This window comes from Lepeophtheirus salmonis, chromosome 8 (genome assembly GCF_016086655.4).
Source record: "Lepeophtheirus salmonis chromosome 8, UVic_Lsal_1.4, whole genome shotgun sequence".
NCBI classification, from domain to species: domain Eukaryota; kingdom Metazoa; phylum Arthropoda; class Copepoda; order Siphonostomatoida; family Caligidae; genus Lepeophtheirus; species Lepeophtheirus salmonis.
The window spans coordinates 35504704-35610896 of NC_052138.2; the positions used below are offsets into that span (position 1 = coordinate 35504704).

At 30.9% G+C, this 106193-nt stretch overlaps 2 protein-coding genes and 2 long non-coding RNA genes across 12 annotated transcripts; 2 read left to right on the plus strand and 2 right to left on the minus strand.

Annotated features, from left to right (window-relative positions):
• The first annotated feature begins 18629 nt into the window (after positions 1-18629).
• On the plus strand, positions 18630-26524 carry LOC121122338 (uncharacterized). Of its 8 annotated transcripts, none has more exons than XR_011781460.1 (7): positions 18715-19058; positions 19212-19620; positions 19699-20552; positions 20623-20761; positions 20874-21014; positions 21087-21882; positions 25692-26524. XR_011781460.1 is itself a non-coding variant. In XM_040717296.2 (6 exons), exons 2-6 carry the CDS (start codon positions 19312-19314, stop codon positions 21732-21734), a joined length of 2091 nt encoding a protein of 696 aa, XP_040573230.1. In that variant the 5' UTR covers positions 18679-19058; positions 19212-19311; the 3' UTR covers positions 21735-23289. The 8 variants fall into 8 exon arrangements, 3 of the variants coding, with proteins under 3 accessions (XP_040573229.1, XP_040573230.1, XP_040573231.1); XR_011781458.1 differs by lacking the exon at positions 25692-26524 and adding an exon at positions 22966-23289; XR_011781459.1 differs by lacking the exon at positions 25692-26524 and adding an exon at positions 22966-23289 and having other exon boundaries at positions 18716-19158.
• LOC121122339 (uncharacterized) lies at positions 22156-24636 on the minus strand. Its single transcript, XR_005865785.2, has 2 exons — positions 24225-24636; positions 22156-24018 (listed from the first exon to the last, which is right to left on the minus strand). It is a non-coding gene; the product is annotated as an uncharacterized lncRNA (long non-coding RNA).
• Positions 26525-28327: 1803 nt separating the features above from the next.
• Positions 28328-86465, minus strand: Aplip1 (JNK-interacting protein Aplip1). Of its 2 annotated transcripts, none has more exons than XM_071890494.1 (9): positions 85974-86465; positions 59564-59935; positions 58316-58462; positions 58145-58258; positions 50887-51000; positions 33452-33502; positions 30776-31032; positions 30496-30677; positions 28328-29017 (listed from the first exon to the last, which is right to left on the minus strand). In XM_071890494.1, exons 2-9 carry the CDS (start codon positions 59736-59738, stop codon positions 28945-28947), a joined length of 1113 nt encoding a protein of 370 aa, XP_071746595.1. In that variant the 5' UTR covers positions 59739-59935; positions 85974-86465; the 3' UTR covers positions 28328-28944. The 2 variants fall into 2 exon arrangements, with proteins under 2 accessions (XP_071746595.1, XP_071746594.1); XM_071890493.1 differs by having other exon boundaries at positions 30755-31032.
• On the plus strand, positions 30593-31451 carry LOC139906140 (uncharacterized). The gene is made up of 3 exons (XR_011781461.1): positions 30593-30732; positions 30796-31062; positions 31115-31451. It is a non-coding gene; the product is annotated as an uncharacterized lncRNA (long non-coding RNA).
• Positions 86466-106193: the final 19728 nt, after the last annotated feature.

Consider the following 106193-nt stretch of genomic DNA (forward strand, 5'->3'; position numbering starts at 1 on the left):
TATGGTTAGGGTTGAATAATTTGTAAAGAAAAAAAAAGACACCCTAATAAAAATTAGAAAAGGAAAAAGAGTTGTTGCATGTGGTATTTCTTCTTTTTTGTTCATAATTTAATAGGTAGACGTGGTGTTAATATATCCTCTGAAGTAAGCATTCTCACCTCTTGGTGGGTTAAATTGTTTTAAAATGTATAATAAAATATATGTATGAATTTAAATATAATCATAACATTTTCCGTGAATTAATACTCTTTTGTATATGTAGAAGGTTCTTTATTTAAATATATTGGTCTGGATCGAAAAAAAAAATATAAATATAAATGACGAGAACTCCCTGTCTCCTTACTTGTGAATGCCTGTGTTTAATATGATTGAAGCTTATATTGAATAGGTGTTGAAATATAATTGTACAAAAAAAATATTCTCCGTGCATTGATGCTTTTTTATAGGTAGAAGATTCTCTTCTTAATAGCAGTAATTCAAAATCTTCCCACCCCCTCCAAAAAAATCATGAAATAGACAACTGATGTTAAAAAGGATATTAATTCAGTAGTACCATATGTATCACTCCAGCCTTCGGCTAGTGCACTTTTTTTCGTTACAAAAATATCATCTCTACCAATGGTTTTATCTCACTAATATAAAAAACTAATATATAAATATATATATTTTTTTCAGATATTGTGTTTTCTACTTTTTGATTGATTAAATCCAAATTAACTTTTGTTAACCTGTGTACAATTCCAGGTAATTAGTCATTAAATAATAATTGAAGAGAATTGGGTAAGTAACAATTGATTTTGGACCTATTGTATTTCTTTCCCCAGTCACTTTTTATTGGTACTCATCATTAAAATTCCAAACGTTAATGGGTTGAACTCTTAGATTAAATACACATTATATTAATTCAAAAAAATCTTCTACAATAAAATCCAGAAAAACAATCGTTCATTTAGAGATAATTGTTATTAGTAGTACCTCTTCTTTCCATCGGCCTATGACATAAAGATTCCTTTAAAATTACAGACTGAAGAAAGCGAATCAGGCCTTATTACACATTAAAATCTTGGAAGCATGTCCCCTCCATTAACTACGTCCATGAGATGATGCAATGATTGAATATTTCTAATATATATTAAGGGTATAATTGTTGACTTTTTTGATGAAAATGACAAATTAATACGTATTACGTAACACAATATAAATTTCAAATGCAAACAGCTACATTACTCATAAACATTTTATAGATAAATAACTTCAATAGATCAAAATGGCTTAAAATATATTCTTGACAAATGTTCATTATTATCAGTACTATTGAATAAGAAATACTCAAAAAGTTGGGGGAGAATGACATTATTAGCTAATTACAGAGGTTGGTAAAATTGGTCCGTCCTTGAAAGCTGTAGTGGATTTTTCTAGTTGGGAATCATAACAAGCTTTTTTTATTTTGATTTCATTCTTGAGAAGGGAACATTTAAGTATAATATATGTATTAATTAGGGGGTGTGAGGATTTAGGCTACTTTCAATAACCAAGGATTATGAAATCAATGCATGTGAAATTAGAGTAAATAACAAAACACTGGACAATAATAACACACGTATATTGGTATATAGTTCTATATTTCGATTGAATAATATAATTAAAATAACAGAAAAACCTGTCTTACTTTTTGGAGGGAAAACAGGTGAATATAATCAGGGTTACCAATAGATGAAAATATGGCCAAATATACAAAAGATTCCAACAGGGGGTGTGCTCATGAAAAGAGGGAGAGAGTAACAATGATGATTTGCTCGGGAGTTATAAGTGTCAGTCTTTGTTCGACTCGGAGTATTCCAGCCTTGCTATATAAAGAGTGGGATGTGTGTTTATTTCTTTTTTCTTATGATTCCTTGCGATATATGATTATCACATTCTTGCAGCTAATCTAGGAAGATGTTGGTTCAAAATACATCAAAGTGATAATTCTGTTTGGTTCAGCAAATTGCAATAAGAGTCTGTCTTCCAAAGTAAGACCATTGTACTTTGCTGTGCTTAATACAAAGGCTTATATCGCAAAGATACTTACAGATAAGAAACAAGTATTTACATGATACCTAAGAGTGATATGTACTGGCGCATCTGTAAGGTATGCCGTCTTTAACATCAGGATTCCCAAAGTTAATGGTGAGCTGAGTTCGTCAGCCAAGACAATGAAATGTTTGTATTATTTAAGTTGTAGATCTTGGCTAGGAGGTCTACTTTTAAGCTAAAATGCTACTTTATGTTAATTTATCGCAATTCCTCCGAGCATTCCATATTATATAATTTATATAGTTTGTATATATATGTACTTCTATATGATATGAATTAAGATGAAATAATAAAAAAAAATATTGAAAAACTAGCCTATATATTATTTATATGTAAGGAGTGGCAATTTGTGTTTATTACCTTCCTCTGACGGCTGCTTGCAGCTAATCTAAGATAATGTCATGACAGCTAAGCCACTCTACTCCCAAACATTCTGTAAATTGTAAGGGTGGCTACGTTAATTGTCGGATTCTTTTATTTTTACATTCCTACAGGCCATATTTTTATGCGTCATTGCTAATTACAAAGACTGTTACAATATTTGTATTGTATAAATACAGAACGATCTTTATTGTGATATATCAATAAAGTATCATTTTGAATTCAAGTTATTTTACTTTTCTTATGTATATTTAATTTTGAATAAAAAGTCAATTAACAGCTGCAATTATGTAGGGAGTGGGGATCCAAAACTTGTTATGGAATCATGAAAATACAACTCAAAACCAATTTGTGACATATTTAAATACTATATTTGGCTAAATCCTGATTCAATACATCCTCCTTTAGAAGCTACAATAATTTCGACACGCTAGAGAACAGATATGCAGCTCTTGACGATGAAGGTCGTATCCATCGCAAGATTTGGTTCATTTTGGCTATAGAGGGCTGTACTGATTTCTTGGTTTTGTAGGCAGTCCAGATGGAGTAACCAACGGTCTTTGAAGCCGGTGCAGAGGAGATCGCTTTGCCTTTTTGTTGTTGCTCCAAATGTTTACTCTATAAGACATGGGATGGAAACAAAACTTGTTAATTTTGTTTCAGCTGTCGTTTGGTTGCGTAATGAGCTTTCGTAAGTAAAAATAATGAGGATCAAATCGTACAGTCAGTTTTAGGTCTCCAATTTGTACATGAATGTGGTTTGCCTCTGTATTATAAGTTGAACCATAGGGTCTAAGTGCCCCAAATGTCACCCTTAAAAATGACACTGGTCTTGTTCCTTCCTTCTTTGTTCAAAAGGTTGAAAGATATCATTCAGCTTTATATCAATTTGAGTCTACTCAATTAATCCTTGAAACAAATGATAATATATTGAACTAAACACCAATAGACATATGGAATGGATAATTTATTTTTCACTTTGTGGTCACTAACCAATCATGCTTAACAAGGAACATTTGGTATAATGGGAATCACATTTTGAAACTAGGGGATCCCAAGAAATATTGGTACTCCGTTAGTAAATAATAAATACTGTGAAAATTAAGTATTTCTTTTTAAATTTCAAGAAGAATGAAGGAATTTTAAGAAAAAGAGCAACAAATATATCATATTATTGTTAGAAACGGATTTTTTTAGAGAATAATAATTTATTCTTTAGACAAGCCCTATCCCTCATCATTGTTTGATCGACAGTGTGGGATTGATTGAACATAATTTTGATATATATTTTTTCATTATTATTTCACCCAGCTTGTCTTCTCTTTCCTATAGTTTTACCTCAAGCATTTTTTTAAAGTAGCAAAACGCGTCTGTTTGGTTAAGCAGATAAATGGCCTTCAACACAAGATCTCGTTTTTCATGATACCACAGATGACATCACTACCGTGTGAGTAGTTGAAATCTGGATATTTATAAAAGAGAGGCATAAGACAAACACATTGAGAGAAATTGATAATTCCTCCCATCAGCTGACAAAACTATGTTTAACGACACCTCGCTTAAAAAAAAAGTAAGACAATCAATCAAAAAATGTCCTGCAAAAAGAAAATCAAGATTGATTCATTACTTTGGGCGGAACATGGACCAACAGAGATCCAATACTGGACTTAGGCAAGTAGGCAGACTTATTAAATGTCAAAAAGACACTTAATGTTGGTATTCGGAAAGAGACGAACTTTGAACAAGATGGTGCACCAGCATACAAAGTCCTTTTTGACCAAAAAAATGTAGGCACGATACTCTCCAGATGCCGATCCGATCAAGTTTTCCTTCAAGCCGCATGTTGAGTCCGGGGCCTACCAGATAGAGACACCAAATCTCGAAGCTCTGTCAGAGCTTCCAGCAGCGCATCAAGACCATTATCTAATTTGATAGAGGCCACATTGAAGATTAGAAATGGCAACAAATGTCAACATCTGTATAAAGTTTAGTTAACCTAATTTCCCTAGTTTACGAAATTAAACTTGTCAAAATTCCGAAATCAAAATGTCTAGTTTTCGATTACGCACTCGGTATATCATTTATGTCATTTTTGCTTAAGGTGTAAGCAACCTTTTCTTCCCTTCACAGTTAATTTCCCTTTGTTAATTGATTTAAGCGGGTGAATTCATGGAGGTTGTGTAGTTAGTTAGGTAGCTATATTCAAGTATATACGACGCCCCTAGCGAACAAAAAAATTCAACTACCTTGTTTAAATATTAATAACCCAGTCTTCGTGTCACTATTTTGTTTTAAAGCCTTAGTAGTAATACAGCGTAAGCCTCACTAATACAAAAATTTACAATGTATTGGGTTTTCAACTGTCGATATTTCTGCTTCTTTCCCCTCTCATTAGTGTTCTAAACGGTTTATTATGGCATCCACTATTTTAAATAATCTATGATTAATAAAATGATTTTATTGTCCTAACCGGTGTACAGTATCTTTGTATAAAAGATTTCTGTATAAATTTATGAGGAAACGGGGCATAGACTTTATGAATTATCGTTTTGTACCCCGAATGTTGTGGGTGGTTCCTGGTACTGCTGATACTTAAGTAATTACTAAGAACCCCTCACAACTCCCCAATTTTACTACAAATGTCGGGGGTGTTTCGGGTACCTCTGGGTCCCAAAACGGGATGCAATTTACCGCTTATACTTGAAAAAACAATTAATAGTGCCTCACAATCCCCCCTCCCAATTGTATCTTGAATGTTTGGGCGGTGTTTTTGGATACTGCCAGGTCCCAAAACGGGATGCAACTGACCCCCCATACTTGAAAAACAATTAAAATACTCTCACATCCTCCAATTGTACCCCGAATGTTTGGTGGTGTTTTCGGGTTCTTATTGTCTTAAAACTATAATCTGGTATGTTCCTCCTATATGTTCGGGGTACGATTGGGGGATTGTTAGGGGCTTTTAATAGTTTCTTCAAGTTTTGGCGGTGGTTTGCATTCCGTTTTTGGGATCCGGTGGTACTCGAAAACACCCCCAACATTCGGGGTACGATTAGGGGTATTGTAAGGGACTCTTAGCAGTTTCTTAAAATATTGGCGGTGGGTTGAATCCCGTTTTGGGACACAGCTGTACCCGAAAACACCCCCAACATTCGGAGTACAATAGGAGGGGGGGTTAAGGGTCTCTTATTAGTTACTTAAGTATCGCCGTTACCCGAAAACACCACAAACATTCGGGGTATAAAATGATAAATCATAAAGCCCCCGTTTCTTCATAAATTTATAGGAAATGGTTTTATACGAAATTGTTTTTATAGGAAATGTCCTTATACGAAAATGTTTTATACGAATTGTCCTCTTACGAATATGTTTTATGCGAAGTTAACTATTACTGTCCTAACCATACTAAAAAAAGAGAAAAAATACTAAAAAGTGGGCTTTTAAAAATAATTTCTCCCATTTTAAGGGTTTTAGTACTAAAAAAAACCCCTATATTCCTTGTTCTCAAAAAATACGATAAGCAGAAACCCTTGGTATTCTCAATTCTTATTCGTTTGTGTTGTTTTTTAAAGCCTGCAGCTCCATCTTTTTAGAAATCTCTAACCCAATCCGTTGCGTAAAAAAATAATAGAAAGTATCGTCCACACTGAATCAAGAGAAAATTTTATTTTGTGTTGACGGGGTACAATTATATTATATTTATCCCGTATTAGTTTTGAGTATGCATATTTTTACGTTGAAAGTAAAGATTTTGTTAATTCAAGACAAAATAATATATTATCAATAGAAGAAAAGATTAATTAAAAACTTAATTATTTGTTACCTAATAATAAGTCTTAATATTATATTACATTAATTATCATTTGATTTTGTAATGATATTATCGATTATAATTGTCTGAATAAGTTTACAGGTAGGATATTACAATTATAGAAGATTTTACTGTATATTCCTATACCCAATAACATTACAATAATACTAAATAATAAAGACGTCTATTATTAATAATGTAATTTAAATAAGTTTCTTATTCAAAAGATATGAACAAATCAAATTCTATTATATTTACGCTTAGTTTACAGTCTATAATTATTTTCAAACATAATTATTTGTTTGTTACCTACATGAAGTTTTAATATATGGTATAATTAAGTATCACTGAATTGTGTTATAATTTTATCGATCACAATTGTTCGAATAATTTTTTACGTTCTATATGGAACAACTATCATTTCAGACAACCACAGCTATTCACAAAAAAATTAATTTTTTTGGAGAAAAATTGTAATTGTAATTGAAGAATTTATGGTAAAAAATTCAAAATAAATTTTTTTTAAATTATACTAAAAAAATGATATATATTTTTTTTTTAATTCATAAATTCATAACTATTCACAAAAAATAAATTTTTTGTGGATTTTCTTTTCAAATATTACATTTTCTAGTTAAAAGGAAAATTTTCTTCCTAGGGGGGGGGAGAGGGATAAAGCCCCTCCAGCCCATCTTTTGAAGGTCCCCTTGATGTAACACTTCCTTTTTTAAGTCCATTAGAGTCCTTTGAACGAAATAAAAGAGCTATTGTGCGAGTTAATATCCTGTGGTTATGGTCGACAAAAATACAAATAAAAAATATACGAAAAAGTATGTGAATAAATTTCTGTTCTATCCCGACCTTATATCAGTGAGATAAAAATTACTAATTATTTAGTTGTTATCGGTGAATTTTTCTAAATTTTTTGTTCGGAAGAGTTCTATTTGCCCCAAACGCTTTTACCTTGTGACATTTTCACTCTCTCCTAGTTTTGCCTTGTATTCTTTTGCCTTGTGACGTTTTCGCCTTGATACTTTTTGTGCATGGGATAATAATAAACGGAGTGGTATTTCTTATGAGTTGTATTTAAGCAGGTGTGTTACTGAAATTTTTACCGTTTTATTCCTGCATTTTAATCATCCTCTTCTTAATTACCTTTTTTTAAATCATATGTAATATACGTTCATCATTTTTCTGTTTGTATAATAATTCGTTTTTTGGATTTTTATTTTTTTGGTACATTTTCGAATTCACAACCCATACCTAAAAAAAACAACTTTGAGACACGGGGAATCGATCTGTTATTATAAAAAAAAACTCAACTTATTAGCAAAAAATCAAACCGGCCCTCAAGAGCCCAGGAATCTGGTCTGATCAGAATTAAACATATCCTTACGTACGTAACTTAAAATTCTGAAAAATCTTTCATTTTATGTTTAAAGTCTTTATTTGTTTCCGTTTTTGGAATTAATTTGTTTTTACCATTGTTTTTCTACGCGGGACGTACATCACACACACAAACATTAATTATTTTAATAATATATAGGATAGAAGATAATTACTCTCAGAGAAATCCTCAGTACTACTCTTCATTTTTCATGAGCACACTCGCACGTAACTACTCTATACTTTTACCAATTCATATTATGTGTTCTCTCTCTAGAAGGAAAGAATAATAAAAGAGTTTCATAAGAAAAAAAAATTAAAATAATGCGACAACTAGTGAGTACTTTAATCTCTAGAACGCTCACTATCAAAAACAAACAAATTTAGGATCCACGTATCCTAAATAGAAACACACCTGCAATATTTCATTAATACGAGTACGTTTTTATTTCTTAGATCAAAAATATGTATCGTATATGCATCAGGGATCATTGTACACAGTGCACCCTGTATATACGTTCATCAATATATACACACGTTGGCAATAGTTCATTAATTCGACTAATTTGTTATTTCTTAGACCAAATATGTTTATGGTATACATCAGAGAGCACTATATAGAGTGGACCCCGTGACCTTTATTAAAATATATGAACAGTTCCCAACAATTATTGAATAATAATTCCATAGTTTGGAAGAATGGTGAGCTACTAACTGATTTTCGGCCTTTTTTTGTTTCTTTTCTGTTGAAAGGTTGAATGATACAATAAAACTAACGACATGATTAACATTTAGAGCAAATTTTTCGATGCACAATAAAGGTAAGGACTTGGAGTATCTCACCAACATACACATTTATACTGTTTGTGTGCATTGATCTCCGGGAACTTTTTATATTTTAATTTTGTGGTACAGACAGTTGAAAAGAACAACTTATTTTTTGTTCATTATTTTGTGAGTCGTCGAGGTGCTAACTTATCCATCTTAAAGAAGAATTCTCACCTATTTGCAGAATATTATTTAAAAAATATATAAATTTAAACACATTTATAATATTTTTTTCCGCAGGAATAATATTTTAAATGTATTAAGTTATCCTCTTTATAGCATACGGCGGTACCCCGGACTTAACACGTCATGACTATTTCATTTATTCTGTTTGATAAATAAACGAAATAATATGTTATGAATACTTATGCTCTATTTCCAAAAGGACAGGAACACAATTTGTTGTTGATCCCTTGACGCATATATATATCTATATTGGCTATTTTATTATTTCTATGAATAAATTTTGGTTATCATATGGAAATACAATTTATAGCTATATTAAAAAACAATTTTACAATACAACATCGAATAAAATACTATAGAATTTGAAAATTATGAAATTTAATATGTAACTACTCATTTTAAAAATTGTGGAGATATAATATGATAATGATAGTATGGGGGTACTTAAGATGTAAATAGTAGTTGGCATGATTGGGTTATTTGGCTAGATCATTTTGGCCCCTTTTTTCTTCTTCTTGGGGAAAAGGTTGCGTGATACAATAAAGATCGCGACATGAGCAATACTTCATTTTCTCCCAAAGAATAATATATCCGACAGCTGATATTAACAAGGGTCTTGATTCAGTAGAACACTATTTCTCTTTCCCGCCTTTTCCTTGCCTTTTTTCCATTACAAAGATCATATCAACTCCAGACATAGAATAATCACGTATTAAACTGTTTTTCTCTTTTTCCCTCATGAAGGATGGAGTACAAAATGTGGTTACCTCATCTTTTCCTTCTTTTTTCAACCAATCCCTCCTTTCATATTTGATAATATCTTCATGTAGGTTGCGTGATTATTCCTTGTGTCTAGCATTAAATACTACTATTATGATTTAATTCAAGTACTGTTGTGTATCTTTGCCATCAAGCAATATTAAATACAGGTGTTCAGTCTGTTTTTATATGTAAAGCCATTTGATGAAGTAGTATATTTAATCATTATTTGGGGAAAAATTTTCATTTTATTTACTAAATATATCAAATACAGTACTTCAAAATGATGTCCCATTTGGTTAGTGATGTAATTTGTGACGTCACTCAAGACATTATAAAAAATATTTTGCCAGAAATGAAGTAAACTTCCTCCGCTCGTAATTTAATGTTAAGACAAACAATTTGAACAGGAACTCGATATTTAAACAAGTGTTTAAATACTGAGCTGACAGTAAAAGTAATTATCCGTACATTATCAGAGGTAGAAAAAATATGTCGTTTAAAGGTAGAATAGATTTTGATTTTGCAAGCCTATTATTATGAATTAATTCTTGAAGAATAATATAATATCTAGTACTTGTGCGCTCATGAAAGACAGAATAACAATGAGGATTTGTCAAGGATTTATAAATGTTAGTCCTAGTTGGACTCGTAATAGAATTGAGGCTATCTTCGGAGTAATTCCACCCTATATGCCTTTCCTATATACGGAGTGGGATTTGTGTCTATTTTCACTCACTCTCGGCTGCTTGCAGCTGATCCAATAAACGTCATGAGAGCTAAGCTGCTCTCCTTTCAAGCATTCTTCAAATTATTGTCAGGGTTACTGTGTTCATTTTTGGTTTATTTTATTTTTACATATGGGAAGAACTTGACATGTTTGTAATGAACTACTTTTAAAAATTAGAAAAGGAAAAACTGTTGTTGCATGTCCATTATTTGATAGGTCAAGGTAATGTTTACTTCTCCCTCTGCAATAAGCATTTTTGTCCATTTTTATTATTAATTGTTTTAAAATCTCTACATATGAATTTAAGTATAATTACATCATTTTGTCTGCACTAAAGCTATTTTAAATGTAAATGGTCCTACTCTTTAAAGCAGAAATACATTTTCTCCCTCCCCCTTCCCCCCCCCCAAACAAAGGTAGCTGATATTAAGCAGATACCTATAAGTAGAGTCACGCCACCGGGCTATCCCCTTTGACGATAGCTGACTTCCTCATGTGTTTGAGTCACGGCTCAAAACATTCAAAATTTAATAGTATATTTTAGATGAAGAACTCTACAAAGGTGAATTATTTTGTTAAAATACCCCAAGTACGCCCTCTTGTCGTGCGCCGTGGATTACAGGAATTGTTCTTGAGTTGAAGGGATGACACTTTTTTCATTTCCAAGGGACAAATTCTTTTTACCACCACCAAAGTCAGGCAGCTGATATTAACAAGAGTCTTGACTCAGGTGTACCGTATGTATCGCTCCTACTTTCTCCTCGCGCTCTTTTTTTTCTTTCTAAAATGTCAACTATGGTAATGATTCATGAACAGAGGTGTATAAAAACATTTTTTAGTCGGTAATCTGAACATGGATTTTTATTTTCCAAAGCTGATATAATTACTATTTTATTCATGAAAGGGAACCTCTAAGAAAAAAGTAATCATGAGTGAAAGACGGATAATAACAATGATGGTTTGCTAAGTGTAAGTCCTTGCTGGACACGGAGTAAAATTGAGGATCGACATCGTTGTAGTTCCACCTTATATGTTCTTGCTATATGTATATGGAGTGGGATTTCAGTTTATTTTCTTCATCTCACGGCTGCTTGTCTCGGATCTAATGAAACATCAAGCTTCTCTCCTCCTCAACATCATTTTAATCAGTGTTGTGAACAGCACCATCAAATGGTGGAAAGAATGTTTAAAGCATTTAATTGTAAAAATTCTGAAGACTGATCTTTGGAGGAAGAAAGTGTCACAAAAATTAATCAATCAATGAAAATACTTATAAAATCTATATTTCAGCTTGAAGAAAACATAGAATATAAAGAATTTATAAATTGGAAGACTTATAGGATAATTATGTGGTAGCTCTTGGATTTGGGGATCAGAATGAAATAAAGAAAAAGGCATTTTTAAGTCATTTTGTGACGCAGAAATGCTGGATAAGATAGAACATGCCATGTCAATCGAAATGGATGGAGAAATTTTTTTAAAAGAAATTATGGATCTTATTGAAAACTACCTTAAGAAGCAAATTAATGCAGCATTGGAACGGGTCTAGTTAGTGGGAAAGAAAGTGAAGATGAGTGCTTTTTTTGCCAAGCAGAAAATGCTGGATTAATGGAGATGACATTTGAAGACTGGATATCAACACTAATTATAATTGTAATAAATAGTGAAGAAATGAAAAAATATTTATTTTCTAAATCACCTGAGTTGTCACTTTTAGAGGTTATATCCAATTTCCAGAGCGAAGAAAAGGGTAAAATTCAGGAGGAAGCTTTGGCAAAAAGATCAAGTTCGATATCAAGTCCTGCATATGGGAAGATATGGGTAATCAGTGTAAAAAAATAGGTCATTTTAAATTAATGTGTAAATCAAAGGGAGTATTTTTCAAATCTAATGCAGTAAAAGTGAACGGTGTAACGAAGAATATAGATGATAGAATAATGTCTCTGGAAGTAACGTACAGACAAAGAAAAAATAAAAGGATAGGAGCAGTGAAGGATACTGGGGCATAAATAACTGTTGCAAGTATGGGATTATGGTCTCAAACGCTAGAGAACAATGTTGAAGAACAATTATCAAGTGTCGATGGGTCGAAGTTGAGAATTATGGGGAAAATACAACTAACATTTGTGTTAAATAATATGCGAGTAGAAGAAACAGTTATTGTATGTAAAAATGTTAGTGAAGTATATTTGTCAAAAAGAGTTCGCAGAGAGTTTCGGTTGATTTCCGGGGATTTCCCCTACAGATTTGAATAGCAACATTAAAAATGAAATGAATGGGGAAGTGGAGCAAATTAAAAAGTCACTGATAAGGGAATTTGATGATGTTTTTATAATACTATGTTTAGAACGATCCAATAATGATGACGACTGATTATTAATATATCATTTACAATACTATATTATATTATAACACTAACTAATAATCAATACATTAAATATACAATGTTATGGTAAATCCCATATTATATAATGATTCTCCTCTCCCGGTACCTAGTGCTGGAGAGTGTGACGTTCTAACTGGATTAGTAAACTACTAAAACCCCAACACTTTACTATTCCGTCTAGTCTAGTCCAGGGGTAAGACTGGTCCTATCAGTACTTGGGACCAGTTCTTCGGACGGATTTTAAGTTTTAGGACTGAACTGGACCGGATCGAGACTGAACTGGAAGGGACAGCAGCCTTCACCGTGGGTGTCTGGAGGGTGGGCTGAAGGGGCTGTATAAAACATCATAATTATATTTAAATTTATATATATTTATTTTATTATGCATTATCATTTTATAATGTTCTGGCACTTATGGATTCTATCATTCGGTCGAATGAGATATCAGAGTCCGAATATTTGAATCAAGAAGCTATCTTGAATCATTAAAAAGAAGTATCTTTTAATCATGCCAGCATCCAGTGTAACATTATACATTCTAAATCCATATATATTTCAGAAAATGATCAATGTTTTAAATTCGTGTAAAACATTTGATAAAAAGAAAATGTCATGTGGGCAGAGCTTTAGTCCGCTCAAGAAATCCTGAGTGCGCTCCCGTCCAGTTACTAATTTGTAGGGTACTCTCGCTCCCGATCGTTTTTTTAAAAATAGTTCTTTTAAGATAATTTAATTGTTCTTTTGGTATGCCTTGGGCACAAAAAGTTTGGGAAACACTGACTTGGGGCATGTTATTACCAGGTTTCGTGCACTATCACCCAGTTAAGCCTGGTAATTAGTTTGAGCTTGAACGCAGGGTTTCAAGTTTTTGAACTTATGCATGCGTGAGATTTTGATATCTTATGTCAATTCACTTAATAAAAATATAATGACATCGTATTTCAGTTTGGAAAATTTGTTTACAAAAAAGAAAGACTTATCGTTCAACTTAATCTCTACACACGATGGAACTGGAGGCGTCTCTGATCGAACTGACGACTGAGTCTTCTTAGAGCGGCCAGCTGCATGAGAGGCAAAGTCGTCAACCGATGATAGCAGGGAGCCACAGATACAGCATAGAAAAAAATATTCTACCCTATCTTGAGACATTCTTACATCCTTCTTTTCTTCTAATCTTTAAAATTATTCTTTAAGACCCAAATTTTCTGATGTTATCTCATAAGATGCAGTAACGGAAAAAGTAATACAAATTTTAATAAATGAGGGAAAATTTGAGCGATTATATAACTTTCTAAAATGGCGAGTGCAATCCCGCTCAAGTATTTGAGTACCACTTAATTGAGCGCCGCTCACAAATGCTTTGCATGTGGGTTTAGAATAAATTGGGAAGAGAAGCGATGCGTGTTAGACAAAATAGAAGTTTTTATTCATTCTATGGATATTATAAATAAGTAAGGTAATCTTCCTGTGCAATAAGGCATACAGATGTAAATAAAAACTATAAAAACCCATTGACTTAGTCGAAAATGGTCCTCTTAATTATATTTTGACTGCCAGATTAAATACAGATTGTGGGGATAATTTCTTTAGTCGGTAATTTAAGATGAATTTACTCGATCGCGTACATACTTAAAGTGAAATATTTTTAGAATTTGTGGTATATCCGGTGATAATTCCCATCCAAGACGAGTTGAAGTTAAATCTAGGATCAAAATTTTATTGCCTAGAGAAAATGTGCAGTTTTATTTAGAAGATCCTTCACAAAAAATGGATGAAGTAAATGCAAATAGTCCTTGTTTTACTGTCGAAACATTTAAAGGTGTTTTGGTAACACCAGAGTTCATGAATTAATATATCGATGAGCTGAACCTCCAGATTGACTTATAAAATAATGTCATGTATCAAAATTATTTGAAATTTTTGTGAATGCGAAATGGGACTGCAAAGTTCAAAGACTGAGCTCTGTGGCTGTATACATTGCAAGAAAATGTAATGATAAATATACAACACTTGCAAGTATATCGTGATGGGTCATTCCTTTCTTCATGGTTAAAAAATATCTCAAAGGGTGATGTAATGGTCCCAGATTTTTTTTTTTATTTACTGTAAGCTTTTAAATGATGATTTTTGTCATCTTCCTAATGATTTGGATCGTGTCCCTAATTTCATCTGTCAATTTGGGTCTTATTTAAAACAAAAGTATGAAAAAAAAGTCCTGTTATTTTTTTCTTCAGTGCGAACATTCATCAGAATTAAATCACTTAATTATAATTTAAGAGTACACGAAGCTAATACTAGAACCAGAAGGCTAAAACAAATAGCTTAATTTAGTATTTAAAGTTTAATGATTATCAATTTAGAAATCCCTCATTCATAATTTTTCATGCTTTTTATTATTTTGTAATATTATAAATTATTAATCTTAATAAACCTTAATAACTATCTGAAGTAAGGCTACATTTTATTAATTACAAAATTCATAAATATAATATATGAAACACTAAGGAGCAAAATTAGGAGCACAAATTCTCCCTTCATCAATATTGAATTTGTATTTTCTTCAACAAGCCAAAATACAGGCCATCCTTCATACTAGGGCTTTCGAGAATCATTTGTATCAAACACCTTTTGGGTTTTTACAAATGACTACTGCACAGACTTTTTATGTCTTAGTTACCTAATTAAATTAAACCTTAAAAATCAAATATATTATAGCATATTATTTATTAACATGTGTTACGTTTATGCCTTAATAACTTATTAAATTTACCTTTGTCAATATATTTAGTAAAATATCGCTTAAGAAATATCAAGCAATTACTTCTATCATAATGGTAACTTTTAAATTAAATTATCACTTTTTTATTCCATGTCAATCAAACGATAATTGCTACATGGTTAAGGTTTCAAAAAAAAAATGTAATTATTTTGTGAAATGGCTATGATATGCACTGTTAAATTTTCAATTTACTACACTTATTTTATTAATATGAGAAACATATTTTGCACTTCCGTCAACTACAAAAAAAGAGCGCGTTCAATATTGATTTTAGTGTTACCTAAAGCTTTAAGTGTTCCCTGGTAAAATATGATCTTACACGTCGTTAATTTTATTGTACTTTGCGACCCCGATAACATAAAACACGGCATTACCTCGCTAATACAATAATACTTCATGTATTATATTGTCAGCTGTCGATTTCCTTGTTTGACTTGATACGTCATATTTAATTCTTTTCAATAAATTAACAAATAAACAAGTTTTATTAAACATATGTTCCTTTTCCAAAAAGGACAGGAATACAATTTCTTTGTTGATCCATCGTCGTATTTATATTTATGTTGTGTAAAAGTTGCAACTTATATAAGCAAATTGTACAAATTTTACTAGCTTCGTCTTGAAATGCATTATTCAGTTAGAAAATTAGCCATTCTAATTATCAACTATTTATTGATACTGTCCTTCCATTTTCATTCATTCAAATTACATGGATATTATGTATTTACGGATAATATAACTATGAGTATTTGAACTTTATGATGTGGCACGTAATACTTATATTTGAGTGGTTTATACTTAAATAGTCAGTAATTACACCATTAAATTATTGTTCATCCAGAGAACAGGAAATTATTGCACTATCATCATGCCAAGTACTGTAAATCTATCATTTAAAATTATTCATCTCATTTTTTGATTTTGTCTTGTACCTTTTGCTTCTACAAGTTGCAACTCTTGCAATGCTTGTTAATGCTTTAAATAGATCAAGAAGTTAGTCAAACTTGTCAATAGACAACATAATAATTAGTCCTCTTTCAACCATAATGAAGATACAGACTAAGACAAACTCACTAATCATCTTCCTAATTCCCTTTTTTTAATTCGTATCTTGTTTTATAAAAAAAACGAACTTATTAGCGAAAAAGAGAGTTGCCAACCAGAGCCCAGGAATCAGAATGTAATATATGTAGGTCTAGCCATGTAATTCTGAATTTTGAACAACTTATATTCTATGTCTAAGGCCTGTATCTGTCTTCATTTTTGAAATAAACACCCTGGTTATGCCTTTTTATTAGCGGATAAACTCTCAAACTAACATGCAACTATAATGATATATTATATAAGATATATATTACGTAATTCATTTTTAAGAATTAAGAGAAAAATATGACACTAATAGTATGGGAGTACATAAGAGATAAATAACAGTTGGTATGATTGACTAACTACAAGATGGTTGAGCTTTTTTCTGTTTCTTTTTGGAATAAAGGTTGCGTGATACAATAAAGGTAACGATTCGAAAATATAATAATATTTGTTATCAACCGTCGATTTGTCTGCCTTCCCCCTCCTAATCAGCGTTCTAAATATTGAATGATTGAATCAGAATGCGTTATTTTTAAGCTGTTAACAATTTCAAACAATTATTGACCAATAATTCTATTGTTTGGAAGAATTGGTTAACTTTTATGGGATTTGGGACTTTTTCTGTTTATTTTTGGAAGAAAGGTTGCGTGATACAATAAAGGTAACGACTTGGAAAATCAGTAAAAATTGAAATTCTGTATAATATTACGTTAACGAGTCTGTTTATTCATTTCCTTGTAAGAGGTCAAGAATGGACTTCATTAATCATCTTTTTTTATTATAATAATATATATTTAGTTACAAATCTGGTTTTTTATGGATAACAGTTAGACGATTTAGAACCGTATATCCTATATAAATATAATTTGCCCTTGAACAATTAATTCTACAATTAAACGTATTTTAATTCTTTATTATGAATTAAAATACGCATATAAAGTATTTGTGTATCACATGATAACTTCAATTCAATAACATGTATTAGTTATATGTCATAATAAATAATCCCTTTATTTTACCCAAATTGCAAAATAAAATAATTTTAACATTAAGTTACTTTTCAAATATATAATATTTTCTATCCTTTCCTTACACCATTAAAGATTTGGTATTATTATAACTGTCGCATTTACATAATAGATATTCTAATGTCACATGTCAACTTATATATTCTATTTGGGCATTACTTTTAGTAGTAATATTATTTTATACGTGTATGTCTACGGCATACAGTTTATTTTGTCTTGGTGCCAGTAATCACATACGAGTATATGATATAGAATATACAGTATGTATTATTTTGTTAAACTAACTTTTTTGACATTTTTTGAGACGATGCCACTCGCAGTACAGGGTGCTCCATTGAAAACTGAACTCCTTAAAAATTAATGAAGGTTGAGTAACCGCGTGTGTGTGAAAGACATAGAGTAATAATGAGGGTTTGTTGTAGAGTTAGTTATAACTGCAAGTCCTTTTCAGACCCAGAGTAGAATTGAGGGTCGACATCTGAATAATATACCGGCTATAACGGGTGGTCCATTGAAATCTGAACCATTACTAATTTAATAATTAAGGAATGTTGAGTGAGTGAACTCAATAGAAATTTCGATTTAATAAAACAATTAGTTGCAAAAAAATGTGCATTCGCGTCTCTAGGATCACCGTCTACGCCGTCAGAAAGACCAAAACGTTATAGAGGAAGAATTACTGTAAAAAAGGGCAAACTACACCCAGAGGAGTTAAAGAAAACAGCCCAGGCCAATTCTTTCAAGTCCATGGAAGAAATCTCGGGATTTCACTCCGATTGCCCAGAGAGCTATCAAAAAAATATGTGGAAAGACCTTTGTGAGGGATAGGCCAATTTTGACACCAGCAATGAAAGAAACCCATTTCCTCCGTTGCAACACTCTTATGAAAGTGAAGTTCTGTTATTCAAACACCGAAGCCCTCTAAGCCACTGCGACGCCAAAACAGAGAACTATATTAGCAGAGGGTGGAAGGCCTTCCGCCACAGCTTGGAAGTCATCATTGCACCTAAGGACGGCTACATTAATGATTAAGAGAGCTCAGATTCACATCTATTTATAGGTGTAATTTTGTTGAAATTTTATTGTTAATTAATAAATTATATCTGTTTGAAGTTTAGAATTCAATGTATTCAGATTTTAATGGACCACTCGGTATTATAATTTATAAAGAAAGAAAAGAATAAGAACATGACGTCAATAGAAGTAGTATTGTTGAGGAAGAAGAAAGCCCGCCTCGATGTAGCTAGTGTCTAGTCATGTACACTAGTTTGCTGCTAGTAAGTACGTTGCTGCTGAAATGTGAAGGAGCACAAGGTTTGTACAAAGAGAATGTGCAAGAGATTAAAGGTAGCTCAGAAGCTCATAATTAAATGGAACATGGAAAAGGACTTTGTACTTAATATAACAATTCACAGCGCTATTCCATCCTAGCTACCACCAAAATCTACATAGTGTTTTTGTCAGCTGTTGATCACTTGAGTCCTCATTATTTCATTACTAATACTGCACCATTAAATAGCTAGTGCCTTGATTCGGTGAGCGCCAATGTTTCTTGATTGTGAACATTTTTCTACTGTCATTAACCAAGGAATGGACTCTAAAAGTGTGAAGAGAATGACGTAATTAATGATCTAATTAGTGTATACGAATTGCGGCCCTTTTTCATTACGGAGGAAAGGTTGGGAGGTGCAATAAATATCTCCCTCTGAGCCTTCCAGAGTACATAGCAGCAGATCATTAATCATTATATAATCTTTATCTTAAATTATTAGTAAAATGAGAGAATGAAGCTGTTGCGATTTTGACGTCGTCGACACCACATTTGATGATGATAAAGGATTTCCTTCCTCCAAGCATGGAATTTCGAGTATTATGAAGAAAAATACTCATTTTTTACAAACACTCTTTTGGCTTTGTCACTTTATCCTTTGGGATTCGGGAGAGTCGCTTCTATGTCCCAATCCTTGGTCACTGACAAATGCATCCAGCTTCTACCTTGGGAATTGTACCTTGGATCCGGATCTCCAGTCATATTGGAATGTGGGCGGTGATTTTCTTAGAGAGCTCCATGTCTTTGGGCCTCTTCATCCTAGTCCTTCAGAATTGGACCTTTCCTCCATAGCCAAAGCCTTTCCTAACCTACGTAAACTCTTCATCAACGACATTCCTTCCCTTTTACGAGTACATATCAATTATTCTTATTCATATTAATAAGAAATCCATGTAATCCTTTTTTGATATGTTTTCTTTGCCTTTCAGACGACATTCACGGATAATGATGCCAAGTTTCCTGTACTCAGTATTTTGAACTTAAATAATAACCCATCCCTCACTGAAATATGCCCTTCCATCTTTCAAAGTACGAAAATACTCGCTTTTTCAAACCTTAGTTCAACATCTCTTACGCATTTCCCATTCCTGAATATTCCATACATAAATTTTCATACTGACCTAAATGACACCAAAATTCAATGTCATTGCCATTTGAAAAGTTTATCCTGGATGATGAAGGAAGACCGTATCGCAGACTTTAATTGCATAAGAAATAATGTCAAACTTCCCCTTGCGTCCCTCAATTGTAGTAATAAAGAAAGGGGGATGATGATGTCTTTACAAACGTTAGTGAAGCCTGAACCAACATATATCCAAAGGGTTTGGAGCAGCATGCGGCTCGATTGTAAAGTCAAAGGGGCCGATGTCATTTCTTGGGTCGTAAACTCATTCTATGAAAATGAACCAAGAGTGTACAGAACTTATGTTGGCTATAAAATACCAGGCTGTCGTGTGAAGGTGAATGGTAACCGTTGTGGAGTGCTGACAGTATCTGATAGCCTTGCTTCTAATGAAGTTGTAATTAATTATGATAAGCGTATTACAACTATGCCCAATGGTTCCCTTCTCATAAGAGAGTTTGGTTGGAGTGATAGGGGTATCTATAGCTGTCATGCTACCAATGCTTGGGAAGAAGAACAAAATTATGAGACAATTGTCAATCTAAATCCTGATTATCGCTCTACTTTGTACTATTGGAGTCTTATGTATGGTTTTATTTCTGCGGCAGGATTTCTTATTTTCACGCTGGTCATTAAATTGATTTATTTCTTACTTCAAAAGTAAGAAGTTTTCAAATCATTGTGAATTTTGGGATTCGTTATATTTTTATTTCTCTCTCTCTTTCTAAAGTTATGGATGTTGTTTATGCTGTTGTTGTTGTAAAGATCAATTACCTCCAAAGGCTAAAAAATTAAAAACTGCCATAGACTCCATTGAAACCTATCGGGATCAACAATTAGAAAAGTTGCGAGAAAATTACACACAGCAGGTAAAATTGATTAATTATTTTATTCAAGTTTGTCTGATTGCTTATATTGACAAAAGTAATGTTTATATTAATTTGAACGCTTAATTACGATAACTCATTTTCTTCTTTTCAGAGCGATTGGATTCGTCAAAATTGTACTGTACAAATGGAAAGGGTAAGAGACAATTATAGCAGCCAAGTTCAAAATCTCAAGGATATTAAACAGTACGGTACTTCTCACTTGGTTGCCGTTCGACAGCAGTACTTCGATCAAGTAAGTATTCATTAACCATTCATGGTGTTGTGGTTTTCTTAGTTCAACAATTCTTTCAAATATTATAAATAGATGCAAAGAATAAGAGATTACTCTGCTTCCCAACTGAATCGAGTAAATGAAAACTACATATTTCAACGTCAAAGACTTCGTAAATTCAGTGCTCAAAATTATTTAAAAATACGAGAAACAAGGAAGTCTACCCAAAAAACAGTTACGAAAGTAATGGATAATCTGCCTGCTCTCTATTTGGATTTGTCAGCTTGTCGACAAGGTCTAGGTGATAGAAGAGATTCAATAGCTGTTGATACAGATGATCTAAATATGATTCAATGTTTGGAACTTGGTGCCTTTCCCGATGAAATGACTCCTGAATCATCTCTCTATTTCACACCGTCTAGCACACCCATTAGACCTTTTCCTATTAACTCCTTTGACTTTAAAGAAAGAAATCCATATAAGGATGTCTATTCTAACTCTTCCTCTGAAACACCAAAGCGATATAGATTCAAGAGCAAAAGCTTTAGTAATTTCTTACCTCTCTGGAAAAATAATGGGAGCAATTCACTTCCAGGAAATACTGCTGAAACTAAAGTGGTTGTTGAAAAAGAGAATCATGATGATGACTATATATCCGTTCCGACCGAAGAGGATAAACATACGAGCGATAATGAAGAATATTCTTCAATTAAATCTGTTGATGGAGAGTCCAACCCCTAATTAGTCTATTTTTGTCAACAATATTTAGTTTTTTGGTTACTTAGTCATGTTATTTAAAAAAAAAACCTACTTTGGTTTTATTTTGGTCCAAAGCATTTTAAGAATGAATGTCGTCCTGGGTTCGAAGAAAAAACAGCTATGATAGAGGGTAATAAAATAATCGACTATTTCCAATTTTTATGGTTATTTTTTTTTTTTTCTAATTCAAAGTTTATCATAATTCGGGAAAGTGGTTTTTTAGGTTTTTTTAACAGAAATAATAATTAAAATTTAAGAGCTTTGACTATACCTATGATTACAATTGACTTTCTATGGCTTTAGATTCTTTTATAAGTAATGTTTTTTTTCTTTTAATGTTATACTAAATGATCTCTGAAAAAATAGCTTTTCCCTTTGCGAAAAAATGAATAAGAAAACAAAATAATATGGCAAAAGGATTTGATATTGAATCAATAAATGATAAGTGTTTAACCAATACATTTACATAAATATATTCTTCTTTCTTTATACATTTTACATATGACACATATTAACATAAAAGGAGACAAAGTTATTTTCGCAAAAATCGATCAGTAAGCTAAAATAATAGAATTCATTTTTATTTATTGGTCATAAATTACGATTTTCAACTGATTTATTACGTGTGACCAAAACTTAATATAAATGTTACAGAGAAATAGATTGCCTCTTACTAAAAAATCGATATTTTAAGGCCTTAAATTGAAAAAATAAAATAATAATCCTTCATGAAAATCCTCAAATCTTTACCCATTATAACCTCATACCGACAAATAATATTTTCCTGATATGAGGGTGCATAATGGTCTTTAAAATATCATGTGATCTTTTCACATGAAGTAAAATAGCTAGAAAAATAAAGATTAGTGTTTTTTAAAAAAATTTCTTTCTATTTATCTCAGCCTGCTTTTATGTTGACACGTAACATATATATTACTTATTGAAGTATTTACATTAAAAAGTCATTTTTAATTATTCTTGCTTAGTCGTAATGTAAATAATGGTCATGTCGCTGTTTTATTTTAAAAATGATTTTTCATGGCGGTGATTTGTGACTATGATATACTTTTTTATTTCAATTGTTTTCTTTCAAAGAAAAAGCCTTAAAGTAGAATAGTTGTATTTCTAGAATCATTCATTTGTTGAAACTGTCACATAAACTATTATAATTAGGTTAATTTTGTATTTTATAATAATAATACTATAATTACAGGAGGGTTGGAAGGTCTATAGAGGGAGAGCAAATTTAATTCATTGCAGGATATATGTAAATATAACAGGAATTCGACTTTTTGGCTTTAAAAAAGTAATTTTTTTTTTTGTAGATGCCCTGTTTTACATAAATCTATTTTCTACTTAACCGTATTTGCAGGGCGGATAATTATTATTGCCTCTATTTCTGTAGACTTTTTAATATTTTGAAGTTGTGAACATATTTAATATGATTTCAGATTTGAGCGTTCAATTAATTATTGGTGGCGCTTAAGTATATAAAATAATAAACCACATAAATAAACATGATTCACCTTTTATCTAATTTGTGTTTAATTAATTAATGTAGTTAGGGGTGCAGCGTAAGGAGGAATAGGGAGATATATTCACAGCTTCGGACTCGTCTAAATTTAGTGCGAGTCCTTCCTTTTGTTTTATATTATTTATAAAAGTTAATTAACTCTGGCTCAAGAGAACTGGTCAAAATTTTCGCCTTAGCTCAAAAAAAAATAGCATTGAAGGATACAATCATCAATTTCGATAATTGGGTTCGACTCCGAAGAAAAACAGCCTTTGACGACATTAACAAAGATCCTTCCATGCCTTCCTCGGACGTTTGTGCTCTTGCGTACACAATAATGCCAATGCCATCCTCACATGTGAATGTCGAAGGATTGTTCTCTGCTATCAAGTTCATTTTAATGACCAGAGGGATTCAATGAGGGAAGATCTTCTGAATGTAATCCTTTACTTAAGAGGAAACTGGTATATATATGAACACTTATTGGTTGTTTTTTCTTAAATAGTATTTTAAATATAAACAATCGAAACGAAAATGTTTAGTTTTTTTAAAGATAATAATTACTTTCCGTTTTTTTGTTTTTTTAAAATCAAAACTTCAGGACTGAAGTTTCTATTACTCATAAACTTAAATATGTAGACATCTTTGCAGTCTATGAGATTATTTTTCATCTTTTCCTCGTAGTTTTCATCAAGATTGATAGGTAGATATCAATATATGCGTGACATGGTTAGAGATTCGACGCCGGTTTCACTGCAAAATTGGGTTGATATTAAGTTTCGTAATCTTATTTGTTTTCTAAGCCAAAATTTTATGTAAACTTCAAATCTGAAGGCAGAAATAAAAAATATGCAATGGTTTTATAGATTTATTCCTTTTTGTGAAGGTTTAATCTGACGGAAATAAAAATATCTCTTCAGGATTTTCAAGTTCTACAAATGAATCAATTAGTCAAATACCTGTGGTTTTGAGAACCTGTAGTTGTTTTGTGACAAATTGAACCTTGATTTAGTCAATATCATGTAGCTGCTGGTCATATGAATGCGTTCCGGAATATGGATACTTTGCTCCAAAGTCGAGTTTATGTTGATTCGTAAAAAATAAAATAATCCAGAAGTATTAAGTAGTTTGACTCAAATTGTGTATTATTTTCATAAAGAAAATAATCGATTAAGTTTTCACGAATATAGCTCATTCCGTATTTTGATTGAGGCCTCTTCTAATGGGAAATGTTGTATAAAATTTTAAATACGTAAATTGGAAATATTACAGTTGCTAGGAGAAAAATAAACACGTTAGCCTAAAATATACTATTTCAGGTACAAACTATCAAATGTTCAAGTATCTAGGCTCCTAAAGTATTTTAATGACCGACGATATTTTTTCACATGCCAATGAAATAAGGGAGTAGGCGTAATTTTTTTACTTTTTTAAAATCTTTCTGCACTAAAATAGTATAAATTAGCTATCAATTTAAAGCGTATTAAATTTCCAAAAAATATGATATGTAAATCACGTCTGTAGTCATTTCCTATCAGTAGATATGGCTACCTAAAGCCAGTAGTTTATCTAAAAGTGTGATTTTTAGATTCCGTTTGTCACTCACGACATATTTTTTAAACATTTATTGCACAAAAGTTATAAAAAAAACAACTAAACAAGCAGTTTTATTTGAAAGCCATGGCTACTATCTATCATTTGAACATAAATAATGGTTTTTAATGTACATTGTAGTAAGGTTAATAGAAATATTATATTTCTATTAAATTGTCATAGAAACTTGAAAAAGGGTGGACTTGCTTGACTTTCTAGCCGTTTGTTTCTACTTATTGATTTAGCATATATTTTTATCATTATGTTAGGATTGCTAATTTCAAATTTATTCAATGAATTGTTAGAATATTATAATATTGGTAAAGATCAGTGAGAATGATATCGACGTTATTTTTGATTTCCACACTATGTAAACATGTTTCATAACTTCGATAAATGAAATCCATCAGAAAAAAGTTGATTAATATTCCAACAGTTCTTGAAATATTTGTTTGGAAATGGATAGGACCATTTTTGAACCTAAGATTGAGAATTTAAATGATAGCAATCTTTAAATAATTATTTTATATAATTTTCTTATGTCAAAAATACAACTTATTGTTTGTTCATATTGTATATTCTTAAAATTATATATATTACAATTTTTAGGAATCCCTGAATGCGTAAATGAGAAGTTTATTTTTTCCCCTTATTTCACTCATCAGAGTCACAACAATTATATGAAATTAATCAAAACGCCTACTTCATGCAAATAAAAAGGCAATGTGCTGCAAAAAATTATTGAACTACTAAATTTTTATTTAATAGTCTGATTGGATGATGAACTCACTCAATTTTATCTTCAGGATTAAATTGTATTTTATCACTTGTAGGTATATTGTAGATGAAATATGTGTTTCAATATAAAATTGTGTGCCTCACTCGGTGGATCTCATTTTCTTTAATGGAAGGATCGTTCATTATGTAGATGCCCCTTCCAATCAAGGTCTGTGGTAGTTAATTCTGACATCGTGAATCATTGCTTCCATACTTAAAAATACATAAATTCCTCCAAATCTTCTACGGAGTAATCGTATACTGCTATAAGAACTAATGAGTTCCATAAAAAATACAGAATCATCCACCAAGTTATTTTGTTCTTAAGTCAACTCTGCTTCGTTTCTTACTCAAAGAAAAAAAATTCATTTATAAGAGTCTTTCAGTTTCCTTGATGTATATAACGCAGAAATAACTTATCTCAATCACATTCCATTTATAAAGTGGAGTTTGTGATGTATAAATTATATAGATAACTACCTATAAACCTGGACTCTTGATTTTTTTTTATTACATGTATGCATCTCTAGTCATTGGAAAACGAGTAAAAGATAATTATAGACTCCTATAGATAATGTGCCTCTCTTTTCTCGAAATTTTTGTCTGCATTGAAAATGCATATTTGAAATATGATAGAATGAAGATGGAGTTTTATTTCTATTAATAATTAGTATATTTATTTGCCTCATTATATTTTGTATATATATAATTTACATTTGTTGAATCCATTTGTAATATGGTATTTAATATCAATAACTTCTATGTCGTATCATTTGTCATTATTAATTTGTTTGATTTTCTATGTATAACTTCTATTAAAATTTCTAATTAATATTTATTGTAATAGTTAATTAATATTGAGTTCATAGAATTGAAAAGAAAAAAGAAATAACTACACTCTCCTCCTTTAAGATTTTCTTGTGTTAGTGTACAAACAATGATAGAGTAAACCTAATATTGAAAAAATATAAAATAATATACATGCTAGAAATTACAAAGCCCAGTTTGGATTTAATAACAGTGGTGATTCCGTCAAAAATCTATGATGAGATAAAGATGGATTAATGATGAAGCAGGCAGGATTATGCAGTAAAGTTTTGAGGGTAAACCATTTCCCGGAGAGTTGAGTCAAACCATGATAATGAATCACTTCTACGAATGTTATCAATACGATAATTAATGTCAAATTAATCTTTATCTATATCCTTAAGAACATATTAATTTCCAAGGAATCAGTTTTTATAATGTTTTTAATTGATTGAAAACGATAGCGTTTGTTCTAGGTATTTCGAATTTCAGCCATCGTTTCCTACAAAAGTTGCAGTAGTTTTTTTCGGGTAAATATCCTCGCTAGTACACCAGCAGCGCCGAAGCAATAAGAGCCATTAGGTCTCACTTTCTTAGACTACATATAATATTTCTATAATGCTAATCCTTGTTTGTCAATCCACGAGTAACGGGCAATTAAGTGATTTGAACTTATTCCATTTGGACCGCTGCACTGTCGGGTTAGTTTATTTTTCTTTTAAATTAATATATGTTGTATTGGTGATAGGTATCATATTAGTTCAAAATAAACTTAGTCATTTTTTCTATATAGACACTTTTTCTTTTTTTTCTCCTGACATTTTTTCCTGATTTTATTTGAAGTTTATAACAATTTTTTTAAGGCTTATTCTTTACGCAAAACACACACACACAAAAAAAGAAGTTTTTTGGAGATCAGAGGGATTAAATAGAGAGTTGAGTTATAAATCCAAAAGTGACTGGTGTCTCAAAATACAAATATACGATACGGATGTTTTCTAAATTTTTTCGAAATCAAAAAAGTTATGGGCAAAAAAAAAAGAAATCCGTGAAAATTACAGTTATTTTTAGGTACAAAAAAAGAAAGAATGAACTTTCAATGGAATATTGGATTCGTAGATAAAATAAAGTTTATAGAAATTGGTCTGGAAATTTGTTGGCATATAAATTAATGTTTAACTGAAATATCTATCATTTTTCAATTTTCAGTCAAATTTTCTCTCTTTTTGATCAAATATCAATTTTTAGGAAGAAATACCACAAAACATGTTGGACATAAGATAATAAACATAACTATGAGAATATTGTATTTTTATTTTCCAGAACTTTTTATTACATAATTTGTGGAATATTTGCAAAAATGAACCATTTATAGAGTGTTATTTTTTCATTGACATTCTCGATAACTATTTTTGGTTTTGTAAGTACAAAAAAAAATCTTGGTAGGCTTGTGTTTCCCTTTAGAATGCCAATAAATGCTATTAAGTACTTTTTGAAAAATTATTGCAGAACAGTTTGTAGCAATTATCTTTGCAAATTTTGATATTCCAATTTTTGACAAAAATACAAGCTGAACTTCTCATCTCGATAAATTTTTTCATCCATTTATGTGGGTATGTTATTTGAAGTTTATAATTCATTTTTAAAAAATTTATAATAATTCATTTATGTAATATATGCAGATGCTATATTATAACGCAGCATAGAATCCCTTAACTCTCCCACGTGCCAAGGGGGTCTCAAAATAGAGAAAATTGTATTGACCATTTGTCAATGTGATTTCTAGCTGCCTACTTGTCCCGAGTAAGTTGTACAGATATCTATGTACAAACTTTTGATACAATGCCTCATGTCACAAGGACAAATAAAATATCGAATGTAATAATTAAGTTTAGTCCATTTTATTTTTTTGCTAGACTTCAACAATAAATAATAAAATAAAGGAAAACATGAATATACTTTGTATCTATTTGATAGTAATCAATTAATTATAATTCAACAAACAAACAAATAAAACTGTCTTTGAGGGTAGTAAGTCTATAAATTGCAATATTTTTTGCCTTAAAAACTTCTTATCCATCCCATTTCTATTATTTTGATTCCAACACTTTCAAAGGATATATGTATCAAAGCACTTCTGTATGATTCTTATATTTTTTGCAAAAATATACTGTAATACTAACACATCTTTGGAATTGCGGTTATTTAACCAATTCATAATTATATTAATTTATGTTCGGTTCGGTATTTACAATATATTTAATAGGTTAACAAATAAGTATAGGGGAGCCAATTACAATGATTTCCCAGGTACTATGGCTGTCCATCTATTCACACTCTATCATTCATTACTTAGACAATACAAATAAAAAAATGGCTGCCCTTTTAATCATATGACTGACTAAGCAACGAGAGTGAATTTCAACCAAGTGAGAAATAAAAAAATAACTGGAAGGAGGATCAAGAAAAAAATTCTGAGACGAAATCAAATAGAAGCCATTATTATTCCAGATAGATATCTTCTGTTGGATATGCCGTATCCATAAACTTCTTATAAAATCGGGAAAAGGCACGGCTGAAATAGAGAAATGAATTTGGTTAAAAATTAATTGTAATATAATAATCAGTGGTGTCGCTAGACCCTTTTTATAAATATATATGTATTGTACAAGTTGCAACTTGTATAATCAAACTGTACGAATTGTAACCCAAAAGTGAGATGAATAACTTTTAATGAAATATTTATAGCACTTGGAATTCTGTATTCTGCAATAACCGAATATTCCATGGATAATCAATATATTAATAGTGTAAGTTTTGGCTATTTTAATACAAATATTCTGCGGACATTAAAATTCAAATGCCCACAGTTATATTACTTATAAATATATACATAATAACTATGTTTTTTTAATAGATCAAAAGAAAATGATTGTAAATGTATAGTTGGTAGAGTTGGGAAAGTTAATGCAACTTAACTTAAGTAAGATAAGTTTATAAGTTAAGTTAATTAACTTTTAACTTAACTGGTTAATTATTTAAACAGCGTTATTTTAACTTCAACTTAACTAGTTAATTTTTAATTTATCAAAATTAACTTTTAACTTAACTTGTTAATTTTTAAAGTGCCTTCTCTTAATTTTAACTAAACTTGATAAAGTTAATTAGGTAAAGTTAAATTTATTTTGTTCTTCTAAGTTGAAATATTAAAAAACTGTCTTTCAGTAACCGTTTGTTCTCTGAGGATTTAGTTAAACACTGTGTCGACACTATCTATTCTATTAAACTTTTCAACTGGGTTATTCCACATCAAATAGATACAAAGAATATTTTCTCATTGAAATAGAAAATGTCGTTTTTATATTATCTTTGATATTTTTATAATTTTACACATAGTTTAAAATTAGATAGAAACTCAAAAATCAAAATTTTTAGCTATCTTTGACTTCCATTTTAGTAGTAACTCGAATCTGTATTTTTTTTCATGGTCGTTCGATTGGAAGTGAAGAAAATGTCAGCCAGAGAGATCAACAGAATAATCTTTATTATAAAGCCTTGATAAATCTCTGAATGGACTAACTTAAATTTTTATTTTTAATATCAAAATTATTTTTAACTTAACCAAAGTTGGGTGAGTTAATTTAACTTAAATTACTCTAAAGTTAATTAACTTAAACTTAACTAGTTTAAAAAAAATTTGAAATTAACTTTAACTTAACTAGTTAATTTTCATAGAAATAGAAATTAACTTTAATTCAACTAGTTATAAAAAAATAAAATAACAATTAACTTCAACTTAACTAGTTAAAAGATAAGTTACCTTGCCCATCACTGATAGTTGGTCATTAAAATGATCAATATTGTAATTAAATAATGCATTTTAAAAGGGGAGACTTAAAACATGGACAATTGGCTTGTACAAGTTGCAACTTGTCCAGACTAGTTCTATGGAACATATATATATAACATTAATAATTTTTGGGACTAGCCACTCCCTAATGATGAAAGCTAGAGTCTCTATGTATAGAGTTGAGGAGGAAAATGTCAACTTACCCGCAGCCTTCTGCAATATGCTGAGTTGAAGTATCCGAAACAAAAACATGACAAGCGTAGCGGGGAAGTCGAGGATGTTTTGTGACAAATCCAAAGAAATGAGAATCTCTCGGATGGAAGCCACAGAAAGTAACATTTTTTAAAGAGTAAAAGTAATCATGACAAGGCGATGTTTGTTGTAGCTGTGATGAAAATATAAAAGACATAAAATATGAATCTCGATGCATAGAAGTCTATGTATGTATATTGCCCAACTTACCGAGGGCCTTGTTTTATCTACCATTTTAATTCCTTTGTCAGATATCTCAAGAACAGTCGTATGAGGTCTAGGTGCATTATCAGCAGAAACGATTTTTCTAACAGCTTGACAAAGAACAGCATTTCCTTTGTAGAGACTACTCTCTACACTTCCGAGGTAATCTAAGAGGTATCGCTCCTTACGATCATCTCCCAGATTGGGATCAAAGTCATTGTACTCGACGTCGACAACATGAGCCAATGGAAATATTCCTTGCTCCCCAGTACTGAGATTTACTCCTGAAAAGACATAAAAGTATCATGTAATATGTATGTATGTATAGGTATATACTGTTCAACATAGTCTTAAATATATTTATAGGTCTGTTTTTGATGTTATCACACATGGAATCAAAAGCGGTCTAACAGATCAGTCTGAAATTTAACAAGTACACACATAAAATAACTAGGGATTGGACAATTAATCGGAATCGGGAATGGGAGACCCGGGTATTTTTTATGGAATTGGCATCAGGAAACAAATGTTTAATTTGCGATTCCAATTCTAATTTAGTATTAGCTAGGAATTTTTGATTTTTACTAGAAAATTTAATATTTGAAATTTAATTTTTCCAATTTTTTTTCTGAAAAAATTAATTTTCTGTGAATAACTATTTATTTTTGAAATTTTTCTCCAAAAAATGTTATATTAGTTATTTTTTTAAAATTTATTTGTGGGAACAGCTGCGGATTTTAGAAAATGTATATTTCGATATAATTTATTGAGTTCCTTTCAGGGTTAATATTGATTATTTAAATTAAACTACATGTGTAAAAATAATTGGTATTTGTTATTATAATTAACAATGGCTTCTATCCAAAGCAAACATTTGTGCATTTATCGAAAATCGTTATTGATAACGTTATATATAATATGTAATTTAAAAAAATTATACTGTTTTCTTTATAAATATCTTTTATCGACGATTCTTTTCGTACGTAGATACATTAAACATGGGCTGATGTCAAAATATTTTCCAATTCAATATTCCGATCCGATTTAATATTTTAAAATAATTTTATATACCCACATCCTTTTTACCATTGTTCTTTGTTTTGTTTGCAAAAAAAATTAATGAACGAAAAATACAATATCTAAAAAAATCAAATCGAAATATTTTTAATAACTTTTCAGTGACAAGACTTTTTTTAGGCCTTGTAATCTGACTGGTTATTTTGTTGTTGTAATGGTGTGTCTCATAACCAATCATTTTTTGCCTCTGTTTGTTCGTTACTTTGTTTGTCAGCTACCAGGATTACGGGAAAAGTACAAATCAATTTTGATCAAACTTAGTAAGAACATATGGTCACATTAAATGTCATTTCTAATTTGTACATGTCAAGGTAACACATAACATAAAGAATGTATAATCGACCATAACTTTGTAACAAATTGAGAAACATAACTCAATTTGATTTTGGGCAGAGGTATTTGCCACTACAGAGTGCCCATTTTAAATGCTATACCTCATCAAAAAAGTTTATTCGTGAAAGACACATTTATTTGAATAAAAATGTTTCTGTTATAAAGTCCGGATACATTAATTTGATCCCGTTGTAGTAATGTGAATAAGATGACCGTTTAAAAAAATAAGATCAATAAAAAAGAAACAGAAAAAGTGTCTAAAATCCGTTGGTAGTTAGTCTATTCTTCCAACTATAAAAGTACTATTATTCTAGGTTCTAGGAGGATTCATTTCAAAAACGTTCGTCTCACACTCTTTTGCCTCGATCACACTCGCCATCAAACATCTTTGCCATCATACATGCTTGCCTCCAACATGTTTGCAGGGCTACATACGTGCCTCCGATCACTTTCGCCGTCAAAAGTTATAAAATAGATCTTATACAGAAATATTGACATGTTATTCGTATTTTTCAGAGTTAAATAATTACTTCTTAGTTCTAATTATTGAAATCAGGGCTTACGTATGAAATAACGAATTGACTTCCATAATTTTAATAAAATATATAAATATATGTACCTTTTTTTTTTGGTTACCGTTCCATCATATTTACTGCATAAGATCTATTATAACGTTTGACGGCGAAAGTGCTGGGCGGCAAATATGTAGCACGCCAAATGTATAAGAGGCAAACATGTATGACGCCTAAGAAGCTTGACGGCGAGTGCGCTCGAGGCAATAGAGTGCAAGGCGAACGTGTTTGAGGCAAAGCTCCCTGTCACCATTATTCTATAATAGTTGATAATTGCACACATGTTTATCAAAACAAATTCGTCTGCAATCTGCATACGAATTCCTAGTGGTGTTAACATCTCTCTCTCTCTGAATGTTGAATCTCCTCTCTTCTTTGGTGTATTTAAAAAAAAAACACATAATGACATAATATTTTTTATATTTTTAAATATATATAACTATAATTTACCCTGCACTGATCCTATTTTAAATGTAGAGGGTTCTCCACTTAATAGTTGTAATACATTTCCGTCCCCCTCCCCCCTTAAAAATGGGCCCAAATACCAAAATGATTATTTTTGGTTAATTTGTTTATTAATGCTAAATAAAATCATCTATTTTTTTTATTTTAAAACAACTGTTTGTGATCACTAATTGATTTCAATGCAAAATTCTCACAAGTTAATAAATAAAAGGGATAGGATGCCTGTGAAAATGTTAAAAATGTCTGGTTTACTTACCTTCGCACCATAAATCTTCTGCTTCCTTTTGGACATAAACTGGATCTCCGATATGTAATGAAAGAATTAAAAAATAACATTATAATTTATGAGAGGGAGATGCAAAATGCATATATGTATGTTGGTAAATTGAAATTTATTGTCTTTACCAAAATAAATTAATTGATTAATTCAGGGGCGTACGCAGACGGAGCAAATTTAGAAATTTTTCCTTTGTACTTCAAAATTTAATATTTGAAATTTAATTTAATTTTTCCGATTTATTTAATTTAAAAAATCTATAATCTGCCAGAGAACTATTTTATAAATCATGCGTAGGGCAAACACTAATTGCCTTTATACTAAAAAACCCCTGGCATTTTAGCATCCTTTCTATCTCTCTCCTTCTCAATATGTCTTATATTTTATCAATGATGTGATAAGGGATGTTAATATTGGCTAAATTGAAGTTATGAAAAGGGAAGTATAAGTTGGTAGAACCAAACTATGAATGCTCTTATTAATTATTCCTTCCTATTCTTATGTATCATCGAGCGTGGAGCACTATTTACACGCACCTCAATTTAGTCATTATTTGCATCTCTAGGTATGATTTTTATTTTCAAACTGCAGATATCAATAGCACATTTATTACCAACGTGGTACGGGTTCGAATACTTTTAAATTATGGCTCATCTGCGGATGTAAATATTCGATTCATCACTTGTACATACAGGGTGGACAAGGTAAATCCGGAATAACTTTAACAGCTAATTATGGGACTTGTATAAGAGATAAAAATATTATTTTTTATTCATTTAAAATCCACATTAAATGTTAGATGATTATTTATAATTTGAGGCTTTGTTCTTGATCAGGATCTCTACACGGTGCCTAAATGCCTTGTATGCTCTTGCTACCTTGTGCAGATCCAGGTAATTCATTGTATTGACGATGGATACCTTCAAGGCCGCAAATGAGGCATGATTATTATTGCAGGTGTTCCTCCCCATCCTGTCCCACAAGTAAAAATGACATGGATTAAGGTCCGGGCTTTTGGCTGGCCAATAGAATGGAGGCCAAACATCTGGCTAAGTTTGTCCTTATAACTCTTGGACAATCTTGGTCTTATAAGCAGGTGTTGAGTCTTGCTGGAATGTATATAGCTTCCCATCAATGAACTCATTCATCCATGTGATGACCACGTCCTTGAGAACATCCTTGTAGACCTTCTTGGTCCCCTTCTGGCCCTTTTGGAAGAAGTGGGGGAGGGGCATAACTTGTCTTTCCGTGCTGATGACCACCAGGACTATAACCGAAGCCAGATTCTTTGTTTTCATGACTCGTTGGACCTCAACAGGATCCAAACCGATCAATCTATCGTTTCTACGGTAATGGTTGGCGTTATTGGTGAAGATTTTCTTGTCCGAAAAAAAAACTGCACGTAACTACCTTTGCACTTCATTTGGTTAATAAGAATTTTACCCTTTGTGATTCTGCTCTGTTAGCAGATGCTTTGAGGCTCTGACCCTCGACAAGTAAACCAGGTCAATCCTGATGGCATTTTTGATTGTCTATTTGGTCACGTTACGGTCTTTGGCCGGCTTAGCGTGCCTGTATGAGTGTCAATTGATCGTTTCAAACCAGCTATGAACCTTTTAGTACGGATTTTATCAGATCTTGTTGAATGAGCTGCTCTCTTTGTCTTTTCCTCCTCATCAAAGGACTTAATCACATCATAAATTTGATTTAGGATATTTGAAGAAGGAAATTATCTCCTGAGTAGAGTGACTCCGCGTCCAGCTTCGATGATGGAAATTATCCTGACTTTTTCCAATCTTGAACGACGCGATACTCAAAAAACCTTGTCATTCAATTCGATAGCTAACATATTTAGCTTGTCGCAAGTATTAAATTTTTTTATCACTTAACCTATACAAGTCTTATAATTATTCGTTAAAGTGCTTCCGGATTTACCTTTGTCCACTTTGTGTATACTTTATAACTCATTAATTAGTTTTTGATATAACATAATTAGGATAATATAATGAAGGTAAATTGTATATACTCATTAAATACTATTAATGGTTATAATTGGATTATCAACAAAGCTAATTATAATGCATTTACGTGATTTCAGTTGACAGAATATGTAGATATAAAATACGTCAATGTTTTATACAGATAGATATCAATATTATACCATTGACACAATCACCTATTTGGATTTTGTGTGTTCAAATAATATATGTATCCTACAACTTCAATTGTGTTAATTAGTGGAATCATTTTGTTAATATAACATCATCAAAAAAGAGCACCGACAACTATTAGTGTAATTATGGAGGCAATAGCCAGTCGAAGCATTTGAAACCTTATAAATTTTTCAGCTATCACTGGTAATTATAAAAATCATGATTATCGTTGCATTGTTAAATAGTGATGTACATTAGCATTGTGAGACAAAATTGTTGTGGGAATATGGTTGTGAGTAATTTTATTACATTATTTTCAGCAATCAAACTATTGAATTAACTAAAAAAAGAATACATTTTAGTTGCTTCCTTCATGGTCCCCTTTTGATATCCAAAAATACCCCTCAGGTTATACAGGGGGCACAAGGCAGTTTTAAATTCCACTGCCACCGCGTTTCTAATCATCAATGAACCTTTATAATATGTTATAATAATTGTTTTTAACCAAACAATCCATTTTTTTTTATAAATTAAGTTTTTCTTTTTACACAAACTTGATGAATGTTTTTTTTTCCACCAAATTTTGATCATTTTGTGAAGAGTTCTATTATTAGCCGGAAGCTTTAACCCGAAGCAGCCTTTCGTTTCTGGCCGGACAAAAAAAAATATTGCAGAGTATTCTTACTTATTCCTAACTTCATATTGTTTTTGTTTTATTTTGCTGGTTAAAGTTGGTTTCATAGACAAACTCTACTATCTAGTCTCATATTTTAGAAATACACTTATGAATTTTGTCCCAACTTATCTCGGCAACCCTGCAGATACTGATCCTCAATTCTACTCTAAGTCCAACAATAACTTACACTTATAATTCCCGAGCAAACTGTCATTAATATTCTTCGTCTTTCACGATCACACCCACTATTTTTTATTTAGATGCTCTTTTCGCAATGATAACAGCTTTAGAAAATAAACAAATCCTGTTCAGATTGCAACTGCATAAAGTAGTAGTTTTCTTTTTAGACACCTCTAAGATTTACTATCTAATACAATTTAATTTCTAACTTTTCACTAACATGTATATATTTATATTCTAGACACAGGCCATGTCATGATTTACTAAAAAACTAAAAAGTTACCTATATGTATGTGAACAATGTAAATGTATTTCTACAGCAACAACATTATTTTTACGTAGTTACTTTACTTTTGGCCTCTTTGTTTTTTAAAGACCCAAATAAAGGCTTAAATGAATGAACGACATATTTCGTCTCTAATACATTTTTTTATCTCAAATTCTCATGTAGGAATGAAAATTTATAGGTTTATTTTTTTATTCCCAATCCTTTTTTTTTCTACGACTCATTAAAGAACATATTTCATTCGATGAGCATGAATATTTTTTGAACATTTAGTACGTTAGTGCTAAAGATTTAGAATTAATGAACTCACTATCGTTTTCCAAGGTTAACTAATCTATAATTCCATAAAGGGCCTTTAAAGTCTTTTTTTTGACGTGTGTAATTCCATAAGGAACTGAAAAGGACACCATATTGGAGGCATAGTTAATGATATAGAGGGTGGGGAATTTTAATTCGGAAAACTGAAGGATAATGTACATATTATTATAATTTATTTCCCAAAATTAATTTAGCAATTTACAATTAATTTGCTCTTACATGTAGTCATGTAATGATGTGAAGAACTCAAACCAAACATCAGGCTCCAACCTGGCTCTGAGTTTGGCACATGCCTAGATGAGGAACCCCTTGTCCATGTTGGCCACTGCCTCGAGAAGGGGAGCCCGCAAGGAGCCAACAGTGTTATGTGCACGGTTATTGAACTCTCTCTCTAAGACACTCCACACATACTAACCCATGGGCTTAGATCTGGTGAGCTAAGAGACCACATTTTCTTTGCCTACCAGAAGTCTGAAGTGCGTTTTTTTTGCTCTCAGAAGGATTATGAGTCTTTTTTGCAGGGTTTCCCAACCCATCAGACTCATTAGGTATGCGCCAGGCACAGAGGCACACATTCATGACCACACGTTCGTATTGGGAGGATATCTCAGGGATTTTGTATTTATTCTTGTACAGTTTTCTCAGCTAAATCTGATGAACACACTTTGATAAGCATATATTTCATTTCTGCCAAGATATTGAGGTATAAACTTGTTCTGGATGTTTTACTTCCAAAATGATGATTTCACGTTAAATTTATGTTGACCTTGGAGAATAAAAGTATCTTTTATGTTCTACGCCATTTTCAAATGGTCAAATCTATCAAATTGTTTTCTATGACTTGAATCCTGGACAACTATTAACACCTATAAAATCAATTTTTTCTCCACTTATCAATCAACTTTCTATTTCTATCACTATTCAAACATGTTCAGACTTGATGTTTTGAATGTTACTTTGATATTTTACATCTAGTCCATGAGTTAAATAAAAAAAGTGACCGCATCATTTGTTTTTATGACTCGTACAGATTTCATATAAATGAATACATTTTTGCCCATTTATGGAGAAAATAAATAAAAAAATATTAATAAATGACATAATGAGGCCATGGTATGAATTAATTGTATTTTCAATGATTAATTTGTTTAAGAAAAAGAACCCTGTATAGAAAGCCTTATAAAGAGTGAATATATATTATATATGTTGTCTCTTTCTGTGATTATCTTAGAGTGGAGAAAAAAAATGAAAGTAATACACACTGTAGCATTCATCAAAAAATCCTTGCTATTAAGCAGTCAGGCAAGATAAACCGAAAAAGCGACTTCTTAATGCAGATGACCTCTTAAGCCAGGTTATTGTGATGAGATACTTCAAATATGTAGCCACTAGACCAGGTTTGACTGTATATTTATGTGATCATTTTTTTTTGAAAAAAATGTTATTTAATAAACGAAGAACAAATTACGACCATGGAACAATCATTTTTCAAAAGTTGTTTTATGAAATATCAACATTAACAGAATGCAAAATAATTGAAAATATTTAAAGTCTATTACCAAAAGATCCATAAAAGAGAAAATTTCATAAAAATAAGTGATTTTATTGATGACAAATGCTTAAAAGCTACCGGTAAAATATTTTAAAAAGGTGATGTGTGACAATTGCATTGAAAAAGAAACAAGAAAATTCCTTCCAAATAATTATTCATTGCAAAATGCATCAAATATATACATATATTGTGCATACTTTGCAAAGGTTGGATTGCTATTATTTCGAGCTTCACAATAATTAGATATCGTATGTGGTTAAAGAAATGAAAATTTGTCAAAATCAGTTGCAATAAAAAAAGTTATATTTTTGATCATTTTTTTATATTATAAAATTAAAACTTTCAAAATGATGAATGAAGGGGGAAAAAAGTTTTTTTAGTCCTTGATCATAAAATGAACAACATTTAAGAATAAAAAAATGATATTGAAAGCAGGGAGAAGTCATTGGCGAGGCAATTCATGGATTTGGTAGGGCCCTCCTTGATCTTTTTTTACAAGTAAAAGGAACTCCGGATCCGTCTTTAAATTGTACCCCCCACTTCCTGTTTTTTCTGGAAAGGTATTTTCCTCGCATTGTTCATCTTGCCCACCTTGAAAACTGGGCTCCTGGAGCACTTTAAAATGTTCATAATCCTTGCCACTTCAACTTGAGCATTGAGGAAATCTGAGATGCGCTGCCTTTTGCCTTATTGCTCACTCATAATGACTAGATGGCGAAATGTTTATTATAATTTGTGTATGCACAAGAGATTGCTGAACCAGAATGTCAAAAATAATAAATAAACCGTACTATATTAATGAAAAAATTAACATTAATTAAGAGTCCACATCTTGGAACTCCACCCTGTATAAAATCCCAGTTCACTAATAGGGACAAAAGGACCCATAGGACCGCTCTGAAGATGATACTAGCCCGAATAAATAAGGACTGATACAATTGTATTCGTACAGTGACAAAATATGGAATTTCACACCTCTTCGCTTTAGCGCATGTTCTAAATGATGATTTAATAGATGAATTCAAATTAAATTGCGCTAAGCTGTCTAAATAAAGAGGCCCTGCATTTTATTTAAATTTGATTTTTCTTTCGAAACATTGCAAGTAGACTCACCTTCAAAATGCACAAACGAATAAAAAATGCATTTGAGACATGCAAAAGTCGACAGTATGTAATTTATTGTCTGATAAGAAACTTTTTTAATGCAGCCCAACATGAAACATTACATATCGCTATAACATGGACATGAGTTTAGAAAGTCATATTTAATGTTTTTGATTATGTTTCCCTTCCTTTTAAGAGATAGGTAATCGTGATGTGAAGAATAATTATGAAATATAATAGGATTTAAGGAGAGAGAAAAAAAAAGGTATAATTTCCTCCTATATATGTAATTATTTTATAAGATAAATACATGTATGTTGGTAAAAATAGGCATTTTAATGAGAGAACATGCCATAATAGGTTTTCTACTTTAATACTTTTAATTAGAGAATTTACTTGTGATTATCACAAAAGAAATACTTAACATATTATGTAGGGAATCTGCATCATCGTTACCTTTATTGTATCACACAACCTTTCTTTAAAAACAGAAGAGTGGGGAAATAACTTAAAATCAATTGTTAGTAAGGCAATTATTACCAACTATGGAATTATTAATGATTGTTGGTAATTGCTAACTGCTCAAAAAGAGCTAATTCCTATATTTATGTGTTAGCAAGATAACACCATGAGAAGATCCCCCCAATGGTTCTTTCTATGGTGCCGCTGATGTAAGAACTATTCAATTTCTTGCGACTAGATACATTGATAATTTCCTATCCGATCTTAAATAATTTATTCTTTAGTAGGGAGTTCTTATTCCGTTTTTGGTTTCAAACACATCCCTTACATGTAGGTCACGTCGTTACTTTTGGTTCTATCACACAACCTTTCATATGATAAGAAAAAAAAAAAAAAAAAAGGCTAAAAATCTCTTGGTTGTTAGCTAATGCTTTCCAATTATTGAATTACTAGAATTAGGCGCATGACTATAGAATGGTCTTATTTTCAATACCCTTCATGGTGACATTCAGCTCATAAAAAGGTCATCACCTTGGGTTCCTAGCCTTCTTACAGAAAGGCATAAAAACAATCATCTGAAATGGCAAGGAGATCAAAAAACAGTATTTAGACCATGGATAAACCTTTTTGGAGAGTTTGGTCACCATGGACGATTCAAGGGTTCTATATTTGACTCCTGCAAACAAGGAGTCTAATCCAACAATGGTATCCAGTTACAAATAATCCCACTATAAAATCCAAAGTTGTTGGAAGTGAGAAGAAATAAATGTTCATTGTCTTCTTTGACTTCAAGGGTATCCTTTAGCAGTACTACATGCCTAAAGGTCATACCAACAACTCAGAGCAATATGTAACTCTTCTACAAGCATTTACGAAACATTTGAGGAAGAAAAACTAAAGAAAAATTGTCCATGGATGGCTTTTCATCAAAACATCAAAATTTTCCCTCCTCATCCTTATTCTCCAGACTTGCCTCCATTCGACTTTTATCTGTTTCCCCAACTAAAACAATGTACCTCAGAAACATGTTTTGGAACCAAACAAGAAGTAGGAGATGGTGTTATCTACTCCTGACAGGAGTGTCCAGTCTTTAGAGGCTTCCATCATGTAGGAGTGGGCCCAGCTCGAGTCTGACTAAATAGTCAAGGTATGCAAGGGATTTAGGCTTCGTATTAAGGGAATTATTAGAGCTGAGGCCTTATATATCAAATAAAAATAGTGCCGAGCAGTATTTTCATATGATTTTGTAAAATAAATGTCCTCACAAAAACTCCCTTTCAAATTTTTCTCTGGAAAAATTGAAAAAAATATAATGTGTACCACTAGATAAGATCAATCCTATATTTATATGGATTTTCAATCTTTTATAATAGATTTTTTACACATTAACCTCAAAAGTTCAATCGGCCAATTATATACTTATATATTTTAAATACAAAAATTGGGGAATATTTATTTTGACAGGTTATTTTGTCTGATTTGGACCATTAAATTTAATGTATGCACATTTAAAAGGGGAAAAAATTACAAACATATGTCCATATACAATATATTTGTCCTTTAAATTGCAATTGCAATTTTTGACATTTTTTTAAATTGACGTTTTGACCATATGTTCAGAGAAAGGCGATATGTTCTTGTACACAGTGTGGAAACAAAACCTCCTTTTTATAATGGGTGGCAATTAGGCTGTAAGAGTAGTAGGGGGATAGGTGTGGATTCATTCACGTGCCAATATTCTAAAGTTTACCTATTCAAATTTGACTTTATGTTTCAAAAATATGCAAACTGATGCTATTTCCATTCTCCAAGGTCTAAACTATAAATATTCTTTTTAAATGCTGCAAAATTAGAAATATTTTGTCTTTGCTTTCATTGAAAATGCCCAAATGTTGGTGCTATAGCCTTGAAAGTGGTACCAAATGCAATCTAATAAAATTTTCTTGAAATTGGAACTAAACAAATTAATTTGTTATTAAATTATTATTAATGCACGAACATACATATTTATTATTCTTGCAAAGGATGTCATCATATGATATATCATATTATTTCAAAAATGCTACTATTAATACACCTGTATAATGAGAAGACATCGATAAATATTCAATGCACACTTCCTACTAAAATTGATTAACACTTGCATGGTCATGACATGGTGTTTGAGAAGAAGTATAGTATGGAAAAAGCTTCCATGAACATAGAGACAAATGTTGATTATAGAGTAATTAATTTGTTAATGGGAAAAAATTGACTATATTTGGGTTTGACTATCTTTTCAAACGTTGAATAACATTGTTGAGTATAGCACCCTATACTAAAAACAGAACAAAACCATTAACATATTGATTTGGAGAAAGAGGAGAAATTCGAGGGAATTTGTGGGAGATTATATTGACGAAAAATAACTGACTGATGAATCAGTAGGAGTTGAATAAATTTCAAGTGATTAAGACTCTAAGGACATTTATGGCACTGGTATTTATGGTTCAGAATGAACAGAGACAACACCATGATATTAATCAAAACTACATTATCTGTAGGGCGTATGTAGGGGGTCGGCAAATTAAGGAACTTAGGCTTTATACTAAAAATCTAAATATTTTTTCGAAAAAAATTAATCTTTTAAGAATAGCTTTAGATTTTTGATTTTTTTTTCGAAAAGTTTAATAATTAAAATTATTATATATATATAAATTAATATTAGAGATTATTTTTCAAAAAATTTAATTTTTGGATTAAAAAAAAACAAAATCCAAAAATTAAGCCCCTGATTATATATGTATGATATATTCAAAAAACGATTTTTTTAATTCATTGCTTAATTTGAAATTTGCAAAATTCATTAAAGACAAATAACTCCATGAATAGTAATGCAAGATAGCTAAAGTGGTACCATTAAATTTGGCATCATGTTATAATTCTAAATTAGTGCCATTTGTCTAAATCATTTAATTCGAACCGGATTTATTCCGGAAGAACAAACATTTTTAAGACCTTTCAGTATCACCAATTACTAATTACTTAATTAACGAATCATTCATGTTTATAATATAAGAAATGTTATTTATTAACTTTTGCATCTTTTTGTATGAAATAGTTGTCAATTTATGACCTCCCAATGAAAAGTTGTTAATAGCGAAACAAAAAATGAAAAAATTACCTTGTATTAATGCACCAAAGTTTGGTCACCTATCTCATATGATTTTCAAACTGTGTAAAACAATATTTTAAAGGTGTATTGTCATTATATTATAACACTTTTTATTTACAAAATTTTCAATCATTTAACTTTAATTAATTATTGAATTAGCAATTGTTCCGATTTCAATGTAACGCCCGGTACACATTCCGAATAAATTCTAAAAAAAAATCCTTTAAAAATGGTCAAAATATGAAATCTTGTATTGGGAGTTGAAAAGAGATGGAGATAAAAAAAGTGCAAAAATTTCACGGAAAGTATTTATGTTAAGACTTGAATAGAAAGCAAGGAGGGTTTGTAATCAAAAAATATTTTGCTATTTTTTTTTGTGTAAAACTTTTATAAAAAGATATTTGTATTATACTTTGTCCTTGAATCAAAAGAAAGTGAATGACCCATAAAAGTAGGAAGGTATATTTCATATTGTTCGTGACTTCATTTAAGTATGGAATCATCATTTTTATTTTTCGTCAAAATAATCTCCCACAAATTCCCTCAAATTTCTCCTCTTTCTCCAAATCAATATATTAAAAACCTCGTATAAATACTTTTAGCTTAAATTGTCTGAAAAGCTAAAAACTTTTTTGTCTTTACTGGATTTCAACTTTCTGTTTTTACTATAGGGTGCTATACTCAACAATGTTATTCAACGTTTGAAAAGATAGTCAAACGCAAATATGGTCAATTTTTTCCCATTAACAAATTAGTTGCTCCATAAGGAACGTTTGTCTCTTCGTTGACGCCTAATTAATTCCATATTTAAATGGACCACTGAATCTATTAAATTAAACTTATTAAAAAAAAGGCTTAATAAACCAAAACTATTAAATACATATTTATTTCAAATTTAGGCCAAATTTAATACTTCAAAGGCAAACTGCTTAAAAAGATGCTAATTTAGCAACACTGTTCAGGGGCCTTTGCACGATTTCCTCCGCTCCATAATTTGATCAAATGACCTTCTTTTTATAGAAAATAAATATATAAAATTTTTTTTCCTATGTTTCTCATCATTTTTCTAAAAAGTAATTCTTGAAGTGAAGATGAGGTGTTGTCTGCACTTAAACACCGATCAGACCGCTATGTCTCTGGACATCCTTATTTTGAACCCTTATTTGATTAAAGAGACTTATGTCTACGTAGGCATTGCCTTAAAACTCGGTATGATACGACGCCCCCCCGGTTTGGTTTGAAATGACTTTGTTGACCCATTTGGACGGATATTCGATCATAACGTTCGTTAATTTAATTGGAATTTGCAGAATTTCCAAAGGGTGTATAATGTTGATAGAAATTTGTCAAAGTATAAAAATGTAATCCACACTCATTTTTGAGAAAAATCATTCTAGATTGCTTTAGTGTTGACAAACCACAACTATAACATATATAGAAACAAAATTTATAAAGAATATCAATTACTTAATCTTTTATTCTTCATCTTGGATATTCATTTTAAAATTTTAGGTACATATCTACTTCAGAGCGCATAAGCAATTTTTGTATTGTCAACAGAAAACAATTTTTTTTTGTTTCAAATCCCAAAATTTAATAAACTGATTAGACAAAAAGAATAATTTCTGTTGATAGAAAAAAAATTGTTTATGCCCTCTGCTTATTGCACTGTTGGCAGATCACAGAAGCTGCGTTTTATTCTATACGGGCTCCATATTAAGCAATGACAGTCTTAATACGGTGTCTGAAGCTAGTACATGCACTGACAATGTTGTTCTCATGGTAGTTTGGGTCGCATTTGTGATGCCTTCGATATTACTCCACCAAAAGTGATCAAAGGGGTTAAAGTTGATATATGACGAATGCCATATCTCATTGAGCCATAAATCAGCTAAGTTTTGGGCTCATAGCTTCACTTTGGATACATAACACATTTTTTCCTCCTGTTCACTGATTTGGTGGCTGATTCAAAACAAAAACGGCATCAAATAAAGTTTATTTATGACGACATTTTCTAAAATAAACAACATTAAAATGCGATTACATCGGCCGAAATATTTGGATTCCACACCCTGTATAAGAGCTGAGCAGCTGAAGAAAATAACAGCTAATTTTATGAGGGACAGTAATCCCGCAGCAAACTTTCTCAAGCCAAACTTTTCACAGGTGAACTTTCCTAGATCCAGTAATAAATAATAATACATAAGATTCGGAAATTAAACGTTATTTTATCGAGAACGATTCAGATTCCAGAAGAAGCAGCCGATTCTCCAATTCCAATTATTTGTCCCATCAGTACTTTTTAGCTTTTACTATTCAATATTTACTTATCTCTTTACGTTTTGCGAAAGAAAGTAGAAGAAAACAAAGGGAGAGAGAGAAAAGAAAAAAAAAACAGAAAAAAGTCTGTTAGGGCAAATTATTTTGATGCATTATCTCAACATTCCTTAATCATTATTATTAAGGTAGGTAGACATATAAGTATGTATATAAAAGCCCTAGAGAATACTACTTGGATCATTAATACATATGCACATATATACATACTTTCTCTAAGATACTCACATGTATTGTGTACGTTGGAGATATAATACATCTAGGCACATTATTAGAAGGATATTGATTTTTTGTCGAGCCATACATATGTGATGTTTCAACATAAAGTCAATCCTGAACAAAAGTCGAGAAGAGGAGAAACTCCAAATTTTTTTACTTCATATACAGTGTTGATCTTATCTTATCTTATCTTAGTGGTACACATTTTATATTTTTAAATTTTTCAATGATAAGAATTAAACGAGAGGTTTTGTTAGGACATTTATTGAATATAATCATCTGAAAATAGTGGTCAACACAAATTTTATAAAATATACGAGCCCGCAGCTCTAAGAAAAGCCTGAATACGAGGCCTAAATCCCTTGCAGACCTTGACTATGTGGTCAGACTCGAGTGAGGTCCACTCTATCTTGATGGAAGTCTGTAGAGACTGGACACTCCTGTGAGGAGTAGTAACCACCTTTTTTTTCTAGATGCTCACAAGTAAAGTAGTCCAAGAGGTTCGAGTCTAGAGAGGAGGGCGGCCACATGCTGAGGTACCAAAAGTCCGGAAAGTTGTCTCTCAGGAAGTCCTGCGTCGTAAAAGTGTGATGACAGAGGGTACTTTGAGTGAAAACAAAGTTGTCACCGAACTCTGGCCTAAGGTAGCATTCTCTTATCCAGAATTTTGATGTAAGCATCTGCATTGAGCTGCTTCTTCCTCTCCACAACAATGGGAAGGCAGACTCCACAACGCCCAAGATCATGGTAACGGCTGGATTTTTTGTTCTGAAGACATCTCTCACTGAAGCTGAGACATTCTCTGGATTTTTGGTTGTGATGAAGCTTTGTTTTGCTTATTCACAGTGGTATCAACAGTAAAAAATTTCATGAGAAACGAGCAAAATTTTGCCCGAATTTTTGTTGACCTTCAGGAAATTTCGAATCTTCTTTGTTCTTTCCAACCATCTCAGGTTGCTCTTTTGAAAGATAAGATGTCTTGTTGTCCTTCTCTGTGATTTTTTACCAATGTCATTTCAAATAGAAAATAATAAAATGTGTAGCACTAGATAACATTAACCTAATATACATACAAGCCACTATTTCATATACATATTTGAGCCAATATTCAGATTTGTGAGATAAGAGAAGATATACTACAATATTAGCTATAGCTTATAGTCTTTTTTTTGGGTCTTTTTTAAGTTGACTGACTTATATTGCCTCAAATATGCACCTTCAAATCAAATCTATTAATTGGTCATTGTTTTATTGTGAGAATCAATTTTGACAACATTAAGTGCACTTTGCGACGCATCCAAAGGGGAAATAAGGATCATTTGTGGATAAAATTTGACGATAACTTGTCAAAAAATAAAAATGTAAAGACCAATTTGGACAATATCCTATGTTACATAGAATATATGATCGAGAACACATATGTATGTAAATAGGCTTGTAAATCCTACAAATTTTGTGTAGTGGTTTTAATACAAATACACACTAATGGAGAGTAAGTCCGGTACGAATGTCATTTACCACGACAGTTGCTCATTATGCTTCATTATGACAATAAACCAGAGCCTTTTTTTTAGCAATGTATAAACCCGTTGTTACTTTTATGTTTTTTGTGCAATTTAAATGGTAAAATAGACAACGCAATTTTTGATAATGCTGTCGGGTGCATTACTCAATTCGTCCAATAATTAAGAAAACATTTCAAGCAGGATGTTGAAGACCCACTGATGATGATTTCCTAGAAGCTTTGAGGCCCAAAAGTAGGCAAAATTGTGCAAAGTCCTGCTTAGTTGAGGGGGAAAATCGATGGATGTAATCACTGACAGCATCAACGAAGCGTCCTGTTCAACTGTCTATCGTGTCATTTATGAAGAACTACAGTACCAAAGTACCAAATTCTTCCCTTGGATCTGCAGTATCATGAAAAATTTACTTTGGATCTGGATGCAAGACGGGGCACCCTGTCACACTAGCAAAAGAAAACTCAATGATAATTGATTCTGATAATGTGATGTACTTCCCATAGAGTTCTTGGCGTTCTAACTCACCGAAATGGAATTCTTTATGCTATATTTTCTGGGGCAATCTTGAAAAGGTTTCAAATGAAGGTCACCACAGTACCAAAATATATCTGAGAGCAATTTTATTAAAATTTTAGTAAAATCGTCTAAGAAATAAAGTCACAGGAGCGTTTTACTTTTTTCTTGGCTTGCGAACGTTTATATGAACCACATTTTGTTACCCAAAATATACTATACAATATACAAAAATTTTATTCTTCTGGTTTTCAGTTTTTCTTGGAAGAAACTTTCACTGAATGGATACAATTATTTAAAAATCTAAAATTATAATTCTGGACATAACAAAATAAAATTTAATATAGTTACGACATAATTCACAAATTTAATTAATCCTCAGACACTAAAAAGCGGTCAAAAGGAACGCTTAGTCATTCTGGTGTTTACTAATTGTACGTTTTCAATAGAACATTAAAGAGATTACATTCTCATAAATATACATTTAAAAAAATCGGTTTTTTATGATACCCATAACTCCATTTGAATATAACTATACCCCATCCATTTAGAGCTTTTCAAGGATAAACTCTTCATCCCTTATCTCTTGTAATAGATGTTCATATATCAATATAGTAACATAATGCAAATAAATAAACAATTATACAAAACATAATAGATCTTGTATATCGGTCTACATTTTATTTTAGAAAGCCCTTTGGAACTAATGATTAAATATACGTTTATATTGATGACCCATGGGAAAACATACAAAAATGGGATTAATAACTTTTAAGGGGTAATTATAGAAATAAATTTGTTTTTTGCCAAATGTAAATATTTTTTTCATTTTTTGAAGCAAACATATGATATTGATAATTTGTTATGGTGGATGTTCTCAATGCAAAACCATGGGTTTGGGCTTTTGCAGTAATATTTGCAATTCAGCGTTGCATTTTGTGAATATTTGATACTGACTATTAGCTGCATTCATGTGTAATCCAGATTATTAGTTTTTAACAAAAATAATTATAAAAATATTTTATTTCTATAGTTACATTTACTAAAAAACATTTTAAGCAAACTGAATTACCTCTTTGTCCAATAAAATACCGGGTGTAGAAAAAGTACTGAGACTTGTATCTAAGTAGTCATTAAAATACTCATTATTGATCAGGATGATGTTGTACATAGAACATTTTTTACTTTAATAATGCACATTAATTATAAATCTGGTCACCATCAGGCTCAATGACAACCTCCAACCGCCTCCGGAACTCCTTGCACACATTGGCAACGTAGTCCTTTTCCATGATCCTCCACTATTGTTTAACGGAGATCTTCAGGGCATCAATAATCGGTTGGCAGACTTTCCAGGCCTTCTTCTCAATTTCCCACCAAATGGAGTAATCCAGTGGAATCAGTTCTGGGCTCTAATGGTGCCAAGGGTTCTTAAACTCAAAGTTCATGTTACTACCCATCCCATCTTGTACAATATTAGCTGTATGGGCAGAGCCCCGTCCAGTTGAAATACGTACGTGGCCTTGTTGGACTTCTTCATAGTTTTGGGGATCTATGGGACCACATTTTCCATCAACACCATCAAGTAGTCTGTCACGGGTAATCGGTATCCAACAAGAAACCTTATTGGAGGCATTTTTTCTCTAGTTGGTGCCACAAACCCCAACATCATCACAGAGGCCGGATATTTTGTCTTAGTTACTGTCCTGATGCTGTTGTCTGTCTTGCCAAAGAATACCACCCGATCATTTTCCTTGTTGTAGACGGGTTCAATGGTAAATGTACTTTCATCCGAGAAAAAAATTACCCAGTTGCTGTTGTGCTTTATATCATTCAAGAGTTGTTGACATCGCTGAAGACGGAGTTCTTTTTGACGTTGCGACAGGAGTGACATCTCAATTCTTCTAAGCCACCTTCTTCTAGCCTTTGGGATGATATTCCCCACAGTAGACCGATGTATCTTCTTTTTCTTGGCGTACTCTGACATCTTCATCGTTGGATTGACCTGAAAGGCCTCCATGATATCTTAAAGCTTCACTTTGGTGGGTCTTCCACTCTAGGGGGTTGTCCTTAAGATTGTCCCCGTCAGCCAAACAATTTCTGATTGACATTCTTTGATCTTGCTGAAGTTTAAGGACATCACAACGTCCGAGGGGGTCCTCCTGGTGCGGATTAAGTTGCCTACAATGGATTTTCTACCCTATATAGCAACATATACATATTTTTTGTTTGCAACATGTACATAAATCAATGTTTTAGAAACTAAGCTATTCAAAAATAAATCAACAACATATATTTAAAATGGTATCTTTAGAAGGTCTCAGTACTTTTTCTACACCCAGTAGGTGTATATCCTTAAAATGTACACTTTATTAAACAATCCCAACCAGAAACCACAGTCTTGCACCGAATGTAAGATATTTTGGTGAATGCTTTTTATAAATTGGTACTTGTATCAGTCGTAATAATTGAAGAAATTACAATCCAGTAACTTGATTATGTTAATAATAATAGCAAAATTAGAATTTCCAAGCTTAAATATTGGCAAAGCTATAGACAGCCAAATATTAAAGCTAAATATATCAGTTCAAGCTTTACTCTAGATAACATATTTGCTCTCCAGATTCGACTAATTATGTACATAGATACCACAAATCGAAAATCAAGTTAGTTTTATAATTAATTATTTTATTCAAAATAAATTTACCAATTTTTAATATTTTTTTATGTTTATCTTACTAATTGGCGCTTTTTTATTTTATAGTTATATTTTTGAAGTGCAGTGAATTTATATCTAGGTGCATTCATATAGATTTGCAAAAAAACAACATTTTTTATAGGCAAAGGGTATAGAACTCAACTATAATAAGCTTATTTGTTTGTTGTTATTGTGGCCTTGCAAATATTTAAGTAAAATAAACATATATTAAATTAAATACTTATCTATTTCAATTTCATCCTTGTGTCGAGGAAGAAATCGATGTAATCCACGATGTGTTGGGTCCATAAGCTCAAGTTTTTTTAGATTAACTTCTGGTGATATTGGAGAAAAGCCTAAGAATTAAAAAGATATAATGATATTAGTCGTGTTGCCTAGATATTATAATCAATTGCCTTTAACATATGATTAGTATCTCTTAGATGAGGAAATTCTACGAAAAAAACCAAAAAAAAACAAACAATTAATATGACTAGCAATAAGTAGCATTACTTTATTAGTAGTTATTACAATTGCTTATGTTAAAGAAAACATCAGAAAAAATTATTTTTCCCTTCTATTTGTATTATTGAAAAAAAAAAACCCTTTTATATAATTAAAATACGAAGAAAAAGTTATAATTTTTACCCTTTTAGTATATACTAATATAAAAAGTTATAACTAAGTACATTGCATAAGTTTGAATGCACGTCCTTCTTTCTCTTTCTATCTCGAAATTGGAGACAACGATAGAAAAAAGTTGAAATTCAATTGTTGCATGCTGTGAACAATAAGAAAATAACTTCACAAAGCGATATATATTATTGGAATGGATCAATGGACTCAATGGATCACAATTGCTCGAACAAGTTTGTACATATGATTAGACAATCATTCAAGTTTGTAATTTATATTTATGTCTATTTATATCAATTTTCTGTTTTTGGAGTTAAGGGATTTGCTGAAAAAGAAGTTCCTTCCCATGATACTTCAGGGATTTGTTTTCTAAGCCAAGAGCTCCCCCCACCCTCCAAAGAAAAATATAATCCTGCAGATGCCCTTACTATTACGTTTATCCTGTAATTATAGTATAATAGCTCACGGTGGATGTCTTGAAAAAGTGTAGTACTTTACTAAATGAGATTTGATCTCCTCTGTCCTAATCTATCAATCCGTGGACCGACTCCGAGTCCTCTCCTCTCACTGGAGTTCTTCATAAGGGGCAAACTCACAATTTCTTTTACATAATGAGACCATCCATTTAAGTTCATGATCCTTCAAAGGGGTAATTGTCCGAATATCTTGAAAAAGTCAAAATATTTATCCTCTCATTATTTAATAGAAGGTTTGGAATTAATTGATTTTCAATTAATTCCTCTCCCTGTCTCCAATTATTGAGATAGAAAGAGAAAATGCAACTTGCTGGCAGACTTTAACAATGTATCCTTTGTTAATTATAGTTCCTTACATAACATATATTATTCTCTCAATGTAGATGAACAAAGGCGTCATTGAATAAACGTACAATACACCCTGGTTAAGTGATTACTCAAAAAAAGTATATCCAACATTAAATGACACAATAGATTTACAATTGATTTGAAAAATAATTAGTTCTTCATTGTATCTATCAAGCTTTCCTTTAAAAAGTGAAAGAAAAAAAAATCTTCAATGATATGGTCGTTAAAAAGACAGTACGTCATTCTTTATTCGTTTTAATGTAAAAAGGTTATCTAAACTTGTTAACAATATTTAATTAGAGTTTTACAAATCAACAATTATAAGACTAATACAAAGCAAAAGAAAATATATCAACAGTTGACAATAAAATACGTATAAATTGCTGAGAGGTCCTCAATTAATAGTTAATATAGATATACGATTTATACTACAGTGGTTTGGGTGATTTCGTTCTGCTATAGTGGTAGTGAATTATGCACCACACACTGGAAGGCTTGTTGTCAAAAATGTCGATAAAATCCTGGAAAATATCTAGATAGACCGTCATTTTAGCAGTCGTAGCATCGACCAGGAGCTGAACATCAATCATAAAATCGTTTTGAACCATTTGCAGAAGGTTGGATATATAAAAAAAATCGAATAGGAAAGGAATATTGTTTCATCAAGACAACGCCAGTCTGCATACACGCGCTAGAAGCTCGAGGATCTCAATGGGAAGTTATTATGCATCCCCCTTAAAGTCCAGACCTGGTGCCAAGCGTCTACCACATGTTCCTGTCTATGGTCAACAAGGGGTAAAAATTTGAACTCAACAGATGCATGTGAAAATTGGTTGTTGGCGTTTTTAACGAAGAATGATAAGGGCATTATGAAGTTGCATTCTCGTTAGCAACAAGTTATCGAATAGAACAAGGCATACTTGGCTTAATTAGCATGATTGCAACACTAAGGTGTCCAAAAAAAGCAAGAAAAAACATATGGTTTAGTATCATGAAACTTGTCATGTTTTATTTTAAGATTTTTAAATATATTACTAACATAATAAAAATCTTACAGATACTTTAATAATTCATTCAGCCCTAGAGGCTTAAAGATTTCCTCGATTTTGAAGGGAAAAATTGCTAGAAGTTGTATGTTTTTAGCACATGAAAACTTTATATTTGAGTGAATATGACTGATTCTATCCATTATATTATTTTGTTTCACCTACATTTTCATTTTGATACAACTAGAAATCAAAATTTTACTTTAAAGTGTTTTAACTAATTTTTTATTAATATTTTAGGATAATTTTTGTTTAATTTAGCCCTTTCCAGCATAAATATACTAGTTTGAGTTAGTTATATCAACTTTTAAGTACATTGTTGCTAAAGTTACACCCGCTACTGGAACCTGAATGGAAGTTTCCTATTTAAGCCAAACTATTACTGTGATGAAACCATCAACTTTATTTTCATTTTCAAAATATATTTACATGATTCAATACACTATAATCAAATAGAAGGCAAGGAAAGTTTAGATATAAAATAAGCTGAAGTTGTTGTCGATGAAGTTCAATTGTTTTGGAAAAGGTGCAACTTACCGAAGGTCACAAAAATTGTTCCAAGAACAATCTTATCAAGTACTTTAAGGAATGGGAAGCTTTAAATAAAGTCAAAGAAAGGACATCAGAAGTTCATCTATAAAATGATGATAAATTTTGGAAAAAACATATATATGCTTTTTGATATCCTTAATCGCAAAAAAGAAAAAAATACTACATTTAATGCAAGGAATAGATGAAGTTCAAGAAGATATGGAGTTTAAAAAAATGCTCAGTGTAGGAGAAAATGTACAACAGGGGGCAAAAGATAAGGCCTCCGAAAAGAAAAGTAAAAAGAAGAGAAGAAGAAAGGCAACGTTTCGAAAAAGAAAAACAGCGTCTTGATTAAGCAAACAATAATGAATTTTCAAATAAAGAATTTCCTATGATTAAACCAGGAAGTTCCGTTCAAAAGAATTTAAAATTTGTTCCCAAAAAGAGAAAGCTTTCTGATTAATTCGTTTAAAAAAAATCACCAGCTGATCTTATCCGAAAATGTTCTCACATCTCTGGAAATAGCCAAAGTCATTGAGAGAGGAGAAATTTTGAATATAACAGCAACTCTGCTGATTGCAGCAACATTTAAAGTTTGTAGAGGAAAATTGAGGATTTTGTTCTTTCAATGTCGTCAACAGCCAGAGCACGGGAGGAAACACGTACATATATATCCAATGAAGTGAAAGACTCTTTCATAGAAGTAAAATCAAAGTCTTCATGGGTAATAACAATTTACTAGGATTCAAAAATGAAATTAAATGTAGAGAGATTGGCAGTAGTTGCAACCGGAGCCTATAAAGGGAAATATATTGGCTGTCCCTGTAATTGAAAGAGTAAGTAGTGAACTACAGGCTAATACTACATGTAATGTTAGAAACAAGTGTAATATAAAATACCATGCATCTTTTTTTTTTTTGGGAACAACAGCATCAAATACTGGAGTTAATAAAGGAGCATGTCTTCTTATTGAAAGAGCTCTAAAAAAAACCTTCTTCATATAGCCTGTAGGCATAATGTTGGATAATTAATAATTAAACCTATACAGTCTATTTTCATAAAAGTAGAAATCCAGAATATCCAACAAAGCTCCTACTGTTCACAATGAAGACCACCTTCAAGTAAAAATTCTATTGGTTGAATACCTTCCTCAAAAAGTAAAGAGCTTTACTTTACTTTTCCAACAATTATAGTCTTTTCAATGCCTTATTTAGGTCAAACATATAAAAAGGATTGATTAAAACAAACAAAATAAGAAAAAACATTTTAACAAATTTAAATATATATGTTAAAAAAAAAGTATATAATATATATATATAGACAGAAAAAAGAGAAAAAAATCCTTAGAGAAACAATCTACCATAACGTGGTTCTAGGGATTTAAACTAACATGTTTCAAAAATGTGTTCATCCTTAAATACGTAACTACATTTTTGTGGAAAAAATATAAGAAAATAGACCGATTTTAGCCCTTAAACTTCATGGGCCGAAGGCTGGCTGAATGTTACATGTTTTTATATATTTTTAGGTTTAAAGATTGTTTTAGGTAAGCATCCTAATAAAAAAAAGACATTTTATTTTGTTGGGACACCCTACTGTAGCACTTCATATAAACCATTGAAATAAAGGGAAAAAACGAAATTACTTTTTCCCCAACCTAATATACGTATATCCTTAAGAAACGCATTTTAAAGAGACTTCTGTTAAATGCATACAAATGATTGAATTTGAAGTATATTTAAATGTATTCATAGTCAAACGCTGCTTAATCCTTAATAATTATCTGATAATAAATTAACAGGTAGATAATATATATAAAAAAAACCTTAACTCAAGGTGATAATTATGCTATTTTGGTTTGTTGAAAATCACTTTTATTGCACATTGAAAAGATCAAGTAAACTACATTCAATTTAATGACATTGTTTTCTTTTTGTTAATTGAATTAACTGTCACGTTTATTTAAGATACAGCTTGATTTTTTTAAAAATAGGGAAAAGAGTTGTAATTTTTCTTAGCTTGTTTCATCATCACGTGTTTGTAGCTTCTTTTTTACGGCATGTGTGCGTAAGTCCCAGAGGACTCATGGGAACGAGTGAACAGACAAAAAATTAAGAACAACAACATAAATAAAAGAAATGTTCTTCAGTCATGAAATTGTGTGTATTTTGGGTATGTAAAAAAAAAAAAAAGAAACCGAAAGTCAATATGGTAGCTTAGAAAATTTGAAGAATGTTTTTGAAGTAGAGTAGCTTAGCAGCGAATAGAAAATTCATTCTTCACATTACATTTTCCATAAAAACAGGCCTGCTAAAACAAAACACACACGATTTTGATCACTTAGGTTCCTCTTCTATCTATGGAACGTCGTTTTGTGTTGTTCTTTCATGATTAAAATGACTTTAAATGTTTTTCTTTTAATAAAATAGTTACTTATAATTGATCATATTTTGCATATTTAAGAAGTTAATTAAAAAGGTAATAATACCCTTTAAATATTAAATACTTAAATAAACTCTTTCAAATCCCAGTTTCATACAATAAATTACACTGTCAAACAGCAAAAATCGTACAAAAACAGTATATGCCCATCTTAGTTCAATTTGATCCCCTGATTCCAAATATGGCCTTCAGAAAAAAACCATACTTTTTCGTTATTTTTGGCTATTTTTAAGGTTCAAGGCTGTTATAATAATGAATAAAAGTTTGTATATCTGTCTGTATCGAGTGTTCCATGATATATATCAGACACATATTTTGATCTAAAAATGATCAATGTCGTCGTATTAATGAAATATAGGAGGCGTTTAGCATCGAAATGCAGCACTGTTTCTGAGCTTATTTTTCGTATAAACTACTCAACTCCCATCATAATTCATATCCATTTAGAGTATATGTTCAGATTTGAATAAAATATAAATGCTGGTATTTAAAAATTCTCCCATTATATTTTATTATTATTATTAATCTTTCATTCTTTATGTCATATGAATTGATAAGAATATTAATTGACTTTTGTAGATTAGGGCTAACTGTTCTGTAAAAGAGCATATTAAAGAAAAAAGTCAAAATAGATTGTAGAAAAAAAAGATTTTTACAATGTCAGCTGTCGATGTTGTACCTTTCTTATACCTTCCTAGTGTTATGAACGTTAAATGAGTTTAAATCAAATTATTTTTTTGTTAAGATGTAAACAATTCTCTACTGATAAATTAAGAATATGCTCACAGTTGGGAGAATTGGTTGTGTACATGTTGTAACTTGTATAAGTAAATTGTGCAAGTTGTAACCATACAATGGAATGAATAATTTTAAATCAAGGAGTTACATTTATCGGAATGAGGATAATGCAATGAAAAACTGAATATTTCCTGAATTATTTATATATTTTATTAGGGTAAATTTTGAATATTTTAATATTAATTACAAAAATGAAATGATAACCCATGGGGGAAAAGTCCAAGGCTTCCCAAATAGATCGTCCTGTTTTTTTTAAAGTCATTTTATTACAACTTGTTCCTTAGTTTGTGTGTTATTGTGCTAAGGGTGACGTGAACTTTTCCTGGAGTCCAAAGCAATGGGTTAAAAACAGTGTCGCGATTTAATTTTACTGTGTTTCTTTATTAGAAAAAATACCATACAGATCAAGCAATGGCTTGAAAAGTCCCATGGCGACTCTGCTCCATAAGGCAAATAATAATAATTAAAAAAAAAAACCCCAATTTTGAACAGACAATAAAATGTGTTTTCTTTGTTAAGACCGGGACTTCAGCCCATGTGTTAGTTGGGTATTAGAATGGCCAATGTGGTAATTCAATAATGGATTTTAAGACGAAGGACTTGGAACATGTAACACTTGCTTATACAACTTGCAACTTGACCACAACATAAATTCGAAATTATTTCAATCTAAAGACTTCCCTTAAATCACGTTTAAAACACTAAATAAAAGCTTTTTGGCGAGCAAGACCAAAACATTTGACGGGCCACATGCGAAATTTAGCCGTAGTCTAGCCCTCATCTGTTTTTTGTTTAATTTATCATTTATTTAGTAAGTTTCCATTTTCCTCATTATAAAATTAATATTTCCTCCATGAATTTTAATTTTAATGCGATGATAATTATAATCCGTTCATGTATGATAAATGAGCTATTTATCATATATATCACATGCAATGAGCACTCACTCATATGTACATACTTAGAGCTAATTAAAATGAGTATTTAAAAACCAATGAATAATTAATTAATCCATTATAAACTCATCAGAATCAAATATTCACCTAGCAAAAATAAATAAATATTTTAATCTTTACCATTAGTAAATGAAATTGTATCTTCTCCCTTCATATATTTATGTATATGTATATATATATGAGCTACAAGAAACTTAACATTTGGATATTGCATAAAACATTTTTCTACGTATGTAGACGATAAATCCCTCTTAAATATATAATTACCTTCTCGCGTTGTCTCTGAATGTGAGGCTGTCAATCTCCCGGCATCATCTGGAGAGTGATTAGTAGAATTTCCAGAGTCTACATCACACGGAAGATCCAAGTCTAAATCATCCACTAATAATTAGAGATAAATGTTTGATGTGTAGCCAAATGAAAAATAAGAATATTTACCTTTGACGAGGTTTAATATAAGGGACGCAGGAACTTTTGGAGGATCTGCTCCTACCGAAAAACTCTGAATTACTTCTGTGTCATTGGAGGCTTGAGTGATTTCCTCGTGAATTGACTGAGCCACCTGTTTTGAAATGTTTTCCAATGCTAAAAATAATTATGGACATACACATGGTAGTATAAAGAAGGATACTGTTGTGTTGTTTACTTGATTTGGTTTGTTTACATAATCAAAAATAGTGGCTTATAGATTGTAGCAACATACATAAAATAAATTGTTTATATTTCTTGGTCAAGAGTGGGGACCCAAAAATTACAGTTGAAGTTAATTACAATTTTATCCCTATTATTTTTATTTTACAAAGTTTCATTACGCAAGCAAACGACAATTATCATATGCCTCTAAGTGTAAAAATGTCGTAGCAGCAACAACAAAGGGAATGGGTGTGCAATCTCCTCTGCACCGGTGTCAGTACAGAGAAGTGTCCATTGACTTTAAAATCTGCATCCGGACTCCTTACAATATCAAAAAGTCTATTAAGGATAGGAATTGAGCCATACAGTCAAGAAAAACTAAGAGTTGCTGCATAAACAGTATGACTGACTTCTGAGCTTCCTCCAAGTAGTCCTCCCTCATCCCTGACCTCAACTCTCTGTACTTAACAGTTAAGGGTATCTTGGAGAAGAATGCCTGTTGCACCTCTCATTCAATTTTGGATTTGCTCAGATCTTCCATCATGAAGGATGGGCCTTCATCGTGAAGAGCTGTCAATCTATTCGCCGGCGTGTCAAAAATATTATTGCTTTTGAAGGAGGACACACAGAATAAAAAATATGGCTAAATATAGTGCTTAAACATATCCCAAATTAGTTTGGAGTGGTCTTTTCTTTATTGCATAAATGTTATATTTTCGTAATTTAGTCAGGCTACTGCAACTTTTGGGTACCTACTCTCTAGATTGTTTTCTTAATGGTGTATTATTATACCTCAGTATAGTGGCGCTATTTTACGGCTTTGTTTTTTTAGTTTGTTCATACACCATTGGCTAAACAAAAGAATACTCTTTACATGGAACCCATACTGTTTTTTTTTATATTAGTAGATTAGCTATTAAATAAATGAGGAACTCCTTAATTCAATTCTCTCTTTTATTTTTTAAATATTCTACTATTTATTTATAAAATATCAAATCTATCAAAAATATTGTGCTTATTCTCTACGCCAACAAAAGAATCAAAATCTCTTACGTTTACGATTTTTTGGAATTTCCGGAAGCTTTCTTCTTCTAATCCTTCCATGAAAAGTCTCGAAAGAAGAAGGCCTTGGTTGATTGGAAGCTTTTTTTTGAGGAAGAAGGGCTGTCTTTCCAGCGAATCGAAATGGGTGCTTCCACCGCGTCATCATCATCGTCGTCATCATCATCCTCTGAACTAGTCCATACTCCTGTAGGAGGATTAGCACTTCCTAAGCTCAGCAAAGGCTCATTCCAGGGCTTAGAATCACGTCTACTAATGGGATACAAAGAGTCTTCTTCAGTGATTCCACAAAGTTTCTCTCCGAGTTGCACTTTTTCGAGAAAGGAAATGTTTTCTTCTAAAGGTGTGATGGCTGGGACCAATCTAAAAAGGAAAGTAATTAGACTCTACATTAAAAAACTTACAAAAACTAATTCATTTTAATTATGGCTCTAAAATAATCATTTTGACGTTATTTTTATTGTTGTAAGAGTTTAGAAGGATTAAAAACACATTTAAAGAGCAAATATTTAGCCTTTTCATGGATATGAACGAGTCTTTCACAACTAAACAAATAATATTTTATAATGATAGTTATTTACTCTCGAAATACTGTCTAAGTAAATGAATAATTCATAATCAGATTCAGTTTAAAACGATCAAATATACAAAAGTAATTATTATATAATATTTTGAAGAAAAAATGTGTTATTACAAACTATTAAAAATTTAGTCTAGATACAAAACTTTGTCTTATTAAATTTGTTGTCATAAGAGAAGAGAATGAAGAAGGGGAGATTAGATGCTCCAGTTTTTAAAATGACACTTGGTAAATTAATTTTTAATGATAGAGATCTAGTCATCACACCAGTAAAAATAATTTATTTTCTTCTCTTTCTCTCAACCAATCTTCTTTTCTCCCCTTTACCAAGTTTGTCCATACAAAATCGTTCAGAGAAGCAATAGCAAAATTCCACGTGTTATAAACATTGTGATTGCTAGTTCCCCCAAAACAAAACAAGAGGTTGTAGTTCGATGTCTTCCCTACCTAATTTGGACTCTATAACCTGTCTAACTTCTGGTAGTCTCTGAAATTATCCAATACTGTTTTTTTTAATTACATAATAAACAGTTGAACAATTATAAAACTATTTTAAAATAATATATAAACATAACTTTGAGGTTTCAACAAGATATCATTTGTTATTATCTATGAAATATTCGTAATTTTATGTAATATCATGCTAGTATGATGAGATTGCGTGTATTATATAAAATAAACGCCACAAGATTATAGTTTTGTAACTACCGTTGTACGCCTCCGTTCTCACATTTAAACAAACAAAGGAGAATCCAGGATATCATCAAAAGGAAAGTCAAAGGAATGATTTTTAATTAAAAAGTTAATTAAATTAACTAAACCTTGATTAAAAATCCCTAAATATTCGAATAAATCCTAAACAAGAAATAATGATAAAATAGAGTTGCATATAATATGATTTAAATTTCCAAGAACATACTAAAAAGTATTTGCAATAAAATGTAGATTCAAAGGAATAAATCGACAACCCACGAAGGAGAAATGATTCTCTTGAACTTATGTAATATCCCAGTTCATTAACAGAGGTTTAAAGATATATTATTGTTGGTTACTACATATCATAGTTTTTATGAATTTAACTATATTTTTCCTTAAGTAGAATAGATGTATTCTTTATTTGTGCTACACCTGTGTTTAGCATCTAGCACGTATGATAAATGATGATTTACTAGATATTTTTATATATCCAATCATACACCTATGTAAATTAAACATGTGTCATAGTTAGTTCATATGTCAAATAAATCAATAAATTGATTGAATATAAAATATTTGGTCAATATTTGTTAGAAGAGATATATTTGCAAGGTCTTCATGCTCTAACTCAGTAAAAAAAAAAAAAAAAAAAAAAAAAAAAAAAAAATCCCATTTTCCAAAAATGTATTAGTAAGAGCTACGTAATTTTGGCTTAAACAATTTCACTTTAGGGTATTTTTCCTTTAGAAACGTTTTCCCTCAAGGATATTTCCCCTTAATATATAAATAAATAATATTTATTGATTATTTTTAGTTAAGATTGATGTTCTTTTTAAACTTTTTAATCAAAATGTGTAGAAAATATGTTGGAAAAATGATGGAGTCATGTCCCAAAAATTCAATGCATATACCAACAAAATCTCACTGTTGAATTCGAACAAGAGACAAAGTAAGAAAAAAATTAGTATTGTAGGAAAACAAAATTATCCTTCTTCGTTAGTAATTATCGTTAGACATGGTGGATTATTCATTATAGAAAAGACTCATGGATTGAAGAGCAAACTAAAATGAAACAAGATCATCATTTCATCATTATTGCAACAGAACACTAATATTTAATAAATTTTATAGTAATAAATATTACATTTTCGATTAAGGAAAATATCATTGAATCAAAATGGGGTTAAGGCAAAATCTCCTTGTGCAAAGTAGTTGAATGTAAAATTAAGGGGCACTCTATTTCTGATGAGTCTCAGGACGATTTTATTGGTTTGGTCTTAAATTATTTTTTTAGAGGAAGGGTCAGGAAACTTTTACACACTAATAGCCATTTCGACCCGTTTATCACGGAAAAGAAAACACTGAGAGTTGCAAATACTTTTTGACATATGAAGCTACAACTGGATATATTGTTTTAATTTTTCTTTTTCTTTTAATTTTACGATTTCCTCTGAAAACCCGTACAAAACTAAGAAAAAGCGCCAAGTTAAAGATCATTTTCAAAAGAATTAAAAATTTGCACTTCTAATTATTGATATAGAAAACAAAAAATACTGTTAGCTGTCATCCTTTAGCGGGCGTTTCGAGACGTGCAACAGACCCTTGAACTGAATTTAAAAAAAGAATATTATTCACTCAAATGAAATGTTACTGTTTACTAAACTGCATGCCAGAGTTGGAACATCAGGATGAAAGTGCCGCGGGTTGCCGATCCCTGACGTATTAGGAGCGAAATTTTGGTGGAGACCCTGGTATCATGTAGTGAACAAAAATTTAATTGCTTTCACATCGTGGATAGATTTTTTGATCTCCCTCACTCTTAACCAATTTTTTTGACTTTTATATATTTTATAATTATAAAGAATTTTGTCGATCACGTTCAAGTGTCATTTTTTCGACTTGTACCTAACCTAACCTAGAGAGCTTAGGTTTGTTTTCTTTTGTAACTAATTGTTTATGCTTTAATATACCGAAATATAAATAAATTTCAATCACTTAATCTTAATTAATTATTGAATTAGTCATTGTTCAGATTTCATTGTACCACCCGGTAATTCGAAAGCAAATAAATAAGGTATCAATAATTACGTATGAGCCACATATAAATGTACATAAAAAGGTTGCTTCTCCTACAATCAATCCTAGTCAATCAATTATTATATACACTATATATTTTTTTGATTAGCCCTTTAGAGTACCATAAAGTGCACTATAATTACTTGGGAATTTGAGAAAGCATGCCTTATTAAGTCTATTTATACATGTAATGTATTGTATACACACATTTACTTGGACTTCATATTTGATCGAATATTAACCAACTAGTGGATCTCATAAATTATGTATTCAAAATTATTCAATTAGTTAGTAATAAATTACATCACACTAAAATGCAATATTGTTGCAAACATTTGTAGTATAGTTTTTTAAATCTATATTAATATAGAAAACTTTGTTTGTATGAATATACTTGATCTAAGAAAAAAAAGTATGAGTTGAAGACTGATTCTTAACAAAGGGCATGCGTAGCTAAATCTCATTTAAAAAAATAAAATAAAAGGAAGTACATTATATAAAATAATGAATGATAATTTAGATGAGGTTTAGCAAAGAACGTGTGTAGCTAAAGGTCGCCCAGGTGGCGCTTTAGAGACTAAAGTACTCCCAATCTCATCACATCATATTATTATTATTTTATTCATGAGGAGAGAACATCTATGTATTCAGTTACTACATGAAAAACGGGGAGTAATACTGAAAATATCTTAGGAAGTTATCTTCTATTTTTTTTCGGTATAGTTTTTCGGTTCCACGTTGCTTAATAACTTACGGAAAATGGGGGATACTACCGCTAACAACATGTAAAATAATGAATATGCCTTTATATAAATATAAAGGTGTTATAATCATTTTTTTATTCTCGAGGAGAGAAGATCTATGTATTTAGTAACTGTATCTAATTCCCCCTCCCCAATCATAAAATGTATTTTTCAAAAGTACTCTTTTACATACTTCTACAACTTGTTACAAAAATATATAAAAGAAGAGACGAAAAAAAGCCTCTACAGGGTTTCTTGATTTTTCTCTTCTCTATCAATCAAGAAAAAACAAATTATCTACCAAATCTTATGTTATTTATATTTATATTACACAACCACGCTAGCATTGCTGTGCTATGCCGGCAGTTTTACTATTTACTATGTCATACTATACGTAAATGTGTTTGAACGTTATATTCTTTTAATCATAATTTAAAATTGTTATTACTATATTTTATATACATATGTTAAGTAAAATAACATTTTGATGGGTTTAAAAAACAAACAAACGTTAAGTAGGACTGAGGATTTTATGTAAAACCATCTTCTTTGTTCCTAAATTGAAGGTTGTCCGTACATCAATGCCTAATAACTACGGATAATGCCAGTTAGTGATGTGTCTGCCCTTATTTATTTGGGCCAGTTCAGTCCAGGACTGTTGGCCCTAGGAATTTTTCATAAAAATGTCGATGGTTTATTAAGCCAAATAAGATATGGGAGAACCTAACATGTATACCTATTTTCATTATGATACAATATAAGACATACATAAAATATTTTTACATAATTAAATAGTTTGTTTTATTATATAACAGAACAATTTAAAAAAAAGAAGGAAAATCACCAATAATGACTTAATGTGGTATCAATTTTACATTTTTAAGGACGGACAAGGGGGACTGGATTACACTGGACACCAGTTTTTGATCCTAATTGAGAACTCACACAAAACTAAAGGCAGGTAATAAAGCTGGTGCTTTAATAAACCAATTTATATGGGTTTTTTAATACTCCCATACAACAACATCATTTATTTACCATACTATATATTAATATTATAATTCAACAACACATTTATCATTTTCTTTACCGTTAAAATTCAACTTTCTGACAATAGGGGTTTTGTACAACTAGAGTTATATGAAATACTCTGCAATTTGGTAATGATAAAATTATTAACCAACCTTCTGGGACAGTATAAATAAAAAAAGGATCCTTTCAATCAAAAAATCTTTTATGCTTCAAGTATATTACATGGGTCAATAAAAGATTTTTTGCTTCAACTGTAATTTTTTTTTCGAAAAAATTTTATTTTTGGTCAACATCTATAGATTTTTTAAAATTTTTTCCAAAAATTTTCATATTTGAAATTTTTTGTGAATAGCTGTTGATTTTTTAAATTTTTTTCAAAAAAATTAATATTTGTAATTTTTTTCCCAAAAATTAATATTTGTTAAAAACTATGAATTTTTTAATTTTTTTTCTATAAAAATTTAATATTTCAAATTTTATTTGTCAAATTTTGTTTCCAAAAAGATAATTTTTTGAGAACAGCTATGTACCAAGCACTATCCCCTAAACATAATCCTGTAGACACCCCTGCTGGCATCTCTCTCATAAAAAATAAGGTTCTATGAATGTCATGTTCAGTAGGAGGGAAATATTTATTAATAATGATGAAACAAAATAATTGAAATCCTTCCACAAACACAATCAAAGAGCATTTTTTATTTAATTTACCAAAGTATATTTACAATTTATATAAATACTATCTTAAAATAGTCCTCATATACTACAGAATTATTTCATTTTGAAGCATTTGCTGTAAACTATAAAAGATACTAAAATATACCTTGTGGACCACTAATTAATGAAGCATTAAATTTAAAAAAATCAATACAGTCAAAATCAAAGACCTTCTACGCAAGTGTAATAAAACTGATATGGAAAAACGACAAAATGCAATATATTTATTTTTGAACTTTAAATTAGACGATTTTTTTCATATCAGAGTATATATCATAATTAATTAATTACATATCGTCTATTTAATGTGCATACACTGTGGAAGTCACATAAATTAAATGACATAACAAATAAAAATACAGTTTTGTTTTTTAAATATTTTTGACTTGAAACATTATCTAGTTGCAGTTAAGCTCATTTTATGTCAAGGCCACTCAGTAGAGATGGGATTGGTGTAATAACTCATGGAGTCGACAGGATCGAGACATATGGAATTACTCAATTAAGACCAATATTAATATCAGTTGAATTACTGCTATAAAGAAGAGAAACTTCTTCATTTAAAATAGAATTAGTATAGGGAAAATATTATAGTTTTATTTAAATTCATAAAGATATATTTTATCGTTCATTTTTGAATCAATTTACACCAAATATAGAGAAGAATTCTTCTTTCAGAGGGAAATGTGAACATTTCCGCGAATCTTCAACCAAAAAAAAAAAAAAAAAAAAAAAAAAGAGCACACATCTTCACTCACTTCCCTAAATTTAAAGTTTGTCTGTGGAGTACTCATTTTTAAGTGCACGCTTAATATTTCAGAACTGCATGACTACTTGATATAAAAAGTAACAATGTAGCAACGAGTTTGTGTAACGCTCAGTACATATTTCTAAAAAATATTCAAAAAAGATCATATAAAAAAAATTATCATAGTCAGTTATAGATTGAATTACAAATCTTTTGCGCATACATGTAGGGACCCATAGTGAGGTCGATCAATCAAACCAACCACCTCCGGCATCAACCACAGACTCCAACCTGAATCTTATACAAACCTTGATGAAGAACTCCTTGTCCATGTTGATTACTCTTTCGAGAATGGAAGCCCGCAAGGAGTAAACAGTGTGTTGTAGCTGTTTACTGAATTCTCTCTCCAAGACACATAGTAGTCCAAATGGTTGATATCATATTAATGATGATAACTAAGGCGTTAAAAAAACCATATCTTATAGTTTAAAAAAAAAAAAAACCTAGCCCAACGCTTATTGATTCCTATTATTGAGTTCTATAATGCCTAAATCCCCTTGTTATGTCAATAAATATATATGTTCATCAATTATTCCTGTTGAATTAGTTTTTATGAATATATGAATATTTTATGTTGATGCACTTTTTCTAAGGAAAAATATTTTACCTTGGTCATTATTATTGGATGAATGCACTAATAATGGTTAAAGTTTTTTGTAAAGGTTCATCATTTTTATATAGAGTTTTATTTGCTGAAAAGTCATTGAAAATATACATTTAATGCACATCATTTCTGCAAATAATGACCTTCAATTATATTATTCAACACTGCAAATATGATTAATGTGTACAATATTATCATGATGTGTGTTAATAATATATTTCATATGAAGGACAGGGATCTTCATGTAACACACCATTAAAAAAATAACCACAATTTATTAATTGCTTAATTAAATCTTCTATTAGTTGATGAGAATCACTACTTTAATTTGAATGGACTTTTAATTCAAATTTATGCATCTGTGAAGCCAGTATAGCCTGTCATAGATGGCAAAGGATGAAATGTGATAATATGGATAAATAATAATTGATTTTGGTAGGATTAGGTTCTTTACTGGTTGATATTAAAAGTGTTCTTCGTTTTACGGTATTCTTCAAATTTCAATCAATTTCAATTGGAGTAAAATTTTGCTTGTAAGTTATGGTTGATTATGGATGTTTTACGTTTTTTATTACATTGACTTCGCCCTTTTCACCTTGAGATATCAAAATTCAACGCCTTCGTACTATAACCATCTCAATTTGTGCTCTTATTGTACTAAATAAGAAGACAAGACTATTCTTGTAACACAACATTGTTACAATTTTTTTCTCAAAAATTCAAAAGTAATAAAAAATAAGAGCAGATGCTTAGAATCACTAGTTTAGCTTGAATGGACTTTTAATAAAAGTTAAGACATTCGTGAAGACCGCTACAGCCTTCTAAAGGATGTATAAAAACTAATGTGGGTAGGAATAGAACTGAAATTATGTTCTGTATTTTTATATTATATTCTTCAAATTTCATTTGTTCAAGTCAATTATAATATTCTATGGATCAATTATATTTATTTCAATTTCCTGATTTGTTCTTCATCTGTTAACGAATTTATCTCTGATATCTGACCTTCGAAACATGTGATACCCATTAGCGTAGACTTATTTTTATTTTAAGATATATTTTCATTACAATTAACCTTAATTACCGCTTTTTACAGAGGGATAATTAAAAAAAACAAACATCTTATATAAATTGTATAATAATCGGCAATGAATAGTAATCTGTTGATAGGTCACTTTTAGGAAAAACAATTATTTATTATTTTTTTTTCTTCCCAGATGTAGAGCCCCATGCTTTAAACTTAATTCAAGACTTATTTAAAGTAGAATATTTTAATAAGTGAAATCAGGTCTTCTTTTTCATAGAATTGCAGGATAATGACGTATATTCAGATTTGTTTTTAATTAGAAATATTTGTTCTATTGACAACGTTCCCAAAGTAGAAGAAGAATGAAAGTTTTTATAATAAAAAATGCACCTCATGTTACGTTATTATCGCACAACCTCATCAGTAACAAAATTTGCTCCCACCTAGTAAACTATTTTACATTAAATATGTGTTACTTTAAATACGGAATATGTGATATGAAGATGATTAAAAAAATACATTTATTATTTTATGTTAAATATAATATTTGTAACTTTTGTACAATCAAAGTATTTATTTACCTAAATCCATTATTTTCGTAACGTGTAGACATAAGCTTTCTAAATAGGAAAATTAGGAGTAAGGCTAAGTTTACATACACATTATTTGCAAACACTCCTACATTTTAATTATATACGTCTTATTTAGCAAAAAATCAAAATGGAGTTATTTCTTCTAAATTTATAACAAAAATCGTTAAAAGGACATTGATTGAGAAAAAAAAGGAATAGGTACTAAAGATACTCTGGGAAAAGAGACGACAAACATATCAACGTAAAAAAAAATCACCTTGAATTCTGAAATGTTAATTTTTTTTTACTGGGCTATGTTCATATTTTGACTAGTTTCATTCTTGGTAGAGCTGTATCTATGCATGGGATTCGGTATCGGAATCGGCAACAATTGGACTTTTTAAAGTATTTGAATAGATTATGGGAATATGCTTTATAATGCCAATTTATCTTATACCTAGGCATAATTATTTAAATAGATAATTTGACTTATTTGAGTCATTTTATATATAACCAATAAAATAACTAAACTACTCGACCCATACATTTGATTTGTATTTTTATATGAAATTTACTTCTTTAAAATATCTTTTGATTTGTATCATGAGTTCTTTAAAATATCTTTAAAGGTAGGAGTTGGGTGAACAGTTTTCTGTAATACCATTCAGTAACTTTTTTACTAAATATTTCTTTTTGTATGTTTGTTGAACAATATAAAAATATAACCCTGATTCGTATAGTTTTATTATCTCGTGCTCTACAAAAGTGATATCCCTATGATAAGTAAGATAACATTTACAAAGTATAAGCAGAAATGTTTGCCACGTTTTTAGGGGTGCATCAAGGTAATTATAAAAGTTGATGGAGGCTGCATTAATGATTAGAAATGCTAACACATGTGCCAACGTCTGAACTCAATTAAGCTTGTTAAAAATCCTGATTCAAACGGTTTATGTTTCCATTAAACAGTTGTAGTGGTTGGAGTTATTCATTAAAAGTAATTAAAGTAATTTTTGCTTAAATGTAATATTTGTAATGATATATAAATAACCCCTTTTAAGTAACGTAGGATAATCATAAATTTATATTCCTGGTTGGTTTGATTTATTATTTTGTTAAAATCTTAGCCACTGAATTGTCACTATCTCAAATTTTTGCGACCTTCCCATCTATAAATTTAATCTAAGTTACGTATCTCAATTTCTTCAAAAGTTATGGTGGAATTTGTGTTTTTAATGTTTTGTGTGACCATGACCTTTCTCCTTGACCTCTCAAAATTTTATGGCATCTTACTGTTAGCATATATAATCAAATATGTTTTGCTAAAATCGGTTCTTAACTTTTCTGTAATCTGGTTTACAAACAAAATGTGGTCTTAAAGATGATTTTCTTCTAATTTACATTAATTTTATTCACAATCGTTTATGATTATTCAATTTTGTATCAGGATACAAAATTTCTTTTTATTAAATATACTACAAAAAAATGTGGAAATCAATAATTAAATTTAATTTATGTCGTTGTTCATTTTGGAAATTAACGTTTTATAATAAATTTAATCATATATTTTGTTGCCATATGATTTTAGGGTTATATCCCGGACCAAATTTACGAAATTCGGAACAATTAAAAGGCCTGTTATTTAAGGTATACATGTCATCTGTCATTTCCATTCTAATGGGAAAACTTGTGAATTATTTGGCCTAAATTACTTTTAAAATATTCTGAAATATCAGAAAAGTTAGGTTCGACATTATTGAGATGAGTTTTACACATATCAGATAACTAATATTGCTTTAGAAGTAGGAAAAAAGTACTTTATTTAAACAAGTCGAATGTATAGTTTGAAAAGTATATTGAGTTCTACAAATAAACACAATGAGTCTCGAAATATTAAAAATTCCTGGACTTTGGATATGTATATTAATAAAACAAAGTTGGTTTGTCTGTTGGAATGTATAAATATATGATAATAAGTCATCTTATGCACTGAACATAGTGACGTAAGTACTCATCAGTCATTTTAACATATATTTTTTTTCTCAAACTCTTATTAATATTCTTTCATTAGTCAGGACAGAACACGTCACATGTCTTGATAGCAGTATTATTGTATTGTGTAGGTACATGTAAGTGTGCCCTTGAAAAACGAAAAATAGTACCGATGATTTTTTGGGTGTCATCTTCTATATTATTAAGACGAAATTTATTTGTTAGCTAACCCTTAATTACTCACGGCAATGCCGGTTACTGCTGCCCGTTAGTGCAAAATTCTTCCGAAATAATCCCTTTTCGACCATGTAAACGAGTTGTGTAAACATAGACATATTATGAACGTACATATTGAATGGATACAATGTTCAGACTGCTTGTGGGGCGTGCTGTGATGACAATCATTGATAAACCGTGTACGAAAAGAGGAGATTGCTTATCCTTTTTGGCCACATCTTTAGGGGCTCTATTCCTTTGTGCGACAATGTCTTTTTTCTATGCAGTCCAAAAATATAAAGATATTAAATTTATTGAGAATAGTTGTCTCTTCTGATCACGATTTATTTGCTTTTTCAATTAGTGAGCGTTTTTCATCTAAAATGAAAATTTACATTCAGTTCTTTCGTCAGCTATTGATCTTTCTTCTACTCTTGCCCCTTGCATGTTGTGTTCTGAACGTTGGTTTGTCGAACTGGAGTTAAATCTTTTTAATCTGTCAACCATTCCTACTACTATTAAATGAAAAATAGTTCCATAGTAGTTTGAAAAAATTGTCTGACAACTTCTTACTTATTTCTTGTGTTTTTACTTTTTCTTTAAGAAAAAAAGTTTGCGGGATACATTAAAGATAACATCTTGTGAATATATACGTGATGCCTTACTCTGCAGCTATTTTATATTTCACAACCATCTTCCTTCATATTTTTTATATTAGTAAATAAAATGGTAGAACAGAACTTCTCAAACGATGGGGCAGAGTTTCATTATTTACATTTCTTCATAGTAAAATAATGAAAACTCCCTTTGTTATTATGAGGAAGGAAGGGAATGCAAATAAGTAAAATAGAAAGCCTATATCTTGTACCCAGTGGTCCAGGAAAATCTGAACACTTTGAGTTTTAAACTTGAAGAAGATATCATTTATTAATTAACAATATAATTTTAACAAAATTAATACATTAAATAGATCTGAGCTATCTTAATCATAAATGTAGCCACCTTTAGAGCAAGTGATAGCTTCTAGGCAGCAGAAGGCCTGGAACCCAATGCAGATGTAGTACTCTGACATGGCGTCCCAGTGCTGGCTGACAGTGGCTTTGAGGGCCTTGGTGTTTATATGACTGGCACTGTAGGCCTTCCCCTCGAGATTTACCCGAAGGGTGGAGTTGATGGGGCTTGCATCAGGGCTGTAGGGGGCCAAAAGTGTCAAAAAAAAGAGTTCAAAACCATTCAATAGACTCATTCAATAGAGTCTTGCAATAGAGGATGAGGATTTCTTTGATTGCAATGTCAAAAATGTCATCTTCACCCTCACAAGGCTCTTTCCACCCCCTTTTTTATGGCTGTCTGGCCAGTTTGTTATGTAACTCCGTAATATCTTGTATGGGTCCTTATGAAATTGAGGGGATTGCCCTGAGCTATTTTCTTTAATCCCTTCAGGTACAGTATGGCTTATTTGACAGAGCCCTTCTTTCTCTCCAACGTTTTGGACTTGCTTATGACGTAGACGGGGGTCCTGGAGACAAGCAACTGCTACGGGTTCGCAAATGGAAGTTTGGGAGTTACGTTCAAGTGCCATTTTCTCGATTTGTACGTAAGCTGCCGCTCAGGTTTGTTTTCTAACTAAGTAATATATCGAAATATGATATAATTTCAATCACTCAACCTGCGTTAGCTATTGAATTAGTAAGTGTTCAGATTTCAATGGACCACTTGGTATTCCCTTTGGCTAATATAAAACTTAGCATTCTCATTTCCAGGTTAAAAACAAAAAAAATATCATATTTTAATAATTGAAGACTGCTTAAAAAAGTTATGTGTAGGTGTAAAGCCTCTCTATTCCTTTATTTACGTTAATGTGTATTTTTATTAAGACACATCTGTCAAACTAAATAACCATTCACATTTGGTACAAAACGAATAGATGTTATTTCGTCAGTTAATCTATTATTAGATTATTTAAGTAAATATTTGAAATACCTTTCTAATAGCTATTGCTATATTTAGATAAATTTAAACCAATGGCACATAAGCGTTTTTTAGTTATATTAGTCTGTAAACAAAGCAACAGAGAGTGGCCTCATCTGCCGGCAAAGTAATGAGTGATAATAGGTCGAACTTCGGTGAATCAGATGGGAAAGTAGAACTGTGCCTGTTGGCATGATGATGTGGAGTATGATTTTATAGTTCTACTTTGTCTCTTTGCCCGATACTCAACCAAAAACTCACCCTAGAGGCTTGACGGCAAACAATACCGATAATTCGAATAAGTTATAGGGCAATGAGGCTTAGTTATATTTCATATGTTGCTCTTATCAAAAATATTATTTAATATAAAATAAAGGTGTGTGTTAAAACTAAAGTAGACCCAGTGAAAGTTTCTCCCAGGTTTAGCCATTTATTTAAAAAGTTATTTAAAACAACAAACTACAGAACTGTTACATCACCTGTCGGACATTATAGTTAAGTTTCCTCATGCTCTACTGACATCATTGCTAAAGAAATTAAGAACATTCTTAATTCATTTGACTTCGACTTACAAAAGTGTTTTTGTTTGGGTGGACGAAGAAAATAGAGGGAATGCAATTCCAACATATACCAAAACGTGGGCATTCTTGTTATTTACAAGCAATTTATGTAAAAATATCAGACATTTACTGTTGTAGATATATATTAAAAAAATTCATTTACAAAAAGTAATAAAAAATAGTTAACTTACAAACATTCAATCGATTAAAAGCACAATGTTGTAAAAAAAAAGTACAAATCCATTAACTTTCTCATTTACATTGTAATAAGGAACAGTCGTAAAAAAATGGATATTGTAGAATTTCTATACGGCCAAACATTAACAGCAGATGGACAGAACTTTTTAAATATAAAATGCCTATTTAGAACTTAAAACTTTTATAATCGATATTTTTATATTAATGATGAAGATTTATATATTGGACATGGGCAGATGTTAAAATTTTTTTCAGATCCGATATTTTATGAATGATTAAATGTACCCAAATTTATGAAAACATTTTTTTTTGTCGCAATTATTGTTTTTCATTTGCCAGCAGATTCATATTCCAACTATATATTATTTATAAAAACATGTTTCAAACACAATATTTATTACTAGGTTTTCCTCAGGTGATATATGTGTATATTCTGTCACGAGAATTTGTAATATATTAATTAAATGATGAATTATGAAGCTAGTGAAATTTTTGTGTCCCTAGTTTGATAACTCAAAAATAATTTGAATTATCACTCCGGTTTAGTTATGTTAGCATGATGAACGTTTAAAAAATGGATATTTATTGGTGTAAGACATACCGAGTGGACCCTCCAAATTTGAACACTTTAAATTTTAAACTTCCTTAGGATATAATTTATTTATTAGCAATATAATTTCAACAAGATTTATACTATAAAATGATGTGTATCAGAGCTTTGTTAATTATTAGTGTAGCCGCCTTTAGAGCAAATGATGGTTTCTAGGAAGGAATGGAACCCGCTGCTAATGTAGTTTTATGTCAAGACGTCGCAGTTCTAGCTGACAGTAGTTTTGAGGGCCTTGGTGTTTGGATGAAGGACACTGCAGGTCTTCCACTTGAATTGGCACCTAAAAGGATGCCAATTCAAGGATGTAGGGGGCAAAAAGTGTTAAAGTTATAATGGATAGAATCTTTCATTTGAGTATGAGTACTATAAACAAAAATCGAAACTTCTAAGAATTTTCTCCGGTAGGATGACGACACTGGATATTTTGGTAGATATATATCCGTTTTCCGATTGCGATTCAAAAAATAAGACCACACTTGGTGTTTAATATTTCGTTTATTAAGGGGTTGGAATCTATTGAACTAAATATTTATATAATTAATGGAAAACCCATATATTTTCACATTTTTGATGAATAAAAATACATATTGATCACGTGGTGTTTGTTTTAAAACTTTAAATGTGTGTTAACACATTTATGGACCATGTATACGAATTCGTGTGTTATGTGTTTATATTAACTCTATTTAGCTGATTAAAGGATGCTTATGTGGGAGCAACTCTGCTCCTGATATATCATATATTTATGTATAATGGGTATACGCGTACACGTACAATAAGTAACCCACCAAGGAAGTCTCTTTGAGAGCAACTCCTCTTGCAACACCTATAAAGTATTTTTTTCCTGACGTCATTTTTGAGCCTCAAAGTTGACATTTTTTAAATATAAAATGAACAAATTTACAATGAACCTTGATAAAACTCACTTAAATGTCTTTATAAAGAAAAAATGACTTAACAATTTCATTGAATACACCTTAATGCCAATGATAAGTATAATAATCTAATTAAATCAAAGTAATATCTACAGAACATCACAAAAAGTGTCAGATTTGTACAATTTTTTAAAAGTTTTGATAGATTAGAAACGAAAAAAAGATTGATATTTATATAAAAATATTTTATTATTTCCATTATAATATTTAATATATCTCCAAAATACAGAAATAAGATTGTATAATGATGTAATAACATACTTTCAATAAATGATAGGGTCATATATTTAATAAAAAAGGCAATTTATCAATATTTTTTTTTAAAACTGTAATGCTTAAGGCCTTCTATTTGTAGGTTTCATTTTGACATCAATATATTACTTTCCTTAATATTGAGAAAAAAAGGGGTTTCAATATTATGAAACTTGCTGTTTTAGCCCCCAAAATGAACAACATCCCAACTGTGACGTCACGTGAAAATGCTCTTATATATAAATGTACGTCTACGTCTACACGCATGATAAACTTGGTAACTGTCTTAATTCCTGGGTCGGATGGATTAATTTTAGGGGTGTACTGATGCATCGGAAATCGGCTGAATAATGCCGATTCCCCCGATACGTGTGCTTACTTATTTATATAATTTGTTAGTCAAAGAAAACTCTGATTTTATTGTTTGTAATGTCAACGAATAAAAGTAAGTGGGGATCATAGTATAGACTAACCTAGGTTTAAGACTAGGGGCTGTAGAGGTACCGGATGAAAGGATTTTTTCTTGAATTTTCACATAAAATAAATGCAATAATAATAGAGCTGATAACAAAATTCAGGTTCAACCATAAATATTTAACCAAAAAATTTGTAATTGCAACAATTTTTAGAAGTGAAACAGCCCTGTTGGTAAGTATGTTTAGTATAATTTTACATCATAAAAACCCTACATAGGTAATTAATTATTAGTAAAATAAAATCCAGAAAAAACAGGTTTTTTTTCGTTACATTACTTCCGTGAAAAGTTTTTCACATTATAAAATTATTTCAGGGAAAAAAATAGATATAAAGTACGCAGGGGCTAATTAATAAAAAGTTGAACATTAAAAAAGTTAATCACTTTGCTATTTTTTTATGTCATTTCTTGATATATAATATTAATAAGGAATCTAAATCGGTATCAGAATTTTTGTAAAGGTGGCATCAGAAGCTAAATCGGCTGATGTTTTGATATCAGTAGATGCATAATTAATGGTATTATTATAATGCTCACTTATACTTAATCAGTACAACTCCAGCTGGCCAAATAAGGGAATATTTAAAAGAAAAAAAAAAGATAAAGGAAGGTCTATAAAAGATTCCTTTACATTTCTATGTGTAACACATACCTATGACCAAAAGACTGAAATACAAAGTACCAGAGAGATACACATTGGTATTCCAAAAACAAACTCATATAATTTATGTCTTTAAGTAAAGACCAACATAAAGAATACATACATGAACACATTGCTGTGGTAGCAAAGTCATAACGGTCTTTTATTCTCTATAGTCAAAAGACATGCATATGACAATGAAATTTTAAAATATAAGACATATGATTAAAAGAACCTATCATGACATTAACGCATTAACTAAATACTATCTATTTTTTTGTCAGCTTTCTAAAATTTTTACTTTTCACAATAATTGTTGTAAACGCTAATTGATATAAATGGAATTAGCTGAAGCTAAGGCGTGAACAATTGTCTACAACTTATGATTTGGCAGAAGTCGCTAACTTTTACTTGAATGATTTTGGGATTTTTTTGATGTAGTAAGAAAAGTTGAGAGATGCAAATACATACTTTACAAAAATAATTTAAATTATTTATTGTAGATAAAATAGTTGAATGAATTTTCTTTAAATCCAATTTGCAGAAGATTTAGAAAATCCTTATTTAATGGGGATATTTCTGGCTGTTTTTATTAGTACATTTTGTTTTCTAATTAACATTTAAGAGATAATCATAAAAGATCAAAGAGGCTTAATGAATCGTTTTGGGAGCAAATACCATTTTATCAAATGAAATAAGTAATCGTTTAACTTTTACTGTTGTTTAATGTAATATATATCCTTTTATGTAGTTACTAGATGAAACTAATGGCTTAATTCTTAATTTAGGACCTAAGTTTTTTTGGTGCAATTTATAAAAATCAATTGAACGCTTCAATTTATAATCCCGTCCATTAATATGTAAACATTAACATATTTAATAATAAATGAAGGTCGAATGATTGAAATTAATTCATATTTCGATATATTAAATCATAAACCATTAGTTACAAGACAAACTCTGTTGTACAAGTGTAGAAAAATATCACTTTGAACGTGATCGATGACTTTCCATTTGCAACATCCAAGCAGTTGGGAGTCTCCAGGACCACTGCCTACGCAGCCAGCAAGTCTGAAACTTTGGAGAGGAAGAAGGGCTTTGTCAAAAAGTTCAAACTGGATTTGGAGGAAGGAAAGAAAACAGACCACGCCAATCCCCTCAAGTCCATGTGGTTCCTTGAAAGATATATCGGGATTTTACTCCAGACTATTGAGAGAGACATAAAAAAAAGTAAGGGGAAAGAACCTTGTGAGGGTATAGAGGCCACTTTTGACACCAACAATGAAAAAACTCCATCTATTCATAATGCATTCTTTTTCATAAATACACAAAGTAATACGTTATTCTATACTATGCCCCGTGTTCAAAAGAACAAGAATACAAATTCTCGTTTATCCCTAAGCGTTTTATTATTTCTACAAATAAATTTTGGCGGTCATATAGAAATACACATTTATAGCTACACTTCTAATAAAGTACTACTAAGCAATATTAAAATATAGTATCAAATAAAATAATATGTTGATTATAATATTAAAAAATATACCTATATATGTAATTCATTTTAAAAATTGTGAAGAAATAATATCAGGGCGACACTCTGGGAGTACATAAAAGATTTATGGGAGTTGGTATGCTTGACTTATTTTGCTATCTACCATATGATGTCGGGCCTTTTTTCTGTTTCTTTCCGGTTAAAAGTATAGACGTGCTGAGCGTTTTAACTACCGGGGCGTGCAAAATTATTTACCGATGATCTAAATATACTTTTTAAGAGGTTTTGTGGCAACCAATCTGATTGTTTCGTATTTTTACTGTTAAAATAAACAATTTACAACGTTTCCAAGCGCTTGGAGGCTGGGGGTGATTTCAAGCATTCCCCTGGGGCTGGCAGGAAGCCCACTGTCTCAACAAGGCAAGTAAAGGCAGTGTTCAAGAGGACTCCCAACAGGTCCATTGCCGACATGGCCAGAAAGATGGGAACGTCGAGATCAACTGTTTCAAGGGCATTGAAAAGGGCTGGAGGAAAGTCCCTGAGGCGTGCCAAGAAAATCTTGAATGATATCAAGAGCTCATCCGGACGCATTATCATTTTTTCAGATGAGAAAACTTTTACGGTCGATCCTGTTTTCAACAGGCAAAATGACCGTGTTGTGAGCTTTGGAGATGTGCAAGATAAGCACCGCTATGTGGCAACAACAAAGTATCCTGCTTCGGTGATAATGTTGGGTCTCGTGGCCTCCAACGGGAAGGCCATGAAGCCTGTATAGTTCCCCACTGGCTACAGATTAACAGCGGAGGATTATGTGAAGATTCTGGCGTCCAAGGTCCTTCCGTGGATCAAATCCATAGTCGGCAACTCTCCTTGGGGTTTTCAACAAGATGGATCACCCGCCCACGCTTCCAAGAAAGCTCAGGAGTGGCTCAAGGACAACATGAACTTTTGGCCCAAGGACTACTGGCCCCCTCAGAGCCCAGATCTGAACCCACTAGACTTCTCTATCTAGGAGCACGTGGAGACCAAGCCCTGCAAAAAACGACACAAGAACATAAATGCCTTAAAGGCTGCTGTCAACAAGGCCTGGGCCTCCATGGACGCCAATTACAACCAGCAAGGATGTGGCAGCTTCAGACGTCGCCTGACCAGTGTCATTGAGTCAAATGGTGGCTACATTGATTAAATTTGATCACAAACTATTTTATTATTCTAAAAATGTATGAATAAATTGTTTCTCAAATCATTTGAAATGTCATTATTGTCCGCGATATGTTCTGAACAAAAATCGGTAAATAATTCTGCACACCCCGGTATAGTTTAAAATTTTATTTGATTTAAGAGACTTATACGTAGTCCGGATCCCTGATCTAGATGGTCTATCATATGCCAGGTATCTTACTCTCTACTACCCTTCAAGTTTGATTAACAATAGGAAGTTTATACGTCGCCTGATACGCATCCATAGACAGTTTAAAAAGCTATGCACCTCAAAAGTTCAGTAGAAGTCTTTTTTTATTACTATTGAAATTAAAGCTTTTGTTTCATATTTTTTATTATTAATATTTTAATGCCAATGGTTCGAATTATTTTTGTGTTTGTTTTATACCTATGCAAATATATTTCATTCATCTTTTAGAGAAAATGCATTTAATAATGTACATTTTTTTTTTTTTAGTATAGAATGAAACTCTTTTATATGAACCTCTACCCAAAAATCGGCACCCTGTTTAAGCCTGATCAGGGTAAAAAAAGGCCCTCAGGCAGAGTTTGCGCCTTCTAGGCCCCACAATGTGAGCAACCATAAAGGACACCCCCACAAAGTGAATTATTTATACAGATTCTATCTGATCATTTTTTGACGGCCTATGCACATTCCTTAGATCTCTAAAGTTTTATAGTGACTGACTGTATTTATATAAAAAAAACTACTTTTAAATCTCGCCAATTTAAAGAAACCCCGCTATTACTTCTACAGCCTCATTCAGTTATGTTGTACCGCGCTTTATTATCCCTGCAATCAACCCTTCCAAATAAAATGAATCTATTTTTCATTATTTAATTTTGAAAATCAATTTTGTCTACTTAAAGTATTGCTATTTTCGGGGCCTCAAAAGAGTTAAAATATGACTATAATTTGTAAAAGAATATCAATGTTATCCATACTCAATTTTGAGAAAAATCCTTCTAGCTTGATTTTGTATTGAGAGCAACAAATATATTCATTACTTAACAAAGCATTGTGTAATATGTATTGTAAATATTACAAGGATTACGTAGTATATAAAAAAAGGGATAATCTCTTCTTCAAACATGAATAAAGTAACTATTTTTACTCAATAATTATGCCCCAATTTTGTATGTCCTTCTCTTATAGAGTAAAATATAATATTATTTCCCTGAACAAAGGTATTTTTCTATGGAGTAACAATCATTAGGTACAAAGTTCTAATTAGGAGTACTCCCCAAATTGATATATCTGCATCGTTAGTAATGCTTTTGTTCATCAATTATGATGTAGCAAACATGGGCTTTCTAATTTTCTAACTACCATTTGCAGCGATTCCAAAGGTTTAATAATCACTATTTTCTACTTGACATTGACAATTATTCGTCGAAGAAAACAAATGTAATCCACACTCAATTTTCAGAAAAATCATTCTAGCTTGCTTTTGTATTGACGAGCCACATATTTCTCAATATAAATGACAACATAATAATCTCTCGTTCAGTTATTATCTTTTTTTTACTCTCCATTTTCAACAAAAGACTTTCTTTTTCTTTCCATACATCCAATAATTGCATCTATGTCTTTAAACATTTTTACATTTGTTCTATTATACATATCTTTAATTTTTTGATTGTTTTTGAGGTGAAAAATGATTAAAAATGCTATCAGTCCGGAAATAAAATAAACCAGGCCACATAGAAAGTTAACGATGAGAGAAAAAAAAAGTAGTTTGTTCTCAAAGAGGAATTCAATCCACTTCTCAAAGTTAATTTGTTGAATTGGTTCCATATGTATGGATACTTGCAAACTTATTGTATATATCTTTTAAAGAACAATATGGGCTATTTGTGTATTTTAATATCATGTGAATAACTTCAATACGAGTGGAGCGGAATAATGTAGAGTAAAATAGCCGATCCCAAACTGATCGTATCTGGATTAAACAGAGTATTGCAATATACAGAGTGGTAATTTTTAATCTGGAACAAGTTTAGACTCAGTATATGTATTGGCAACCCTGAGATCTCGTTTATGAAAGTGTGCTCATCAGATTTAACTGACAAAACTCTATAAGAAAAAACTATAAAATCTTTTAGACGTCCTCCGTGTGGCTATAATTGTTTGCCTTCGTGACGGGTGCAGTCCTAAGGAGATTATGAAGCTTACAAAGCTGTGCAAATCAACTGTTTACGATGTTGCCGGGCCGAAAAAACTCCAAACTTTGTCCATATCTTGGGCAAAGGAAATGTGGGCTCTGAGCATGCCAAGTCTGAACCCCTTGGACTACTATGTGTGGGGTGTCTTCGAGAGAGAGAAAGAGTCCTGTAAACGCTCACATTAAACTATTGACACTTCCATTTTTGAGGTAGTGGTCAACATGGACAAAGTGCATGGTTCAGGCCTAGATTGGGGCTATGGTTGAAGCGTGAGGTGGTTGGTTTGAGTGATTTACTTCACTTAGGACATGTAAAAGCAAAATATCTGTGCATTGCTTAATTAATTTTATGAAATAATTGTAATTTTCCTAATTTAAAATCCCCGTATATTATAATTGGGAATCAATTCAACAAGCCTTGTAAGTTGTAGGCATTTCGAAAGTATCTATCTTCTTTATATAGGTAACGTTTAATTAAGAAACACATAAAAAATTTGGTCACGTTTAATAGAAGATACCATTATAGTAAATGGCGTAATGCATTTTTGACAAAGATTAAAATGAGATAATAGGTAGGGAGAAAGAAAGGCATTTATACCCATTTTTATACTCTAAATTAGAATTTGAAGTAATAACAATACTTGTTTATTGATAATACACTGTATCACTTAATTATGGACTATGTTAAGCAGCAAATTAATATTTATGTAAAAATTTTTTACTCTCTAGTGTCTTGTAGTCCTGATATATTCTTTTTATAATGTTGTCACACTTTCAGCATTCAATAATTAGGGTGTTTTTTTTTTTGTTTGGTAGACATATAGAATTTAATCGTATAGTTAGCCACTTTCAATCGAGGTTATGTCAGTATAATTAACTGCTTTGCTAAAACGTAATTTTTTTTCTTCTGATTTCATGGGTCCTTTCAATGTCAGGTACTGAGGGATAGACAGGTAGCTACAAAATTATTATATTGTAGCTATTATTCTATATAGTACGTGCAACCTGATTAAAAATGATTTGATTTCAAAAATTTGTATTAAGTAGTGAATATTTTATATCAATTTTAATCTAAGATAGTTAAAATTTAATATTTTTACAATAATGATAACAAATTATAGCTTGTTAAAACCCCCCAAACTTATATCGTTCAGATTATCTTAAAACAAAGCAAGCATTATTTCCTGATGTTTTATTTTCATACAAGTATATCAATGCAAAAGGAATGAAATAGTTAAAAAAATATTCAGAATTCAAATTTCTTAATTATGACTGTGTTTATTATGTAATTAAATACGTTTTATGTTTGGATTATACCTGTTACGCAGTTCACTAACCGCGTCTTAAAAAAGGATGTTCACTAACAGAGGGTTAATTTGGATTATTTCTGTAATCTTTTACATTGTCTTTAACGATGGTCTAATTAAGAACCCCTTTCGCGGCAGTTAATTGAATATTTATGTGTCTTCTAATTTTTTAAGATATTCTCAATATATTTTTTGAATTATCATCCTCAATTATCACTCTTTCACTCACAAGATATTTATTTAATTTAATATACTTTGAGGTACCTACATTTCTAATATATTACCTCTGCATAACCACAAATTACAATTTACATCTCTTAAAATACAAGCTAATATGCACATTGAATAGATAAATGCATCAAAATTCCCATTTTGAAAATAAAAATACAACAAGAGTATAATAAAATATTGAATTACAACGACAACAGCATTCACTCCTCATTATCACATGAGACATATACTCTCAGTAACTAATCCATTAAAATTGTCTTTAGTTATTTTTCCTATACTTTTAAATATGGTGAGACTTTTTATTTTTTGGTATAAGTTTTTCCTAGGTAAATAGTATGGTGCTATCTTAACTTTTTTTTTCCAATAGACTCTACTTAACATTGTTTTTTCTTTCTAACATCCAAAATAGAACATTTGTACGACTTCAAACTACTATCATAGTAGAAAATGTGTATTCATGATGAATTAATATATTCAAAATTGTCTTTAACATGGAATATCAATTCTAACTATAAGTATAACTTTTTCCAAACACGTCATCCTTCTGGAAATCATTCATGTTGGAAGCATATACAACCAAAATTTTTAACAAATAAAAACACTAGTTATATTCTATACAATGGTATAGAGTTTCCCTTTTTAAGGTCATTAGATGAAATTTCCTTTCAAACATTTCAATGATCACAACTAGCATATATATATATATAATATGCTGATCTCTGAAATTGTAGTTTGCTGAATTCAATGTATAATTATAATTGCTTGTAGTGATGAAAATTGTGTATATTTGTACATGTTAAAAAAGATAAGAAACTGGAAATCATAATGGTAACTCGGATAGTTTGCAAAATATTATGGAGGTGAGCAGCTTAGCTGTTATGAAGCTTCATTAGAAGAGCTACAATTAGCTGCAATAAGGGAGGAGGGGGAGAAGGAAATAAACAAGGACATATGTAATGATTACTTCGATGTCGAACCTCTACAAAATCTCCTCAAGGTTATTTTCTGTCTTTTATGAGCATTCACGAATGTTCAATCCCGTTTAGAATATAATAAAATGGAAGAAAAAAGGAAATTCACACCTCAGAAGTTAAATGATTATTACAACAGCTAAGGAAAATCAAATTCATTCTTAAGATTACCAATTCTAAAATAACAGGAGAGCTGAAAAATACAAGATATTTTCATCACTACTTAATATTGTTTAAAAGCTGAGAAAAAACTAAATGACAAATTTAGAAAAATAATAATACAAATTTGAGTCAACTAATGACTAAATAACGCTAGCATATAGCTGTCAAACGCTGTGGAATCATACTAGGGAATAACCAACTTTGCTCTGCGCTTAACTTATTAAAAGTTTACTCTATACTAACAATTTTTTTACTGGACTCCTTCAAATATTTTGGAAATATTTCCATTTTGTTTAAAAAGTAAGTATGTCTCCAACGTGAGGTCACTTTTGGGTTACTACGCAATATTTGTGCCTGCAAAAAGACTCTATTATGTACAAAATTTATGTATTTTAATCCTAAAAAACTCTTGGGAGGAAACTACTTTTAACTCTTAATGTACTTAATGTACATTGAAACACAACATATTCAAATCTCTTTGTCTCTCTTTAACAATTATAATAGTTGATATAAAAACAGGAATGGAATTTTCTTCAAATTAACAAGTCAATTCCGAAACTGTGATTATAAGTATATGTGATGCAAAAAAACAAAAAGAAAAAACTTGAACTAAAATCAAGAAAAGGAGAAATCCTAAATTTATGTTTTTACTTGTTATATAGGCCAAAAGTTAAGGGGATTGCCGGAGCTGAAGAAATGATTACGACCCTTTTGTGCTAGTTCAAAGAGCATGTGAAATTAGGAAAATGTCTCAGTTGTAAGTTATACAGGAATGACTATGAAAAGTGTTTACCTATCTTACAAAAAAAAAAAAAACACACATGTACTACTCTTTGTAAAGTTGAAATTTATGCATTGCGTTAAAAAAGTAATTGATGTCGATATCAATTTGTTAATATAAAGTAGAATTTAATGATTACGATAATACAACGGTGCCATATGTCAAAACAAACTTAGTTGGCATGAATTGGGACAGCCTGTCCGTTGGGACGTCATAAAAAACTGTATAAATATGTCGTATAGAACAATTTGCCCGCACAGTCAGACAAGTATTAATGTAAAATCCTGCTGTCCAGTAAGACCCAGAAGGCCTCATAGTGGCCACGAAGAAGTAAATACCTAAAGGTTAATACTTAACGTTGGCACAGACAGTTGGGACATCAAAGGAGAAAATGATCTTAAATTTCAAGCCCCCAACGACGCCAGCTACTTTTGGCAGCATCCAACCATTTTTTTCGTATATTGTGTTTTAAACATATAATCGATACAATATCTTTTGTGTCCTAGTGCCATCAGGGTAAAACCTCAGCTACCAAGAATGGTGCAATTAGTTGCGTCTGACACCTTTCCCTCTGGACTAAAGTGTCTCAGCTGGATAGATATGAATATATACTGACAACATTTAATTAAACTTTGAACCTATTAAAAATACAAAACCAACTTCATCCTATCAGTCAATCTATGTCTAAATTTTTTATTGTGGGGATGGATTTTTGCTGATTTAAGTATACTTTACTGTGCTTCCAAAGCATTAATTAAAATGATTTGTTGATAAAAATGAGGAATAATTCTACCTTGTTTTTTTTTTTTTTTTGTAGACAGATCAAATATTTTGATGTTTATTTTCATATCCACACAACATTATCAGTTAGATTAATCACTGTTTCATGAAATTGTATATACTTCCATCAATGAATGAAGCCAATTATTATAGCACTTCCTCAGAGTACTAAATATAGATCCTTCCTTTAAAAAATCCCCCTTCTTAAAACCACTGATTGACATTGACAACCCAGTCGATTTTCGAAGCATTTTCATTTATTCAATTAGTAGCTTCACATTAGGTAGACTTACTATAATGTATGTTTGTCTTTATAGAGTAATATAATTAAAAACACATTGAGTGACCATCCCTATTTTTTTATTTTAATAAAATTAGCAAAGAAAGCAATTTGTTATAACGTATTTGAAGATATCGTCCTATTACATATATTATTCAAAACGCTGTTATCTTCCTTTCTATAAGTATTATACAAAAATAAAAAGATTCATGACTTTTACTAAAATAATGAACAAATAAATTCGCAAAATACAGAGAGCAGAGGAAAGGAGAGTGAGCCAAAACTACATAGAAATGGTTGGACTTACGTATAATTACTTGCAGCACCCTTCATATGCGAGGGAAGGGAGTCTAAATTATCAGTGAATTCTTCAAACTCTTGATCCGCCATGTTTTATATTGAGTAACTAAAGATTTCCCGATAAAATAGTGGAGTGTTCCTTGTCCTATTATATCTTCATTTTTCGTCTTTATACGGAGCGGTTCTTTTTCCTTTTTGTTGTAAATATCCCCTCCCTTTTTTTTGGTGATTAGTTTTGAAAGAGAGCTAGTCCACTATACGGATTATTATTGTATTGTATTCTTCCCTTGGTGTAGGTATTATTTATTTTTTTTGAGTGGGGAAATTTATAAAAAAATTTGTCAAAATTGAAAAAAACAAAAGAAGGAAAAGAAGAGGATGAAGGAACGATGACTCTTGAAGAAGAACTAATGAACATTACTGGAATTACAAAAGAGGAACAAAATTTATTTATGTCTATGTATGTGTACTTTTTTCTTTTCTTTTTGGAGTTCCCCTCTGGCGGAGGACGAAGGATTTAAATCGATTTTTAGAAAGGCTCTCCCCCTCAGTCTTTATATTCCTTTTCTTTATTTCTCTACTTCGATCTCTATACATATGTATGTATATATCTGCATGGAGCATATACTCGTGTTGAAGCAGGCTTGATTCGTAATAAGTTCAAACTTAGTGATATAATAGGCGTTGTATAAAGAAATCCATAGTTTTTAAATGTTTTCCCATTCATCTATTCGGTAATCAAAACAAAATAGTTCTTATATGATGGTCGGACTCATCCATTGTCTTTAATTTATCCACATGTTGGACAATTAGCCTTCCAGAGCCTGGTGCACCTTTGACATCAAAATATCTGGAACGAAATCCACGAAACCAAAATTGCACATAATTGTCTGCTATATTATCATAATCATGCATACTATTTAAATTTTCAGCTGCCTCGCTTGTGTTTTCGCCTTGTTATGAGAGAAACTTTCAAATTTACTCTTTCTTGGTGTCCATCTTTGACGACCACTCATGCAATACTTAATTAAATAATCGTAAAAGTGTCTATCAAGTTTTTTTTTGTAAGGAATCTTATTTTTCTAACGTCATTTTGAGTAAACTTATCACACTTTTACAACACAAGATACACATTACTAAAGCCAACTATTGGAACAATAGTGGATTTCTTTTTACTAATTTAGTTGCAAGTATCATAATATTTATCAGAGGTATGAATAAATCCTTATACTCTAAGTCCAAGTCGAGTCTTTAATCATTGGTCACAATTCCAAACTCTTGAAAATCTTTATCGAGTCAAGTTATAATACACAATATTCATTTGAGGTCATTTCATGAGCAAAAGTTGAGTTTTACCCCATAAAAGATACTGTAAAGTATAGAATCCAAGTCAATTCTTGTCTTAGCTTTTGAGTCCATATCAAGTTGCAAGTCTTTCATTGTGAGATCAAATAGAGTCGTAAATCTCGAGCCCCAGTCCCCGCCTCTGATATTTATAGTTCAAACGATAAATGTGAAAAGAATTGCCTTTGAAACAAGTTACATTGGAAGATGAAATTATAATTTGATAAAATAAACTTTGTAGGAAGGGAGAGTTGTCTTTCATATTATGATGAATTTACTAAGCACTTTTGACTATACATACATTAAATAAGCTTCTCCCAGGGTTTAGTCATATAGAAAGAAAGATATAGAGATGACAAGGCATACAAAAGACTATTTATTCGTCTTCAGTTGCTAACTTTGGCTTGTTTTGGGGGTTCTAGAATGTTTCATCTAAGGAATTTTCGCCCTGGGAAGTTTTGTCCTCATATACCGAGTGATCAATTGAAATCTGAACAGTTACTAATTTAATAATTAACGAAGTTTGAGCGATTGAAATTCATTCTGATACATAAAAACATAAACAATTAGTTACAAAACTAAACAAAACTTAAGCCCATTGGCTTGCGTACAAGTCCAGAAAATGACACTTGAACGTGATCCATGAATTTCCATTTCCGCACTCAAAGCAATTGGGCGTCTCCAGGATCACCGTCTACGCCGTCAATTGGGCCAAAGCGTTCGAGAGGAAGAAGGGCTCTGTCAATAAGGCCAAACTGGACCCGAATGAGTTCGAGAAAACAGCCCAGGGTAATCCCATCAAGTCCATGAAGGCCCCATCTAGAGATATCGGGGTGTCATACCAGACTGGCCAGAGAGCTACAAAAAAGTGGGTGGAGCGAGCCTCGTGAGGGTGGAGAGGCCACTTTTGACACCAGCAATCAAAGAAACCCTCCTCATCCATTGCAAGAGTCTATTGAATGAGTCTATAAAATTCTTTTCAACTCTTTTTTTACCCTTTTGGCCCCCCTACAACCCTGATACCAACCCCATCGACTAAACCGGTAGTGTCTTTCATTGAAAGACTGTCAAAGCCACTGTCAGCCAGCACTGATACGCCATGACAGAGGCCTACATCCGCAGTGTGCCCAAAAAAGCACAAAAAATAAGTGCAAAGATATATTTATGCTTTAATATATATATATATATGAGGGCGAAGCTTCCTAGAGCGTTCCTAGATGGAAAGTTCCAGGCACAAATCTTCCGATCACCATTTTAGAAATATATTCGATATTTTATATCATTCGGGGATTTAATTTTTTTTTTTTTTTTTAGAGAGGTGCAACTCTCTAAAATGAACTCATAGAGGTAAAAATAATTTTACCGTCACTAGGAGTACAATATATTTACACATAACCAAACACAAGAACTTATTTAATTTCTCAAGACCAAAATATTTTTTTAACTCTTCAGCAAGATCAATATTCCATTTCATATGATAAAAAACATATCATTCAATAGATAAAATAAACAAAATCCTTGTTCTAAAAAACAATAATAAACGTTTCAGTTTCAAATTAATTTCAGGTTTGTATGACCTCTTTATCCATGTTATGAGCACTTATACCAACTTATACAAAAACAAATCTTTGTACTTACTAACATAATATTTTCAAAACTTAATCTACTTAAAAAAATACACCAAATCTACTTAAGTAAATTAATAAAGATGTATTCTCTGTCTACCTAACTAAGCCAAGCTACAAAGTAAAAATACTTTTCCTCTGTACGGTTTTCTTTCTCTGTCCACTACTGTATTAATACATTTTGTGATTACGACCAATTGAAGATATAATTTTCTAAAGTGATCAAAATTAAATAAACTCACCATTGGCAGCTTTTTTTAATTTGTAATTTTAGCTACTCCAGACTAATTTGTAAATATAACCTTTTTTTTTAAACAAAAAGTAAATGTAATTATAAGATTATATATATATGATGGGTCAACATAAAAATAGGCTGGGATGAAAAAAAAAATAGAAAAAAAAAAAAAATTTCAAGCTATTTTACTTCATTAAGAAAGGATTATAAGATTTTTTATAGGCTTTTATGCAGTCTTATATATCAGAAAAATAGTGTTTGTCGGAATAAGGTCATGTTTTGAGCTTTATTCTTGGTGCTCCTTATTTAAATTTTAGGGCATAGAAGTGTGTCAGTGTTTTAGTCATAGGGAATCTATATTTCTGTGTTGCATTGATATCGAATTTGGGTCACACGTAATACATCAGTTGAAAATCTTGGCTTCCAACCAATAAATAAATAAAAATTTAATCATTTTTTTTACCATACTGATGAATTTTCGCAAAAATAACTCCGGCATTCTTTTACGTTGACATGTCACATATGCACATGTGATTCTTAATGGTCTTTTCAAGCTTCTGTTCCCCACTTTAAAAGACTCATATTCGGTCATCGTTTTTTAAGGGTTCCTTTTGGCACTGTTTACAGCTAATTTTTTTATATAAATCCTTTACACTTTGAAAGATACATGCTGCAATTCGTGTTCTATTTCTTTTAAGACATGTGATATATTATTTATTTTGGGCTGTCTTGTTATTAAAACTCTTATTTGTATTTTCTCTGCATCAATAACTCGGGATTTACAAACAAGAATACATGAGCTTATTTATAGTCAGTAAAATTTGAGTAATGAGTATGACATTACATGGATTACAACATTAATTAAAATCGGAGTAAATATTTTCATTAAGTATTTATAATCTTACTTCCAATGTTTTGGATCATTATTTTTCATTAGTATTCACATTTTTGATAATTTTTGTAGCATAAAAGAACATCAAGTTTATTTAAAAAATATCTATTTTACAAGTAATTCGGCTTGTTGAACCAACGAACATAAATAAATATTTGCCAAAAAGATTTTTAAATAACTCTCATATTTAGTATATTAATTCTAAGAATTTTATAAAATTACTCAAATCATAAGTGTGGGTCAACCATAAATATTCCTTTTTAATTATCAAAAATATTATATAATACTAAAACTTATCCGTAGTATATATTTTATTTTGAATTATTTTTTAATATATACTAAGACAAACTTGGTAATCCCCATTTTTAATTTGTATTTAATGTATGTACTTTTTCTTTTATTAGTACATTTTTGAATCTACAACTCATACCTTAAAAAAACTTTGAGACCGGGAATTGATCTTGTTTTATGAAAAAAATCAACTTATTAGCGAAAAAACAAACTTGCCCTCCAGAGACCAAGAATCTGGTCTGATCAGCATGAAACATAGCTATAGGTATGTAACTTGAAATTCTGAACAACTTTTATTTTGTGTTTGAAGTCTGTATCTGTCTCCATTTTTTGAAATAAGTACCCTGATTATACGTTTTTAATAGCGGACATACAACTATAATGTTATATTTTATTAGATTGTATACCCTTTATACACTTTAAGGCCCCTTTATAGCAAACATGTGTACTATGTATGTGTAGACTGAAAGCAATCCTTAATTTTTAATCTGCCTCCCTCTGTTCACTTGGAAAACCATTGTCTTAAGCAACCTTAGTTTTCAAGGTCCTTGCTAGAACTTGGGGAATACGCACTCTGCACTTGTAATATACACAGAGTTCAATATTTCATTTAGATATCTGTGTCATTCATCAGTTTTGTGTTCAAATTTGTGGGATAAGTTAAGGCTTCTACGAATTTTAGCTATAGCTTATAGCTATCATTTTTGAAAAAATCATTCTGGCTTGCTTTTATATTGATGGCCTTTTAAGGTATCATTTTAACATTAGAAATATTTTTTTTACAATGAAAAATAATTTCACGATTTTTTTCTTTAATTGAATTTATAAGAAGTTTTTTTTTTTTCAAGAAAATATCAAATTTATAAACAAACTACATTAATCATCTTACTTTTTCTTAAAATCCAAATTGAAAAATTGTAGTAAAGAAGAAAAAATGGATTTAAAATATTAGATAAAAGAGGAAATGAGATTAATAAATATTTTGTTTTCTTTTTATTTGAACACGGAATAAACTTATTTGATAGCAAATAACGTATGATTTGAATCCGTGAAGTAATCTGCATATAATAAAGAAAAAAATGAACAGGGTAATCCTGATAATTCGAAGAATTGAAGGAGGAGCGGAGCTTAGCTGTGATGACATTTTATTATATCAGCTGCAAGGACTCGTGAGAGGAAGGAAATAAACACAAATCCTACTCCGTAGACCGTGTGTCGCGAAAGAAAATGTTTTTTTTGCTACATAAATCAAGGTTTTTGTGAATAGGGTAAAATTGTTATGGTCAAATACTAAAAAAAACAAAAAAAAACACTAGATCTTCCTAAGTGTCTTACATCCCAGAAAATGCCATATGAACGTAACCTGCGAATTTCGGTACGTACATTTTTTGGAGACGGGCAAGACAGCCACGGAGGAGAATTTGTTACCATGGGCCCAGACCAACTACCCAGACATGAACGGGGTGCTCCAGTAGTCCAAAAAGGCCCAGAAGTAGTTGAAGGACAACTTTCAGTTATGACCAAAAAAAAAATGTAGGCCCTACTCACCAGATTGCAACCCATTGGACTTCATTTTTTGGGTGCATGTTGAGTCAAAGGCCTGCATCGTCCGTCACCCAAGTATCAACAACCTCAAGGACATGTCAACCAGCACTAGGATGCCATACCTGAGGACTACATCCGTAATGGGTGTAAGGCCATCTGTGGCTACCTGTAAGCCATCATTGCCTCTAAACGGAGTTATATCGATGATTAGAGTAGCCTTAACATTATATTAGTTATTTCTATTTTACCTTATTTCACCTTTGTCTAACGAGGATATTTTCTTATAACTCCCCGACAAATCCTCAGTGTTACTCTTCGACTTCCATAAATAAACGCACTAGTCACAATTACTATATATTTAAATGTTCTCTCTTCAAAAATAATGATAACAGCTTTAGAAAATAAAAAAATAACAATCTTCGGATTACAGAATAGAAAAAAACCTTGAACGGATTAAGTTCCTCTTTTATAAAGCTCTAATTATACATTAAAACTATTCATGACTCAAGTACAATTATGCATTTAAGTGTTTTTACTTCGTGTACAAGTCGATTTGAGGTTCAATAAAACTTAACTATGGCTCAAATTAATGGGGGTTCGAGAACAAGCCCCTGCCGGATGTGATTCAGTTGTCGTCTTCAAAACTCAAATGATAATGAAATATAAATTGCACTTATATAATAGTAATAACTGTGACGTAAAGAATGTTTGTTACCACGTTCTCTTTATTGTATCTCCCAACCTTTCCTCCTTAAAAAGAAAGAGAAAAAAAATGCCCCAATTGAGGTATATAGTTTGTTCATTCTTCCTTACTATAAAATAAAAATCTAATATTTGTTGGGAATTGCTCACAGGTTAATTAAAGTTAACTCGGATTCATGGATAAATGGAAAAATAAGCAGAAAATCGACAGAAGAGAAAAAAATAGGACAGCTATTCATTTCTGTATGATTAATTATTTTCTCTAGATATCTTTTTGATATAGTTTTTTCAGTAGAGCTTTTTTCCAACGCAATTAAAATTTTACTGAATTTTTGTGAACTTTCATAGATGAATGAGCAAGTTACCGAGTGGTTCAATAAAATTTGAACACTTTCAATTTTAAAATTCAACAAGAATTGAGTTTGAGCCCTTTAGAATGCCCCCCCCCCATATCCTTTGGCATAATAAGAGAATAGGTTTCGAGACTTAAGACAGACATACATTAAATATAACATCCTTCATATGAAGCTCCATACGTAATTATCAGTAGTTACTTATCAGCATGTATTGTTGTTATTGGTTGTTTAACACCACTTATGTTTTGAATTAATTAGATATAATATAATCTTTTATTAAATCGTTACTTTTGATTGAAGTCTTAAGGTTATACCCATCGGGATATAAAATGATGCTCTCATTAAATTATCCCTTTGTATCAATTAATGATAGTTTTAAATGTAATTAGAGAATAATGTTTATATAATATATCTAGTTTGCATTGAATTTTTTTCTAAAAGAAAATATAGGTCTGTAATGATATTTAGATCTGACTGGAATTACCAGCATTTAAAATACTAATATATTTAAATTATACAAAAATGATACTGGTCCTAAAATAAGCAAATTCAAATGATTCGGAAGGAAAAGAGTCCTGCTAAAAAGATTCACCCTCCAAAAAGCGTCCAAATTAGTGGGCACGAAAAAATACATCCTTATTTAGGACTGACATAACTAGAGAAGATTTTTTATACTTCATATTTTCTACGACTCTTATAATATACAAGTATATTTATTTGATTATCTCTATATCTTACTGAATATTCGTATAGTATAGTTTGTGTGTAACTTTTCTGGGTACCCACACCGTTGGGCATATGAGTTTGAAACTTTGCATGGGTGCCTCTTTTGAACCTGGTCAACCTAAGACAGGGTGCCGATTTTCCAGATAGGTAATATAAGGAGCTTATTTCATACTTAAAACACAGAAATGGGAGACTGGATAGGGGGTTATCTTATACATTAAATAGTGACCGTCGTCTCAAAAAACAACTATACAAATTTATTCACATTTTTTCTCGGGCAACTGACATTGCTTTATTCCATTAGTCTTAATAGTGATCAAAAATTATAAGAAAATTGAAATGGTAAAACAATTAGAGAAAAAACTCGTCTCAACAATATTTATACTAAAATGGACGCAGTTATCATAAATAAAAAAGGAATACTTATACATACAGAAAACCAAAAACATAACAACAACCCCCAAAGATAAAATCAAAACAAAACACAAATTAACTTATCTTTTTTAAAACTTTAATTAATAATTTGATCCCTGGGATGATGATGCCATTGATATCTGGTTTTCCTGCTGATCTTTTCGCGTAAATCATCTGCTGAGTTTTGGTAACTATGGCATTAACCTTATTTTCTCCCGTCCCATTGTAGTGAGCAAGCATCCCATCTCTACCCATCGTAGCTCCAAAATTCCTAGGTAACTCGTAGGAGATCCCGTCATGTAGTTCTTTTAGATAAGCACAATTCCAAAAAAGATAGTCTGTGGTTTCACTTTCCCTCTTGCAGAATATACATTGATTTCTTTGGTCACAATTTTTTTTTGCTCCTAATTCCAATGTTTCAGAAAGAAGTCGGTCCTTAAACCCCTTTTCAGCGGACGACATATATTTATTTTTAATAGCTTTGATGCTATTGTATGGACTTTTTACTATGCCTCTTCTGACTAACTGGTCTGTGAACGGTTTCATACATTTTTTGTTGCACACCTTCGAATTTCTTGAGTGGTAGCACTTGAGGTTCTCATCTTGAAAGGTGTAAAAGGTCTTGAAGTAATGCTTATCCATGTTGTCTATGAGAAGGCTCGAAAAAACGACGTCCTCGGCAATCTCAGCTGAGAGAGTTCTTGCTTCTGGGAAGCTAAGTCGCTCACGAATTGGCATTTCCCATCCGAGTGAAACTTCAGCATGCCTTGATGTATTTCTGCTTGTTCTACATAAATTTCCCATTCGGTTAGAGAAGCATTCCAGAGTTTGCAATACCTTTTGGTGACCTGTGCAAGGATTATTCATAAATTATCAGATTTTCAGAAAACTTTCAGAAAATTATTAAGGACATCGAACCAGGGCTCTTTGCATTTACACATCTTTCTGACCCAATGAAAGTTTAAAACATTCAACATTTCACCTAGGAGCATCAAGGATAGTTCTCCACTCCTCAACGGAGCATGGAATCTGTCATTCTGAATTCTAAATTTATTCATAATCAAAAAAGTTATGGTCAAAAAATAAAATTGGTCAAAATTGCACTTTTGTTTTCAATTCAGGTGCAAAGAAATGGATTTCCAATAGAATATTGGATTTGTAAATAAGATAAAGTTTGTTGAAATTTTTCTTGGAATTATTTTGCAAATAAATTTGATTTATGAAAATTCATGTTTAGCTAAAATATTTATAATTCTTAAGAAGAAATGCCACAAAATGGTGTATTTTGGACGTCACATTGCAAACCTTATCAATACACTATATCATTATTTTCAATTTCTGGGACATTTTATTTCATAACTTTTGCAATATTTGCAAAATGAACCAGTTATTGAGTCTTATTTTTTCAACAACATTATTTTCCAAGTACGAAAAAAACCTGTTTACATTACCAATAAATTCTATTTTCAACTTATTTTTACAAATTTAATGCAAAACAGTTTTTTTCCAATTTCTCCTTGCATTTCGATTTGGAATTTTAAACTAAAAAACTGGACTTCTCATCTATATATTTTTTTTTTTCATGCATTTATGTTTGTATGTTATTTGAAATTTTTAACACAATTTACAAAAAAATATATTTCTTATATATTATAATGCCTGTAGAAATACCAAAACGCTCACCAGAGCATTTTGGAGAAACCCATTGCTATTATGAATATATTCTAAAAATGACAATTTTTGTTGTTAATTGTCGTCATCATAAAATGTACTGTACTTCTGCAAGATATAAATTAAATTACATATATTTGAATTAGAAACCATTCTTCATATATCTATATGATGTGAGCCTACTACTACTACTCAAGATCTGAATAATGCTGGGAAGGAGCACAGCTTTGTTGTCAAACGTTTGTTTAGATACACAGAAAATACTCACAAATCCATATATCTAGGACAGACATATATGAGTAGGGATTACTCAAATGCCGATCCTTAATTATTTTCAAGATCTCTCACAATCTAATAACTCAATTTGAAATGTTAAAAGGTTATATTTTTCAATCTCAAAAAATAATCCTTTTTTTGCAATTGGAAAAAAGTAAATCTAATTTGTTACGTGATATAAATAAAATTTTATTCTTCACATTACTTTTTATTGCTCTAAAATTATTTTTCTCACTGTAAATAACCTCGTTTAAATTCTTTAGTTCAAAAAACATTTTTTTTTTTCAATCGAAAACTAATATATATTATTTATGAATGTATCTCATACTTGGAAAAAATTATTGTTAAAATGGAAAGTGATTAAATACTCAAACGTGTTCGCTTTTGATGTTTGTTTGATTATACTTGATTTAAATAACAAATGGCTGAAAAGTCCCGGTTATTACAAATATTTTTTTCTAATTAATCCCAGTTTTAGTTAGTACTACTAACCTTCAAAACACAGCGGTCAAAATTTCATGACAATTTGTTATTTAATATGTGAGTTATTGTACTAATTGTGACACTACTCTGGTTATTTCCAAAAGAATGGATCAAAAAAAAAATTGTGTTTTAATTTTACACTACTTCTTGATGGGGAAAAATACCGTTCAGGCTAACCAATGTCTTCATATGTGTTATTTGGACTCTATCTATAAAATTAAAGGATGAAAACAAACATAAAAAATAGATTTTTTTAACAAAAAGTAACCCAATGTTTTCATTGTGAAGCCCGGGACTTATCAGCAAACGTTAGGAAGGAACAATATGGGGGCTAATACATCTTACTTCTAATTTATAGTGATCATAAATTAAGCCCATCCTTTACATGTTCAGCTGCAATTTAGAACTTAAGCTATAAAACATGTGACGAAACGATGACCACGTGATCAATATAGTCTCATAGAACCGAAACGGGTGTCCGGAATAATAGTTCATGACTAACTGCGCAACCTCTATCAATTTAACTTCTAATTGAAACAACTGACGATTGAAATTTGTACGATTTAAATCATCTCATTACTGAAGAAAAGTATTTTTTCTCCATTGAACTTCTATTTTTAAACAATAACTTTCCATTTATGACCTTTTTTTTGTAAACCTATGGCGTTTGCAGGACTTTATCTTTAAGCCCAAATTAAAAGCATTGGACACGGTTTAAGTGGTTTTAATTGTGGTTTTTTTGTGGCTGGTACTTATATCATGCCAAAATTTTATCAAATTGGTCGTTTCGGTCAGCAACAAAGATAAAAGTCCACTTCTTGTTATATCTTGGCCTCTACCACTATCTGCATTCTTTTCAGTGATTATAAGCTTCTTAAACTGTGATGTGCTAATGGTCAAACAAGTTCTTTATTGCACTAGGACAAAAAACCACTTGGGCTAATTCAACAATTCTTTATTTATTTTTTATATTCTTCATCGTAATATTGATTGTTGATTTTATTTGGGAGAAAAAATATGTTCTTCAACATCTAATGTAACACTACCATAAAAATAAATTCTTTCTATTTGCTCTTGATTAAGTATCCTATAAGGTTTAAAATAATTTGACCCTGTCATATGAATTTAGCTATAAAATTATTCAAATTATTCCTCTCCTCCTACTTCCAAATTCAAGATAACTTCTATTTTATTGCTTCAACGGTACTTACACTCTGACTTCCAATAAGTTCTTTACATATGCACTTATCCTAAAAATTTGAATCTATTATGCATAGAACAAATTAGACGATATGTAAGCACTTGTATTTATTTTTAATGTTCCGGTTTTAATAAGATAAAAATGCTAAGCAAAGGATAATAGATTCCCCCCTTAAGAATTAAAAGAAATAAAAAATTATATAAAAGATATTTTAAGTTAAGTTTATGTTCCAACATAACTTTTAAAAAGGTATTTTTAAACTCACAAAGATTTATAAATAATATCAAAATACTTGTGCTGGATATTTAAATCTAAAAAGCTTCCATTTAATGTCAAGCGAACGGAAAAATGCCAAGGTCTTCCAAACATTTTCTTTATTGCTATGGAAACTCTTTCAAACTCCTAAATCAAAGCTGTTGTAAACATCACAACTCATGGTGAAAACCTAACACTATTTGTCAAGAGACGAATAGAAAATGAACAATTTGATGGAATCCATTGACTTAAGAGTTATTAAAAAAATATATATAGGAGTATATAATGACTCTTATCCAGAATGGTCTCGTTATAGATTTCCCACTTCATTTATTTTTACAATGGTATGAAAACCAATACCTCAAGATATAATGTGTTCCTTTTCATACAATAAAACCGGGAGGTCCTTTCATCTGTTTTATGAATGCTACAAAGTTATTCACGTTGTTCGCTTGGACGAGTTTGAGATTTGAAAATAATTGAAAAAAGACCTGAGTCGTGAAGATTGGCTCTTTGTCACATTTTCCATTTAAAAGGAGTGTATGAAGAAAATACTTCATCTTCAAATGTTGTATGCTACAAAAATACTCTCCTTTTACCAAAGCATAAATAGTATAGTTCATTATTTAAAAGAAAACTATATACTATTGTCCATCAATAAAATTATAAAGGATAGGAGAGTTTATACAATTCTTTGTCCAAGCAACAACTATTCCAAGACAAGTTTGAACCCAAGTGACATAAAGTTCGATTACTCTCGAAGAAAAAGAGAGTGAGACCGAATTATTGTAATTATGACTCAAAATCTATACTTCAGAGTGAGGTCAAAATGTCGATCTACCCTCTTTGAAAAAAATTATTTGTAAAGTGTTAGGGGAAGAAACTCTCCCCAGGAAACATCCTAACTTTCAAATACTAAATGATAAGATTGCCAGCGCCTTATGGGCCATCCTGAAAGCCTTTATAGTCAGAAAAGGCTGCAGAAAGGTCAATGATCAATTAGATAGAATTATCAACGCAGTGAGCAACACTAAAATTATGTACAAAATATACAAAAAAAAAAATCTTTTTACTTTCTTCAAAAATAATCATAAATGATGGACGTAGCAGAGTGAACAACGCGTTTGAGAGAAATTATTTTTTTGAACTCACTGTTTGTAAGTTGTCAAAGGAATGGAATGTCTGTTCCCTCAATTAATTCATAAAAATATTGGTTTTAACATCTCTGGTCACACATTACGTTTGAAACAAAGAAAGGTCTATAAGAAAGGAAATATTGATCGATATAGCTCAGTAGACAACGAACTTAGGAGAAATAGCTCTTTTGAATTCAATCTCTGTAAGTTTTATTCACGGGTGCTCCTAGAGAAGGAAACATAGATAACGTACTATTAGACATCAAATACAATCCCTAGTTCAAATGGAATAATTGTTATACTACAATGCTTATACACCCTCTCAACAAATTAGAAAAACTTTGACAAAAAATATTATGAAATAAACAGCTTTCACAAATGACGGAATTTGATCAAGTCATTGATATCAAATTTACTCAGATTCAGCTACTCATACCAGAGCTAGAAGCCTTTTATCACGGATTTACATTTTTGGCAGAACCTATATGTATATCACTGATATTTAGTGACCTCTTTTTCTACCTCATGATCCTTAAAAATAGAAATGAATAATCTATGTATATTAATTTTGTAAGCCAATTACTCATACTTCATTGATGAGCTAGGTATCCATGCATCTCTTTTAAAGGAACTGTCGAATAAAAAGTATATAATACAAATAATGTTGTTTAGAAGACTCTGTCTAAGACAAAAAAATTATCTCTGATATCTCTATGGACTTGATTTAAGTACATTATATAAGTGTGATCAAACGTCATAATTTTGTTTTTTCATTCTCAAAATTTGAGACAACGTCACCGATAGTTGAAATTCAATTATAGCAACCTTTTAATAATTAAGAATTGACTTTGTTAAGCAATGACTATATTATTGGAGTAGAAAGAAAAAGATTTCGGCCATGTACATACAATGATTCAAGTTAGAGACAAATAAATCAAATGACCTCTTTTTCAAATAACACATGTACAATTCAAACCAACTTGAAAGTAAATTGCCTGACAAATGTGGCCCCAGTAACAATTCAAAGACTTTTGAAAAAAGCGCCGTTTTCTTTCATTTTTAAAATGATCAAAGGAAAAAGAATGAAAATACATTTGATATAAGGGAAATATATATAGTTCACTATTATAGAATTAACCTAATTCAATATCAGTTATTGGATTGAAATTTAAAAAAAAAATGATGATTTGATGAACATATTCCTAAAATTGAGGTCAAGAGTTTTTTTTTTTTTTTTTTTTTTTATAAAAAGAACTTGTGGAACAATTTAATCTTTCTTATTTCCCCTTTGAAAAATAGATTCAAAATATTAAATTGAATGGCTACAGTTGTACTTTTTAAATAATTCCTTCCCCTTCATGGCAACTAAACAGTTTTATATCCTTTAAAAAAAAAAGGGCTTTCTATATCAGGGGGGGGGGAGTTTTTTGCTACCATATAGCTTGCTAAAGTTTGTCGGGGAGTTGAATTGTAGGTTATTGATTTCTACTTCGTAGTGTTTGAACGCTGGTTAAAAAACTCGTAACAATATACTAACATACTGAGTAGTAAACGACTAATGGTAGAAAGTATTTACATAAAAACCCTATATAGTGTTTGAATGGTAAAAGAATGGAAAACCACCTAGCGACTATATTTCAGATAATTTCATACTTGTATAGTTGTAAAAACATCCTTGCGCATATTTGACATAGGTATTGATGAAAATTGCCTGTAGTTTTTTCACATTAAAGAAAGAAACCAAAAATCAGCAGGGTTAAGATTTTTCAGAGGAAAACATCTTAGCTGTGATGGTGTTTCATTAGATCAGCTACAATCAGCTGTGATGAAGGAGGAGGGGTAAAGGAAATAAAAAAGGACATTGACAAAAATTACTCCAATGTCGATCCTCAAATCTACTCTGAGTAATCCTGGTGACAAAATACAAACAACTTAGGGAAAAAATAACCTCTGTTCATCATCGTTGACGGAGATAAATATGGAGGGTCACATTAGATACATTATTTTTTATTGCACCTGGGCAACAACTCAATAAGTTTTTGTACATAACTTAGTTTAAATCGATGACATTTATCTACGCATATATTAAATAATTTATATCATTCGTTTCTTGGTTAATTACAGGGGAAATTGTTGACCTCATTTAATTTAAGTGTGTGTATATGTATATTGTCAAGTGAGAATCACCTCGTAGGAAAAATAAAACTATAAATTACCAGTTTTTTTAATCTATTAATCCATATTATCAGCTTTCAATTATAGATTAAATAAAAAGAAATGCATTGCTCAACGGTATTTATTAATTTATAATTGATGTTTTTTTATAAATGTATTTTGATATTTAATATTAAAGTTTGTCAAACAATATATCTATTAATATGAAGACTTGCAACCGTCAAATTCAAAAGTAGTGAGTAAGTTCTCGTAGTGAATGAGTTATATCCATTTTGTTATTAATAAAATAGAGTAGATCTCATAAAGTACATATGATAAAACATTATTTGCTTTATCAGATGAGCTGATACCCATAATAAGAAAAATAATTCTCAAACCCTCCAAAGCAGAGCACGTTGTACGAACAAAACACAGTACTCTACCCTACACGCTTTTGCTGATTGCCCAGTTTTGAGAGTAGTCAAATATTTTATCAAAATTCAACGTTTGTGTGACGACAGAAGATATTTCTTCAAACTTAATAAAGGCAAATATATTATTTGGAGCTTATAAGAGAAATAAAAATACTTATCTTGTTCACAAAGCCGTGGAGTTAGTTAGCTCTATTAAATATAAAATCATTGATTGCTAAAAAATTAACTATTGACTCTCCATTACATGTGGAAGAATTAAGAGCTATAATGATAAGCGCAGCTGCTCAATATTGAGCACTTTCTATCAAAATCCGGCTATCATCATCTTTGTCGTGGGCATGGGCCGGAAATATCATCAAATTTGTTCCTTCGAGGTCTGTGCAATATTTTAATCTCATCAAGTCAATAATAAGAACACGTTGTCCTTTTTTATTAACCTTAGCTGATGCTTAGAATTTTTATTATATCAGGTTATTTTACTTCAGCACATTAAATATGAACTCTAATGTTCATTTATGTTTTTTTTAAACGTAATTGTCCTTTTATTTTTTATTTATATGATCTACTTTTATATTTATGTGTATTCATTATTCACCCTGTTTGTATTGTAGAATATAAATAAATTATTTTAATTTAAAAAATAATAATAATAATAAATGCTAATTTTGATCTGCCGAAGCGAAATTGTGTGATCCGGTGAGAATTTAATCTACAACTTTATAAGTGTTTGATTAACCTTCCAATGCCTCATCTCTACGAATACAATATGCTTCCCCTGTTGCAATGAATGTAATGAATTCACGAGACTCTACTTATAATTCACTTTTGAACATAATCAAATATATATTATAATAATAACCTCTTCACTCGTTCGGTACAAAAACACAACTCATTTATTAATAGCAGTACATGTATCAATTAATAATAAAAAGGATGAAGAAACAGATCATCACAAACAAGTAAACTCCAGAAAGTTATATGATAAAATAATAATGATTAAGGCATCACATGAATACCCATCAGAGTTCCAATAAAGGAATAAATACCCCCAGGAGTCATGAAACACGTAATTTCTCTTGATTTTTTTCAGTTCCATTTGCCAATATCCCTGTTTTGCATTTAATGTTTTAAAAAACTCAATGTTTGTTGGAATACTCGATATTATGTCCCAAGGTGTCTAATGAGATGGATTGGCCTCTTAACTTGGTCATTCAATTTCTTTAGATCTATACATTCTCTCACACTTCCACTAGGTGTGTGTACAACTACTAATAGTATAATTACAGATCATGAACAACTTGATCCCATTCTTAGTAATTATACCATAGATAAGCTAGATAATGCTAGAAAATGGATCGCAATTCCAAATATGAATGTATCAATTTGAAACAAAATGGATCAAGGGGAAACATCATGAAATACGAGATGCATTATGCGGATCAATGTTGTTTCATCCCAAGGAAGATGACGAATGGGATAGAGATGTTGAATGTCATATATAACAAGTTATTGGAGTTGCTGTTATCAGACCTACTCATTTAGATGATAAAGAAAGATTATCAAATACATTAATAGAAGATATTAGAAAAGAGACACTGAGAGATCAAACATGTAAAGATTTAGTCAATGCAGTTGAAGACAATTGTACAAACGATTGAGTGCAATAATTAGAGTACTGAAAATATTCTTGTGTTAAATCGTAATAGGGTGGTAATTCTAATAGAGAAACAAGTTCAAGTTCTTTTGGGATTGTATAGTTGACATCAAGGTATCGTGAAGAGAAAAATAATAGCTAGGCCGTCAATTCATTTGTCTGGACTCAGATATTGAAGAAAGGGTTAGAACATGTAGAAAATGTATAGAAAGATTACCTAGTTAATCAGAAGAATTAATGATGAGGGACCCTGTAACAATGATGCCATTTGATAGCACGTCTGCAGATCTTTTTGAATATGGAGGAAGACATTACTTGGTATATAGAGATTGACTTTCAGGATTTCTTCATGTAGAGGTATTAAGAAGAGTTAGAAGTAATAGTGACATTAGGATAAAATATTTTCTAAAACTGGGATTCTAGTGAAAATAAGAACAGATCTAGGCCCTCAGTTTAGTTCCAGGAAATTTCAGACATTCTTGAAGAATGAGGAATAAAATGGTGACCTTCTTCACTACATTTTCACCAAAGTAATGGACATTCGGAGAGTTTGGTAAAATGTGTGAAGAATCTATCATTGATAACAGGAAGAAAATATCCATCTTATGATGTTTTTCATGGAATCCTAGAATTTCGAAATACTCTGAAATCTGCTGGAGGATCTCCAAATCAGATCTTATTCGGTCATCAAGTACGATCGTGTTTACCTATTGGAAAGGAAACAAATAGATTTGATTGAGTACAGGAAGAATTTTATAGCAAAATAGACGTTTCTTGAAACTTAAGAAGCGTCACGTCGTAAAATGGAATGTGTGGAAGAAAATGGGAATAAATATGAATTTAGAGTCAGAAAGTGCAAAATAATTTGACTGAGATTGAACCAAGGAGAGAGATGATGTGATATCATTTATGAGTATCAACATATCAATAAGAAGTATTTGTAAATATGTGTTAAAACATGAAATAAAGAGATTAGTCTGCTCTAAGTGATTGAGGTAAATTTATTGATGATGATCGAAACATAACAGAACCCTGATACGACAATATATCATCTCAGGGCGACAATGTACCATATAACTTTCGAGTTTTTATGGTAGACGAAAATTATTTATGACTAATTTTGATATAAGTGTATAATGCCAAATTTTGTGACTCCTATATTCCTAATATATGTAAATTTGTATATGTGCTAGTATTATGCTTTTTCTACAACAATTTTTCCAACAAAGTTAGAAGTATAATGGAGGAGATAAAGTTCGCTGCTTCTTTGAACTGTTTAAACTTATACATAGATCAAAGAATTTCACAAATATACATAGTTTTTATTTTTTATTTTCTCTACATTATACACACGTATACTTTGTTATTTAATGTATTATGATTGTAAATTAGGAAATTACGAATATAATGTTTCTTTTCCTTTTTCTATGACCTTCGTTTTGAGGTATTACAATATTATTTGATTTATTCCCAAATTTGCATATCTCGATAAAAACCATTAAATGTACATAAATCCTTAAATTTTTCATTAACTTAAAATCAAGATGAATAAATGTGTATTCATCTTTTTAGTATGCTATTAAATCTGAATTTTAATTACATATATATTTTTTTATATGGTTGGTCTTATCTAGTGGAACACATTTTATTATTTTCATTCGGGAATAACATTGGTGTCAAAATCATGGAAGAGGATAAAAATACATCTTATTTCTGAACAGAACAAACTGAGATAGTCGGAAAGAGCAAAGAAGATTCGAAATTTTCTCAAGTCCAAGGAAAACTCGACAACTTTTTTAAAGGTTTTTATTTTACAATATATAATATTAAAAAAAAAAATCATAAATTGGAAAATTATATTTAGTAAAAATATTTATAAACATTGTAGTTTAAAATTAGTTCTCAATTGACAAATACCTCATTTTTGTGGACACGAAGGAGCAGCTCAATGCAAGTGCTTATATCGAATTTCGAAGAAGATTAAATGGAATAAAGTGCTACCTTGTGCAAGAAAAAAGTGTTTGGACAACTTTTTTTTTTCCTTGTCATTGCACCTCTAAGACTCAGGCTTTCCTGAATGACAACTTTCTGCACTCTTGGTACCTTAGCATGTGCCCACCCTCCTCTCCAGTCACAAACCCCTTGGACTATTTTACCTAAGTGTGTCTTGAGGAAAGGGCGTGGGTTATTAATCACAGGAGTGTCCAGTATCTAGAGACTTCCATATCAAGAAGTATTGCCAGTCAAGGCCAGCAAGGAATTTAGGTCTCATAATGAGACAATTAGTAGAGTTGAGGGCACACATATTGAAGAATAAAAGTTGCGCCAAGCGTTATTTTCAGATGATTTTGTAACATAAATGTCCTCACAAAACTTTTGGTTTAATTTTTACTTTAGACAAATTGGAATTAATAAAATATGGACCAGTACATAAAATCAACCCTGTATATTTTTTCAGAAAATCTTTTGTATACTTAAGTTAATTAAAATATATTGGAGTAAACAGGTTGACACTATAAATTTTTTCTTTGGATCATTGTTATTTTTAAACCCTGTATCACACCTTATGGAAAATGATGTCATATGCTAGAGAATACTTCAGTTTTTTTTTTAAATAAAGGTACTATTTGCTTTACTCAATCTCGAGATGAAGAAGTAAGAACGCAATTAACAAATATTCATTGATTTTCTCCACGGCTCTTGGTCCATTTTGAAAAAAAAAAAAAAAAAAAAATCTGAATTATGTGCCTTAAAAAACTACAAAACCTCGTTGATCAACTCAATGGTAGGAGAAGATTGAAAAGAGGTTGTTGGGCGAAAAAAATAAGTTTGG

Excerpts from the sequence above, each read along its gene's own strand:
- LOC121122338 (XM_040717295.2), top strand. The coding sequence starts at position 19,312 with ATGAAGAAAAATACTCATTTTTTACAAACACTCTTTTGGCTTTGTCAC. Across the intron at positions 20,762-20,873 it reads GAGAAAATTACACACAGCAG|AGCGATTGGATTCGTCAAAA; the intron begins GTAAAATTGATT and ends TCTTCTTTTCAG. Across the intron at positions 21,015-21,086 it reads GACAGCAGTACTTCGATCAA|ATGCAAAGAATAAGAGATTA; the intron begins GTAAGTATTCAT and ends TATTATAAATAG.
- Aplip1 (XM_071890493.1), bottom strand. The coding sequence starts at position 59,738 with ATGATGATGACGACGATGATGATGACGCGGTGGAAGCACCCATTTCGA. Across the intron at positions 30,678-30,754 it reads TAGATAAAACAAGGCCCTCG|CTACAACAAACATCGCCTTG; the intron begins GTAAGTTGGGCA and ends TTTTCATCACAG. Across the intron at positions 29,018-30,495 it reads CATATTGCAGAAGGCTGCGG|CCGTGCCTTTTCCCGATTTT; the intron begins GTAAGTTGACAT and ends TCTCTATTTCAG.